This window comes from Mobula birostris, chromosome 27, assembly GCF_030028105.1.
Source record: "Mobula birostris isolate sMobBir1 chromosome 27, sMobBir1.hap1, whole genome shotgun sequence".
Lineage (NCBI taxonomy): Eukaryota > Metazoa > Chordata > Chondrichthyes > Myliobatiformes > Myliobatidae > Mobula > Mobula birostris.
This window is the reverse complement of record NC_092396.1, coordinates 23,672,083-23,816,261: the sequence shown is the minus strand read 5'-3', so window position 1 is coordinate 23,816,261 and position 144,179 is coordinate 23,672,083. Positions and strand designations below refer to the sequence as shown.

Genomic DNA, 144,179 nt, shown 5'->3' with positions numbered 1-144,179 from the left:
GCCTATTGCCCTCACATGATCTTTTCATTTCTAACTGTGGCAACTCCTGCTCTTGCATCTTGTATCACTGTACTCAACTCTCCAGTACAGTCTAACATTAAGATAATTACTCATGCTTCAAAGTCACTGCTCTTCCTCATTACTCACATCACATCGTTACCTTCTGCAAAGTAACGTGCCTCCAGGCACTGCAGGGTCACATTACCAAATTCAATCCAATATGTCACATTCGATGATTTTAATTAAAGCAGAAATGCTGCATATACGGCATCTGTAGAGACAAAAATAAAGTTATTATTACAGGTCAATAATCTATCTGATGAAAGATGATTGACCTGAAATATTAACTCTATTTCTCCACGAAAGCTGCCTGAGCAAGAAAAGAGAGAAAATGAAACTGATGCGAATGCTCTACTGCTAGCCAACATGGACTCGATGGGCTGAATGGTCATCGTGATAAACATACAGAAGAAAGTAAAGAAAGTCTGAATTAGATCCTGCAGAACTTCTGGAGGGCAATGGAGCTAGAAGGAACAAAGAGGTGAAGCAGAATGGAATCATAGAGTGAAGTGAGTTTTAATATTCTGTTTAACAGAAAATCAAAGGAGACAGACACAAGAGGTGAATGATTTGATCCTGCTTCTGACACGGGCAGTCGGGGTTTGGCCAGAAGCTGGTCAGGAGAGCTTGGACTGCTTGATGACTAACGATTTCAGCACCAATTTAGTTAAGATAGAAACGGAGGCAGGCAAATTTATAATGGCAGAAATAAATGTTATTTGCAATGGGGAGAATGTAGAGTCTGGAAGTGAACTTGGTAAGCTTTAGCATTAGACAGCAGTGAAGGAGGGAGATGAACCAATAATTGGGCAGCAGGAAATGCAATGGGTATGGAAATCTGTGCAAATAATTAATTTGAAAAGATTCTGTGCATCCAAGTACAGGGCTTTGTTCTAATTGTGTTCTTTCTTATCAGATTTATGGATAATTTATGCTTTTCTTGTGAACCACTGCATCTGTGCATACAGGTACCATTGCATATGTCAGAGAAACAGAGTAATGAAAGTAAGGCTCTCAAGGAGTAGAGTTATTGATAACACAGAGCTGGGAGCCTAGCATGGAACCTGTCAGTATGGTGCTACGGAGTGCTTGAATGTAATTGAAGATAAAGGGATGAAGTATGGATCTTTGAAAGGCTCCAGAGGTAACCAATCAGCAAAGCAGTAACCTGCTTATGGTGGTCTGTTAAAGTGAGTCTGTTGGGGCCATCTACTGTATCCGGTGCTCCCGGTGTGGCCTCCTGTAATTCAGTGAGACCCGATGTAGATTGGGAGAAAGATTTGCCGAGCACTTACACTCCGTATGCCAGAAAAAGTGGGGTCTTCCAGTGGCCACCCATTTTAATTCCGCTTCCTATTCCCATTTCAACATGTCAGTCCATGGCCTCCTCTACTGTTGTGATGAGTCCACACTCAGGTTGCAGGAGCAACACCTCCTGGGTAACCTCCAGCCTGACGGCATGACATCAATTTCTCGAACTTCCGGTAAGGCCTCCCCCCTCACCATTTCCCATCCCCTTTTTCCACTCTCATCTATCTTCTTACCTGCCCTCCCCTTGTTGCTCCTCCCCCTTTTCTTTCTTGCATGGCCTTCTGTCCTCTCCTATCAGATTCCCCTTTCCCAACCCTGGATCTCATTCACCAATCAATTTCCAGGCTCTTTGCTTCACCCCTCCCCCTCCCAGTTTCTCCTATCACCTTGTGTTTCTTCCTCCCCTCCCCCCACCTTCTTACTCCAACTCCTCGTCTTTTTTCTCTCCAGTCTTGGTGAAGTGCCTCGGCCTGAAATATCAACTGTAGTCTTTTCCATAGATGCTGCCTGGCCTGCTGAGTTCCTCCAGCATGTTGTGTGTGTTGCCTATGGTGGTCTCCTGGCCCTGGCTGGACAGAAGGAGTCAAGCAGACTATGGAGTCCCAGCGGCTGGAGAACACGGGACAGGAATTCCGATGAGGCTGATCAAATGTCAGCCACCATGCACAGATCAAGAAGAATGGTTCAATATGTCACAGCCTTACCGGATATAATTTATGAGTTTGATAAAGATCTTTTAGCAATATGGCTCAAAGCTGAAAGTAGGTGTTCAGACATTGAGTTGCAGGAATGATAGGTGGACTTTAGGACTTGATAAACCGTTAAAAAGTTAGGAAAGAAAAGTTACTTTGGAGAAGGAGCAAGGACAAGGGAAGCAAAAGTTGGAACCTTTTAGAGGAACTGTATAAGATTAGTACAGCAACTACAGAGAAGATGGAGTATATATATATTTTCAATCCACAATGATCTTGCACTATTATGACAGAGAACAACAAAACATAATTGGGCTTCACATGGTCCAAGCAGATACAAATGAATAGCCTTTTTTGTTTGACTCCTCTCTCCAGGTGTCTTCCTGAAATGTTGTAGAGTTGTTGGTGAATGTGGAGGATAGTGAGGTACAAAGTTTGTAGGGATTTAAAAGCAAGGGTCCAAATCTGTAAATTCCAGTACTGGTGGAGTAAGAGCCAATGTAGGCTGGCATGCACCAGGCTGATGGTGAATGATCAAACCAGGATGCTGGGGATCAGAGTTCTAGATGAACTCAGTTCTATGGGGGATGGAAAGAGGCAAGCCCATCAAGAGGGCAAAGACGTGATTGAGTCTAGAGGTAACAAAATGTACTGGCTCTTGGTCAACACTGTCCTGCACAATCAAGCAGCTTACGCTCCCTCTAATGACTTCATGCACACTTGCGATTCTCAGGCTGCTTACATCCTCTTGTGTAACACCACCCAGCTCCAGCACAACTCAGCTCAACACAACTTGGTCCCTTTGCTGTCTGGAGTTGACATTCCTCTTGTCATTTTCCCCATAGATAAACCTGAACTCTTCTAAACCTTTCGTCCCTGTGTCCTGGCTCCCGAGTGTTAATCCAAAGTCTATGTTCTGACATCCTCACCCCTGCTTTTGAGTCTTTACATCACACTGTAAATCAGTACCTTGTATTTTCCTCCAGCTTTCTAACCCTTCAAAATCTCTGCATTCAGAGTCAATTCTGGCAATGTGTGCATCTCCTGTTTTAATCAACCCACCATCAGCAGCCGAGCTTACAGCCATCTGGCCTCTTACTCTTGAAATTCCTCTAAGACCACCTGTTCAGTGAATTCAAAATGGCAATGAGCCTGCCCTTTGAGTAAGCGTTTGCCTCGAATGCCTCTGAATCACACTTTGGTATTTTTTGATATCACGGCTGGTTGGTAAGACTCTGTAGAAATTGGTTGAGTTGCATAGAAACATAGAAAACCTACAGCACAATACAGGTAACAACAGGAATTCTGCAGATGCAACACACATCAAAGTTGCTGGTAAACGCAGCAGGCCAGGCAGCATCTATTGGAAGAGGTACAGTTGACATTTCAGGCTGAGACCCTTCGTCAGGACTAACTGAAGGAAGAGTTAGTAAGAGATTTGAAAGTGAGAGGCACAATACAGGCCCTTCAGCCCACAAAGCTGTGCCAAACATGTCCTTACCTTAGAAATTACCTAGGGTTACCCATAGCCCACTGTTTTTCTGAGCTCCATGTACCTGTCCTGGAGTCTCTTAAAAGACCCTATCGTATCCGCCTCCACCACTATCGTCAGCAGCCCATTCCACTCACTCACCACTCTCTGCATAAAAAACTTACCTCTGACATCTCCTCTGTACCTACTTCCAAGCACCTTAAAACTATGCTTTCTCGTGCCAGCCATTTCAGCCCTGGGAAAAAGCCTCTGAATATCCACATGATCAATGCCTCTCATCATCTTATACATCTCTATCAGGTCACCTCTCATCCTTTGTCGCTCCAAGGAAAAAAGGCCGAGTTCACCAGACCTATTCTCATAAGGTTTGCTCTCCAATCCAAGAAACATCATTGTAAATCTCCATTCTATGGTTTCCACATCCTTCCTGAGGCAACCAGAAATGAGCACAGCACTCCAAATGGGGTCTGACCAGGGTCCTATATAGCTTCAACATTACCTCTCAGCTCTTAAACTCAATCCCACGATTGATGAAGGTCAATGCACCGTATGCTTTCTCAACCACAGAGTCAACCTGCGCAGCAGCTTTGAGTGTCCTTTGGACTTGGACCCCAAGATCCCGCTGATCCTCCACACTGCCAAGAGTCTTAACATTAATACTATATTCTGTCATCATATTTGACCTACCAAAATGAACCACCTCAGACTTATCTGGATTGAACTCCATCTGCCACTTCTCAGCCCAGTTTTGCATCCTATCAATGTCCCGCTGTAACCTCTGACAGCCCTCCACACTATCCACAGCACCTCCAACCTTTGTGTCATCAGCAAATTTACTAACCTATCCCTCCACTTCCTCATCCAGGTCATTTATAAAAATCAAGAAGTGTAGGTGTCCCAGAACAGATCCCTGAGGCACATCACTGGTGACCGACCTCCATTTAGAATATGGCCCATCTCCAACCACTCTTTGCCTTCCGTGGCAAGCCAGTTCTGGATCCACAAAGCAATGTTCCCTTGGATCCATGCCTCCTTACTTTCTCAATAAGCCTTGCATGGGGTACCTTGTCAAATGCCTTGCTGAAATCTATATTCAGTATATCTACTGCTCTACCTTCATCAATGTGTTTAGTCACATCCTCAAAAAATTCAGTCAGGCTCGTAAGGCATGACCTGCCTTTCACAAAGCCATGCTGACTATTCCCAATCATATTATTCCTCTCCAAATGTTCATAAATCCTGTCTCTCAGGATCTTCTCCATCAACTTACCAACCACTGAAGTAAGTCTGTAATTTCCTGGGCTATCTCTACTCCCTTTCTTGAATAAGGGAACAACATCTGCAACCCTCCAATCCTCCGGAACCTCTCCCATCCTCATTGATGATGCAAAGATCATTGCCAGAGGCTCAGCAATCTCCTCCCTCGCCTCCCACAGTAGCCTGGGGTGTATCTCATCCAGTCCCAGTGACTTATCCAACATGATGCTTTCCAAAAGCTCCAGCACATCCTCTTTCTTAATATCTACATGCTCAAGCTTTTCCGTCTGCTATAAGTCATCCCTACAATCACCAAGGTCCTTTTCCATAGTGAATACTTTATACTTTATTGTCACCAAACAATTGATACTAGAACATACAATCATCACAGCAATATTTGATTCTGCGCTTCCCGCTCCCTGGATTACAAATGTTAAATATTAAAAATATTAAAAATAGTTAAAAATAGTAAATATTAAAAAATTAAATTATAAATCATAAATAGAAAATAGAAAAATGGGAACTAAGGGAGTGCAAAAAAAACTGAGAGACAGGTCCGGATATTTGGAGGGTACGGCCCAGATCTGGGTCAGGATCCGTTCAGCAGTCTTATCACAGTTGGAAAGAAGCTGTTCCCAAATCTATACTGAAGCAAAATACTCATTGAGTACCTCTGCTATCTCCTCCAGTTCCATACACATTTTTCCACTGTCACACTTGATTGGTCCTATTCTCTCACGTCTTATCCTCTTGCTCTTCACATACTTGTAGAATGCCTTGGGGTTTCCCTTAATCTTGTTCACCAAGGCCTTCTCATGGTCCCTTCTGGCTCTCCTAATTTCTTTCTTAAGCTCCTTCCTGCTAGCCTTATAAGCTTTTTTGAACCTTTCATAAGCTCTTTTCTTTTTGACTAGATTTACAACAGCCTTTGTACACCACGGTTCCTGTACCCTCTCCTCTTGTAAGCTTATCTACATATTGTGTCAAGAAACCTTCTTGAACACACCTAACAAACTCCACCCCATCTAAACCCCTCACTCCAGGGACATGCCAATCGATATTTGGGAAATTAAAATCTCCCACCACAACAACCCTGTTATTATTACATCTTTCCAGAAACTGTCTCCCTACCTGCTTCCCAATGTCCCTGTTACTATTGGGTGGTCGATAAAAAACACCCAGTAGAGTTATTGACCCCTTCATGTTCCTAACTTCCACCCACAGAGATTCCGTAGACAATCCCTCCGTGACTTCTTCCTTTTCTGCAACCGTGACATTATCTCTGATCGACAGTGCCATGCCCCCACCTCTTTTGCCTCCCTCCCTGTCCTTTCTGAAACACTGACACTCAAAGTAACCATTCCTGCCCCTGAGCCCTCCAAGTCTCTGTAATGACCACAACATCATGGCTCCAAGTACTGATCTACGCTCTAAGCTCATCTGCTTTGTTCTTTGACCTTGAATGGAAAGTTGCAGTAGGGATGACGATAATTTGAGTCTTTATTACTTATTTAGAGATAGAACACAGTAACATGCCTTCCGGCCCACGAGCCTACGCTGCACGGGACTAATTAACCCTCTGACCCGTATGAATTTGGAATATGGGAGGAACCCAATGGAAACCCAGACAGTGATGGGCAGAACATACAAACACCTCACAGTCAGTGGCGGGAATTGAACTTAGACTGCTGGTACTGTCAGTGTGGTACGCTAATTGCTAGACTACTGTTCTGCCCCAGGTGTTGTGAATCTAGCATTTCTGATTGCGCCCAATAGATACACGAGAAAGCAAAGCAAATGCGTTTTAATGCCTCCGGCCTGTATCACCATTCAGTGAGATCATAGCTAATCTTTTTTTTAAACTGAGTTCTACTTTCCTGATTCCATTAATACAAAAAAAAATCTATTGACCTATCTTGAATATAATCATTGAAGGAGCTACCATAACCGCAGAGGCATTAAGAATTCTGAAGATTCACTACTATCTTTGAGAAGACAATTCTCATCTCAGTCCAGAGTTGTCAGCATGAGCTTCTGACTCCTGGTTATACACACTCCACCCATGGAAAACATCACCTTAAATCTACCTTGCCAAGCCGAAAAATAATCTTGAATGTCTCTCAGAAATCACGTCTCATTCCTCGAGGCTTGGGAACAGCCACTTTGGCCCAGCTAGTCCATGCTTACCCAATTGCCTAACTGAGCCAGTTCTATTTGCCTGAATTTGGCCTATAACCCTCTAAACCAGGGGCTCCCAACTTGTTTTACGCTGCAGACCCCTACCATTAACCAAGGAGTCCATTGACCCCAGGTTGGGAACTCCTGCTCTAAACCTTTTTGATCTGGGTACCTCTCTAAATGTCTTTTAAACAATGTAATTGTACCTGTCTCTACCCACCTTGTTCTACATATCCACAGCCCTCAAAAAACCTACCCGTTGGGTTACCCTTTAAATCTTTCCCCTCTCATCTTAAAACTAAGCCCTCTAGAACTGGATTCCCCAGCCCTGAGAAAAACAGCTCTGGCCACTCATCTTAGTTGGTGCCCTTCATGATTTTAGAGTGTATTTCTCCACAAGGTCACCCCCTGCCTCCTCCTCCCCATCTCTCCTTATAATTCAAACCCTCCGGCCCCTATAACATCCTTATGAAAGAGTTACCCCCCCCATCTCTAGCAAGCAACAGATCAATCAGCATAAACTCCCCACACAGAACAAGCATTATTTGGAGGTTTGATGAGGATTCTAGAAAAGTGGCGGCAAGATGGGAGTTGGAAGCCATCACTGTTAGAGTGGTGTGGTCGAGAGCTTCGTCTGAGTGGCAGTGAGCACACCTTAGGAGTAACATTTGGGTGTAATTCCATCAGGAGCGTAAAGCTTTGTGGGGGGGGGGAGGAACAAAAATTAAGCAGCAATAAAGGAAAACATGTTATTTTGGAACCAAATGAAGAGAGATTGAGTGGAGAAGCCAGACCCAAATAATAAGGTTAAAAGCTGTGAGCTTGACATTTTTCACCATTATTATGAGTTTCGAGAGATATCCTGAGCCACTGAACTCGTAAGTTAATCATGGGTTTAATAATAAGTTGGTTTATTGAACCAACCTGAAAAACCCTAACATTTGTGGAGTGTTGTAAAACAGAGGGACTCTGGTGAATGCACTCAAACTCTTCCTCAGGGCTGGACAATATAGGTTTGAAAAGTGAGAATGGAAAGATTTGATAAGAACTTGTGGGGTAACTTTCCGTTTTTAACCCTGACGGTGGTGGTATGTCTGAGGAATGAGCTGCCGGTGGTTGAGGCAGATAGAATAAGATTTTTTTTAATAGATAAAAGGACAGGAAAGTTCTAGAACGATTTAAGTCAAATGCTGGCAAATGGGGCTATCCTGGGAGGGCATCTTGCCGAAGAGCCCGTTTTCTTGCTCTGGAGCCACCGCGGATGATATTTCTATCTGTCTAGTTGTACTTATGTCGTATGTTTAGTTCGACATGTAAATTGCGTTATGTTGCTCTTCTTCGCGCCGTTTCGTTTCTCTCTTACAAGGCCGAGTTTACTCGATACTCAACAGAGTACGGAAGGAAGGCGTGAAAGGACTCGGCCGGATTCGAACCCCGGACCTCTCGCCTCGTCTCGAAGTCCGGTGCGGACGTCACCACACCACCGGCCGGCTAGTAAATTACGTATAATTCATGTTAATTTAAGTTTACGTGAGTTTCTCTTTGACGTGTCTGCATGTGCTTCCAAAACCCAATTAAACCCCTTTTCACTTGCCCCTATAGACTAAAACTACAAAATTAAATGGACGAATGAGTCAGGAAAACACCGCCCGTTTTAATTCACCTCCTCCAGAAAAAAAGCCTTTTCTAAGTTTAGACGGGGTTGCGGACTGGCCGCTTCCCGGTGCTAACGTTATGCCTGCCCGTGAGGAGGGCGAGCCCGGCCGCTCCGCTCCCCAGTCGGGCCTCGCCGCGGCTTCCTGATGCGCGGGCTTGTCGGTGCGGGTCACGCAGCTACCTGTTGCGACTTGACCGGGTGTGGTACTCCTCTCCAGGCTAATGGCAACCATCCACAAAGTACAATTTTTTTTTAACTTTTACCATACTTTTGGCTTAGATGTTTCAGCACAGTTTAAAAGAAACAAAGATTACTCAGACCGCTCCTGCACACAAAACGCCAAGCTGAGTAGTTCTCTGTCTCCACTGACAGGGAATAGCGCCAAATCTGAAAAAAGGGGAGATGTTTCATCTGATCATAGAAACATTCTGAAATACTTTAGGAGAAGGACTGGTTTGAAGGAGCATTCAGCACTTGCTGATTTATGCACAACACCTAGCTTCTACATCTCGCAACCGTGACAAGAAGTAAAATTACTTTGATATTAGCATCCGCCCGCCCACACACGCCCGAAGGCGTCGGTCAGTCGGGAGGGAGCAACATCTGGAGCCTCACTCCCCGCAGACAGTTCTTCCAAGAAAATCAGCACTTTCAGCTGCGGAACCTGCAAATCACGGCGCCCAGGCTGTGAGATCAGGTGACAGGTGTTGGGCTTTTACTTGCCAAATAATTTTAGAGCCAAAACAGCAGGGAATCGGGCCCTTTGGTTTGCCAAATCCCAACGTCCAGAAGATACAGGAGAAGAATTAGGCCATTCGGTCCATCGAGTCTGCTCTGACACTCGATCATGGCTGACTTTTCTTTTCCGACCCATTCTTCTGCCTTCTCCCTGTAAACTATAGGCGCCTGACCAATCAAGAATCTATCATCGTCTGCCTTAAATACTGAAGCACCTCCAATTACTCCAAAAGACTGAGGTTTGGTAAAATACTGAAAGGCTTTTATTCGCTGTACAATACGACCTCCACTGTGAGTGTCTGCCCCCGGACTGAGGGGGAGGGGCAAGACGAACACCTTTATACAGGACTCTGTGGGAGGAGCCACAGGGGCAGTCAGCAGAGGGGTCTGTCCAGACAGGCAACCGAGTTACAACATATATACATGGTTTACCACAAATACGCCCAATGACTTGGCCCCCACAGCCCTCTGTGATAGTGAATTCCACAGATTCTGGCTGAAGAAGGCCCCCTTCTTCTCAGTTTTAAAGGAATGTCTCTTCATTCTGAGGCTGTGCCCTCAGATCTAAACTCCCCTACTAATGGAAACATCCTTTAACTTGTCCTCTGTGGACAATTACATGAATAAGAACATTTTACAGGAGGGTTCTCAACCTTTTTTTATACCATGGACCAATACCATTAAGCAAGGGGTCCATGGACTCCAGGTTGGGAACCCCTGGTTTAGAGAGATGTGGATCAAATGCAGGCATATGGGACACCCTCTCTCCATCTCTCTCTCTCTCTCTCTCTCACACACACTCTCTCTCTCCCTCTCCCTCTCTCTCTCCCTCTCGCTCCTCCAAAGTTTAGGTAGGTATCGTGGTTGGCATAGATGACCTAGGCCAGTGGGCCTGTACACCTCTATAACTCTAAATCCATGTTGTCAAACACCCACTCACTCTAGAGACACACAGGACCGCAGATGCTGGAATCTAGAGACACAATCTGCTGGAGGAACTCAGTGAGTCCAGTAGCATCTGTGGGAGGGAAAGGAATTGTCAACTGGTTGAGACCGTTAGATCAATTTTGGGGATTAGCACCCGGATCTGGGCCATACCCTCCAAATATCCGCACCTGCCTCTCGGTTTTTTTTGCACTACCTTACTTCCCATTTTTCTATTTTCTATTTATGATTTATAATTCAAATTTTTAATATTTACTAATTTTTACTATTTTTAATATTTAATATTTGTAATCCAGGGAGTGGGAAGCGCAGAATCAAATATCGCTGTGATGACTGTACGTTCTAGTATCAATTGTTTGGCGACAATAAAGTATGAAGTATGTTGCAAGTAACTTTAACTGACTTCATCCTTCAGATTCCAACGTGACTGTGGATTAAATCTAAAAAGCAGCTCTGAGTAATGGGTTCCTAAGAACTGTGAACCAAGACATGCTGATTTAAATTCGTTCCTTTGGTGTATTTGGGTGTCTGTAATATAGGTGCAAACAGGAAGATCCAGGCACTTGGGACTGTTACATGTAACTCAGTGGAAGCATTGGAAATATGGATTTGTCTGAATTGTCCTCAATCCTTCTTTGATCTTTACCACATAAAATGTTGTGTAGTGTTGAGTCAAGCAGACCCCTTGATCTGAAAGGGTTTCTCTCTCCCTCTCTCTCTTTCTCTAACCCCTCCTCTCCCTCTCCCTTTCTCTTCCTCCTCGAGACTCCCAAGTCTATCAGTTTATTTGTGATATTTTGTTGAATAGAGAGACTGCTTCGTATCTACCAGTAGTTCTCTCTGGTGACCATTCACACAACAACGGAGACCTTCATCAGGACAACTGCAGGGTTTCAATGCAAAACATTGACATTCATTTCCTCCAGCACCCCCCCCCCAAACACACACAGATCCTGCTCGACCTGGTGAGTTACCCCAACAGATAGTTTGTTGTCCCAGATTCCAGCATCTGCAGTCTCTCGTGTCTCTAATGTACAAGTGGCTGTTTGATGGCCACTTTCACTAATCCAGCATTATTCTTCCCATATACCCATCAACTTCACTAGGATTCTTCACTTAACCCACACAACAGGGGAAAATTTTAGAATATTAGATTAACCCATCCACCAGCATATCTTTGGGATGTGGGCAGGAATCGGATCAGGCAGAATCCGATACCAGGCAGAATCAGACCAGGCAGAATCCCATCACCAGGCAGAATCCCATCACCAGGCAGAATCTGATCACCAGGCAGAATCCCATCACCAGGCAGAATCTGATCACCAGGCAGAATTCGATTACTAGGCAGAAACCCGCACACTCGCAGGGAGAACATGTAAACTCCACGCAGACAGCAGGCGATATCAGGTTTGAACTCAGGTCACTGGAGATGTGAGGCAACTGCTAGATGTGCCATTCTGCCACACTGAAGAGTCTTGGCCCAAAATGTCGACTGTTCATAGAGGCTGCCTGACCTGCTGTGTTCCTCCTGCATCTTGTGTCTGTTCCGCTGGATTTCCATCATGGTTGATTTATTATTCCTCCCAACCCCATTCTCCTGCCTTCTCCCCGTAATGTTTGACACCCCAACTAGCCAAGAACCTATCAACTTTGCCTTACATATATCCTGTCACAGCACCCATAACGCTCTGTGGCAAAGAATTCCACAGATTCACCACCCACTGGCTAAATACAGTTTTCCTCATCTCTGTTCTAAATGGACATCCCTCAATTCTGAGGCTGTAGGAAACAGTGCGTGGAATACACTGCCTGAGTCAGTGGTGGAGACAGATACACTAGTGAAGTTTAAGAGACTACTAGACAGGTATATGGAGGAATTTAAGGTGGGGGATTATATGGGAGGCAGAGTTTGAGGGTCAGCACAACAATGTGGGCTGAAGGGCCTGAAGGGCCAATTCTGAGGCTGTAGGAAACAGTGCGTGGAATACACTGCCTGAGTCAGTGGTGGAGACAGATACACTAGTGAAGTTTAAGAGACTACTAGACAGGTATATGGAGGAATTTAAGGTGGGGGATTATATGGGAGGCAGAGTTTGAGGGTCAGCACAACAATGTGGGCTGAAGGGCCTGTATTGTGCTGTACTATTCTATGTTCTATTCTCTCCACATTCACTCTTTCCAGACCTTTCAATATTTGATAGGTTTCAATGAGATCTCCCCGCCCCCCCCCACTCCCTTCATTCTTCTGAACTTCAACAGGTACAGTCCCAGAGGCATCAAGCTCTCTTCATATGTTAACCGTTTCATTTCTGGGATCATTCTTGTGAACCTTTTCTGGGCTCTCTCCAATGCCAGCACATCATTTCTTAGATAAGGGGCCCAAAACTGTTCACAATACTCCAAGTGTAGTCTGACCAATGTCTCATAAAGTCTTAGCATTACATCATTGCTTTCTTATTCTAGTCCTCTCAAAATGATTGCATTTACCTTCATTACCTCTGACTCAACCTGCAAGTTAACCCTTTGGGAATCCTGCATGAGGTCTCCCAATTCCCTCTGCACCTCTGATTTTTGAATTTTCTCCCCATTTACAAAATAGACCATGCCAAAGTGATCGACCATTATATTCCACCTGCATTTCTTTGCATATTCCCCCAATCTCAGTCCTTCTGCAGACACCCTGCTTCCTCAACACTTCCTACACTTCCACCTGTCTTCGTTTGGTCCACAAACCTGGCCACAAAGCCATCAATTTCTTCATCCAGATCATTGATATACGATGTGGTAAGGAACGGTCCCAATGCCAACCCCTGCAGTACACCAGTAGTCACTGGCAGCCAACCAGAAGAAACCCCCTTTATCCCCCACTCTTTACCTCCTGCCATTCTATCCATTCTAGTACCTTTCCTGTAATACCATGGGCTCTTACTTTGTTAAGCAGCCTCATGTGAGGCATTTTGTCTGAAAATCTGAGTAAACATCATCCATTCACCCTCCTTTTTCTATCCTGCCTGTTATTTCCTCAAAGGATTCCAACAGATTTGTCAGGCAAGATTGCCCCATTAGAAAACCTTGCTGACTTTGGCCTATTTTATCATGTACCTCCAAGTACCCCAAAGCCTCATCCTTAATAATAGACTCCAACCACTGAAATCAGGCTAACTGGCCTATAATTTATAAACACAAGAAAATCTGCAGGTGCTGGAAATCCAAAGCAATACTCAAAAAATTCTGGAGGAACATAGCAGGTCAGGCAGCATCTGTGGAAATTTATAGACAGTTGACACTTCCAGTCGTGAAGAAAGGTCTCGGCCCGAAACGTCAACTGGCTATTCATTTCCCTAGATGCTGAGCTCCCCCTGCATTTTGTGTGTGTTGCTTCAGCCTATAATTTCCTTTCTTCCGTCTCCCTCCCTTCCCGTTTTCATTCAAGGTGGCATTCCAGTGCTAGATGAAAACAAATTGCTGGAACTCTGAAATCTAAAACAAAAACCTTAATTGATGAATTTATCCTAGCCCTTGCAGTACCAACCGGCTGTGGAAGAATTCAAACTATGGATTGATAAAGTACTGCTTTGACAAAGCTTTTCCCTAGTCAGTGACTTCATGCTTGGGAATTTTATAAACATAGATTTGACACTGTTCTAACACAATTTGTTGGGCTGTAGCTAAGGGCAACAAACAAGTCTCCTCCATCTGAGCCATCCATCATCCCTTGTGATTTATGTTCTGTGGTTCCATTGATCCACCCACTTGGACACATGGTAGCCTTTACCCCATTATAATTTTCAAGATTAAATCACAGACATAAGAGTTTGCAACAGAAATACAGTTATGCAATACCAGAGTGATAAATGGAGGTTTTATATTCTAATAAATTCAAGTTTATACCCCACACTATCAAATAAATAGAGTCCTGAAAACAACTAGTTGCTTGGGTCATCTAAAAATATACAGTCATGTTCCTTTTAATAGATATCTCTGCACGATCGATTTGCATTGATAACGACTCGAGCCAAGAGGGTCTCCCACCTAAACTGGACCTAAATCTTGGAGCAGTTATAATAGATTCACATAAAAATAGAACACAGAACAGAGAAAACCTACAGCACATTACAGTCCCTTCGGCCCACAATGTTGTGCTGACCATGTAACCTATTCTAGAAGCTACCTAGAATTTCCCTACCGCATAGCCCTCTATTTTTCTAAGCTCCATGTACCTATCTAAGAGTGTCTTCAAAGACCCTATTGTATCCATCTCTACCACTTCTGCTGGCAGTCCATTCCACACACCCACCACTCTGCGTGAAAAACTTACCTCTGACATCCCCCTTGAACCTACTTCCAAACACCTTAAAACTATGCCCCCTCGTGTTAGCCATTTCAGCCCTGGGGAAAAAGCCTCTGGCTATCCACACGATGAATGCCTCTCATCATCTGATACACCATTTTGCTGGACACGGGTCAGAAAATATCTCCAAGCTGAACCAAACAATAAAACATTCAAGCTCATGCTACGTGCCTTGTTGCAAACATCAGTGAGTGTTATTCCAGCTCTAAATTGTTGCTGACTTTAACAAATTTGAGACTTCACAAGCATAATGCAAGACAGTAAACTCTAATCATCCAGCAAGCTCAAGACTTTAATGGTGCTGGGCTAGGATAATTTCCACGCTGTTGGATGTTATATTAATATGCCAGCACACACAATTCACCTCATTTCAGAATCAGAATTAATATCACTGCCATATGAATAGACCAAGGAAAGATAAAATAATGGTGAGCAAGACACACAAAATGTTGGGGGAGCTCAGCAGGTCAGGCAGCATCCATGGAGGGGAATAAAGAGTCGATGTTTCGGTCCGAGGCCCTTCTTCAGAGCTGGATAGGAAGGGGGAAGCCGGCAGAATAAAAAGGTGAGGGGGAGTGGAAGGAGGATAGCTTGAAGGTGATAGGTGAAGCCAGGTGGGTAGAAAAGATAAAGAGCTGAGACGCTTCGTCAAGTCTGTGTGAGTCATAACGTATACAGACATGGATACCACCAGCACACAAATTGCCCTTTCATACGGATATTTCTGGATTTACTTGATATGACTACCTTTGTCAGGAGTCTGCAAATGAATAAGGCAACTGGGTAAATTGAAGCTACAAAATTAAAAACTGAGATTTTCTCAGAAGTCATGACATCAAAAATTTAATTGAGATTCTGTACTGATCTGGTAGCGTAACACTAATTACTGAAGAGAAAATGACCCACTGGTCCTGACTCCTTGTTATCCACTCCACAATCTATACAAACATATTGCCTCCAAACTCAAGTGAAATAAGAAGAGATCATACTGGAAACGTTCCGTGGGTTAGGCAATATCTGTAGAAAGTGAAACAGTAAGCAGCAGGGAATCTGCAGGTGCTGGAAATTTTGAGCAACACACAGAATGCTGGAGGAACTCAGCAATCAGACAGCATCTAGGGAGGGAAATGAGCAGCCATCAGGACTGAGACCGAAGCCAGAATGAGAAGGGGAGGGATGGGGAAAGAGTACAAGCTGGCGGGTGATAGGTTGAGCCAGGTGAGGGGGAAGGTGGACAGGTGGGGGAGTGGTGATGAAGAAAGAAGCTGGGACGTGATAAATGCAAGAAGTAGAGCTGAAGGAGAAGGAGAGGAGAGGCGAGTGGACCATGGAAGAAAAGGAAGGAAGCAGGGCACCAGAGAGCAGTAATAGGCAGATGAGGAAAGGAGAAGGGGTAAGAGGGGAGCCAGAATGGGGAATGGGGAAAAAAAGGGAAGAAATAACCTGAACGTAGAGAAATTGATATTCACACTATCAAGTTGTAGACTACCCAGATGGAATATGAAGTGTTGCTCTTCTAACCTGAGTTTTGCTTCATCATGGTAGTGCAGGAGACCGTAGACAGACATGTCAGAAGCAGGATGGGGAGTTGAATTGAAATGTGTAGCACCAGGAGGTTGAGCCTTTTCACTGATAATCAGCACTGGCACACCACAAAGACATGTGCTTAGCCCACTGCTCTAATCTCTCTACATCCATGATCAGGCCCAGCTCAAATGCCATCTATAAATTTGCTGATGGCACAACTATTGTTGGCAGAATTTCAGATGGTGACGAGAAGGCACACAGGCATGATATAGATCAGCTGGTTGAGTGGAATCACAGCAACAACCTTGCACTCAGCATCAGTAAGACCAAGGAATTGATCGTGGACTTCAGAAAGGGGATGATAAGGGAACACACACCAGTCCTCATTGAGGGATCAGAAGTGGAAAGAGTGAGTAATTTCAAGTTCCCTGGTGTCAACATCTGATGATCTATCCCAGGCTCAACATATCAACGCAGTTACAAAGGCGGCACAACAGTGTCTAGATTTCATTAGGAGTTTGAGGAGATTTGGTATGCCACCAAAGACACTCGCAAGTTTCTACAGATATACAGTGGAGAGCATTCTAACTGGCTGCATCACCATCTGGTATGGGGAGGCACGGGGGGGGGGGGACTGCACAGGATCGAAATAAGCTGCAGACAGTTGTAAACTCAGTCTGCTCCATCATGGGCACTAGAGGCTTTCCAGTATCCAGGACGTCTTCAAGGAGCAATGTCTCAAAAAGGCAGCATGCGTCAATAAGGAGCCCCATCACCCGGAATATGCCCTCTTCAATTGTTACCATCAGGGAGGAGGTACAGGAACCTGAAGGCACGCACTCAATGATATTAGAACAGCTTCTTCCCCTCTGTCATCAGATTTCTGAATGGACAAATGCGCATTGAATCCATGAACTCATCCTTTTTTTTTGCACTACTTGTTTAATTATACACACATACAGTGCCTATAAAAAGTATTCACCCCCTTTTGGAAGTTTTCATGTTTTATTGTTTTACAACTTAGATTCACAGTGGATTTAATTTGGCTTTTGTTGACACTGATCAACAGAAAAAGAGTCTTTCATGTCAAAGTGAAATCAGATCTCTACAAAGTGATCTAAATTAATTACAAATATAAAACACAAAATAATTGATTGCATGTATTCACCCCCTTTAATATGACACACCAAGTCGTCAGTGGTGTAGACAATTGGTTTCAGAAGTCATATAATTAGTTAAATGGAGATCACTGTGTGCAGTCAAAGCATTTCAATTGACTGTAGTAAAAATACACCTGTATCTGGAAGCTCCAACTGCTGGTGAGTCAGTATCTTAGCAAAAACTACACCATGGAGACAAAGGAACACTCCAAGCCACTCTATGAGAAAGTTATTGAAAAGCACAAGTCAGGAGATGGATATAAGAAAATTTCCAAGTCACTGACTATCCCTTGGACTACAGTTAAGTCAATCATCAAGAAATGGAAAGAATACAACACATCTATAAATTTGCCTAGAGCAGGCTGTCCTCAAAAAGTGAGTGATCATGCAAGAAAGGGATGAGTGAGGGACGCCAGCAAGTGACCCATGACATCTCTGGAGGAGTTACAAGCTTCAGGGCTGAGATGGGAGAGACTGCGCATACAACAACTGTTGCCCGGGTGCTTCACCTGTCACAGCTTTATGGGAGAGTGGCAAAGAGAAAATCACTGTTGAAAAAACTCACATGAAATCTTGGCAAGAGCTTACCAGAAGGCATGTGGGAGACTCTGAGGTCAGCTGGAAGAAGGTTCCACAGACTGATAAAACCAAAATTGAGCTTTTTGGTCATCAGACTAAACACTATGTTTGGCGTAAGCCAAATACACCATCCCTAACGTGAAGCATGGTGGTGGCTGCATCATGCTGTGGGGATGCTTCACTGCACCAGGCCCTGGAAGGCTTGTGAAGGTAGAGGGTAAAATGAATGCAACAAAATACAGGGAAATCCTGGAGGAAAACCTGATACAGTCTGCAAGAGAAATGCGACTTAGGAGAAGATTTGTTTTCCAGCAAGACAATGATCCCAAGCATAAAGCCAAAGCTACATGGGAATGGCTTAAAAACAACAAAGTTAATGTCCTGGAGTGGCCAAGTCAGAGTCCAGACCTCAATCCAATTGAGAATTTGTGGCTGGACTTGAAAAGGACTGTTCACTCATGATCCCCATGCAATCTGACAGAGCTTGAGCAGTTTTGTAAAGAAGAATGTGGAAAATTTATAGTGTCAAGATATGCAAAGCTGATAGAGACCTATCCACACAGATTCAAGGTGTAATTGTTTTCAAAAGTACATCTACTAAATACTGACTTAAAGGGGGCGAGTAATTATGCAATCAGTTATTTTGTGTTTAATTATTGTAATAAATTTAGACCAATTTGTAGAAATTTGTTTTCATTTTGACACAAGAGTCTTTTTGTTGATTAACGTCAAAAAAAAGCCAAATTAAATCTACTGTGATTCAAAGTTGTAAAACTGTAAAACATGAAAACGTCTAGGGGAAGGGGTTGAATTTTTTTAATAGGCACTGTATATATTTACAGGAATTCCTATATTTATGATTATGTACTGCAATATACTGCTTCTGTATAACAATAAATTTCACCACATATGCTGGTGATATTAAAACCTAATTCTGATTTCGGCAGACAGAACGGTGAAGGTGCTCAACAAAGTGGTCCCGTAATCTACGTCGGGTCTCAATGATGTAGCGGATGCTGGACCAGGAGCACCAGATACAAGAGGTGACCCCTAGCAGACATGCAGGTGAAATGTTGCCTCACCTGCAAGGGCTGTCTTGGGCCCTAACTGGTGGGGTGGGGAGGTGTAAGGGCTGGGGGAATAACTCGTCACACTTGCAGGGAGTGGCAGCAGGAGGGAAGTGGAAGTGGCAGGAGGAAGATCAGTGAGGAGGTGAGGAGGGACAAGTGGACATGGGAGTTACATTGGTAGGAATCATTATGGAGAGCAGGCTGAGGGTGGGGGGAGATGTCCTCAGTTGCAGGATTAGGACCCCTGTGGAGATGGCAGAAGCTACAGAAAATGATGAGCTAGATACAGAGGTAGATAAGGACATGGAGAACACCATCCCTGTTGTGAGGCTTGGAGGATGGGGTGAGGGCAGGTGTGTGAGAATTGGAGGAGATGTGGGTAAGGGCAGCATCGATGATGGTGGAAGGGAAACCCCATGATTTGAAATAAAAAGAGGACATCTCGGGTGTTTTAGAATACCTCATCCCGATAACAGATGCAGTGGAGGTGGAGGAACTGTGTGAAGGGAATGGCATTTTTACAAGTGACAGGGTGGGAAGAGATATAGCTGTGAGAGTCCATATATTTGTAAGATGTCAGTAGATAATCTGTCTCCAGGGATATCGAGAAAAGGGAGAAAAGGAGGGAAGACATATATCATGTGTCCTCTTATCTCCCCTTCTTCTGCGTGAGTAATTAAGAGTTATTGGGGCAAGTTCCTTGGTTATAAAACAAAAGCAGCACTCCTAAACCCAATTACTCCCATTCATGTCTAGGATCAGAACGAGGTTATTAAATATGGTTTGAATCTAGTCCTGGTGGTTCTGCCTTGTGAAGTTCTGCCTCCCATTGGCCAAGCAGTATAACGTTTCTATTGTCTCCAGTTGTATTTTCACCCCTCTTGGAACTCCATGAGAAATCACTTGTTGTTCAAGGGCTGTGGTCCCAGGGACTCCGTGATGCACACTGTAAGAATTCTGATCTATGCTCACATTGTTAAGATGAGCTTTGTTTCTGTTTGGTTACATTGGCATCCTGAAAATTGCCTCCTTCTGTATATAATTTAGACAGCTAGAATTTTTTTTTGCCTGGAGACAATTTAATGGTATATTAATTTTTTGACAACCAAGACCACTCCCACCTCAATTAATTTAGGGTGATTTAAAGTTACTTTATTAGATTTAGTTAATGATAATATAGACATAGTAAAGGTCTTCAAAAAAAAAAGACTTGTGAATTTGTGGAATCTTCCCATCAGAACAATAATCGAAAAGTCATCGAGCTGAAATGTGCATTCATTTCTGCACAGATGCCACATGGGCCTGCTGAGTATTTCCACGGTTCTGCACTATTTTAAATTTCAAATGGAGTGTGTGCAATAACCATATGTCCTCAGAGTCTTACAGCTGTAATGCAGTGCTGGAGACCAGTGAGGCTAAACTCTCGGTGGCACTAGTGAGGAAGCAAATTTGTGTGAGATACGCAATGCTGACCTGTGACCTCTATTACCATTAGTTATGAATTTAGAGTGAGACTGACAAATGGATCACCTCACAGCAGAACCCAACAGGCAAAGGCTTTGTTTTATTGAAACATAGAAAATAGGTGCAGGAGTAGGCCATTCGGCCCTTCAAGCCTGCACCGCCATTCAGTATGATCATGGCTGATCATCCAACTCAGAACCCTGTACCTGCCTTCTCTCCATACCCCCTGATCCCTTTAGCCACAAGGGTCATATCTAACTCCCTCTTAAATATAGCCAATGAACTGGCTTCAACTGTTTCCTGTGGCAGAGAATTCTACAAATTCACCACTCTCTGTGTGAAGAAGTTTTTCCTCATCTCGGTCCTAAGAGGCTTCCCCTTTATCCTCAAACTGTGACCCCTCATTCTGGACTTCCCCAACATCGGGAACAATCTCCCTGCATCTAGCCTGTCCAATCCCATTAGGATTTTATACGTTTCAATAAAATTCCCCCTCAATCTTCTAAATTCCAGCGAGTATAAGCCTAGTCGATCCAGTCTTTCATCATATGAAAGTCCTGCCATCCCAGGAATCAATCTGGTGAACCTTCTTTGTACTCCCTCTATGGCAAGAATGTCTCTCCTCAGATTAGGGGACCAAAACTGCACATAATACTCCAGGTGTGGTCTCACCAAGGCCTTGTACAACTGCAGTAGTACCTCCCTGCTCCTGTACTCGAATCTTCTTGCTATGAATGCCAGCATACCATTCACTTTTTTCACCACCTGCTGTACCTGCATGCCCACTTTCAATGACTGGTGTAGAATGACACACAAGTCTTGTTGCACCTCTCCTTTTCCTAATCGGCCACCATTCAGATAATAATCTGTTTTCCTATATTTGCCACCAAAGCGGATAACCTCACATTTATCCACATTAAATTGCATCTGCCATGAATTTGCCCACTCACCTAACCTATCCAAGTCACCCTGCATCCTCTTAGCATCCTCCTCACAGCTAACACTGCCACCCAGCTTCGTGTCATCTGCAATCTTGGAGATGCTGCATTTATTTCCCTCATCTAAGTCATTAATATATATTGTAAACAACTGGGGTCCCAGCACTGAGCCTTGCGGTACCCCACTAGTCACTGCCTGCCATTCTGAAAAGGTCCCATTTATTCCCACTCTTTGCTTCCTGTCTGCCAACCAATTCTCTATCCACATCAATACCTTACCCCCAATACCATGTGCTTTAAGCTTGCACACTAATGTCCTTTAGAACACAGGGAGCTTATGTGGGACCTTGTCAAAAGCCTTTTGAAGATCCAAATATACCACATCCACTATTATCCGGATTCACTATACACTCATCATAAGCAAAACAATAAGATAGGCAGAGTGGTGACTACCTATTTCAAAGTACATTTATAATCAAAATATGTGTACAATGTACAACCCTGAGATTCAACTCCTTACCGGCAGCCACAAAATAAAGAACCCGTAAAAAAAAGACTGTTGAACACCCAATGTGCAGAGCGAAAAGAAAACCAAATTGTGCTAACAATAAAAGTAAGCAAATAATGTTCAGAACGAAAGTGAGTCCTCAGACACGAAGCCCGGAGCAGCGGGAGCAGGCCACAGCTTCAGACTCAGTTCAGCGCAGAGCGGAGTAAACGTCACAGAGCAGCGAGCGAAACCAACCCTGCCTGTTCAATGAATCTAGCCCGGTGTTTAAATCATCCAAACGTCGGTTCATTCCTCGGCTTAAGACTCGGGCCCTGTTGCGTTGATGAGCTCTGGGCCTGGACCCTGCCGCCAAGTTTCAGCCCCTATCCGGCCTTTCCGAATCGGCCTGGCATCTAGACCGATCAAAGCTTGCTCTCGGTTTAGGTGGGTGGGCCCCAGAGCTGCCTCTCCTCTGTTCCATTGGACTCGACTTCGCTTCACACCCGCACACGCCGACCCTGGACGTTGCTCGCATCTTCAGTGTTTGCAGTAGTCGTTTACCATAATTTATCAATAATAACTTAATTGTCAAATACTAAGTCAGAGATTTAAGTCTTAAAGAAGAGAAGAAAGACAACAAAAGGGGCAGGGTGGTAAGGGAGGTGTATCAATACCTTGCCTTCATTGCTCTGGACTTGAGTGCAAGAGTCAGGAAGTCATGTTATATAAAACCTTGGCTAGACTGTATCTGGAGAACGGTGTGTGCATTTCTGGTCACCCCATTACAGGAAGGAAGCGGAGGCTTTGGATAGGGTGCAGAAGAGGGTCACTTGGATGCAGTCTGGATTAGGGCATTTTAGCAATAACAATCTCTGGATTGTTTCTTTAGAGGAGAGGTTCCCAACCTTGAGTCCACAGACCCCTCAGTTAATAGTCGGGGTTCACGGCATGAAAAAGGCTGGGAGCCCCTGCTCTAGGGTGTCAGACACTGAGCAGAGGCTTCATAGAGATTTATAAAGGGGCGACATTGGTAGGATGGATAGAGTCTCTTACTCAGGGTATACATGACAGGCACTGGAGGACACAGCTCTGGGAGAAGAGGAAAGTTTAAAGGAGACGTGCGGGCTACGTTTATTTTACGCAGGTGTCTGGAATGTGGTGACAGGGGCTGTGATGGAAGCAGACACAACTGTGGCATTCAGACAGGCACGTCAACATGCAGCGACTGGAGGAAAATGGATTATGTGCAAACAGATAGATCCTGTATACTTTGGCAGTGTGATCAGCATAGGCATCATGGACTATAAGGCCTATTCCTGTACTCTTCTGTGTTCTAAAGGAGGTGTTTAGGTACGTGGGTATGAAGTGTAGAGTGTAGAGCATTGCCTGACATGTAACCTTGACTTGACTTTCCAATTCCACAGTGACCCTCATATACAAAAGCACGTATTCTCTGCATTAATAATACCCATCTCTTCTGGGGCTGCTCATGACTCCTCTTCCATATGTTACTCAAGACCAAACATAATGATCACAATATATTTAACTCTGGAAAGGTTACAGTCACCAATCATCTGCTTTCTGCACATTTCATCCTCATTGAAAGCTCACCTCCCTTATCATGACTCTCGTCAGCCATCAACCAGGACTCATTTGTAGTCCACCAATAACAAAAACTAAAATAATCACAATCTTGTTTTCAATGCGTTCGCCGTGATCACACCTTGTCCTGAGCTTTTACAGCAGTTCAGGTACTCTGCCCTCCTCCGTTTCCGGCCATCTGTACATCTCCAGCTCTCTTCAGCCAACACTGACAGACCTGTTTAGTCTGAAAGCTCAGGAATTCCTCCCTGAACCTATTCCACGCTCCACTCTTTTCCCTTTATTGCATCTTGAAACTTATCTCCCAATCCAAGTTCCTGGCATCCTGCCTTGTGCCTCAGTAACAATATTTTCCTAATTACATTCCTGTGAAATGTCTGGGATGCTTCAAAATGCGAGAAGTTGCCACGCAAATGCAGTTCAGTACTATTGTGGCACTTCTTTTTGTTGTTGCTATGAGACTTTGGCAAGGACTGAAGCACGCAGGAACAGTGGGGCAGGTTTCCACAGGCAGAGAAATAGCAAGTGAAAGCATGGCTCCGACAAAGCAAAATGCACCACATCATTCAGTCCAAAGCCGCCTGCAGGAATCCCAGTCTGTCCACCACTCCAAGGCTTCCCTCCCACCACCATAAGTGCGCTGGGCTCCCATCCCTTCAAGTTCTGCCACCTGGAAAGACAGGAGATGGCTGGGAAAATGACCAACTGCATTTTTAAAATCTTTACACACTACCTCAACTTGTAAATATGTTGTGATTCCTTCTGCAAAGCCTTAGAGTCCCTGTCCACTGCATTTGTGGCAGTACATACACCAGCTGAGTTCATTGAAGTAAGAAGACAGGTCACCAACACTGTCAAGAGCACTTACAAATCTGTAGTAAATTCTGGTTGAGCATGGACAGACCTCAGCCCACAACTGAGTGAAAAATAAAAATCTAGGTATTGCAGGAAGGCCTAAAGTGATGATCCTATCTGACATCGTGTTTCCAGCAGGCATTAGCAATCAGGAAGGGGAACCCTACATCCATTATCCCTCTTTATCCATTACTCTGAATGAGTGCTGAACATACCTGTCTATCTGGGATTCAGTAATACAATAGACAGAAGTTAGGCTCCAAGGTATTTGAGTCTATGAGTTTCAGTGTCACAATGCATGGATTTTTTCCAGTGACCGTGGAACTTGAACTGGAAGCTGAGATATTCCTGCTTATGCTCTCATAGATCCTGGGCTGTGGAAGTCTCAATATTGTCTGCCTGCTCTTGGCCCAGAGCCACACTCTTCACACCTTCCATTTCTTTGCCAGTATGGTTCCCTGCAGTTTGCAATTGATGTTATCTCTCCAGAGGTTTGGAGGAAAATGATGCATGATATGCACCAGCGGTCTGCTTTAACCCTAGATACTAGCACACGTGGATGTAATCCTGCGCACTACTTACTATAAGCAAGGGTTTTCACAAGAACAGGAATTGGAAAATACACTCAATGGTCTCCTTATTAGGTCCAGGACATACCGAGTAAAGTGGCCACTGAGTTCATGCTCATGATCTCCGCTGATGTAGCCCATCCACTTCAAGGTTCAACATGTTGTGCATCCACAGATGCTCTTCTGTACACCACTGTTGTAACACGTGGTTATTTGAGTTACTGTCACCTTCCTGTCAGCTTGAACCAACCTGGCCATTCTCCTCTGACCTCTCTCATTAAGAAAGCGTTTTCACTCACAGAATGTTTTCTGTTTCTCGTAACCATTCTCTGTAAACTCTAAAGACTGCTGTGTGTGAAAGTCCCAGGAGATAAGCAGTTTCTGACATACTCAAATCACCCAGACTGGCGCCAACTCCACGGTCAAAGCCACTTGGATCCCACTTCTTCCCCATTCTGATGTTTGGTCTGAACGACCGAACCCCTTGACTATGCCTGCATGCTTTTATGCATTGAGTTGGCTGATTAGATATTTGCATTAACGAGCAGGTGTACCTAATAAAGTGGCCACCGAGTGTACATTCTGTTGTGCAATAACCAAAATCATTTTCCTCAGCAGCTACAGGAGAAGGGGAACGAAATGAAAGGGGGGCAGATAGGAGAAATGGATGTCAATTAAAGGAGAGATTGAAAGGAAAGGAACGGGGAGTTAAAGTTACACTTGATTAGGAAGATGAAGGGAAAAGCCAGGAGTGACTGAATATAGGAGGGAAAGGAGGACTTTAGTCTTAAGCAAAGACCTTTGTGGGGGGATGGTGATTCTATATTCTGGGCAGCAGAGGGAATGGGTTTGCAGGGAGTTATAATCCAGTGAGTGAGGAGTATTTGTGTGAAATGGGGTGGATGGTCTTACCACAGGAAACTTTGAAAAACCGATTTGACAAGTGGACAGTCATTCCAATTTGAAGTGGAAGCGGGGCAGACAGACAGGTGTAATAGGATGCTGGAATACAGGATCATCAAGATGATCTAAAGCGGCACAATCAAGAAGAACGGGGTTAAAGGAACAACTAGAAAAAGTTGGTGAAAGAGATTCTTTCTGGAGGATATAGACAGGATCTAGAAACTATGAAAGACCACATGACATGAAGAAATAAGAAGTATAGTCCAGTCAGTATAGGACATATGAAGAACATTTGATGGCTCTGGGCCTGTACTCACTGGAATTTAGAATAATAAGGGGTGACCTAATTGAAACTTTTCGAGTGGTGAAAGATCTTGACACAGTGGATGTGGAGGGGACGTTTCCTGTGGTGGGAGAGTCTAGGACCAGAGGACACAGCCTCAAAATAGAGAGGCGCCCTTTTAGGATGGAGATGAGAAGGAATTTCTTTAGTCAGAGAGTGGTGAATCTGTGGAGTCTTTGCCACAGGCAGCTGTGGAGGCCAAGACTTTACATATATTTAAGGCAGAGTTTGCTAGATTCTTGATTGGTCAGAGCATGAAGAAGTTGGTGGTGGGTGCGGGGGGAGATACAGGAGATCGGGGCTGAGGGGAGAAATGGATCAGCTGTGACAAAATGGCAGAGCAAACTCAGTGGGCCAAATGGCCTAATTCTGCTTCTATATCTTATGGTCTTATTCCATCATTTGCTCCACCTTTCAACAATATCATGGCTGATCTAACATTTCCCACGTCCATTTTCCTGCCCTTCTCACAATTAGAATTCTATTTATCTCAGCCCTAAGTATAAAGATTCTGCTCCCACAGCTTTCTAAGTCAAATAATTCTGAAGACTCACAACCCACAATAAATTTTTCTTCATCTCAGTCTTAAATGGTTGAATCCACCTCTTATTCTTGGACCCTTATTTAGAACTCTCCCATGAAAGATAATGACTTCTGAGCATTTACCATGTCTAACCCCCTAGGAATCTTATCTGTTTCAATAAGATTGCCTCTCATTCTTCTAAACTCCAATAGTCAACCTCAACCTCAGGAGGAGAAGATGGCGGCACGACGGCAGCGCGCGCGGCCTCTCCAGTGATGAATATCTGTTATTTGTCAAGTAGGGACCGTGCACAATTCTGACTTGATGGAGACTGACGTGAGAGCATGGAGGAACATCTGGAAAACTTCTGAAATGCCCGCTTCGCTGCCGCTGCTACTGTGTGGTAACCGGAATCTCCGGAGCAGAAGGCCCCGAAGTCCTCGGCTTTGCTTGTTTCAGCGGCTGGGGCTAGGTCAAAGGCACTCGGCAGAGGATGGCGCTCAGGAGGCTGGTCAGAGGCTCAAAGTTTTCGGACGGGTGGACTCAGTGTCGGCTGTGGTCGGCAGCTTCCAAGGCACCAACAAGTTGACGGTGCCTGGAGGTTTATGGCAGGGAGTTTCTCCCTTTTGCCGCCTGCTATCGGGGACTCGGGAGTCAATTGACTCAGGGACCTTTGAGACTTTTTTTTACCGTGCCCATGGTTTGTTCTTCATCAAATTATGGTATTGCTTTGCACTGCTGTAACTATATGTTATAATTACGTGGTTCTGTCAGTGTTAGTCTTTGGTTTGTCGTGTTTTCTGTGATATCACTCCGGAGAAACATTGTATCATTTCTTAATGCATGTATGCATTTCTGAATGACAATAAAAGAGGACTGAGTGTTCTTATAATTTAAACTAAATTGTTTAACCTTATCTTGTGGGGCATTCCCTCCCTCCCTGGGATCATCTTATTGAATCTTCTCTGAAATATATATTCACTTCATTTCATTAATACAAAAGTCACAAGAGTGAATTAATGAATAAGTATTGCAAACAGTTGGCTGTCCCAGTAGTGATCTCCACTTGTTACTGGGTTTTCAGCCTGAAAGTAACCCCTCAATTGCTACCTATTGCTTTGCTGCCTGTTACAAATCCCCTATCCATAATTCAACATTGCCGACTGCATTCTGGGAGTCTTGTATTAACCATTTATGAGGTCCCTTATCAAACATCTTCAGAAAATTCAAATGCAGCTCCACATAGTCTCTCTTCTATCCACTCTGGCCAAGAATTCCTCAAAATACTCTTAACAAATTTGTCAGAAAGAATTTCCCTTTTATGAAGCCTTGCTGACTCTGATTATTCCATGATTTTCCAAATGTACTGCTATTATGTTTCAATAATTGATTTCAACATTCGTCCAACAGTCATTAGGCTGTTCTTTACAGTTAGCTGCCTCTTGTCCCCTTCCCCTTTGATGTCACATCAGCAGTTTTCCAACCATCTAGTCCTTCACTAGAACTTCATTCACTATCTTTCAGTATCTGAGGAAGCAGGTGACCCAGACTAGGGGCTTATTAACCTTTAGCCCCATTAGTTTGCCTCAAATAATTTCTCTGGTGATGGTGATGGTGATGGTAATTCATTCTTCCTTGGCATTATTAAATATTGGGATGTTCCTCGTATCATCTCCCATTAAGACTGATGCAAAGAATCTGTTTAGCCCCTCTGCCTTGTTCCTTATTTCTACTTCCCCAACCCCATTCTCTGATGCAGCCTCTCCCTTTTTATATGCTCAAAGAAACTCTTATTGCCTGCTTTTTTATTACTTACTAATTTACCCTGTTTCTTCTCTTTCTGCTTATTATCCTTTTTACTTTCCTCCTTTGCTAGTTTCTGAATTTGACTAAGCCTTTGATTCCTTATAAATTTCCTCTTTCATCTTAATATACTCTAACTTTTTCTGAGAAGTGGTTCCCAAAGGAGGTGATATTACCCCCCCCCCCAGAGACTGGGAGTTTCTTAGGGGGCAGTTGGGGGGGAGGGCACTAGGTGGCAAGAGAGAGCAGCTGAGGGATTACAAGTTTAATTTAAGAAATGAATTACTTGTTATTAACTTTGGATCTTCAGTGCCTCGTAATTGATTACAATGATCACATAATCACCTCATCTCTTGCTAACCCACCATTCCCTTAAATTTCACTTGAAACACGTTACAGTTCTTGAAAAGCAATGTGACACTTCTGTGTTTAATATATTAGGAGAAATTTGAAGAAATGTGTTATTTTCGGGCATAACCTGCACTTTATTGTCATCCGCTACTGTAGTACTGTGTTAGCTAGTATGATTCCCATATTCTAATCACACAGTGGACCAGTTGCTGTGAATTAGGGTATGGCGTTCGATGGGGTAAAGTTCAGAACCTTCCCTTTCAAATGGTCTTGACTGTATTTCTTTACCTTATGGCCCAAATGAGATATCACTGCCTAACTTTATGTACCTTCAGGCTGAGAGTCTGAGCTATGATCCATTTTATTGATCTTGGCTTGAGGTTGGACTTAAACAATAGGTGATTGACTGCGGCCATTAATCCATAACAAAAATGGCAGAAGCATGCCAAATGAAAAAGAAATGTAAATTGTATAGTGTGAAGTATTTGAAATATAAATTTATACCAGTATCAAGCAACCAATAGCAGCCAATGTGCCTGTTGTGTGAAAATGTTTTTTTTTCCAGATGAGGCAATGAAACCATCTAGGCTCCTTGAACATCTTAAGAGAGTACAGTCTACAAAATGACTGCGCTGAAGCCGACAATCAAAAAAATCATATCAAGACTTTTGGTTGGAGAAAGAAATCTGTAAACGCTATCCTGCTCTGTGTGGAAAAAGGTGAAGATGTTCTTTATTGCCTTTCGAACATCATATTAGGTAGAGCAACACACATAAAAGTTGCTGGTGAACGCAGCAGGCCAGGCAGCATCTCTAGGAAGAGGTACAGTCGACGTTTCGGGCCGAGACCCTTCATCAGGACTAACTGAAAGAAGAGCTAGTAAGAGATTTGAAAGTGGGAGGGGAAGGGGAGATCCGAAATGATAGGAGAAGACAGGAGGGGGAGGGATGGAGCCAAGAGCTGGACAGGTGATTGGCAAAAGGGATATGAGAGGATCATGGGACAGGAGGCCTAGGGAGAAAGAAAAGGGGGAGGGGGGAAGCCCAGAGGATGGGCAAGGGGTATAGTCAGAGGGACAGAGGGAGAAAAAGGAGAGAGAGAAAAAGAAAGTATGTATATAAGTAAATAAATAACGGATGGGGTACAAGGGGGAGGTGGGGCATTAGCGGAAGTTTGAGAAGTCAATGTTCATGCCATCAGGTTGGAGGCTTCCCAGACGGAATATAAGGTGTTGTTCCTCCAACCTGAGTGTGGCTTCATCTTTACAGTAGAGGAGGCCGTGGACAGACATATCAGAATGGGAATGGGACGTGGAATTAAAGTGTGTGGCCACTGGGAGATCCTGCTTTCTCTGGCGGACAGAGCGTAGTTGTTCAGCGAAGCGGTCTCCCAGTCTGCGTCGGGTCTCACCAATATATAGAAGGCCACATCGGGAGCACTGGACGCAGTATATCACCCCAGCAAACTCACAGGTGAAGTGTCGCCTCACCTGGAAGGACTGTCTGGCCCTGAATGGTAGCGAGGGTGGAAGTGTAAGGGCATGTGTAGCACTTGTTCTGCTTACAAGGATAAGTGCCAGGAGGGAGATCGGTGGGGAGGGATGGGGGGGACGAATGGACAAGGGAGTCGCGTAGGAAGTGATCCCAGCGGAAAGCGGGGGGGGGGGGGAGGCAAAGATGTGCTTAGTGGTGGGATCCCGTTGGAGGTAGCGGAAGTAACGGAGAATTATATGTTGAACCCGGAGGCTGGTGGGGTGGTAGGTGAGGACCAGGGGAACCCTATTCCTGGTGGGGTGGCGGGAGGATGGAGTGAGAGCAGATGTGCGTGAAATAGGCGAGATGCATTTAAGAGCAGAGTTGATGGTGGAGAGAGGGAAGCCCCTTTCTTTAAAAAAAGGACATCTCCTTCGTCCTGGAATGAAAAGCCTCATCCTGAGAGCAGATGCGGCGGAGATGGAGGAATTGCGAGAGGGGGATGGCATTTTTGCAAGAGACAGGGTGAGAAGAGGAATAGTCCAGATAGCAGTGAGAGTCAGTAGGCTTATAATAGACATCAGTAGATAAGCTGTCTCCAGAGATAGAGACAGAAAAATCTAGAAAGGGGAGGGAGGTGTTGGAAATGGACCAGGTAAACTTGAGGGCAGGGTGAAAGTTGGAGGCAAAGTAAGTGAAGTCAACTAGTTCTGCATGCGTGCAGGAAGCAGCACCAATGCAGTCGTCGATATAGCGAAGAAAAAGTGGGGGACAGATACCAGAATAGGCACGAAACATAGATTGTTCCACAAACCCAACAAAAAGGCAGGCGTAGTTGGGACCCATACGGGTGCCCATGGCTACACGTTTAGTTGGGAGGAGCCAAAGGAGAAATTTTTAAGGGTAAGGACTTATTCTGCTAGACGGAGCAGAGTGGTAGTAGAGGGGAACTGGTTAGGTCTAGAATCCAAAAAGAAGCGGAGAGCTTTGGGACCTTCCTGATGGGGGATAGAAGTATATAGGGACTGGACATCCATGGTGAAAATAAAGCGGTGGGGGCCAGGGAACTTAAAATCATCGAAAAGTTTAAGAGCGTGAGAAGCGTCATGAACATAGGTAGGAAGGGATTGAACAAGGGGGGATAAAACCATGTCAAGGTATGCAGAAATGAGTTCGGTGGGGCAGGAGCAAGCTGAGACAATAGGTCTGCCAGGACAGGCAGGTTTGTGGATCTTGGGTAGGAGGTAGAAACGGGAAGCGCGAGGTGTGGGAACTATAAGGTTGGTAGCAGTGGATGGGAAATCCCCTGAGCAGATAAAGTCGGTGATGGTGTGGGAGACAATGGCCTGGTGCTCCTTAGTGGGGTCATGACCGAGGGTAAATAAGAGGAGGTATCCGCGAGTTGTCGCTGTGCCTCGGCAAGGTAGAAGTCAGTGCGCCAGACTACAACAGCACCTCCCTTATAGGCAGGTTTTATAGTAAGGTTAGGATTAGTGCAGAGGGAGTGGAGAGCAGAGCGTTCGGAAGGAGTGAGGTTGGAATGGGGACAAGGTGCGGTGAAGTTGGGGCGGTTGATGTCCCGTCGGCAGTTAGCAATAAAGAGATCCAGAGCAGGCAGAAGACCAGAGCAGGATGTCTATGAAGAGGAGGAGGGTTGAAGACAGGAGAACGGGTCATTGGTGGGGGTGGGAGAGTCCTTGCCAAAGAAGTAGGCTCAGAGACGGAGACGCCGGAAGAAGAGTTCAGCATCATGGCGAACGCGTAACTCGCTGAGGGGGACAAAGGTGAGACCCTTACTGAGGACAGAGCGCTCTGCCTCAGAGAGCTAAAGGTCAGAGGGGATGGTAAATACCCAGCACGGATGAGAGCTGGGATCAGAGGGGGGAGGGGGAGGGAGGCTGGGGGTGTCAGTGAAGAGGGGAGGGTTGGGGTGAAAGGAAGATGGAGACTCTGAGGGCCCAGGTGCTGACGGTGGGATCTGAGGGAGACAGGGTTGCAGAGTGGTGGTGGGGGAAGGGGAGACGGGAGTCACAATAGCGGTACGTGAAGACCCGGCCTGGAGTTCAAGGCTGGAGTCGCAGTTGGTGGTTGTGCAATCACTTTGAATGTCTCCATGGTCGTTGCTGGAGTCCGGGTTCTGAATATGCCCTGAGGTGTTGGAGCCGGCGAGATCAGTGGCAGGGGCTGCAATCTGAATTTCTTGCCTGCCAGCGGCCAGCAGGCTCTGGGGTCTGCAGATGTAAGATCTTGCAATCCTTGACTAACATGACAAAGTCAAAAAAACAGCGATTGCAGGCATGGATCCAACAGAGGATGAAATAACGAGCAGGTCCATTACAGACAGCGAAGAAAGTGTCCCGAAGGTGTGGAAGGGTCTGGGATAGGGACGCCAAGTACCTCCTCATGGCGGAGAGGGTCACCTTCAGAGCTTGACGGGAGAAGCGGCGAGAGGCAGAGTCAATAAAATGTGAGTACCTGGGATCCTCCGAAGGTCCAAATTGAGAGGCTCGGAAACGAATCCTAAAGCCAACCGGAGTAAGTTGGTGGCAGAGACACGTTCCAAGAAAGGATATATGGCTGTGATAGCGAGTCTGAGTCAAAATGTAGTCGAAAAGTTGAAGAGCCAAAGAAATTACAGATGGGGAGCAGTGAGAGATGGTTTCACTGAACTCCCGTAGAAGAGAAGGTTTAAACTTGTTCAGTGTAGGCATCACCGGAAGAGGCTTCGCAGTAGTGAATTTAAAAACGCAAACACGAGGAAATCTGTAACTGCTGGAAATTCAACCAACACACATCAAAGTTGCTGGTGAACGCAGCATTAGGTGGAGCGCAGTTTCAGTGCAGTCACTCAACTTCTTTCAAAGCAATGAAATAGAGTGCAAGTTACTGAACGTGGGGACCTGAGACTCCTTCTGTGTGACAGTCAGCCTGATGTTGAGAAACTGATATCACTGCACCAAGCCCACCCATCCCATTGAGGGGTGAAAAAGCAATGAAGCAGTGAATAGTTGGACCACTGATGTATGCTCAAAGATTGGTGTTACTGTATTTAAGTCATTTTATTTGTAGCTTTAAATAGATTTGAATTTTTTTGCAATTATTTGTCACAGTTTTGAATTTGCAGTTCCTACTTACTTTCACTGTGGATCATAAATCAAAGTTCTTTATAGATCTTATGTTTTCCTGGAAGTGGAGATGACGACACTGGGGATGTGTTCTGGGAGCCAACCCAAAAAAAGGTTCCAACTACTGAGTTAGAGTATATTAGTCATGGCTTGTTCACCCTCCCTTAGAATCGTTTTTCCTTACTGTGATACATTTTGCTCAGAGTCATGAAACATCTGCCTCTGCTTGCCTAACTTGCCAGCCTATCTGCCCTGGCATGTCAGCCAATTTTATCCTCCTATTGTAAATCCCCTTTTTCAAGTTAAACACAGTTGTTTTTAAGTCAAGCTTTTCTGTCTCAAACTGAACACCAAATTCTATCAAGCTGTATTTCCTTGGGGAGACTTTACTCTGGGGTACTTTAAACTTGCCTATTACCCATTTCAAGATCCAAGACAGACACTTCCTTAGCACTTTAAAACGCCAAACAGTACAGCACGAGTACAAGCCCACAGTGATGTATTGAACCAATTAAATTAGCAATCAAATGGCCAACAAAACTAATCTTTTCTGCCTGCACAATGATCATATCCTTCCATTTTCCTCACATTCATGTGACTATCTAAACATCTCTTAAAAGTCCCTCATGTATCTGCCTCTACCACCTCCCCAGGCACCTACCACTTTGTGTAAAAAAAATAAAAAGAAACAAATAAATTAATTAATTAATCACCTCTCACATCTCCTTTGAAATTCCCCCCTCTCACCTTAAATGCACACCTTCTGGTATTAGACATTTCAACTCTGGGAAAAAGATACTGTCTATCTATGCCTCTCATAATCCTCTATCAGATCTCCCCTCAGGCTCCACCACTCCAGAGAAAACAAACCAAGTTTGTCTTACCTCTCATTATAGCACATATCCTCTAATCCAGGAAAAACCTCCTCTGCACTGTCTCCAACGCTTTGACATTTTTCCTAGAATGGGATGGCCAGAACTGTATGCAATACTCCAAATGCAGCCCAACTAGAGTTTTATAAAGCTACAACATAACTTTCTGACTTTTGAAGTCAATGCCTTAACTAATAAAGTTAAACATACTACATGCCTTCTTAAGCACCCTATTGACCAGGTGTATCCACTTTCAGAGAGCTATGAACTTGAACCCCAAGATCACCTTGCTGATCAATACCGTTAAGAGTCTTGCCCTTAACAGTATACTGTCTCTTTACTTTTGACCTACCTAGGTACAACACTTCACATTTGTCTGGGTTAATCTCCATTTGCCATTTCTCTGCCCATATCTGCAATGATCTGTATTCTTTGCCAGTCACCTATGCTATCCACAACACCACCAATATTTGTATCATCTGCAAAACACTAATCCTCTACTACTAATCCAAACGGCCAATTTACCATTGCTTCTATTTATCTTAATCTTCTGGATGAACCTCCCATGAGGGACCTTGTCAAACACCTTGCCAAATCCTTGTAGACAACACTCACAGCTCTACCTTCATCAATCACCCTCGTAACCTCATCAAAAGACTCAAATCAAGTTAATAAGACATGATTTGCCTCATACAAAGCCATGCTGGCTCTCCTAATTAGGCCACAATTTTCCAACAGCTCATAAATCCTATACCTAAGGATTCTCACCAGTAACTTCCCTCCCCTAGCAATACTTTGTTCTGGAATGTTCTTGCTGAACTGCACAGAGGGGATTTAGAGATTACAAAAATAAATTTGGGAAATTAATAATCAGAGAGTGATATACAATTTAATCAGCAACTCTCACTATAATTTTCATTCCTTTGATTAAAAATACGGGATTGCTTAAAATAGCCGAAGTATGAAACGTTTCATTAAAAAGTGCAAACCTTTTCAGGGCAGCATGTTCAAATTCAGAACCAATTTTATTCCTTTGGTGCTGGAAATTTCCTCTTCAGATACTTGATTGCTGTGTAAATTAGCCACTACAATTAAGATAGATTATTTGCAAAAAGAGTTAAAGGGAGCTGATAGGCTGGTGTGCAGGAATGAAGAGGGGTAAAGAAACAGAATGGGATAGTCCCCTGGGAATTGGCATGGACCCAATGGGCCAAATGGCCTCCTGGATGGAAATAAATACAAAATTATTTTCTCTCCTCTATATGAGTAAAAGAATGCTGGAGGAATAGTTAGATTCAAATCAAATAAACTTCCTTTGTACTAGATTCAAAATTAAGTTTACTTTTGTATCACCTGCCTTTTGGCAGCAGTGTCAGTAAACTTTGTAAAGTTATTGGCTAATGATCTTTATCTTTTGGTGTATTACAAAATACTTTATACTTTATTGTCGCCAAACAATTGATACTAGAGCGTACAATCATCACAGCGATATTTAATTCTGCGCTTCGCGCTCCCTGGAGTACAAATCGATAGTAAATATTAAAAGATTTAAATTATAAATCATAAATAGAAAATAGAAAAGGGAAAGTGAGGTAGTGCGAAAAAAACCGAGAGGCAGGTCCGGATATTTGGAGGGTATGGCCCAGATCCGGGTCAGGATCCAGTTCAGCAGTCTTATCACAGTTGGAAAGAAGCTGTTCCCAAATCTGGCTGTACGAGTCTTCAAGCTCCTGAGCCTTCTCCCAGAGGGAAGAGGGACGAAAAGTGTGTTGGCTGGGTGGGTCATGTCCTTGATTATCCTGGCAGCACTGCTCCGACAGCATGCGGTGTAAAGTGAGTCCAAGGATGGAAGATTGGTTTGTGTGATGTGCTGGGCTGTGTTCACGATCTTCCTCAACTTCTTCTGGTCTTGGACAGGACAACTTCCATACCAGGTTGTGATGCACCCTAGAAGAATGCTCTCTACGGTGCATCCATAAAAATTAGTGAGGGTTTTAGGGGACAGGCCAAATTTCTCTGGCTTTCTCAGGAAGTAAAGGCACTGGTGGGCCTTCTTGGCAGTGAACTCTGCTTGGTTGGACCAAGTCAGATCATTTGTGATATTGACCCCAAGGAACCTAAAGCTTTTGACCTGTTCCACTTGCGCACCACCGAGGTAAATTGGGTCGTGCGGTCCGCTACTCCTTCTGAAGTCAACAACCAATTCCTTCGTCTTGCTGCCATTGAGGGATAGGTTATTGTCTTCGCACCATGCCACCAGGTTCTTAATTTCCTCTCTGTACTCAAACTCATCGTTACCCGAGATATGGCCTACAATTGTGGTGTCATCAGCAAACTTATATATTGAATTCAATGGAAACTTGGCTCCACAATCATGCGTGCACAGTGAGTACAGCAGGGGGCTGAGTACACAGCCTTGTGGGGCACCGGTGCTCAGAGTGATTGTAGAGGAGAGCTTGTCCCCTATTTTTACAGCCTGGGTCCTGTCTGTGAGGAAGTTGAAGATCCAGCTGCAGATCTGAGTGCTAAGGCCCAGGTTCTGGAGCTTAGGAATCAGTTTATTTGGAATGATGGTATTAAAGGCAGAGCTGTAGTCAATGAAAAGGAGCCTTACGTATGCGTCTTTATTCTCCAGATGTTCTAAAGAGGAATGTAGGGCCAGAGAGATGGCATCTGCCGTTGACCTGTTGCTCCGGTAGGCGAATTGCAAAGCGCCGAGGTTGACCGGTAGGCTGTGGTTGATGTGTGCCATAACCAATCGCTCAAAGCACTTCATAGCAATTGATGTCAGAGCCACAGGTCAATAGTCATTCAGGCATACCACCTTGCTCTTCTTCGGCACCGGGATTATTGTTGCCTTCTTAAAACACGAGGGGATCTTAGACTGAAGCAAGGAGCAGTTGAAGATGTCAGCAAACACTCCAGCTAGCTCGCTTGCACAGGCCGGAAGAACCCATCCTGGGACGCCATCTGGGCCCATCGACTTCCTTGGATTTATCTTCAGGAAGGTCCTTCTAACGTCCTCCTCGGTGACGATGAATCTCGATGCCACCAGGTCTGGTTCATCCAGAGCGAGCTGGACGCTCCTCTTCTGTTCGAATCTTGTGTAGAATACATTAAGTTCGTCAGGAAGAGAAGCACTACAGTTACTGATATTCCCAGCCTTTTCTTTGCGCCCAGTGATCTCATTTAGACCCTGCCATAGCCTACCGGCATCCCTCTGGTTAGCCTGGGCTTCCAACTTGGCTCAATATTGCCTCTTGGCGCCCTTAATGGCTTTCCGGAGTTCACACCTGGATTCCATGGTATCCTCGGACCTAAAATCCGCAGCTCTAGCCTTCAGAAGGGACTTGACCTCATAATTCATCCAAGGTTTCCGGTTAGGGAATACCCGGATCGTCTTGCGAGATCAAACCTGCCACTTTCTCTGGCCAAGCTGTCTCGCTACCGCTAGCGACTTGTGCCTTAGCGAATGAACTGTTAGTACCTCCCCTCATTATAGGAAGGATGTGGAAGCTTTAGAGAGGGTGCGGAGAAGATTTACCAGGATGCTGCCTGGATGAGAGAGTAGGTCTTATGTGGAAAGGCTGAGCAAGTTAGAGACTTTCTCTCTAGAGCAAAGGAGGATGAGAGGCCACTTGACAGAGATGATATGAGGTATAGATAGAGAGGACAACCAGCTTCCTTTTCTCCCAAGGTGGAAATGGCTAAAACGAAAGGACATGCTTTTGAGGAGATTGGAGGAAAATGTAGGGAGGATACCAGAAATATGTTTCTTTTAACATAGTGTGGTGACTGCATGGAACACAGTACTTTGGATGGGTGGTAGTGGCAGATACATTAGGGACATATAAAAATGGAGGGCCATGTGGGAGGAAACCATTAGATTGATCTTGGAGAAAGTTGTAAGATCAGAACAACATTGGGCTGAAAGGCCTGTACTGTGTGGTACTGTTTTATGTTTTAATAAACAGAGAATATTTCAAGCAATTACTCATTAAGATATGACTTTTGGGCTCAAAACGTCCACAAAGAAATTGAACATTCACCTGTATCTTCCCAAGGATTTCCCAGTCAATACAGCATGGGTTAGATACAGAGTAGAAAATTGAATGAGACATTGTCAATCGGTTCTACAATTCCCATTGGTCACAGAGCAGGAATGGAATGGAGTCGTGGTTCACATTGAGGTCTTGAAAAATATAATGGATAGTACAAATAAATTGAATAACTGTGCTTCTAGATATCAAGCATTTACCAGTGAAATCAATAGGTGATGGCGTAGAGGAGAATGACTCAGATTCCTGAAAGTGTGTGGTGAGTTATAGGAAAGTTGAACATTCCTCAAGACGAGCTTGTGACAAAGAGCCTTCCTTGCAATAAGGACTGGTTCCAGAAGGGAAGGTTTCACTGACCAAAGTCAGAGACGATCGGCAAACAAACAGGAGTTAGCTTAACCCCTAACTGTGGAAATATGTAAAGTGTTTTGAATAACATTGATGAGCTCCAGATATAAAAGCAAACGAGGGACAGCTGGAGTAGATTAAAAAGCATTCTTGGTCAGAGAATATTCAGGAGTTTGGGCAAGGCAAGATATGCAATATTGATCCAAGATTCTTATAAATCATTGCTAACAAGGAACATGCAAAATATCCACTTACTTGTTTAGGACAGAAGAGGAGTACAATTTCACAGCACCAAGCAGTGAGAATCAGACAGAGCGAGAGAGATGTGTAAGAAATTAACAAAGCATGCCATAATGGCACGAACTTGATTAACCAAAGAAAGATTGCAATAAAGTAATTAAAGAGGCAAAGAAGAGGAGCAACTGCCACCATGCAGCCAGATCAATAGGTTTTAAATCTAATAACAACAGAGGCACAAAGCAAAGTGAGACAATGTAAAGGATTGGGAAGCATCAGACAACGATGTTAAGAAAATAACTAGGTTTCATTAAAAGACAGAAGTAGTTAAAAAAGGATTAAGTTACCAAACAAGAACAAGAATACCAATAAGTTAATAAAGGGATGAGTTTAGATAAATTGCAATTTAAAATTTGCACAGAGTAATGATAGGAGATAACTGGAGAACAAATTTGGCATATTTGCATACAGGGATACAGCTGAAACAATGTTCCTTCACTTCAGTGATAAGTTAATATTAAAATAAAACCACACAGCAGACGTGCAGAAATAACAGTAGAAAATCAAGCAACAGACACAAAATGCTGGAGGAACTCAGCAGGCCAGGCAGCATCCATGGAAAAGAGTGAACACTTGACGTTTCGGGCCGAGACCCTTCATCAGGACTGGAAAACAAGATGAGAAGTTTGAAGGTGGGGGGAGGGGAGGAAGAAGTACGAGGTGGTAGGTGATGGGCGAAACCGGGAGAGGAGGACGGGTGAAGTAAAGAGCTGGGAAGTGGATAGGTGAAAAGAGATAAAGGGCTAGGGAAGGGGGACTCTAATAGGAGAGAGCAGAAAGCCATGGAAGAGAGGGAAGGGGGAGGAGCAGAGCGAGGTGATGGGTAGGTAAGGAGGTAAGGTGAGAGAGGGAGACAGGAATGGGGAATGGTGAAGGAGAGGGTGGGGGTAGGGCCATTACTGGAAGTTCATAAAATCAATGTTCTTGCCATCAGGTAGGAGGCTACCCATACAGGTATTGCTGTTCCAACCTGAGACTGGCCTCATCACGGTAGTAGAGGAGGTCATGGACTGACATGCTGGAATGGGAATGGGGAGTAGATTTGAAGTGGGCGACCACCGGGAGATCATGCTTTTTCTGGCAGACGGTGCGTGGGTGCTCGGCGAAGCAGTCTCCCAATCTACGTCGGGTCTCACCGATATTCAGGAGGCCACACCGGGAGCACCGGATGCAATAGATGACCCCAACGGACTTGCGGGTGAAGTGTCGCCTCACCTGGAAGGACTGTTTTGGGGCCCTGAATAGGAGTGAGGGAGGAGGTGTCGAGGCAGGGGTAGCACTTGTTCCACTTGCAAGGATAAGTGCTGGGAGGGAGATCAGCGGGGAGGGATCAATGGACAAGGGAGTCGCGTAGGGAGCAATCCCTGCGGAAAGTGGAAAGTGAGGGAAAGCGAAGGATGTGCTTAGTGGTAGGATCCCATCGGAGGTGGCAGAAGTTTCGGAGAATTATGTGCCGGACGAAGAGGCTACTGGGTTGTAGGTGAGGACAAGAGGAACCCTATCCCTGGTAGGGTGGTGGGAGGATAGGGTTGGGGCAGACGTGCGTGAAATGGAAAAGGTGCAGGTAAGGGTACCGTTGATTGTGGAGGAAGGAAGCCCGTTTCTTTAAAGAAGGAGGACATCTCATTAGTTCTGGAATGAAAAGCCTCATCCTGAGAACAGATGCGGCAGAGTTGGAGGAACTGAGAGAAGGGAATGGGATTTTTATAAGTAGCAGGGTGGGAAGAGGTATAGTCCAGGTAGCTCTGAGAATCGCAGGGTTTATAATAGACAGCAAGAGATAAGCTGTCTCCAGAGACAGAGAGATCGAGAAAAGGGAGAGAGGTGTCAGAAATGGACCAGGTAAATCTGAGGGCAGGGTGGAAGTTGGAGGCAAGGGTGATGAAGTTGACGAGCCCCACATGTGTGCAGGAAGCAGCCCCAATGCAGACGTCGATGTAGCCGAGGAAAAATTGATAAGTGATACCAGTGTAGGGTTGGAACATAGACTGTTCCACGTAACCAACAAAAAGACAGACATAGCTGGTATCCATGCGAGTACCCATGGCTACATCTCCGGTTTGGAGGAAGTGGGAGGAGCCAAAGGAGAAATTGAGAGTGAGGACCAGTTCCGCCAGACGGAGGAGAGCGTTGGTGGATTGGGTGTGTTATCCAGAAAGAAGCAGAGAGCTTTAAGGCCCTCCTGATGGGGGATGGAGGCGTATAGGGACTGGATGTCCCTGGTGAAAATGAGATGTTCGGGGCCAGCAAACTTGCTCATTGAAAAGATCCAGAATGTGTGAAATGTCATGGATGTAGGACGGAAGGGATTGAACCCGTGGGCAGGGGGTGGGGGTGATAAAACCAAGTTGTGGTATGCAGATATAAGTTTGGTGGGGCAGGAACAAGCAGAAACAATGGGTTTACCTGAACAGGCAGGTTTGTGGATCTTGGGTAGGAGGTAGAAATGGGAAATGCGGGGTAAGGGAACTATGAGGTTGGTGGCAGCGGATGGGAGATCACCAGAGTTAATGAAGTCAGCGATGGTGCGGATGACAATGGCCTGGCACTCCTTAGTGGGGTTCTTTTCAAGGGGTAAGTAAGAGGAGGTGTCTGAGAGTTGTTGTCTGGCCTCAGTAAGGTAGACGTCAGTCTGCCAGACTGCTGCAGTGTCCCCCCCCCACCCCATCTGCAGGTTTGATGGTGAGGTTAGGACTAGTGCAGAGAGAGACTGGAGAGCAGTACATTGAGAAGGAATGAGGTTAGAATTGGAGAAAGGAGTGGTAAAGTCCAGATGGTTGATGTCTCATCGGCAGTTAGCAATAAAAAGGTCCAGATCAGGCAAAAGACCAGAGCAGAGTGTCCAGGAAGAGGAGGAAGGGTGAAGACAGGATAAGGGGTCATCAGTGCAGGCTAGAAACTCCTTGCCAAAGAAATAGGCATGGAGAAGGAGGCAGCGGAAGAAGAGCTCAGCGTCATTGCGGGCGCGGAACTCACTGATGTGTGGACACAGGGGGACAAAGGTGAGGCACTTACTGAGGATAGAAAATCAAGAAACATATACCGTACAGTATTAAAAAAATAAGAAAAAAGTATGGTACCTTTCGTCCCAAATCAATACCTTTACACAACTTGGCCCTTTATATATCTGATAAGCAACACAAATTACTAAGTTTTGCAACTTGATAATTAAGTTGCATTCCAGCAAATTAAAAAGGCTTCCATAACACAAGCCCTCCATGCAAATAAATGCCACCAACTTCCTAATTATTGCAGCCAGTTCCTGTACCTCAGGGCTTCTCAAATCACATCGCAGCCAATTAAGTGCTTTAGATGTGTAGTCACTGTAATCTTGTAGGATACAAAAGTTAATTTGCTCAGTGAAATCCAACAAATGACAATTCGATAATAGTCGGTTTTTATTCCAATGACGTTGCTCAAAGGATAATCTGCAAGACACTGCACTGAACTTCCATGCCTGCTTCATAAAAGCATCTGCTACATCCAGTTGAGAGAGCAGAGGTCTCAACATATCAGTGACTGGAAAGTGGGATCTCAGTAATAACCAGATAACCAACCTGGAATTTTAAGGTCAACAACAACATGGATTTATATTGCACCTTTAATATACCAAAATATTCCAAAGGTACTTTATATTCCAAGGTACCTCTCAGGAACATTAAAAGACAAAATTTTCTACCAAGTCACATCAAAAAATTAGTAGACAGATGACCAAAGGCATTGACAAAGAAGTGAAGGGGAAATTTAAAGATGGTAAAAGAGTTCGAGAGACAGAGAGGTAAAGGAGCAGAATGATAGCTTAGGTTTTTTTTTTTGCTGCTGTTAAGGTTACCAATGGTTTACCATGTCCCAGAGGTCAGATCTGGAGTCCAGGTATCTTGGAGTAATGTAGGGCTGGAGGAAGGCACAAAAGCAGCAAAGGGTGAGGCCACAGAGAACCTCAAAACACAGGTGAGCATTTTAATATAGAAGTGTTGCAGAGGTGGAGAAGGGAATGAGAGACTTTAGTGGTCGTGACGATGTGTGATCCACATAATTCACAGTTCTGAAGGAACTTAAAGCCACAGCCTTCCGCTTCAGGATCGGATGTGATACTAAGAATGCCAAGGGTCAGAAAAGGCAAGTACAAATGGAGAATGTATGGAGGAGGTAAGTACCAATGAATTGATCCACTTGACCTGAAACAGGAGTGTGTGGGCCATGGCAGTCGAAGCTCAAACTGGGCACGGCACCTGATGATGATGATGGAGGAGGTGAAGGGCAATGATCAATGTAAATTGACCCCACTGCAGGTGAGTGATGGGAAAACTGCAAGAATGTAGCAGTAAATACATGAAGATTAGAGGAAGAATGCTCGGAGGACGAGCACAGTGTCAATGGGCAAAGTATCCCATTTTGTGTCTAAAAAATAAAATAATGCATATTATATAATAATACATACACTGTTTTTTTCCCTTTGTGGGCAATATGTTAGTTCTTTGTGAGAGAGGAGTTGGGGGTTTGGGGTTTGATGCTCTAGCTGCCATTTTCCAGGTGGGTGATCTGTTGGTTTTGTGTGTGAGGGAGGAGTTTGGGGGTTTGTGAGTTGTTGTTTCTTTTTCTTTTCATGCAGAGTGCAGTGGGGGTGTCTTTTCTTCCCTCAGCTTCCGCGGTTTTTCTGTACTTCATGACTATCTGGAGAAGATGAATCTCAGAGTTGCATTCTGCATACGTACTTTGATAATAAAATGAACCTTTGAACCTTTCAAAGAAAATATCTAGTTTACGCTAGAGTTGCAGGGGGATGGGAGCCAGAGTACCAGAACAGACAGTGGAATGGTTGTGGAGAAGGATGTTGCTAAGCCTACACACAAACTCAGGAATTGAAAGGTTGAGCGTGGTGGGAGTAATGTTCTGAGCTGTGTATATTTCAATGCAAGGAGTATTGTAAGAAAGGCGGATGAGCTTAGGGCATGGATCAACACGTGGAATTATATCATCGTAGACATTAGTGAGACTTGGTTGCAGGAAGGGCAGGACTGGCAGCTCAATGTTCCGGGGTTCCATTGTTTCAGATGTGATAGATCAGGAGGGATTTAAGGGGAGGGGTGGCATTACTAGTCAGGGAAAATGTCACGACCGTGCTCAATCAGGACAGACTGGAGAGCTTGTCTAGTGAGGCTTTATGGGTAGAAATGAGGAATAAGAAAGGTATGACTACATTAATGGGATTATATTATAGACCACCCAACAGTCCGTGGAATTTAGAGGAGCAAATTTGTAGAGAGTTCACAGACTGTTGCAAGAATCATAAGGTTGTGATAGTAGGTGATTTTAACTTTCTACACAGTGACCTGGGATTCCCATACTGTAACAGGTCTGGATGGGAAAGAGTTTGTCAAATGTGTTCAGGAGAGATTCCTGAATCAGCACATAGAAGTCCCAACTAGGGAGAGTATGATACAAGATCCTCTATTAGGGAATGAGACAGGGCAGGTGAATGAGATTTGTGTAGGGGAACACTTTGCATCTGGTGATCATAATGCCATTAGTTTCCAAGTGCAGTAATTATGGAAACTGATATGGTTCTTGGGTTGAGATTCTAAATTGGAGAGAGGCCAGTTTTGACAGAATCAGAAAGGATCTGGCAAGTGTGGGTTGCAACAGGTTGTTTTCTGGCAAAGGTGTACTTGGTAAGCTGGAGGCCTTCAAAGGTGAAACGTTGAGAGTAGAGTGTGTATGTTCCTGTCAGTATAAGAGGCAGGAATAACAGGTTTAGTGAACCTTGGCTTAAGCGATATTGATGCCCTGGTTAAGAAAAAGGAGGTGCAGAGCAGGCAGGAACAAATGAGGTACTTGAGGAATAAAAGAAGTGCAAGAGAACACTTAAGGAGGAAATCAGGAGGGCTAAAAGGAGACATGAGGTTGCTCTAACAGACAAGGTGAAGGAGAATCCTAGGGCTTCTGCAGATATATTCATGGCAAAAGGATAGTAAGGAACAAAATTGGTCCTCTGGGATATCAGAGTGGTAATCTATCCGTGGAACAAAAAATGAAGGTGGAGGTTTTAAATGGATTTTTTGCATCTGTATTTACTCGGGAGATGGATACAGACTACACAGATGTGAAGCAAAGCAGCAAAGGGGACATGGACTCTACACAAATGACAGAGGAGGAGGTGTTTTCCATCCATCTAGATAACATCCACTGCCTTGTCTTCATCATCTTTCCAGATAACTTACTTGAAGATCTCTATAAGATTGGTTAGACAAGACTGACCATGTACAAAGCCATGTTGATTATCCCCAATCAATCCCGTGCTATCCAAATACTTATATATCCAATCCCTTAGAATACCTTCCAATAACTTTCCCACTGCTGATGTCAGGCTCACCAGCCTATAATTTTGTGGCTTATCTTTAGAGCCTTTCTTAAACTAAGAACACCATTGGCTATCCTCCAGTCCTCAGGCACCTCATCAGTTGCTAAGGGCATTTAAATGTCTCTGCTAGAGCCTCTGCAATTTCTGCACTTCCCTCAAATCACATGGGAGGCAAGTGCAGAAATTGCAGAGGCTCTAGCAGAGACGTTTAAAACGTCCTTAGCAACTGGTGAGGTGTCTGAGGATTGGACGATAGCCAATGGTGTTCTTAGTTTAAGAAAGGCTCTAAAGAGGTAAATGAGGTAGTAAATTGGATTAGACATTGGCTTCATGGAATACATCAGAGAGTAATAGTAGAGGGTTACCTCCCTGACTGGAGGACTGTGACTCAAGGATCAGTCCTGGGTCCATCGTTGTTTGTCATCTATATCAGTGATCTGGATGAAAATGTGGTAAACTAGATCAGCAAATTTGCAGATGACACCAATATTGGGTGTATAGTGGACAGCAAGTAAGACTGTCAAAACCAGCTGGTGAAATGGGCTGAAAAACGGCAGATGGAATTTAAAGCAGGCAAGTGCGAGGTGTTGCACTTTGGTAGGACAAACCAGGGTAGGTCTTACACAGTGAACAGTAGGGCACTGAGGAGTGTGGTAGAACAAAGGGATCTGGGAATACAGGTCCATAATTCCTTGAAAGTGGCGTCAAAGGTACATAGACTTGTAAAGAAAGCTTTTGGCACATTGGCCCTCATGAATCAATGTATTGATTACAGGAGCTGGGATGTATTGTTGGAATTGTATAAGGCGTTGGTGACGCCTAATTTGGAGTATTGTGTCCGGTTTTGGTCACCTACCTACAGGAAAGCTGTAAATAAGATTGAAAAAGTGCAGAGAAAGTTTACAAGGACGTGGCCAGGACTTGAGGATCTGAGTTATAGGGAAAGATTGAATAGATTAGGACTTTGTTCCCTAGAATTTAGAAGATTGAAGGGAGATTTGATAGAGGTATGCAAAATTATGACGGACGTAGGTAGGGTAAATGCAAGCAGGCTTTTTCCATTGAGGTTGAGTGAGACTAGAGGTCATGGGTTAAGGGTGAAAGGTGAAATTTTTAATATGGGAGAGGGATCTTCTTCTCTCAGAGGGTGGTGAGAGTCTGGAACAAGTTGGCAGTGGAAGTGGTAGATTCCGATTCGATTTCAACACTTAAGAAAAATTTGGATAGGTATACGGATGGGGGAGGCTGTGAAGGGCTATGGTCTAGGCGCAGGACAATGGGACTAAGCAGATTAAAGGTTTGGCATGGACTAGATGGGCCAAAGGGCCTGTTTCTGTGCTGGAGTGTTCTATTACTCTATAAAAAATAATATTAAAAAGTTGGCCAAATAATTGAATCCATTTATGTAGATTCTAAAGGAAAATCTCTGTAGTAGCAGAGAGCCATTCTTACACCAGGGATATCCAAGTCCTGTATTAATTAGCTTGATTGGCTCATGCCTTTGGGTGTTGGTCTTTCATAAGGAGCGGGATATATGTGAATCTGTAATAGTCTAAAAAGCCTTGAGTGGTTTGAGAGATGGAATAGTCTCTTTTAGTGTTCTAATTTAGTATTCATCCATCACCGAGGCAACAGATAAAAAATAAACCTTTACACAGTCCAGGATACATGAAGACTGGGAAAGACACCATTTCAACTGGGACACCACAGAGGTTCTGGCGCAGGCAAACACAAAGCAGGCACGAGAATTTTTAAAGGCGTAGTTCTCTTCTGATTATACTATAAACGAACATATCGAAATAGAAGCCACCTACGAACCCCCTTACAGCCAAAGAAACTCGAGCCAATAGAATTCAAAGGTCAACTGAAGGGGTAGCCAATCAAGGCCAAGGCAAGCGAATGGGGGCTATATACATGCGAGCACTCCCAGAGAGAAACACAAACAACTACACACTGAGGATGTCACCTCGACTGGCGGTGAAACGTCTGCAAGCTAATTGTCAAGCTCGGCCAACACTGCAACATCAAATGCCTCAACGTGACCTACCAAGAAACACCAGCATCCAGGATGTGTTTCATCAGAACAAATCAGCTAATTACAAACTGGCATAAACTTTATTGGCCAGATTACCAAGGTTGACTGGGTCTCCTGATCTTAATGTCAAACTATACCCTGTTCAAACGCTCCATTAGACCTGTAAATGGAGATGAAGAGTATTTCCTCAACTCGGACCTCCTAGTCAGCCTCATCATAGGTTATATGCAGAATACACCCAATAATTTGCTCTAACAAGTATTGTGTTGTTGTTCCTCCCCACACCTTGTTGGGCATCAGGTGAGACAGGAATGGGGAATGGTGAGGGAGAGGAGGGGTAGCCGGGCCATCATTGGAAGTTCAAGAAATAGATGTTCATGCCGTCAGGTTGGAGGCTCCCCGGACGGAATATAAGGTGTTACTCCTCCACCCTGAGTGTGGCCTCATCACAGCAGTAATAAAGGCCATGGACTGATATGTCAGAAACATCTCCTGCAGCATGAGATCATTTCCAGCACTGGTCCTAGTCTCTGCAAGCCTTAAATAATCTTGATATTGGAAAGCAACCATGTTAACTGCACTTCCAGATATAATGCAGTGAAACTTAATCTTAATAGGTATGCAATCAATGAATCTTGATTCCAGAACTCCACACTTTCAACACATAGCCAAGAACAATAGGGATACAGGAACTGGAATGGGTTATTCAGTTCCTCTAAAGCAGAGTTTCCCAACTTGGGGTCATGGTTAACAGTGGAGGTCCATGACGTACAAAAGGTTAGGAACCCCTGCTCTAAACCTTATTGCAACTTTTAATAGACACAAAAGATTCTGCAGAAGCTGGAAATCCTGATTAACACACACAAAATGGGGGAGGAACTCAACAGGTCAGGCGGCATCTATAGAAATGAATAAGCAATCAACATTTTGGGCAGAGACTCTTCATAAGGACTGGAGAGGAAAAGGGATGAAGCCAGAATAAGATGGGGTGGGGGGAGGGTGGGGAAAGAATTACAAGGTACTTGTGATGGTGATGGTGACGGTGGTGACTGAAAAGAGGATGCTGTCCAAGTTGCATGCCATCTTGGACAATGTCTCCCATCCACTACATAATGTACTGGGTGGGCCAGGACTACATTCAGCCAGAGACTCATTCCACCGAGATGCAACACTGAACGTCATAGGAAGTCATTCCTGCCTGTGGCCATCAAACTTTACAACTCCTCCCTTGGAGGGTCAGACACCCTGAGCCAATAGGCTGGTCCTGGACTTACTTCCTAGCATAATTTACATATTACTATTTAATTGTTTATGGTTTTTATATTGCTATATTTATACTCTATTCTTGGTTGGTGCAACTGTAACGAAAACCAATTTCCCTCGGGATCAATAAAGTATGACTATGACTTTGACTATAAGGTAGAAGGTTGGCCATGGTTCAGCTGGTAGTGCACACAGCCCTGCCTGTGGGTTCAGTTTTGGAAGTGTTGCCTTGTAAATAAAGGGTTAAGCTTCCTCTCTCAGGTAAGCAGCACAGATCCATTGCCATTTACTGAAAGATGATGGAATTACCCCCAGGGCCGTGTCAGTATTTCACAATCAAACTGCTGCTTGCAGTAGTTTGCTGTGAACAAACTGGCTGTCGCATTACCACACTTCCAAAACTCTGAAATATTATGAAAGGTGCCTCCATAGACTTGCCTTTTCCTTTCATAACTTTCCTTAGCTGGTTTCATACCCTGTTAAGCTCAAGGTTCATTTATTGTCAAAGCACGTATACTATATGCAACCTCGAGATTCATCTCCTTACGGGCAGCCACAGAACTAAGAAGCCCAACAGAACCCACCAAGAAAGGAAGACTGTCAAATACCCAATGTACAGAAAAAAAATAGCACAAGCTATAAAAATAAACAAATAGCATTTAGAACTGAAGTTCACGAAAGTGAGTCCATAGCCACAAAGCCAGTCACAGCTGGTCCAGGAGCCTGCTAGTTGTAGGCCGCAACCTCAGTTCAGCACAGAGGCAAGCTAATCTCATAGAGCAGCAAACTGAACACCTGTCTGTCCGTCTCCTCCGGCCCCAACTCCCTGACTTTTTCAATCTCCCCTTCCGCTTAAATCAGCCAAACAGTGGGTCGTTCCTCACCTGGGCCCTGCTGCCCCACCTCTGTTCTGCCGCCTCGAATCACCTCCAAACCTCTTCCATCCAAGCATTGGCTCATTCCCCGCTCTCAAGCCCCGGGCCTCCACCGCCTCCATTTGACCTGTACACGCCACATCGCAACCATCCTGCACCTTCGAGACTTCAGTTCACACCGCAAAAAATGCCAGGTCGTACGGGCGGTTCAAAAGCTCAACTCCGACAGGAAAGTTACAGGCTATTATAGTGATCATATCCGAGTAAAAGTGTGATTAATAAAGTAGTTAGTAGTTTTGTTTGCTGCCGGCAAGTTGTCACTGTGCTTCACCAGCGCCATCTTAAATCCCTTCTCCTTCTCCTTACAAAATTCTTCAGCTTTAAAATGCTCAATAAAACTAGAGTCTCAAAAGCTTTTTAGATGAGAAGATTCCTGATTTCTGCCAACATCTATTTTATATCTCCTGAAGTCTGATTTGTATCTTAACGTCCGACCAATTCCTGACACAACAATAACCCACGCTTACAATTTTGATCACCATCAGCTGGCTCCTTATCAAACGCCTTCAGGGAGCTCTTATGAATAACAATATTCACGGCCTCATTTGTCACCCTGTGAAAACCTCCAAGTATCAGCTGGAGTGGGTAGCAATGACCTGATCTCTACATATCCATCCTGCTTCCTTCTGATCAGTTTAGTCCAAGTGCTGAGTCAGACCATTTCAAACAACAAACTCCGGTGACTTTCCCATAACATTTAGGCAAACATTTCTCATTTTACCTTTCCTATCTTTCTCAAAAGTGTAAGTGTCATTGGCAATATTCCATTTCAATTGGGCAATATTCCACTTAAATTGAACAATTTCCAGTATCAAGAGAATTTGGGAAAATCGTAACTAAATTGTGTACTTTCTTTATATAAAATTATTACACACAACTTATTAGGTCCCAGATATTAGTCTGCCGAAATCCATTATTTTCTCTGTTAGCTTTTTTTTAAAAAAAATCTTTATTAAATCATTAACACGAGGAAATCTGCAGGTGCTGGAATTTCAAGCAACACACATAAAAGTTGCTGGTGAACGCAGCAGGCCAGGCAGTGTCTCGAGGAAGAGGTACAGTCGACATTTCGGGCTGAGACCCTTCAGCTTATTTTTGCTTTCTAAGTATCTCTGGTACTTTAGCTATTTAGACATGAAGTAATTATTTTGATAGTCTACCATTTTCTTATTACCAGTATTACCTATTCTATGCTTAAGAGCACTTATTAATCTTAGATGTCTACATTCTCTGAATAAATTGCAAAAGACCTTTATCATTGTTCTCGATAAACCACGTGTTTTTCCGTACTGCTCCCATTTTCAGCTCTTACCATTTTATTCATCCCCTGCCTATTCCACGCACCTCTCCCCAGCTTCTCTTAAGTGTACCTTCAGTTTTATACTCCCAGTTATTTTTTATGTATACCGCTTCCCCTCCTCTGTTGTTCCTCTCCACGCCCTGTGGCGCATCAGGTGGCAACCTAGCTGTACCTTTAGCATTTGTCTGCTTTTTACGAGGCCGAAGTTGCTAGCTCGATGCTCAGCCCAGCATGGATGGATTCGAACCTGAGACCACTCGTGTTGAAGTCCCTACACCACCAGTTGGGACCATTTCCCCTTTGTATAGACATTATTGTAACAAATACATTTAAGTGCCTCTTCTTCTCAAGTAGTCTATTGGGATCAAGGATGACTTCCTTTCCTGTATGGGTCCTTCGGTGGCTTCGGGGGCCAATGTGGGACTCACAGCTCTTTAACAGGTTGGACAGGAGGTGGCTGTCTACGTAGATGTGTGCTGTTTATAGAGAGCTGCATTATGTTCCTGATTTGTGGACTCAAGGCTCTTCATACTTTACTAACTACCCATTTGAGTTGACTTGGCCAGTGAATTTCCAACAGTGAGATGTTATATTTATCATGCAGGCTCTGAGGATATCCTTGAATCCTTTCCTCTATCCGACTGACACACCTAGAAGGCAGTGTCTATTTCAGAAGTTTGGTGTTGGGCCTGTGAGCAGAATGATCTGCCCAATGGAATGGACGAAATGTAATTTGGTTCTCTATGTAGAGGAAGTTAGCTTGGGTGGAGATGCTGGCATTGATTCGCTCATCCTTCCAGTGAGTTTGGAGGATTTCACGAAGATAGCATTGGTGTTAAATAGTTCAGGTCTCAGAAGTATGTAGGAGGGCAGAGACCACCACTATTATAGAACATAAGTTTTGGGCTTGATCTCTTGTACATAGGAGGGCAGAGACCACCACTACTTACAGATCATGAGTTTTGGGCTTGATCTCTCGATTTTCAAGCACCCTTTCCCCAGGTAGCCAAAGGCAGTGCTGGCACAATGGTGAAGTTCACTACTAATATTGACACCTTCTTCTCTTCATTGTATTTACAACACACAGAAACAAGCATGTAGTCCAGGAGGTCTATGCTAATGGTTTTTTTTTTGCTCCAGACAGGCAATCTCATTTCAACTGATCAAGAAAACTTTCCAGTCCTTTCTCTCCTCTCTCACATATTTGACTAGGTTTGTCTTAAATATGCCCACGTTAATTGCCTTCCCTTTTGATAGCACATTGCACATTCTAACCAATGCTAGGCACAAATGTTTCTTCTGAATTCTTTATTGCACTTATTAGTTATTATTTCATAATTAAGGCTTCTGCTTCTTGCATTCCACTGCAAATGGAAATATCTGTCCTATCTTGCCCTTACAGCATACTTAAGCACTCTTACAGCTCTGTCCCCAGTATCCTCTTCTCAACTTGTTCAATTTTTCCTGATGAGTATAACCTTTCCCTTTTGATCTAAAGTTGGTACATCTTTTCTACTTCTTTTACCAGTACTTCATTTCAATGATTGTAGAAAGTCTGGTTAAACAATTATAAATAAGTTTAAGTTTAGTCATAGGGAGATACGTCATGGAAACAGGCCCTTCAGCCCTCAGCCCATGCTGACCACCAACAACCCATTACAGCAATCCCACACTATTCCCATTTCTTTTATTCCGCGTCATCAGGCATCCGTTAGCCTTGCATGGATCTGCGCCTGGAAAGTCTTCACTCTCCAGGGTGCAGGCCTGGGCAAGGTTGTATGGAAGACCAGCAGTTGCCCATGCTGCAAGTCTCCCCTCTCCACGCCACCGATGTTGTCCAAGGGAAGGGCATTAGGACCCATACAGCTTGGCACCGGTGTCGTCACAGAGCAATGTGTGGTTAAGTGCCTTGCTCAAGGACACAACACGCTGCCTCGGCTGGGGATCGAGCTCACGACCTTCAGATCGCTAGTCGAACGCCTTAACCACTTGGCCACGTGCCCACACATATTCTGCCTACATTCTCATTAACTTCCACCTTCCCAGATTCTACCACTTACCTAGGGGGAATTCCTTATGCTGGCCAACTAACCTCACCAAGCCACACGTCACTGGGATGTGGGAGGAAACTGAAGCATCCGGCAGAGACTCCCGCGGCCACACGGAGAAAGTGCAAACTCCCAACGGACAGGGCCCAAGCTCAGGACTGAACCTGGGTCTCCAGCGCTGTTCGGCAGCAGCTGTATTAACTGTGCCATCGTCCCACCTAGTGCCACCTATGCTTCCATTCACAAATCTGGCCAGTTAACAATGGACACTTTCTGTGGCATCCCTTAAAATTCAGCCTCTTCTGAAATCTTGATCATAACTCATATTTCTCCCCAGTGTATCTTGTCATGGTTCCTACTGGGTTGTTAACTGATTTTTGCTCACTTCTGATCATTACAGCTAGCATGGTTTGTCCACATGTTGGTTTAAGAATATATTACTCCAGTAAAGTCTCAAATCCACTTAGGAATTCAGTGCCTGTAGGATCATTCGTAAGGCCAGTGATGTTGTGGGGATGGAACTGGTCTCTCTGACGGTGGTGTCTGAAAAGAGGATGCTGTCCAAGTTGCATGCCATCTTGGACAATGTCTCCCATCCACTACATAATGTACTGGGTGGGCACAGGAGTACATTCAGCCAGAGACTCATTCCACCGAGGTGCAGCACAGAGCGTCATAGGAAGTCATTCCTGCCTGTGGCCATCAAACTTTACAACTCCTCCCTTGGAGGGTCAGACACCCTGAGCCAACAGGCTGGTCCTGGACTTATTTCATAATTTACTGGCATAATTTACATATTACTATTTAACTATTTATGGTTTTATTACTATTTATTAATTACGGTGCAACTGTAACGAAAACCAATTTCCCCCGGGATCAATAAAGTATGACTATGACTATGACTATGACTACTATGACTATAAAGCTATCCAGCTTCACTCAGCCTGTATATACTGTATACATTTCTTTTAATCGCAGTTTCCAGTTTTTACTGAACTGTTTCTGCGACAACTAATGTTGGTAGTTATCCCTCACATTAAATTCTAATTCATGTCAGCAAGTCTGTAGATGTCCTACGTATGTTTTTTTTTAAATTTCTCCTTTCTATCCAGTGTGTAGTATGCCATTCTACATTTCACATTTGCTTATGACATCACGTCTATGCTGGACCTCAAAGCAAATGTCCCCAAACCCATTCCTGTCCCCAGCCCAATTTCTCTACATGGCCACCAACGCCACCTGCTTCTCCTCCCACAGGGATGACTGAGAGGTACCACTTAATCTACCAGCCAGCACGTCCCTGGGACGTCGGAAAGCCACCAGTCGCGGATAACACAGAGACAACAATGGGGGCCAGTGTCGAACTGGGTTGCTGGAGTTTGGGACAGTTACACTCACTGCTGCACTGCCTGTGCCACGATGTCTCCTCCTGCTGCGTCTCTTCTTCCGAATGCTCTGTCCTTTGGAAATACCTTTTACCAGAGATATCCACCTGTCTATTTGTTGTCATTGCCAGGGGTGGTAGTGGGGATAAGCTCCCACTGCCTATAAAGTGCTCCAAATGGCTCCTAACAGCCTCTGACAACCAAGTCCAACTCTTGGCCTTCACGTGTGACTTAGCTACTAGGCCCGGCGGAACTGTTTCTGCTGACAAGAGCAGGGGCAGAGGCGGACCACTGGTGCCTCAAGACCAGTCACTTCAGGCAGGTGGGACGGCAGCCCACCTAGGAGATGGAAAGCTCTGATTTTAAATCTCCACTGCCTTGCTGCCATACCCACCCACGGGAAAGGCTTCGGGAGTAAATCCCGAGGAAGGAATCTGGTGCCAGGGTCCCTAAGGCTGTTTGATGTTGTTTATAACTTCACTCTGGCAACCTCTGTGACGACACTGGTGCCAAGGTGTACCGGCGCTTGCCCTTCCCTTGGACTACGTCAGTGACGTGGAGAGGGGGAACCCGCTGCATGGGCAGTAGCTGGTTCTCCAAATCTTCCCGCTCAGGCTTGCACCCTGGAGAGGACACGGTCCACCAGAGGCGCAAACCCATGATCCCCTGGGATTGACGGCTGCCCGCCACTACTACTATATGTGGACACAGGTCAATAATAACCCGCGCTCACACCACATGATCCACATTTCAAACTTGCTTCTTTTCATACTGATGCAATGTCCTTTGCATGCACTGTTCTGATTTGATAACAGACGTGCCCCTTTCCCCTTCACCTTAATGCAATTTTATTTACATACTCCCTGCCCTTCACTTGAATGAAACCCAAGGAGGGAGAGGAATACACCAAGGAAACAGTTCACCATGGAGTGAAACAGGTTAACCAATTAGTAAGGATTTCAAGGGGAATCAATGGAAGATGCAACATATATACTATAAAAAGCCAAGATAACATTGTAAGGCATAAACAATGAGGCACGTGGGGCTTTCGGATATCTCCTGATTTAGCAAATAGCTGTTAAGTGACTGTTCTGATCATCCAGAAGGCAGGTAGTGTCGGGTCACCACTTTATTAAAGTAACACACACAAAAAATGCTGGTGAACACAGCAGGCCAGGCAGCATCTATAGGAAGAGGTACAGTCGACGTTTCGGGCCAAGACCCTTCGTCAGGACTAACTGAAAGAAGAGCTAGTGAGAGATTTGAAAGTGGGAGGGGGAGGAGGAGATCCAAAATGATAGGAGAAGACAGGAGGGGGAGGGATGGAGCCAAGAGCTGGACAGGTGATTGGCAAAAGGGATATGAGAGGATCATGGGACAGGAGGCCTAGGGAGAAAGACGAGGGGGGAAAACCCAGAGGATGGGCAAGGAGTTACACTGAGAGGGACAGAGGGAGAAAAAAACAGAGAGAAAAAAGAGGGGGAAAGAAAAATGAGAAATAAATAAATAAATAAATAACGGATGGGGTACGAGGGGGAAGTGGGGCATTAGCGGAAGTTAGAGAAGTCAATGTTCATGCCATCAGGTTGGAGGCTACCCAGACGGAATATAAGGTGTTGTTCCTCCAACCTGAGTGTGGCTTCATCTTCACAGTAGAGGAGGCCATGGATAGACATGTCAGAATGGGAATGGGATGTGGAATTAAAATGTGTGGCCACTGGGAGATCCTGCTTTCTCTGGCGGACAGAGCGTAGGTGTTCAGCGAAATGGTCTCCCAGCCTGCGTCGGGTCTCACCGATATATAGAAGGCCGCATCGGGAGTACCGGACGCAGTATATCACCCCAGCCGACTCACAGGTGAAGTGTCGCCTCATCTGGAAGGACTGTCTGGGGCCCTGAATGGTAGTGAGGGAGGAAGTGTAAGGGCATGTGTAGCACTTGTTCCTCTTACAAGGATAAGTGCCAGGAGGGAGATCAGTGGGAAGGGATGGGGGGACGAATGGACAAGGGAGTCGCGTAGGGAGCGATCCCTGTGGAAAGCAAAAAGTGGAGGGGGAGGGAAAGATGTGCTTGGTGGTGGGATCCCGTTGGAGGTGGCGGAAGTTACGGAGAATTATACGTTGGACCCAGAGGCTGGTGGGGTGGTAGGTGAGGACAAGGGGAACCCTATTTCTAGTGGGGTGGCAGGAGGATGGGGTGAGAGCAGATGTGCGTGAAATTGGAGAGATGCGTTTGAGAGCAGAGTTGATGGTGGAGGAAGGGAAGCCCCTTTCTTTAAAAAAGGAGGACATCTCCTTCGTCCTGGAATGAAAAGCCTCATCCTGAGAGCAGATGCGGCGGAGACTGAGGAATTGCGAGAAGGGGTTGGCATTTTTGCAAGAGACAGGGTGAGAAGAGGAATAGTCCAGATAGCTGTGAGAGTCAGTAGGCTTATAGTAGACATCAGTAGATAAGCTGTCTCCAGAGATAGAGACAGAAAGATCTGGAAAGGGGAGGGAGGTGTCGGAAATGGACCAGGTAAACTTGAGGGTAGGGTGAAAGTTGGAGGCAAAGTTAATGAAGTCAACGAGCTCAGCATGCGTGCAGGAAGCAGCGCCAATGCAGTCATTGATGTAGCGAAGGAAAAGTGGGGGACAGATACCAGTATAGGCTTGGAATATGGATTGTTCCATCAACTCTGCTCTCAAATGCATCTCTCCCATTTCACGCACATCTGCTCTCACCTGTTGAGGTAGCCACCTGCTTCAAACAGGCTTCAATTATACCAGTGCCTAGGAAGAATGTGATAGCCTGCCTCAGTCACTATAGTCCAGCAGCATTTACAGTACATTCACTGTGATAAAGTGGTTTGAGAGAAGGGTAATTAAACATATCAACTCCTGCCTGAGGAGCAACTTGGATCCATTCCAATTTGCCTTCCAGAGCAACAGGTCAACAGCAGATGCCATTTTCATTGGCTCTTCACTCAACCCTGGAACATCTGGATAGTGAAGATGCACACATCAGGATGATCTTTATTGATTACAGCTCAGCATTCAATACCATCATCCTCTCCAAACTAATCAGTAAACTCCAAGACATAGGCTTCAGTACCTTCTTGTCCAAACAATCCTCAATTTCCTCACTTGCAGAACCCAGTCAGTGCTCTTCCCTCTAAGCTACGACTGCACAGTAACTGAAATGCCCCCACGCACATAGCCTGTGTTGCCGCACGGCTGGGATTTTCTTTTATATAATGATAAAGTAATTTTGAAAGTATATTAATACAGTTTTGAAATCTGTGCTAATACAATAGTGAAATACCCTGTAATTAATTGTGTTAATGAATATAATCCATTACTTTTCTAAATAATAAATGTACCACATGCTTTACTTTGAAACAGTTTAGAGCTCCAATGTATTTACATTGTCAGTGTTTCAAGGTACAACACTGCTACAAACTGTAACAATAAACACAGAATGGAAGTCTGTAGCTCACCATGAATAAACCGCTGGACGTCTGAACGCTGACGCCGTCTAGTCAAAACATTTTACTTTTGCTGTTGTGCCTGTCAGTGTTTTTGACTATCTGACATTGTTTACTTGTGTTGTGAGTTGTGGTTTGTGTTTGTTTGATGTGCATATTACAAATAAAAATCATTTAAAGTGCCGCTGTTTTCAGACCGTGTAAAAATTTCCAGCTCAGAGCAATCATTGTTTGGTCTGTACAGGTGTAAAAAAATTAGAGGGAATGTTGCCAGTCAGTTCAGATTGGCAACAATTTGCATATAGGAGGGAGATTGAAAATATGGCTGAATGGTACCATAACACCAACCTCTCACTCAATGTCAGCAAGACCAAGGAGATGATTATTGACTTCAAGAGGAGAAAACCAGAGGTCCACGAGCCAGTCCTCTTTGGGGGATCAGAGGCAGAGAGAGTCAGCAACTTTAAATTCCTCAACATTACCATTTTCAGAGGATTTGTACTAGGTCCAACACATATCTGCCATTACAAAGAAGGCATGAATGTGCCTCTACTTTATTACAAGATCATGAAGATTCAGCATGTCATGTAAAATTCTGAAAAACTCCTATAGATGTGCATTGGAAAGTGTATTGACTAGTTGCATCATGGCCTGGTATGGAAACACTAATGCTCTTGAACAGAAAAGCCTGCAAAGAGTAGTGGATACAGTCCAGTCTAACATGGATAAAGCCCTCTCCACCATTGAGCACAACCACATGCAGTGCTGTCACAGGAAAGCAGCAACCATCATCAAGGACCCCCACCATCCAGGCCATGCTCTCTTATGGTTGCTGCTGGAAGGATGTACAGGAGCCTCAGGATCCACACCACCAAGTTCAGGAATAATTATTATCCCTCAACCACCAGGCTCTTGAACCAGTGGGGATAACTTAATTCACCCCAACATTCAAGTCCATAACCTATGGACTCTTTCAAGGACTCTTCATCTCATGTTCTTGATAATTATTGCTTATTTGTTTATTATGATTATTTTGCTTAACTTCTTTTGTTTTTGTGAATGCCCACAAGAAAATGAATCTCAGGGATGTATATGGCGACATATATGTACTTTTACAATATATGATGATATTGTTGCTCAGTCGTTAAGTCAAGTCTGACTCTTTGTGACCTCATGAATTCCTGCACACCAGCCTTCTTGTTGGAAGCTGCCTCTCTAAGATCCCTCAAGGTCATACGCATTGTCTGAGTAATATTATCTACCCATCGTAGCCTCTGTCTTTTACCTTCTGTTTTACCAAACATAAGATTTTTCTCCAAGGAATTCTTTTTTTTCATGATGTGGCCAAAATATTTGAGCTTTTGACTCATAATCAAGCCTTGAAGTGAGCAGTCTGGCTGTATTTCTTCAAGTATTGACTTGTTGTATCGTTATTTTGTTCATTTATTGAGATACAATGCAGAATAGGCCCTTTCAGCCCTTTGAGCTGTGCTGCCCAGCAACCCCCAGATTTAACCCTAGCCTAATCACGGGACAGTTTACAATGACCAATTAACCTACCAACCGGTTCGTCTTTGGACTGTGGGAGGAAACTGGAGCACCCGGAGGAAACCCACACGGTCATGAGAGAATGTACAAACTCCTACAAGCAGCGCCAGGAACTGAACCCAAATCACTGGTATTTGAATATGACCTCACGACCTATAATTAAACTAACTTAACATATACTAAATCTATTCATTAATGAATAACACGAGACAGTTTTTTATTATTATTATTCCCAGCTTGAAAACTGTTCTGAATATGTTTGGGAGAATTTGTCAGATTTCCACAACTTTTAGCTTGGGGTCGCCCTGCATGACTCCGATCATATCAGCCGCTGAACATTTGCGGATACATGGTGGGGAGCAAGCAGCGGAATGAATAAAGGCGAAAACCAGTTGCACGTACTGACAGAAGTGCCACAGCAACACTCAAGGTCAGACAGTAAATAAAATTGAATGATATTCCCGAAAAGGCAGAGGTTGATAGATTCGTGATTAGTCAGGGCATGAGGGGATACGGGGACTGGGGCTGGGAGGAAATATGGATCAGTCATGATGAATTGGTGGAACAGACTTTATTCCTGTTCCATAGCCTAATTCAGCTGTTATATCTTAAGGTCTTATGGAAGACAGTCCGAATAACATGAAGATCCATCACAAGCAAAATTCTCACTCTTGGATTTGATTTGCATCTAAAACTATTTAGTAATATTTTCATTATATATGAACATCAGAGGTAGAAATGGCCATTCAGCCCTTTGGGCTGGTTCCACCATTCAAAAAGATAATAAATCATATTTTATTGCAGCATCACCTCCCTGCACTAGCCCTATATTCCTTCATTCCCTTATGATCTAAAATCTACCTACTGGCTGAGTTGTAGGAAAAAATAAGCTAGCTAAATTTCTCCAAGGAGAAAATGAAAGAAAGACGGACTTGGAAATGCTGGGAGCACTCAGAATCTATGGGAAGCGAGAGTTAACTGAAATATTACCCCTTTTTCTTTTTCCACAGATACTGCCTGATCTGCAGAGTTTTTGCAACATTTTCTGTTTTTTTAATTTCAGATTTCCAGAATCTGCAGTTTTCTGATTTTCAATAATCGAGAAAGATGTTGTCTTTTACAGCACCCGTCACAACCCATTGTCACTGCTGCAGTATTATAAAGGACAGATGTGAGACAGATATTGTAAAGGACAGATGTGAAAGACAGATGTGAGACAGATATTGTAAAGGACAGATGTGAGGAGAAACAAGAGAAAGTTCAAATTGTTTCACCTGATCTTACAAACGACTGTCCACTCATTACCGGATGTTAGGAACATCCACCGGCCTATTCTAAATATCCTGTTTTCAGAGCCCAGCAGATCCAATGGGGCAATACACTCAGTGACCACCTTATTAGGTATCTCCTGTACCTAATAAAGTGGCCACTGAAAGGCTTGTTTATAGGCTTCCGTTGCTGTGGCCCATCCACTTTACGGTTCAATGTGCTGTGCATTCAGAGACGCTCTTCTGCACACCACTGTTGACATGAATGCTCATTTGAGTTACTGTCGCCTTCCTCTCAGCTTGAACCAGGCTGCCCATTCTCCTCTGACCTCTCTCATTAACAAGGTGTTTTCACCCACAGAACTGCCGCTCACTGGATGTCTTTCTTTGTTTCTTGCACCATTCTCTGTAAACATTAGAGATTGTTGTGCATGAAAATCCCAGGGGATCAGCAGCTTCTGAGATACTCAGCCATCCCATCTGGCACCAGCAATCATTCCACGGTCCTGAGAAAGCTAAAGAAATTTGCCCTTTCCCCTAAAACCCTCACTTATTTTTATAGATGCACCGTAGAAAGCATTCTTCTAGGGTGCATCACAGCCTGGTATGGAAGTTGTCCTGTCCAAGACCGGAAGAAGCTGCAGAAGATCGTGAACACGGCGCAGCACATCACACAAACCAACCTTCTGTCCTTGGACTCACTTTACACCGCATGCTGTCGGAGCAGTGCTGCCAGGATAATCAAGGACACGACCCACCCAGCCAACAGACTTTTCATCCTTCTTCCCTCCGGGAGAAGGCTCAGGAGCTTGAAGACTCGTACGGCCAGATTTGGGAACAGCTTCCTTCCAAATGTGATAAGACTGCTGAACGGATCCTTGACCCGGATCTGGGCCGTACCCTCCAAATATCCAGACCTGCCTCTCGGTTTTTTTGCACTACCTTACTTTCCCTTCTCTATTTATGATTTATAATTTAAATTTTTACTATTTACTATTGATTTGTACTCCAGGGAGTGTGAAGTGCAGAATCAAATATCGCTGTGATGATTGTACGTTCTAGTATCAATTGTTTGGCATCAATAAAGTATAAAGTCAAAGTCACTTAGATCACATTTCTTCCCCATTCTGATACTTGGTCTGAACAACAACCGAACCTCTTGACCATGTCTGCATGCTTTTATACATTGAGTTGCTGCCACATGATTGGCTGATTAGATATTTGCATTAACCAGCAGGGGTACAGGTGTACCTGGCCACTCACTGAGTGTAGTTTGAATAGAATTAGATCTATATTTGCAAAAAAGGAATTTTAAAACATTTGTTTTGTGACTTTGGTTTTGTTACTGAATTTCTGTGCCCTTTGACTCCAGCAGCTACGTTTATGTTTCTTTTCACTAGGCAGGCAAAGTTGAAAGGTCACCCTGTGTCTGGTAATCTGATTCGATTTGAAGCCGTCCAACCCCGACACTGACAGGACCACAATAGAGTCGATGCAATTCCTATTGTTTCGCCGAAACAAGGCAAGCAATTTAATCAATATTCTTGATTAAATGCAGTGAGGAATGAGTCAGTCTGAGTAAGTTTCTTCTTTGGGAGGAGCTGGACCAGCAAAGATTAGTGAAAACTCAATCACGGTGAAGCAAAGCTTCATAAAGCGATTGTTTTGGGGGGCAAATTCAGCTGTTTATACTCGGGGGAGCAAGGTCCCGGTACCCTTGGTCAGGATGGTAAAATTTCAGCTCAAGCCCAGGCCAGGACTGGGCTAGTTAACTACACACAGCCCACAAGAACTTTTCCTGGCAACTGAAAGCCAGGCAGGCAGAGGCCCTGTTGCTTTGCCAGTGGTGGACCCCACATTAGAAGAGAGAGTTATTACTGAAGGGTGGGTGTCCGCAGCCAGGGAATGCTCAGGAGGGGCGGTAGCTGACTTTAACGGCCATGATGCGTTTACAACCCGGTTCACCTTTCGGGGCAGGAGGTGCGTGTTAATGAGCTTTGGGCCGACCGACGCTGCGCAGCAGAAGTCGTTACCGATAATGAAGTAAGTTCTGATGGTAGAAAGAAGGAGTCTGTTGGGCTGAGTTCCAAAGTCTACTCCCCCGGACGCAATATGTCCTGGTACATTTCACCCAACAGGGTTGCCCCCTCCCGCACACCACTGAAGTACCATCGGCCCCTCCAGATTCCAGCTGGCAAACAGAAAGCCCCACCTGAAGCGAGGAGCTGGTTCGGGTCGGTGGGTTTGAGCGGGAATGGTGCAGATCATTTTTCAGCACTTCCAACCCCCCCCCTCCCCCCAGTACAAGCCAGGGGGGTATTAAATTCCTCCGGCTCCATCCGTGTTTACTTTGAGGTGAAGGGATGCCAGTAAGATCACAACATGGCGGCAGCGCCGACCTTAAACTGGGGAGTCCCACGGTGGTATAACCCAAAGGAAGCACCGGTTCTTCCCCGCCAGCCATGTAACCCTTGCCCCTTGTACAGGAGTGGAAGTACCTCACAGATCCCGACCGTCCTACAAGAGCACTGACTATACTGAGGAGAGGCGTCCTGTCAAACCCCCCATCATAGAAGCATAATCTCTCTTCAGACAGGGTAGAAGTTACCTTCTAATTGTAGAGTGGAGAGGCTAGCCACCTGTCTAGTACAGGGTTCTATTTTTTACAGTGGTGGCCAGGTTAACTGTCAGGCCCTGGCTGTGTAACACTAGATCTGCTGGAGCAGTTTATCGGAAAGACCCTGGCCATTCAACACAGGCTCTGTTTATTCAGCGAAGAACTTGTCACGCTCTCAGTACAATAGAGAGGTTACCTGCGAGGCCCGGGATATGTAAGGCAAACTATGTTTACACAGCGGAGAAATGCCTGTCGGACCCCTGCCCTGTAACACAAGCTCGGCGGCGAGGCTACCTGTCAAACCCCCGGCGCGGAACAAAAGCGACGGTGTTTCTGAACGAGAGAAGCTACCTTTCGGGACTGTCATATACCCAATAATCTCCCCCGATCTTAACCTTTGCCTCCAAACTTGGCTGCCTTATTTAATGTGAATAGAGAAATACTTTAAAGCTCAAAGAGAATTTCACTCGGCTGGGTTGAACCCGAATGCAGAAAGAAGGCAGAAACGAGCCGGCCGGAGTTCACGTCGACTCCCTGGGCCAGGTGTTCAGGGATTTTACTCTCTCAATTCTCTTTTTATATATAGACTGCGGTTGAAGCAAGGGAACACTTTGCATAAATCGCAGCACCAACTCACGCCGACTGCTCCAGCTTTCCCAGGGAGTGGGCTGGCTTAATCACACGCTCGTCCACTTGAATCGTAGTCAAGCGGCGATCAGCTCGAGCCCGTCCGGCTCACGGGGTCGACGGCTCCCGGACTGGCAACGTTTTACCGGACAGAGAAAATGCCGCCTACTTCCCCGCAACGGGCTGAGCTGAGACGAGTGGAGTTCGCCGACTGCTTACCTCTAATTCGCTGCCGTTTCCTGCCTTGTCTAATCCTCCTGTGCTCCAAGTCCATTTCGCAGGCTGTGCCCGGGGTTGTCTACGTTAATAACTCCAGAGCTATCGCTGAAGGTCCCCATATACGCCGTCGCCGGAGCAGAAAACCAGAAGGACTGAAGCCCAAAACAAACGGCTTGCCCACCTCTCCGCAGACACCCTGACATTCCTTATCGACAGACTTGCATGATCTGTGCTCTCACCACCTGCTGCCCGACTGTGAAGGAAGCTTCCTCCAGCCTCGGGCGCTGTTGAAGGAGCCCGTTCTCACTCTCCGGGCTGCGCGCAAGGCGAGAGCGCTGTGCTGACATGCCTCGAACCCTCCTCCCACTGAAGAGTTTCAAACAAGTTCTACTGGTGTGGAGCAGTGCAGCAACAAGAGAGGTTACGTTGATGTATAGTCTGCAGGTAACATTCAGAGCTAATTAGGAGCCAATCCCCACGGGGAATATGCAAATAACGCAAATCAACTTGTCCAAATAAATAATAAACTATGGATAAGTGTGGAACAACAACAAAAAAAAATATATTGCTGCAATTGGCGAATCAAATCATTGAAGACGCTCGGACTAAACAAGAGTTCACTCCCATCGTTCGTGACAACGCGAAAGGCGGCCGGGAGACATTTGTTCTTGTGCGGTAGTAGGTCTTTCACTCGAATTCATTCTAATTTAATAAACTAGTTTTTTTCCCTTGCTCTACGTTTCGATCTATGACATAAGCATCTGAATCTGAACATGCACCGCACGGAATGAAAATAACCGCCATGAACTGCGAACGACGCCCTGATGGTATCTCACATTTTTACGCTCGCAATTACTTTACGAAAAGCGCTCTTTACTTAGCCGAGTTCGGAGGAAGTTGCAGCCCTGGCGGGTGTTAAATATGAGCCGAGAGAAAGTCGCAGATCTGATCAGAATCTGTTTCACTTTTCGCGTGAAGGAACTTATTTGCACTTGCCCTCCGTTTAAAATCATCTCGTAAATGCTCAGCAGATCCCGCAGACAGAGAGACAGCTAATGTCTCAGGACAGAGTATTACAAGGCCCACTGGATTGGGGAAAACCTTCAGGTACTTATGGACATGAAATCACCGGTTTCTTTTTTTTAATTACTCTTTTTATTGCAACGCCAACAAATTACACTCAATACAACCAATTGCCAATTACATTTTGACTGTTTAACCCAGCCACCCCCCAACCTTCCATCACCATCCCCCCTCCACCCCTCTCTCCCCCATCCCTCTCCCCTCCACCAACCAACTGAATAGTAGTACATACACAGACAAAGCATTCCTATTTTAACAAAAGATCTTTTAAGTTAGATATCAAATTTGTCCACATTAAGATTGTGTTTGGTCGTGCATCATTTACTCTTGCTGATGCAAGTTCCAGGTAAGAGATGTCCAAAAAGCTCCAAAGCCAGTGAGTATTTGAAATATCATGGGGAGGGTTCCAATGCTGGACTACAATCTTCTTAGCTGCAGTCAGGCCTGCCAGCCAGATTTTGTGTGTTTTTTCCGTAAGGGAAAGGTGGGAGTCATCATTTAGAAGTTGTTCCTAATTTATCTGTGTGGCTCATCTTCCGCTGGATCAGTTGGTGGTGGAGAAATCACCAGTTTCTAATGAAGGGTCTCCAACCCGAGACGTTCCTCTTTCCAGCGAAACTGTCTGGCCTACTGAGCTTTGCAATGGTCCCATTTAATATGTATATAGTATTCAAACCTGAAATTCTTACTCATCACAGACATCCACGAAACAACAGGAAAACCCGCAAGAATGAATGACAGCAAAATTTTAGAACCCCAAAGCCCCCTCCCCCCTCCCACGCACAAGCAGCAGCAAAGCGTCACCCCTCCCTCTCCCTTAGCACCCCTCTCCCCCCCAGCGGCCACAGCCCACCAAGCAAGCAATGTTTCAGATTTCCTGCACATCTTCCCGTTCTAGACCCTGGCAGTCAATGCCTCCCCTCTGCAACTGGATCCCTGGCCCCCTGAACAACAGACCGCAACCAGTGAGGACAGGCAGCAACATCTCTGCCATAGTTCTTCTGAATACTGATTGCCACAAGGTTACATCTTCAGCTCCCTACTCTGCTCCCTATACATACATGACTGTGTGGTCTGATTCGCTTCTAACTAAGTCTGCAAGTGGTACCTCCGTGGTAGACCTTATCTCAAATAATCATGAGTCCGTGTGCAGGAAGGGGATAGAGAGCTTAGTAGCATGACAAAGACACTTCTCTCAGTGTTAGCAAAACAAGGGAGCTGATCATTGACTTCAGGAAGGGAGAGTGCCGTCAGATCACCCTGTCTGCATCAGTGGCGTTGGGAGCATCAAGTTCCTCAGAGTAAACATCACCAATAGTCTGTCCTGGCCCAACGACATAGCGTCATGTCCAAGAAAGCTCACCAATGTCTCTACTTCTTCAGGAGGCTAAAGAAATTTGGTGTTTCCATTGACTCTCACCAATTTTTTTTCAATGCTCCAAGGAAAATATCCTACCTAGGTGCATACGACTTGGTACAACAACTGCTCTGCACGTGACTGCAAAAAGCTGCAGAGAATTGTGGACATAGCTCCCCACGTCACAAAAACCAGCCTCCCCTCTATGGACTTGGTCTATAATTCTGACTGCCTCAGTACAGTAGCCAGCATAATCAAGGACCCAACCCACCCTGGACATTCTGTCTTCCCCCACTGGGTAGAAGATGCAGATGCCTGAAAGAAGGTTGAAGATCAGTGCCTACCCCCCTATTAAGTTTTTTCCTGGTACGACAAGGATGGGCCCTTGACCTCACAATCTACCTCATTATGATCTTATACCTTACAGTTTACCTGTTTTTACCGTGCTTTTTCTGTAGTGGTTACATTTTATTCTGCATTGTATTTATTTTTACCTTGTTCTACCTCAATGCATCATGTAATCATTTGATCTGTATGAACGGTATGCAAGACACGTTTTTGACTGTATCTTGGTCCACGTGACAATAATAAACCAATTCTAATTCCAATTCCATCTGCTGCTTTTTTTCTCCCATTTTCACAGATCTACTTTATGTTACCCACATTGCCGTCAATCCCCAGACTTTTTTCTCTTTAGAGTTTAGACGCAAGCAAAACTCTCACAGGGTTTATCAGCGTTCATGCAGGAATGCTGTGTCCCCTGGCAGAGAGGTCTATAAGTAGGACCTGAACCATTCAGGGCTAAGATATGAAACAATTTCTTCACCTAGACGGTAGCTAAGTCACTGATTGCATTCTAGGATCTCTGGGTGTTAAGGGGATGGAGGGATTATGGAAGAGGAAAAGGTTAGCCATGTGTCACGTACCCCGTGATGGGAATAAAGAACCAGCAGAGATGGAAAACACTTTGGAGTCTAGAATTGCTATTAACTAATAATATTTATTAGTAACTACGCAATACAGTAATAGAAATGTAGATAAATTAAACAGGTTAGCAATGATTTTATATATATATGTAAGTATATCAGTAAGTGTGGAAATATATGTATGAAAAACCACGCTTCTTTGAGTAAAGTTCAGTTCAGTTCAGTTTGTGGTATTGAGTTGAGTAGTGATGGAGAGAGAGAGAGAGAGAGAGATTTGAGTCTTCAGGTGAGCTGACGCGTCAATCTTCTCATTGTCCTTCAAAATCCTGTAAAGGTCACCGACTGTGACTTTAACAAAGGGGACCGGTTTTCTGTAGTGGAGCTATCACCCAGGCAAGGATGGACACATGGACAACTCCCCACCAGTCAACCCCTTTCCTCTTTTCACGGCAAGAGCAACTGATCGATCCGCCTGATCGATCCTCCAAAGCCCACTTTTCTTGCGGGCACAACAATGCTCATTCAGTGTCCAAAGGATGTGTCTGAGGTCTATCATCTGACCTCCTATTTTATCTTCCCGTGCTGAGCATCAGCTGTCATTCAAATAACTCCTCCTTCCTCTCTCTGTGTAAGAAATACACAAGCATGCCATGTCCTTGAAGAAAATATCAACACGCTGCCGAAAAATCATAACATCAGTTGTCCATTAAATAACCGCCCTCAATTACCATAGCAACTTACGAGCTGCTCAGTGCCATCTCCAACTCCAGGTCAGCAGAAATCCAAAAGTTACTTCCAGTGCCTTAAAGTGACAGTCCAACAGTTAGTCTTTGTCTCTCTCTCTCCCTCTTCAAAAACACAGTTAATAGGGGTAAACGAGCAGAGTTCATCAGGGTAATTCAGGACCCCGTCACACATGACATTAATGAAGTCAAGCAGGCACGAGAAGCCCAGTAGCCTCCTATTGCTTCTCTTTCTTCCTCCTGCGATGGTACAAAACAAAAGGACGTTCCAGTTCAGAGAATCAATGTATCACAGTCGAGCCACCGTGAATGACAAAGACAGTCACATCCCAGAATTCACAAAAAACGCTGGATGAATTCAGGTCAGGCAGCATCAATGGAAAGGAATAAACCATCAAAGTTTTGAGCCGAGACCTTTCATCAGGACCAGCTTCTCCAGCAGCAGCAGAATCTCTTGTGTTTATCACATCCAGGAGCTACTGTCCTAGAGAAATGAGGACAATGTTATTGTCATTTCATATAATGAATTGCACTAACATACACTGATTATTGTTACACAGACCAACACAATTGTCACTGCATGCAGAGCAATATTAAACAGCTGCCAGTAAAATAGCTGATCAATCTGCTTTTGATAAAAATTGAAAATAGTCTCCTTCCCCTTCTTCTCAAGGAGTCAGAGATCCACTTGACAAAGGCAGCCATGGGCGTATTTCATCATCTCAGGTAGATACCATAACAAAATGTCAATCTGTCCAGTGGGCCAAAGTACAGGAGTAGGGTCTGGAGTTACAACTTATCGACTGAGCCAAGTTAGCTCACAGTAGCCCTGAGTGCTTCTGTGTTAAGGGGTGTGAATTTCAGTTGATTTTATCCCATAAGAACCAGCTGGAGCAGGCGGTAGCTGGGGCCAACTCTTTCAAAAGTAGCTTGGCAGTTACTAGCGTAAAAGCTCTTGAAGTAATTATGCTTAGGAATCCAGATCCAAAATTTTCCACAGCCTGATTAACAGAGGCTTCAGCAGCCCTGCTTTGGCACTTAAGGCCGGCTAGATGTCATCTGACAAGGAATATGTATTTAGGAATGGGGAGCAGGTTAATTAAAATTGAACTGCCTATGGATTCCGGCAGAGTTTCGTTGTTTAATGCATAGCGAAGCTATGAAAGAGCACACATACAATCTTCCCAATCCACCTCAGTTGCTGAGCTGTGGAAACAGTTCAAAATTCAAAGTTTAAGTTTATCAAAGTGCATATATGTCACCATATACTAATCTGAGATTCATTTCTCAAGGCCATCACAGGAACAAAGAAGTATTTTAGAATCAATGGAAAACTACACACAAAGACTGACAAGCAACCAATGTGGAAAAGAAGACAAACTACAAATACATTTTTCAAAACTAAGTAAACAATACTGAGAACATGAGTTGTAGAATCCTTGAAAGTGAGTCTGTAGGTTGTAGATTTAGTTCAGAGTTGAGGTGAGTGAAGTTATCCACGCTGGTTCGGGAGCCTGATGGTTGCAGGGTAATAACTCCTCCTGAACCTGGTGGTGTGGGACTTGAGGCTGCTGTACCTCCTTCCCGATGGCAGCAGCGAGAAAAAAAGCATGGCCTGGGTGGTGGGAGTCCTTGATGATGGATCCTGCCTTTTTTTGTGGCAGCACGCCTTGTAGATGTGAGTGTCGGGGAGGGGCCTTTCCTGGGTTGTATCCGAGGACACGAAGGGTCTGGATCCAGCCCTGTGACTCACACAATGGATTGGAAGTTTGAGGGGGCATCCATCAAAACTCCACGAATCATTTCTTTGTGTTACCCTACATTTTGTGGCAACGCTATTCATCCATGTTAAATCCTTTGCTCATTAAGTGATGCTATGCAACATTAAGTGTGTAATGGTGGGTAATCCTGAGCAACTCGCAGCAGCACCCAGCAATACTGTAGACTGTTGTGTGACCTCGGGCTTGCCTGTTTACTGGCAGGGTAACCCACCCCTACCCACTCCTTCTCTCTGGACACAGATACTTAAGTGGGGATTTGATCTTATTGATTTCTAAATAAACCTAGTCTATTATCAGCCCAATTTCCAGAAATGGAAGGAAGAGTTGTGTGCAAAAGATGGACGTGCCTATGTTATGCAGAGGTCAGTCATAGTAAAGCTTGGCTCATAGTTTAAAAAGCACATGCTGAGAGTTAAAGGCTGGATTAAAAGACACACTTATGTTAAATGCGTAGACTTACTAGTTCCTGGGAGTTGATGCTAAATAGCAGGGAGGTGCCTGAACTCCTCGCACAGGCCTCAACAGGCAGCCAACAGATTCATTTTTGCTGACTGGGTACCAGCCAAGTCCTTCAAATCAGCACATAACAAACAGGAAGGGCCAGGCAGGGCTGCTCAAGCAGACGGTAGCAATGCAGACCTGGCTGCCCTGGCGGATCTCAACAGAAGCCTTAAATTCGGTGATTGAGCCAAAGTGTAAATCAAAGCTGTGATCTCACCGATAACTCCTAGAAACCATGAATATCGAGAATTGTTCCTGAATCCAACAGCCAAGCGAGCTGACCTTTTGCTCCTCACAATATTGTTACACTGCAATTGCAATGCTAAGTCGGTCAACAGTCTCTCCCTTGAAGTTGTCTGGGGGCATTTATCTACGTTAAAGGCACAATCTTAAAGGGAATTATTATTGTTGCTTATAACACAGGGCTCACCTTGTTGAGTAACTATTGTCCTCCCCACGTTAGCATTTAAAAGTGAAAGTATCACAGTGATGTAAACGTAGGGAGACAAAGGGATCATAAAGACAAGAGATTCTGCAGATGCTGAAAATCCAAAGCAACACACACAAACCTGGAGGAACTCAGCAGGTCAGGCAGCATCTATGGGGGAGAGTAAACAGTTGACATTTTGGGCCGAGACCCTTCATCGGGACTGGAAAGGAAGGAGGAAGATGCCAGAATAAAAAGATGAGGGCAGGGGAAAGAGGCTGGCTAGAAGGTGATAGGTGAAGCCAGACAGAGAGGACAGATGAAGGGCTGGAGAGGAAGGAATCTGAAAGGAGAGGAGAGTGGACTGTAGGAGAAAGAGAAGGTGGAGGGAACCAGGGGGAAAGTGATAGGCAGATGGGAAGAGGTGAGAGGCCAGAGTGGGAATAGTGGAAGAGGGAGGGAGAGGGATTTTTTTTAACCAGAAAGGTTGGAGGCTATGCAGATGGAATATGAGGGGTTTGCAACCTAGGGTCCACGGCATAAAAAGGATAGGAACCCCTGAATAAAAAAATGATCATTCAGCTGCTTGAGTGTGTTCTGCCATTCCGCATTCAGTATTCTCTCTCTTTGGCTGTCCATCGATTTTCGATGACGACTGAGGCCTGGGCAAGGTTGTAATATTCAGTAATACTGTACTGACCTGTAATTTTACCCCCTTTCTCTGTATTTCCCCAACAAAATCTTTTAACGCTCCTAACAAAAGCAGTTTCCAAATTTCTACCGCCTTCTTCATTTAGAAATGATTCCTATCTGCAAAAGGCTTGGATGTAATCTTTTAACTACGCCATCAACCAGTGGAAAATGTTCTTTGCACTCTGCCCAAACAGCTTTCCTTAATATCGCCATCAACACACTTCTTAACCTTCTACACTCCAGGAGTTGCAAACCCAGTTTGCATAATCTCTTCTTCCCCGTTAACCCTTGGAGACGTGCAGACTCCCTCCAAGGCCAGTGTGTCCTTACTTTATCCAGCACCTGCCTGGGTAGGATCAAATCTAGACTTAGTTTAGTTGGGGCACCACATCTTCCACCCCTGTCTGTACTACAATTCACTTGGTATAGAGGTCAGCATCCTACTGGCCCTTTAAATTCTGTTTTTTTGCAGCTGTCCTCCGCACTTTAACGTATCAGACCGGGTGTAGGCTGCTTATTTTATTTTGTTTTACAATGTGGAGTAGGCCCTCACCAACCCCTGACAACCTCCATTTAACCCTAACCTCAGGTTAAACCCTAAACCTAACCTTACCGCGGGACAACTTACAATGACCAATTAACCTACACAGGTTTGTGCTGTGGACTGATCTAGTTTGTCTTTGGAGGAAACTACACGTATTCCACAGGGAGGACGTAGAGTGACTCCTTACGGAGGACGCCGGGGTTGAACTCTGAATTCCAACTCCCGTGGTGCCCCTTAGGGCATTGCTGTTGTTCCCTCTCGCATCGGGCGCCACTTCAGCCGTTTCTGTAGCATTTGCCCGCTTTTTACGAGGCTGGAAAGCCAGCAAGGAGCCGGCCGGGTTCGAACCCGGGATCTCTCGCCCCGAAGTCCCGGCGCTGGTGCCGCTACACCACCGGCCGGCTTTCATAGGGCATTGGTGAGACAAAAGTTGGAATACTCTGCACAGTTTTGCTCGCCTTATTTACGGAAGGATATACTTGCACCAGAGGCAATTGAGAAAGTCTGCTGTGTTGTCCTGTGAGGAAGAAATGAGCAGTCTGTGCACCGACTGGGAGTGCAAGATTCTGAGAAGCCTTGTCAGAGCCGATGCTGAAAGAACATTTCCCCTCTTGGGAGAATGTAAAATTTGGGTTGGTTTTGTGTGTGTGTGTGTGTGTGTGTGTGATGTTTTAGGACAAGGGACACACATAAAAGTTGCTGGTGAACGCAGCAGGCCAGGCAGCATCTATAGGAAGGGGTGCAGTCGACGTTTCGGGCTGAGACCCTTCGTCAGGACTAACTGAAAGAAGAGCTAGTAAGAGATTTGAAAGTGGGAAGGGGAGGGATGGAGCCAAGAGCTGGACAGGTGATTGGCAAAAGGGATATGAGAGGATCATGGGACAGGAGGCCTAGGGAGAAAGAAAAGGGGGAGGGGGGGGAAAAAGCCCAGAGGTTGGGCAAGGGGTATAGTGAGAGGGACAGAGGGAGAGAAAGGAGAGAGAGAAAAAGAATGTGTGTATATAAATAAATAACGGATGGGGTACGAGGGGGAGGTGGGGCCTACGCAGAAGTTTGCGAAGTCAATGTTCATGCCATCAGGTTGGAGGCTTAGGACAAGGGTTCATTTTTTAACACAGAGATAAGGATGTACACCTTCTCACTTAGGTTTGTGGGTCTTTGGAATTCTCTGCTCTGGAGGGCCATGGAGACTGAGGTAGATCGAAGTTCAAAGTAACATTTATTATCCGAGCCCATACATGTCAGCACATGTGAGATTCTTTTTCTCCAGGGAAACTTAGCAAATCTATAGAACAGGAACTGTAAACTCTAAACAAACTGTGCTAGTGCAGATAATAAATAAATAAATAAATAGCAATAAGTAACAAGGATGATATAACACTATAACAGAATCCTTAAATGAACATAGCTATCCTCTCTTGTTCAGAGTCTGATGGCTGAGGGGTAGTAACTGTTCTTGGACCTGGTGGTGCGAGTCCTGAGGCCCCTGTACCTTCAGCAGTGAGAAAAGAGCATGGCCTGGGTAGTGAGGATCTTTAATAATGGAGGTTGCTTTTCTACAGCAAAGTTTCATGTAGATGTGCTCACTGGTTGGGAGGGTTTTACCCATGATATACTGAGCCAAATCCACTACCTTTCATAGGATTTTTCGCTCAAGATTTTGGTGTTCCCACATCAGGCTATAATGCAGCCAGTCAGCACACTTTCCACCACACGTCTATAGAAGTTTGCCAAGGTTTCTGATGACATGCCAAACCTCTACAGACTCCTGAGGAAGTAGAGGTGCTGTTGTGCTTTCTTCACAGTAATATTTATATGATGGGTCCAGGACACATCCAATGAGATAGTGATGCCCAGGAATTTAAAGTTACTGACCCTCTCCACATCTGATCCTCCGATGATTACTGGCTCATGGACCTCTGGTTTCACTCTCCTAAAGTCTACAATCAGTTCCTTGGTCCAGTGACACTGAGTGAGAGATTGTTGTTACCACACTGCTCAGCCAAGTTTTCGGTCTCCCTCCTGTATATTGATTCATCACCCCCTTTGATACAGCCCACAACAGTGGTGTCACCAGCAAATTTGTGTATGGTGACGGAGGTGTGCTTAGCCACACAGTCATAGGTGTAAAACGAGTAGAGCAGGGGCTAAGTACACATCCCTGCGGTGATCCTGTGATGATGGAGATTGTGGAGGAGATGTTTTTGCCAATCCGAACGGATTGATTATAGATTATACGGGAGCAGATTATGGGGAAGAAAGTAGAAAAGAAGATCACGTCAGTTGTAATCTTACTGAAAGACAGGGCAGCTTACAGTCGTTGTATCGTTTGCTCCTGATTCTATTTCTTATGTTTTTATGATTGGACGTTTACAAATTGTGCCATGAGGAAGGTACGAAGTGAATGAACTCTCATTTCCCATGCTGAAATCTATTTGATACGGCTTTGTTCAGACACACATTATTAATATCTGTAAACGAATGCTGCCACTCACAATGCCAGCTCCCCCTTTTGCCATTGGAAAACACGTACATACTCTGTTTTATCCCATCATCCGAGTCACGTAAAAAACTGGTGATTAACTGTGGCCCAACAGACTGTTGTGGGATCACAGCAGTCACACTCTCCTACCAAGTTAAGTGTTGGCCCATTACCTTCACGTTTTCTCCTGCCACTCAGCCAATTTCCTGGCAAGGTTAATAAACGGCATTCAATAGCATGCATTTTAACTAGCTAACCTTTCCATTCCTTAAGGTTCTCGTAGCCGGGGGAGGTGGTGGGGATAAGCTCCCACTACCTATTAAATGCTCCCAAAGGCATGTGTCTCCAACTGCCTCCACCAATCAAGTCCAGCTCCTGGCCTCCATGTGTGGCTTAGCTACCAAGCCCAACGGAACCGTTTCTACTGACAGAAGGGGCAAAGGCAGGTTACTGGCAGCTTAGAACCAGTCGCTTGGGCAGATGGGCTTGTCAGCCGTGGTTGGCAGCTCATCTAGGAGAAGGAAAACTCCGATCTCAAACCTCCGCTGCCTTGCGGCTGTACACACTCACGGGGAAGGCTTCAGGAGTGAACCCCGAGGGGAAAATCCGGAGCTGGAGCTGAGTCCCTAAGGCAGCCCTACCTTGAGTTCAACACTGACCGGCAACTCCTGCAATGCTGCTGGTGCCAAACTGTGTCGGTCTCAGCTGCTCCTTTGGGTTCATCGGCTGCGTGGAGAGGGGGAGCTTGCTGCATGGGCAACAGCTTGCTCTCCACATCGTACCACCCCGGCTCGCTAGACAGCTGGGATGCTACGTGCATGGTTGACACCAACCAAGGGAAGATCTCAGTGGTTCCACGTGAAGGACTTCGTCAGATGCCTTCTGGAAATCTATTCAAACAATATTTAGAAATAATCCACTGCCTTTGGCATTCCGTCACCCCTTCAGATAGAATTAGTCGAATTCATCAGACATGATTTCGTTTGCAAACCCAATACAATCAATGAACTGATCAGATCCTAGGCCAGCTCATTGTCCCTCCTATCACAGAGTGGTTTGCATCTATTTTTGTATGATTGCCATTCACTTCCCAAGTGACCGAGGGTTTCATGAACTGCCTTGAATCAGAATTGGGTCCATTACCATTGCCTTTTATGATGTGAGATTTGTTGTTTTGCGGCAGCTGGTCAGTGCAAAGACATAAAATTACTACAAATTACAAAATAGTGCAAAAAGAAAGGAACAACAAGGTAGTGTTCATGGACTCTTTGGAAATCTGGTGGTAGAGGGGAAGCAGCTGCTTCGGAATTGTATATTGTGGGTCTTCGGACTCCTGATGGTGGTAACGATAAGGGGAGCAAGTCCCGGGTCGTGCAGGCGTTTAATGATGAACGCTGCCCACTTGAGTCGCCGCCTCTTGAAGATATTCTTGATGGTAGGCAGTTTGTGCCCGTGATGGAGCAGGCTGCATCTACAACCTCTGTGTCCTCTCACGATCCTGTGCATTGGCGGCTCCACACCAGGCTGTGAGGCAACCCAGTGAAAATGCTCTCTAACGTAGATCCATAGAGATTTTGCAAGATTCCTCGGTGACATACCACATCTCCCAAAGCTGCTGTTGAAGTAGAGTGGCTGGTGTGCCTTTTTCATGACTCCATCAATGTGCTGAGCCCAGGATAGATTCCATTAGACAGCCCCAGTTGTATTTATCAAACACATCTCTCTTTGTATCAAACTCATACTTTATTCATAATATATACAAGTATAAAACAAATACAACCAGTACACTCCCTACTCCACATTCAAAATTTCACCAGTTCAACACCTTCCCTTGCTAAGCATCAACGTCACTCTTATTTCCTCCTTAAACAATGAACCTGCGAACCTTGATGGTTGACAAGAGGGCTAGAGCATGTAATCAAAAGGAAGGAAGGAACATGCAAAGGGCTCTTGAGATTTATAAGGTAGCCAGGAAGGAGCTTAAGAAGAGACTCAGAAGAGCTGGAAGGGGGCATGACAAGGCATTGCGAGTAGAATTAAAGAAGACCCCAAGGCGTTTTGGATTTATGAGATTGACTAGAGTGAGGGTAGGACTAACCAGGGATAAAAGAGGAAACGTGCCTGGAGCCAGAGGAGGTAGGAGAGATCTTTAATGAATACCTTGCTTCGGTATCCACCAGTGAGAGGGATCTTGATGAATGAGGTCAGCATGTGCTGGAGCAGGTCGAAGGGCTGGACGGAATATACAAGAAGTTACTGCGGAGATCATGGGCAGACATTGCTACGCCCTTGGCAATGATCTTTGCGTTGCCGCCGGCTACAGGAGTGATTCTAGAAGATTGGAGGATGGCAAACATTATTCCTTTTCTCGAGAAAGGAAATAGGGGTAATCCAGAGAATTATACACCAGCAAATCTTACGTCAGTGGTGGACAAGCTATTGGAGAAGATGCTTAGAGACAGGGTTTCTGACCATTTGGAGAAGCATTGTCTGTTTTGGAACAGTCAGTGTAGCTTTGTGAGCGGCAGGGTGTGTCTCATGAGCTTGACTGACATTTTCAAGGAAGTAACAAATCAGACTGATGAAGGTAGAGCCATGGATGTGGTGTAAATGGATTTTAGTAAGGCATTCAACAAGGTCCCCTTGGTAAGCTCATTCAGAAAGTCAGGAGGCATGGGATCCAGGGAAACTTGGCTGCCTGGATTACTAACTGGCTTGGTGTTATTTTGTATGGTACTATATTGAATTATATTTAATTTTAACTGATTTATAGCAATATTTAGTTTTATGGACTCTCCAGAGGAACAGTGTTTCACTCAGTTGTATATATGTACAGTCAGATGACAATAAGCTTGAATTTGAAGTTGTAGTAGATGAAATGTATTCCTCCCGGAGGCCCATGATGTGGTGTTCTGCAGGGATCTCTTTTGGGCTTCCTACTCTTTGTGTTTTTTTATAAATGAGGAAGTGCAAGGATGGGGTTAGTAAATCTGCAGAGGGCACAAAGGTTGGTGGTGTTATGGATGGTGTAGGAGGTTACAACAGGACATTGATAGGGTGCAGAGTTGGGCTGAGAAGTGGCAGATGGAGTTCAATATGGAAAAGTGTGACGTGATCCACCTTGTAAGATAGTACTTGATGGCCAAGTACAAAGATAAATGGCAAGATTCTTAGTAATGTGGAGGAACAGAAGGACCCTGGGGTCCAAGGCCATAGAACCCTCTGTTGCCATGCAAATTGACAGGGTGGTTAGGAAGGCGTATGGTGTGCTGGCCTTCATTAGTTGAAGGATTGAGTTCAAGAGCTGTGAGGTAATGTTGCAGCTCTATGAGACTCTGGTTAGACCACACTTGGAGTATCGTGTTCAGTTTTGGTTATCTCATTATAGGAAGGGTATGAAAACTTTTTTTATTAAAAAGAGTGCAGATGAGATTTACCAGGATGCTGCCTAGATTAGAGAATATGTCTTCAGAGGTCAAGAGCTAAGGCTTACCTCTTTGCAGCGAAGGAGAGTGAGAAGAGACTTGATAGAGGTGTATAAGATTATAAGAGGCGTGGATAGAATCAACACCCAGCACCTCTTTCTTGGAGCAAAATAGCTAATACAAGAGAACATACTTTTACGGTGATTGGAGGAAAGTTTAGGGGAGATGTGGTAAGTGAATAGAATACACAGCTGGGGGAGGTGGTGAAGGCAAGTACTTTAGCAACTTTTAAGAGACTCTTAGGTAGGACATGGATGAAAATAAAATGGAGGATTACTCTATGTGGGAGGGAAGGGTTAAGGATAAGGGTAAGGCTTGGCACAACATCATGGGTTGACAGCCCTGTACCATGCTGTAGTGTTCTATGTGTAAGGGGTTTCTTCTTTTATGTTACTGCGTAGGCTAATCAAAATGGCTTCTTTGTCATGTGAACTGCTGAGAAAGTTCTCTCTCTAGCAGCTTGTTTGGGTTATAACAAGAATTGTATTCATTTGCTAACCAATTGGGATAGACGTTATTCTTTCTTGTGTGTCTGTAAGCTATTGTGAGGCGCGGGCTTTGGCGCGGAAGGCGCGATGGGGACAGAGAGAGGAGATGCGATGCTGTGACCCTGGGCGGCGGGACTGACCCTGAGCGGGAGTCCGAGGCCCAGGGTCTTCGGCGAGGAGAGGAGACGAAGACAGACTCGTGTGGAGCGTCTGGTCGACCACCGTGGATGGTTCCAGGCAGCGGGTTGAGGTGGTCGGAGGGGATCGAATGGTGGAAAGAAGACTCCATTAATTGAACTCCAACTGGTTGTGCACAAAGTGATTGAACTTTGATAAGTTTGGCGCCTTTTATTTTCCTTTTATATTTTATCTCTGTTAATTACAAAGTTCCAGTAACATGCATAAAGTGTAATCATTTAATCGCATATGGTGTATTGTCTGTGATTTGGCGTGGTGGGGTACATCACACAGCACCCACACAAACTTGATTACCCAGTTTGGCGGGGCCGAAGGCTGCTCCCCCCAGACGAAAGTGAGTTGAGTGAGCCTGAGGCTTACCGGGGGCTACATAGATTCTATGAAATGCTTGAGAGGGTGTTGCAAAGGGCCCAGCCTCTCAGTTCTAGTGGTGGTATGACCCAAGGCAGTGGTCCCTCCCCACAAGGCCTTCAGCGCAGCCTCAGCTTGGTATGTGTCAGTCATCGGGATTCTGTCACGGACGTCTCCTTACACTGGAAGCCTAAAAGCCTGGTTAATCACAGGCGGACGGACAATGGGATTATTACCAGTGACAGCAGAAATAAAACCCAGCAGGGCTCATTACGGGATAATTGTGAGTGCTGAGGGTGAAAAGCTTAATGCTTACCGTTCTTGTTTTTATCATTCTGTGGTTGTGCATTAGCATACACAAACGCAGGCTGACTCAGTCCTCGCACTCCACGTTGCCATTGGAAACCAGTGTTGTTGCCACAACAGCTGCCGGGTTCAGTGACAACAACATGGACGCCGGAGCCAGGCGGTCATTGGCACCCACCGCCACCCGTCAGGTGAGACCGTTTGGCATGAGCCCCCGGTCTGGGGCACCGCGCCCCCGGGGATTCAGCCAACACTGAAGGACCGTGGAATGAACAGATTGCTTAACTCGCTGTGCCAGAAATACCGCTGACCCTGAAAAGTTTCTTGATCAAGCTTGGACGTTGTCGCAGCTCTGACAGACTCTACCCTCACCATTTGCAGGAGTTGCCCCCGATAACGAACAGCCAAGCGGCTTTAAGCCGATGTGTTTTTTTTCCCCCCATCCTTAGCTAGTCCCCACCCCTCCCCACCTCCCCCCCTCCCACACTGTCCCCAGCTCAGGATCTTCCGCCTTGCACGGTCCGCTTTGACGTCAGACGCCGATAAGCCCACCGAGTCACCAGGGGAGCTTTGGCCTGACCTGCGACACTTCCTTCCTGTGGAGGAGACACAGAACCTGTGCGGACTTGCCTGTAGCAAAGGCAGTTAAACCGACAGCTGCGCCAGACCTGACACAACACATTCCTGGTAGTTCATGCCGCTCCTGCTCCATCTTATACTGAGCTGGATCCCAAAGCCAACGCTTCTGGGGCTGGCTGTCAGCAGGGACCGTGTTAAATCAAATCCTTGCATTCCATTCTATGATGTGCGTTGAAGTTGCTTTGGAGTGCCCTGGAATTACTTCTGGTGTGACATGAATTTAATTAGGGCTTCCACATATGTGAAATTCTCCAGAATTACACTCGAAAGAATGGTATGCGAGCCACTCACTGACATTACTCGTCTAGGCAGCAAAGCATAACTAGCTAGCTGCTGTTTGATAATTTTACAAATTTAAATGCAACAGGCAGTAGTTTTCCCAACAACCCCCAGCACTGCACAATATTCAAAATGGGCCTCACAACGTTTCAATCCCCGGGTGCACCCTTACACTCTGCCAAACACTCAGGGGCATTGCCACAGTGCACAAACGCAGATGGGCCTCCATGTTGCACAACAGTCACGGGGCAACCTCGAACACTCCACAACACTCGGGCAAATCCTCGCACTGTATAGGCCACTCAAAATACTCGCTGGAGCACCGTGCGCCTGGGGATCTTCAAGTTGCCCCGCTAGGTGACGAACTGAGAGCGAGGCTATGGGCCTACTCCGGGTTTCGGGTCTACAGGCTCAGCTCGGCTCAGAATGCCGTCACTTGCGTTTATTGTTTGCGGGATTTGTGTTTTCTTTCCCTCTTGCTCTGCGCATTGGGTGTTGGTCTTTTGTTTTAATTGGGTTCTTTTGGGCTTCTTGCTTTGTGGCTGCCTGTAAGCAGGCAAATCTCAAGGTTGTATAATTTATGCATTCTTTAATAATAAATGCACTTTGAATCCTGTTGAATTGGATAATAGTCATCTGCACCCTCACACACGGAACTACTCATATATGCATGCATGCCTGTACATACCTGAGTGTCTGTGTGTGTGTGTGTGTGTGTGTGTGTGTGTGTGTGTGTGTGTGTTCTGTCTTGATCAGTCACAGAATTGGGGATAACAAACTTGACTTCTCTACAGGACAGAGAGAAAGTGCAACAACAATACTTTGTATTGAGACAGCATCTATGGATAATGTCCTGAGTGTTTCTGACGAAACTTGATACAACACTTAAGGGGACCCTCTTTCCATCCACATCCAAAAGACGTGTTGGTAGTTGATTGGTTAACTGCTTCAGTGGAGGCAAGTGGTAAAGATAATTAAATGGGAATAGAGTGAGAATGAGTTGTAGGGGTATAGAGAAAGAAGAAAAGGCACATTGGCAATGGGGGTGGATCTGCTGGGAGCTGCCATTGACAGGCAACCTGTTTTGGGAAGAGATCTGCTTCTGAGAAGTTTAGATAGATAGATAGACATACCTTATTGATCCTGAGGGAAACTGGGTTTCGTTACAGTTGTACCAACCAAGAATAGAGTATAAGTATAGCAATATAAAACCATAAATAATTAAATAATAATATGTAAATTATACCAGATGGAAATAAGTCCATTAAGAAGTAATTCCAGGGTTTGGAAGACTTCCGGCAAGATGACAGTGCGACTGGTTGCAGAGGCTTCTACAGGGTCAACGAAAGATACTACTGTTCTGCTTAAACGTATGTTTAATGATGACAAGATCCTGCTATACGTTAAGAACTCACAGTACCGTAGGTCTACACCATCAGCGAGTTGCTGGTTGGCGAAGGAGCTGCGCAATGTGTCGCTGCCTGAGCCAAAGGAGGCGCACAGTCAAATAGTGAGTGGCCGTCGTGGTCGCCTGTCTTGTGACTGCAACACCCTTTTGGACACTGTTAATCGGGCACGCCGTGGATGAAGGGGGCCTGGACCTCGGTCATAGGACTAGGCCTGAAGCCACAGTGTCGCCTGCTTGCAGCCGCCCAGAGTGAGGGGACAGAGCAGTTGCACTTCACCGGGGAGGGGGTGGGGGTGGCACGGCTCGGTGTCTGGAACAGAGTCGGGGCTGCCCTCCCAGGGCTTCGCCCGGCAGAAGACCAGCTCTGCTGCGGCCGACCGCAGATTTGCTGTGGCCGACTCAGTGGGCTCAGGCCTCAAGCTGCAGGGTTGCTTGCTTTTCAGCTGCCGGAGAGGCGCCCGAGCCTTCGCACCCTACCGGGGGAGGGGGGGGCGGCGTAGTGCAGCTGTGGTGGCCGAAGACTTAAAATGGGCTGAGGGGTGTGGACTATATACATAGATATTTGTCTGGTTGTGTTTTCACTAATCTATATGTACTTGTATATGCGAGGGCTGGGCCTGTAAGCCACAGGTTCGCCTAGTGGGCATTGGGGGCCAGTTGACAGATGATATCAGTGGATGGGGTGGTCTGGACTATATATATATAGACATATTCTGTGTCGTATTTTTACTGATATTCTATACGAGTTTGTTGATTTGTACGCATCAAGCTGCAGCGTCACGGTTGGGATGGAGGGGTGGGCGTCAGGACTCTCATTACGTGATTGTTTACTGTGTGCGACTGTTGGTACTGTGTTTTGCACTTTGACCCCGTTGTAACACTGTCTTGTTTGGCTGTATTCGTGTATGGTTAAATGACAACTCAACTTGAATCGGATTGAAGAAGAAGATGGCGCCAGTGAACAGCTCGACCGAGGGCGACACCCTTCAGGCGGTTCACGAAACTACTTCTTTCGCTTCGTTTACGTCTTCATGGTTCTGCTGCTGTTGGAGCCTGTGATCGACGTTTTGGTGGTGTGTTTTCGGGCCAATCAAGTGATCTGGTTCTTTGCTGTCGAGCAAAGTGTGCGGCTTCGAGACCGGGAAGCCGGAAGACAGGGCACGAGTCCATGATCAACTCCATTTCTAGCCGATCTTGCTGATTAAAGCACTGAAAAAGACTGAAATCAGTGAGGCGAGTGCAGAAAGCAAACGGGTGCTCAGCACCACCTATCAGCCTCTCGCTCACTACTGCTGGAGAAAGATGTCTGCGCGTGACAGTCTCTCTCTCCCTCTCGATCACTGCTCTCAAAGGACAGTCCCCGCATTCGAATAATCTCTCTCCCTCATTGCTGTCAGAGGATGGTGCCGGAGTTCTGAATTTTGAGCAAAGTTTAACCGATGTGGTTTGTGGATTGAACTCTTAGTTCCCGTTATGATGCGTTTCTGGTTTCTGGGCGCTCCTTTTTATTTGTGGCTATTTTGGACAATTTTGAATCAGGGTGGCCTGCAGATAACAGACAGTGAGCTGAACAGAATATGCCTGGACTCTTTTGATTTTGTCTTTTATATTCTGTGTTTTTTGCTCGTTCTTTGTTGCCATTTGCACAATTTGTGTTTTTTTTGGCATGGGGTGGAGTTGATGCTTCTCTTTGAATGTGTTCCATGGTGTTTCTTTGTTTCGTGGCTGTCTGTGTGGAAGATGAATTTCAGGGTTGTATACTGTATACATACTTCGATAATAAATGTACTTTGAATCCTTTGAAGTTATTAAAAATTGGTGGTAATGGCAGAGATATCAGGGATGTGCAAGGGGCCAAATATGGACGAGCAAAAATATCCTGGAAGCTAGAAAGGCTGGAAATGATTGGGAAAGTAGGGAGGGTCAAATTGGATTTGAGAATTGAAAACTGAATGGTGATGTGCTTGTGGGATTTGTTATGTGGGAGCACACTGAATTTTGGATGAGCTCAAAATTAATTTTGAGTGGATGATAGGAGACATCTTTGAGCGTGGTAGAAAATCTATCTATGCCCAGCAATAAATTAGATTTAGAAGAGAACTTCAGTAGAAATAAGCCGAGGCTGGTCAATGCCCTGTGAGGTCTGGTCCTGCTGCTGTTTAAGCATTAAACAAGGTCATGAAATTCAATATGTCTGTGAGCAACTTTTACCTTAGAAGCAGTCCAAAGCAAATTCTGCTGCAATGCTTTTTCCCAAAAGAGCTAAATCTTCCTATGCTTCAAATATTCATCCACTTCCTTTAAATTATGCAATGGCTTCTAACTCAATCAATTTGTGAGGCAAAACATTTCATGCTCCTAGTCTCTGTGCGAAGCAATTTCTCCCTAAGTTCTGCTCTCAATCTCTCGGTGACAACTTTAATTTGCTAACTTTTCATTACTAACTCATCTTGTGGAGAAGCTGGACCTTGCTTAATCAAAACGCAACGAAAATGTATTCTAAAACTTCTCTGTGTTCCAGTGCAAACAGTCTCAGGTAAACTAAATCTTTATCTGTTTCTCCGCTTTGATTCAATCCACAAAGCGAAGCTACCGGCAAACCATGGCTCTATTTTGTTTAAAATGAAAGGCTCCAGACAACAGAAATTTTCATCTTTGCTGTGTGCTTAATGCTCCAGATTAAACACTTTAAAGTAGCCTTCATTCCACACTCCCCCTTTCAAGGAATTGTCCACCTTTAATTTTCCTCTGTCTAAAATCAGACCCAACATTTTAAATCTCCAATCCTTGGTTTCCCTTACAAAATGCAGTAGCTCACAATCTTGTGAAGTAAATTACATCTTCTAATTCGCCAGTCTAAGCTTCCGGCCAGTCCTGATAATTTTGGAGACTTTTACCATCCTCATCGCTTTTCAAAACTTTTTTTTTGTGTAGACATACCACTCGGAAACAGGCCCTGGGCCCACTGAGTTAGTTAGTTGGTTAGTGCCTGTGACACTCCCGTTGTTCAGAGCAGCAATGAAGGTCCTCCATCTCTGTCTGTCTTTGGCCATCTTCTCCATTGTTTGGTTCAGGCTCCTCATTTCTGCCTCTACAGTATGGTGCCAAGTTGCCTTTGTGTCTTTGGTCTCCTGCGTTTTCATCCCCTCCGCCCCTGTCAGGGGTCCAATGAAGTGTTGGCTTGATGATGGAGTCGGTCTCTCTTCTCATCACGTGCCCAATTCACCTCCATCCTTTCCTCACGATGATTGTGGCCATGTCCTCTTGGTGACACTAAAGGAGTAGGGCGCGGCTGGAGATCTTTGCTGGCCAGGAAGTTCGGAGGATCTTCTGGAGGAGGTTCATGGTGTGGAATGATGACAGCTTGGCAAGCTCGTTCTCTGTCTTGTGCCAGCATTCTGACCTGTGCAAGTGTGTGGACAGAACCCAGCTCTGGTACAGTGTCACCTTGGTGTGGACGCTGTATTTGGTTGATCCCCATATCTTGCTCATTGATCTGAAGATGTTTCCAGCTTTGCCAAGTCTCCCACCGAGTTCACTGGGTCACCAACCACACGGTTACACCAGGCCTACGTGAGCCCTGCTCCCTTTATTCTCCTCACATTCCCCTCAGCCCACACAAGCCTATAACTCACCTACACACGAGGGGCAATTCACAGTGGTCAGAGAACCTGCTACGTAACTCGCCCAGTTGTACGGATGTGTGAGGAAAACTGAGCACCTGGGGAAACCGCATTGACACAGGGAGAACAGGAACACTCCACATAGTGAGCACAAGGCAAGATTGAGACCGGGTTTCTTTCCCTGCGAGGCAGTAGCTCTACTAGTAGAGGTAGAGTGACATGTAATAAACACAGTTCATTATTTCACCCTGGTTTACTCAAGTTTCACCAATGATTATTATACCAATAGTAAAATCCATCTTTCACCTGATGTTTCTATTCTCACAGTAACAGTCCTCTGAAAAAGCCTTAGTCACAGTCATACTTTATTGATCCCGGGGGAAATTGGTTTTTGTTACAGTTGCACCATAAATAATTAAATAGTAATAGAACCATAAATAGTTAAATAGTAATATGTAAATTATGCCAGGAAATAAGTCCAGGACCAGCCTATTGGCTCAGGGTGTCTGACCCTCCAAGGAAGGAGTTGTAAAGTTTGATGGCCACAGGCAGGAATGACTTCCTATGATGCTCTGTGTTGCGTCTCGGTGGAATGAGTCTCTGGCTGAATGTACTCCTGTGCCCACCCAGTACATTATTTAGTGGATGGGAGACACTGACCAAGATGGCATGCAACTTGGACAGCATCCTCTTTTCAGACACCACCGTCAGAGAGTCCAGTTCCATCTCCACAACATCACTGGCCTTACGAATGAGTTTGTTGATTCTGTTGGTGTCTGCTACCCTCAGCCTGCTGCCCCAGCACACAACAGCAAACATGATCGCACTGGCCACCACAGACTCGTAGAACAACTTCCATAGCGCATTTACATAGCTAAGGTGCCTAAGAGGTTTGCACAGTATTGTAGCAATTTTATGTCTTGCTGTCACAAGAAAAAACAAACAAATTTTATGACATATGTGAGTGATGATAAACCTGATTCTGATATGGGTCTCTGTTGTGGACTGAGAGTGGGAAGGGGACAGGGAGAGGGGAATCATGGTTGGGAAAAGGGGTGGGAACGGGAAGCACCATAGAGACACTCTGTAATGATCAGTAAACCAATTGCTTGGAATCAAATGACTTTGCCTGGTGTCTCGTGGCTGGGTGTGTCTGCACCCCCCCGCCCCTGGTTCTGGCTCTCTGTCACCTATCCCACACCCCTCCCGCGGTGCTCCATCCTCGCCATTCCCAACATACTTTACTCCCGCCAGATTTACAAATTCATTCTCCACTCCATGTTGACAAATACTGTACTGTGCAAAAAGACTTGGGCACCCTACCTATATACAATACATATGCCTAAGACTTTAGAGACCCAGATCAGAATCAGGTTTATCATCACTCAATTATGTCATGAAATTTGTTTTAACTTTGCAGCAGTAGTACATTGCAATACATAAGATTACTGTAATTTGAATAAAGCTCATCTGGCCCAGTTCTCCGGATTCTATCTGGCAACAAATATGATTTTACTGCTACACCCACTTTTGCATTATACCCCTGAACTTTTGGTAGAAGCCGTCCAATGAGACACTTTATTGAACATTCTCTGAAAATCCACATACATAAACTCTATTAGATTTACCTGTACAGGAAAAAAGAACTCGTTAATCTGCAGTCTTCCATCTGTTTGCATACACTTGGCTTTTAAATACGTTGCTGAATTAACACGTAGGTTTCGGTGAGACACCATCATTGCTTCAACATTTGAAACAACTACCAGGCCAGTGATACCATTTGCAAGGAGAGTGTTTGAGGTGCAAAGGAAAAAATATCTCGTAAGTGAAGTGTTCAGCCTCTTTTGTTATATTAACAGAAGGTGGGCGGAACCTTTGAGCAACATTTACATTCATACTATCGAAGGCAGTTACCCAGAGTGAGAAAAAGACTCTGATGAACCATTTAAAAGTAGAGCGATCTTTTTCATTCCACTAGAGTAGATTTTTTCCCAAGGCCAGCAAACAACGCGACCAAGGACGACATCCCTCAGACAGTCCACAAAACTACTTCATTCACTTTTTTTGCTTTCAGTTGAGGTTCTGCTACTGTTGAAGCCTGTGATCTGCATTTTGGTGGTGGGTTTTCAGGCCGGTTGAGTGATCTGGTGCTTTGCTGTCTCCGAGGGGTTCGATGTTTATCTTTGAACGGTTTTCATGGCTTCCTTTGTTTCAAGTCAAGTCAAATCGCTTTTTATTGTCATTTCAACCATAACTGCTGGTAGAGAACATTGTAAAAATGAGACAACGTTCTCCAGGACCATGGTGCTACATGAAACAATACAAAAACTACACTGAACTACGTAAAAAAAACACACAAAAACTACACTAGACTACAGACCTGTCCAGGACTGCATAAAGTGCACAAAACAGTGCAGGCACTACAATAAATAATAAACAAGACAATAGGCACAGTAGAGGGCAGTAGGTTGGTGTCAGTCCAGGTTCTGGGTATTGAGGAGTCTGATGTCTTGGGGGAAGAAACTGTTACATAGTCTGGTCGTGAGAGCCTGAATGCTTCGGTGCCTTTTGCCAGATGGCAGGAGGGAGAAGAGTTTGTATGAGGGGTGCGTGGGGTCCTTCATTATGCTGTTTGCTTTACGGATGCAGCGTGTGGTGTAAATGTCTGTAATGGCGGGAAGAGAGACCCGAATGATCTTCTCAGCTGACCTCACTATCCGCTGCAGGGTCTTGCGATCCGAGATGGTGCAATTTCCGAATCAGGCCGTGATGCAGCTGCTCAGGATGCTCTCAATACACAACCTCTGTAGAAAGTGGTGAGGATGGGGGGTGTGGGAGATGGACTTTTCTCAGCCTTCGCAAAAAGTAGAGACGCTGCTGGGCTTTCTTTGCTATGGAGCTGGTGTTGAGGGACCAGGTGAGATTCTCCGCCAGGTGGACACCAAGAAATTTGGTGCTTTTAATGATCTCTACGGAGGAGTCGTCGATGTTCAGCGGTGGTCACTCCATGTCCTCCTGAAGTCAACAACCATCTCTTTTGTTTTGTTCACATTCAGAGACAGGTTGTTGGCTCTACACCAATCCATTAGCCGCTGCACCTCCTCTCTGTACGCTGACTCATTGTTCTTGACGATGAGACCCACCACGGTCGTGTCATCGGTGAACTTGATGATGTGGTTGGAGCTGTGTGTTGCAGCACAGTCGTGGGTCAGCAGAGTGAACAGCAGTGGACTGAGCACACAGCCCTGGGGGGCCCCCGTGCTCAGCGTGATGGTGTTGGAGATGCTGCTTCCAGTCCGGGCTGACTGAGGTCTCCCAGTCAGGAAGTCTAGGATCCAGTTGTTCAGGCCCAGTAGGCTCAGCTTTCCAATCAGATTGTGTTGGATGCTGAACTGAAGCCTATGAACAGCATTCGAACGTACATGTCTTTTTTGTCCAGGTGGGTTAGGGCCATGGCTGTCTGTGAGAAGAGGAATCTCAGGGTTGCATACATACTTTGGCAATAAATGTACTGGGAACATACTGTGAATGTTTGAATCTCAGATACGCCTTTAGCCTTCATGCCTTTGGGACTGCATGGTAGCATAGTGGTTAGCATAGCAGGCTCAGGAAGAGCTTCTTCCCTGAGGCTGTGACACTGCTGAACCTCTCATCACAGCGTTAAGCAGTATTGCACCCATATTGTACTGTCTCAGTACTTTTATATTTGTGTGCTGTAGCACTTTTTTATTCGCAGTTATTTTGTAAATAACACTAGTCTTCGCATTTCTGGTCAGATGCTAACCGCATTTCATTGGCTTTGTATCTGTACTCAGCACAATGACAATAAAGTTGAATCTAATCTAATCTAATCTGATAATGGTTTACAGTACAGGAGATCCGGGTTCAATTGTCTGTAAGGACTTAGTATATTGGCCCTGTAACCCATGTGGCTTTCCTCACAGTTCAAAGGCATACTGGTTGGTTTAATTAGGTTTAGTCTAGGGTTAAATCAGGAGTTGCTGGACAGAGGAGCTTGAAGAGCTGGAAGGGCCTGTTCTGCACTATATCTCAATAAATAAAATGAAAAGCTCAGTTACATTACCTACATAACATTTCTCTTGAACTGAGTGCAGTTGATGTAGTTGACTGAGTGTAGTCAAGAGAGTGCACCTCCTCCTCTCCAGTCTAATCTGCACTTGAAGACTCTGTAGGTGTTTGTCTAGCAAAGCTCCCAGGTGAGGGATATCATCCAAATATATGACAGCCATGTGCCCTGTTGTAATCCTCTGTGCTTATCTGAAAGACAGTAGGTGCAGACAAAAGTCTGAAGGATCGTTGGTTACATGTGAACAAGCCCTCGTCTGAGTTGACTAAGAACAAAGTTTCAGACTGGTTCTCCAACACCACCTGTTGATATTTAGAGATGGAGCAGGGCGACAGGACCTCCCAGCCCAAGGAGGCCATGCTGCCCTTTTTCACCCAGGATACCTGGTCACGGGAATACAAACTCTTTACAGGCAGCAGTGGGAGGTGAACCCAGGTCACCAGTGCTGCAAAGTGTTACACTAAACGCTGATGTCCATTACTCAATTGGTGGACTGCTTCCCTACAGACAAAACTGGAAATCGGATGGAAGTGAAGCAACTGGAGAAAACACAGGAGATGACACAGTGAGCGGGCAGCCCCCAGATAGACATCACCCAAGGACAGGATCAAACCCAGCTGGGCCACATTTGGGACAACGATGACATCATGCACTTCAGCAGCCGGAATACCTGTTGTAGCACTATGAACAAAGAACACTGTACATGGTATGTACCCCATGGAATTTCTTCCCAGAGGTTGTGGCTTGAGATTGCTGCCCAGTTTTCCATGTTTTGTCTTTTGTGCCCATCCCCAATGACCTGAAAACCGATCAAAGTAAGATATTGCCACTTCCTCTGTCAAAGTATAGACATTAATACTTATTGGCATTAAAGAAATTTCATCTGCAATGACTTCTGAACAGATAGCTCGTTCCATTACTGATACCTGCCCTCTCAGATAAATCAAGTGAAAACAACCTCTCTTCAAATACAGAAGATTAATAACAAAAGTCATAAAGGGGCAGAAAATCCTTGTGTGTATCATAACTCTCATTGTACAACTTGGTTCACTATTTATACAGCATCTCATTTTTCTCTGTGAATAAAGCCAGATTATGTTACCTTGCTCTTTGTTGGACTTCATTCTAGTATAGAGGTTAACAGTACATAACGCATAATTCTGTAATTCTAAATCATCAGTGCATTATCCATTGGATGGACCAGAAACCGCCTCTCTACTATTGAAGGACCCACTAATGATTGCAAGATTGCTTCAGTATTACATTTAACAAAAATGAACCAAAAAGAGAAAGGTAATTAAACTTTTTTGTCTATTCATTTCTTTATTGATTGATTGATTGAGAAATAGTGTGAATAGGCCCTTTCATCCTTTGAGTTGTGCCGGTGGCAACCCTCAGTCTACTGCTATCCTAATCACTGGTTCAGTTTATAATGACCAATTAACCCACCAACTGGGAGGTCTTTGGACTGTGGGAGGAAACTGGAGCACTGGGAGGAAACCCACGTAGTCACGGGGAGAACGTACTAACTCCTTACAGACAGTGGTGGGAATTGAACACGGGTCACTGGTGCTGTAAAGCTTTGTGCTAACCACTACATTACCTGGGCTTAAGTCCCGCCACTGTCTGCAAGGAGTTTGCACATTCTCCCCGTGACCGCATGGGTTTCTTCCCACAGTCCACTACACTACCCTGGCACCCTCGGATCAGCCTGATATTCTACAAAGTATTTGTGGTAAGAAAGCAAAAGTCAAACTTCATTCTCAGAAAGTATTTACATTTTACCCTAATATGTTAAACCTAAATATTATTTAGTTGATTTCCAAGTATCGTGTTTCATGGAGGAGGGGAATTACTAAATAAAACTAAAGTATGCTCTTCACTCCAAGGTGCCTGAATGTTAGAAGTTTTAATATCCTTGTTAGTTCCGATTATTGATTCAGCAATCCTTTCTCCAAATACTGGGTTTGACAAGGAGATTTTGAAGATTAGACTTACTGCTGAAAATAGGATAAACCAAATAACATCTATAACTAATGAGAAGAATATTTATTTTAACTTGCATCAAAACATAAACAGAAGCATAGCTCTAAGTGATAGTTCTAAAACTAAATGAACCAATTGATAATTTCAACAGTGTAAGGTATATGAAAAAGGTGCAGATGTTTTTTTGCTATGATCCAGTTATTCATTGACAACTTAATAAACCAATCTGGCTTTAAACAAAAAAACAAGGTTCTACTATAAAGTTTTTCTGTAGGGTTTGAAGGTGATGAGAATCGTGAAGCAGTACGGGACAAAGACAAGAAAGCACAATGTCTTTTTCCCTGGGGCGGGGGGGAGGCTAAAAACAAGATGGCGTACATAGGTTTAAGCTCAGAAGTGAGAGATTTAATAGAGACATCAGGGGCAGCTTCTTCATGCAAAGCATACTGAGTGTTTGGAATGAGCTGCCAGTAATAGGATGGAGGCAGTTACATCAGTAACATTCAAACGCTGCCTGGATAAATACACAGATAGGAGAGGTTTAGAGGCCTTAGGCCAAACATGGACAGGCAGATAGCATGGATGGGATGGGCTGAGTGGCCTGTTTCCTTTGCTGAAGAGGTAACTCAAAGGAATCACGCAAATCGTTTTCCTGATGCACCTGGGCACGTGGCAGCCTTAAAGCTGTGGGGAGTGCTCAGGGATTCGTGTCGTCCATCCAGAGTGGTTCAATTCAAGACCACAGACAAGGAAAGAGAAAACCTTTTCATTCAAAGAAGTTATTATTCACAAGAGCAAATAAATGAAGAAGCCCAAAATATTTGGAATAAAGAGGACAAAAAATGTTTTTAAAAAAGTTATTGTGCAATATTCACACTGCTGCATAACAATCAAAAGAGGGAGAATTATGGAATAAACTGGACTGCCTGGTGATAGGGAATATTGAAGAAACAGCAATCCTTAACAGGCTTGAAGAGCCTAGAAATGCAAAGCAAATAGACACAGAACAAAATTATAGTGCAAACCGGTTTATTCAACCAAAATAAAATATTCAGACCATTCTGCATCGGCAGCGTTAAGACATTTAGGAATCAAATATACGGTAAATACAAAACAATAGCAGGAAGTGCTTTACGCTTAGCTGTGATTCATAGAATGGAAGTCTAAGAACAGAAGGCACCAGCAATAGTCGTTATGTTAAGGAGACAAAAGATCTTCGTGACTCTTTCTCAGGACAAGTACGGAAAATTTTATTTCTGCATGATCTGAGAGGCTGCAAATGAAACTAATTGTCTTATTAAAGGATGCACAGATTTGCAACAGTACAGTAGCCTGCTCAAGATTGATGCTGAAGATAGTATGCATTAATAATTCTTTGTTTCATCCAAAGATCTAAAGGTCAGATTGGGAAGGGGAAGGAGAGGAACGTGAGTAATGGAGCCACAAAACCAGGAATATTTATGAGGAAAGCAATCTGTTTTTGGTTTTATCAGCGTAGAACAGACTGTGAAGTCTCATCTGTCCACACCTCCCACCTTGCACAAAACGGGAGGTACTTGTGAATTCTTGACTTACACCGAGGTTTATCGGAATCACAGTATTTGATATAATTTTCACATCCAGTAGAATCTGCTGAAGTGCAAAGATACTGTTTTCTCTGTTTTGCTGACAGCACCTTTCATTGTCCCATTTAATGAGGTGCCATCATAAGGGTGGCTTGGTGGTGCAGTGGTAAGTGAGGCTGTCTCACTGCTCCAGTGATTCGTTTTGATCCTGGACCCTGGGTGCTGTCTGCTTGGAGTTTGTGTTCTCTCCCCAATGCTTCAGTTTCCTCCCAAATCCCAAAGACATGCTGGCATGTAAACTGGTCAGAGTGGATTACCGCTTAGTGTAGTGGCCAAATAATCAAAGGCAGCTATTAGAAAAAGTAAGTCGCAGGGCTAAATGGAAATAAGTGGGAGAATAGAACTGAGAGCTGATGTGGAGAGAAGTCTCCTCCGTTGTTTTAGGAAACATTTCTCTGTCTAGCTGAATTACCAATTCCTATCTCTTAATAAGATTGTAAATTTAAACTGCTCCCCAGGACTAAGCACCCTGGGTCATCAGATCCTTTATGCGCAATACCAAGGGACCACTACATCTCCAAAGCTTCTTCCTTTGAGATAAGATCATCAACCAAAATCCCACTGCTTCAACTGGGTGTAATAGATTCCACTGCACTGTTTGAAGTGCAAACTATTCTCCCCATATCCCAGGTCAAAACGTTTTATTCAACCACATCACCAAAACAATACAAGCAGTCCTTCTGGTGGTCTGCTTTATGCAAATTAGCCACTGTATTTGCTGACATGAAAATAGTGATTGCACTTCAATAGTGTTTAATTCATTGTAAAGTGCATTGAACTATCTGAAGAGGCAAGGTGTTACTTAAAATTCGTAACAGCACCACAGCAACAATTTACAGTTACATAGCACTTTTAAAGCTGCAGAAGTGTTTACAGGCGCAAACACGAGGAATTCTGCAGATGCTGGAAATTCGAGCAACACACATCAAAGTTGCTGGTGAATGCAGCAGGCCAGGCAGCATCTCTGGGAAGAGGCACAGTCGACGTTTCAGGCCGAGACCCTTCGTCAGGACTAACTGAAGGAAGAGTTAGTAAGAGATTTGAAAGTGGGAGGGGGAGGGGGAGATCCAAAATGATAGGAGAAGACAGGAGGGGGAGGGATGGAGCCAAGAGCTGGACAGTTGATTGGCAATTAACATTGACTTGTCAAACTTCCGCTAATGCCCCACCTTCCCCTCGTACCCCATCCGTTATTTATTTACACACATTCTTTCCCTCTCTCTCCTTTTTCTCCCCCTGTCCCTCTCACTATACCCCTTGCCCATCCTCTGGGGTTTTCCCCCCTCCTCCTTTTCCTTCTCCCTGGGCCTCTCGTCCCATGATCCTCTCATATCCCTTTTGCCTATCACCTGTCCAGCTCTTGGCTCCATCCCTCCCCCTCCTGTCTTCTCCTATCATTTTGGATCTCCCCCTCCCCCTCGCACTTTCAAATCTCTTACTAGCTCTTCATTCAGTTAGTCCTGACGAAGGGTCTCGGCCTGAAACGGCGACTGTACCTCTTCCTAGAGATGCTACACTTGAGAAACCATAACCTAAATGCAATGGACTGAGAGCTGAGAATGTAAACTTCATTTGATTGCAGTATGCAAACTAAAGGCCATGTCCTTCTGCATCATAAGTTTCTTTTATTGACTGTCTGATGAGAGGGAGTTTATATCGCTGGGCCTAGGTAGCTGAAGGAAAGCTGCCGATGGTAAAGAAAATTGGAAAGGAACAAATTATTAGAAAACTCAAGCTAAACATCAGACTCAGGAACATGTTAGAGAAACATGCTCTTCGTCAGCAGGTGATGGGAAAATGTGATGTCATCGTTGGTTTTGGGGCAGTCTCTTCAGTGTACAGAAATTTAGAAGACTTTTGTACAGAGGTTTAAATGTAAATATTTCCCTATAAGGTGATCACGTGCACAGAGCTATGTGTGGTGCATAAGTCAAAATAACTTTTAATTTTGCGTTAGAGTAGGAGATAGCTTAGTGTTACCTGATTTCAACACAATGAATGTACAGAAAGAGAAATCCATATCAGGAGGAAGATTTATAACTCAGTTAGAAAAAAGAGGAAGGTTTATAGAAGTACTGTCTGCACACAAACTAGCGGGATAGAAGAAAGATTGCAGTGGCTCGAGGGAAGAGGTGAGGGAGAAAGATATCAAGCTCTACAAGTGTGTTTAGGATTACACATCGTTACTAGCTGTAAGAATTTCCACAAAATATGCAGAATGAGCTAGGATCAGATTACCCAGATCATGCAGGATTACTGGGACCACATTCTTTGTGGGAGAAGTCTGCGATACTGTATTCACCAAATGGGCAAAGTAGCGGTGAAACATGCTTGAATAGTTTGATGCTCTTTCTGTTGCCATGTGAAGGACACGGTGGTGTTGCATTGTTTGAGTTACAGACACCAGGCCAGCAAGTGTAATCACAGTTTTCTGCTGGAAGTTCCAAATGCAGCTCAAGAAACTGGCAGTGCTTGCCCTTACAACTGCACAGAGTAAGGAACATTAATGAACCTTTTATAACAGGCTGGAGGAGAAGATGGCGGTGCGCCTGCGTGTGCGCAGCCCTCCGGTGAAAAATGATATCGTATCTGTTAAATAGGGGCCGTGGACAATTCTGATTTGATGGAGAATGGATGTGAAAGCACAGAGGAACACCTGGAGAAATTTCCGAAATGCCCGTTCGCTGCTGTCGTTGCTGTGTGGTCGGGAATCTTTCGGAGGTTAGGCCTCAAAATCCCCGGCCTTGCCTGCTTTTGGCGACCGAGAAGGAGGTCGAATCGTTCGGACAGAGATGGTGCTCGGTACTCGGTGTCGGAGAGATGATCAGAGCTCGAAGTTTTCGGATGACTCAGAGTCGGATTGTGGTCGGCATGGCAGGGAGAGTTTTTCTTCCTTCTCCCGTCTGCATGAGATGTGGGACATTTGAGAAACTTTAAACTTTACTGTGCTCATGGACTTCTTCATCAAGTTATGGTATTGTTGCACTGTTTGTAACTATATGTTATAATTATGTGGTTTTGTCAGTTTTTTTAGTCTTGGTCTGTCCTGTGTTTTGTGATATCACACTGGAGGAAATAATGTATCATTTCTTAATGCATGCATTACTAAATGACAATAAAAGAGGACTACATGTCTTCATAATCCTAATCCTAACTACATCAGTGCATTCAAAGGCAAATCATTTAGAAGAGGGAATTAAGGAGTGGGAATGAAAGGATTTTTTTAAATGAAGGGTTTTAATTGTTGTTATGGAACTTCGTGTTTCTAATTGGTTGTAAAACATAACCCAGTCATTCACCTTACTGGTAGTGTTGACATGGATCTCAAACATAACAGACGAATTGCTTGAGTCCATCCCAAACCAAACCAGCCTGACCCTACTTCAACTCTAGCCAAACCTTGCAAAAAAACTTGATTCCTTGTGCGATATTTGTTTATATTCCTTTCGGATTATTTGTCATCCACTTTGATTAATGCGGATGTGTTAATCCCTTGGTAAGGATTGTGTAGCTTCAGGTGGGGTTTTGAGGATCCCAATCAATGGCCAGATCATTTCCAGTGCTAAATCGTTGTCGTGGCCCAAGACATTGAGGATTATGAAAATGCTAAAAACCTGGGATGACACCGTTCCTTTGGGAGGCAGTCAGGCCAGTCTGAATTACCCCCGATTCCCCACTAACATAAAGAGAAGACAAGACCTGCAAAAGATCAGCACAGTAGAGTGGAAAGACAGGGTTAGCGAAAGGGAAATCACAAAACACAATCCTTAATGGTGAAAGTGGCGGGGGCAAAGGCAGGGGACAGCAGATGGCCAAGGCTGACCCTTCTATCCATTGATATGGAAGTGCTTCACAGCCATGCAAAGCCGGCTGGCTGGGATAGAACATGCCACATCTGCAGCAAACACCAAACCAAAAGCACTGACATCTCAGCAAATCAACATCATCATCCTGTAACTTCATCTTCACATCTCCCACCATGTGGAGACTCCGGCTGGCTGTGTAATTGGGCATTTAGCCAGTAAGCTCCTTCTTCCTGAATCAAGGCCAAGCTGCCATTTACAGGCTTAGGGTACTGCAGGATATACCATTTCCTGTGGAGATATAATCAGGGAAATTAGAGACATAAATGCATGAGCACATATTAATTTATCCATTTAATGTGACTATTGCCAATACAAACTTTTTTCATTGCCCTTTAAGCAGAAATACATCCACTTTCTCCTCACTGGATTTTCATTGTTGTAAAAGTATACCATTCCTCTAACTCGTGCAACTTAACACTGCACCTCCCTTCGTTCATTTTTTCCTTCAATAGACAAACCAAAGATCAACGTCAACCAGTCACAGGCTGCTCTGCTGATTTATCTTGTCTTACTATCTAATGCTTAGAAACTTGTTACTAGACCACAGGTTAGTCGCTGTTGTCCTGACATTAAAGCCATCAATGGAGTTGGGAAATGCTTCACTAATTGGTGACCACAGCAGTCAAGAAACCTGCAATCCCTTGACGTAAGGGAATCCTTTGCTTTTCCACACTTCCCTGAAGTTACTACAGTTCACTCCAGGGGCAGGCCAGAATTTAATATAGAAAAGTAATGTTTCATTATAACTTTAACTGCAGGAAACAAACATTTACAGCTCTTTTTGCAACATGCTGCAATCAGTATAATTGAGGACACGAACAACAGTTTGCCATTTATATAGTGTCTTTAATGTTAGAGAGTATCTTAAAGAAGCTTAGAGGAAACAAAAGAGATGTTCAAAGGAATGACTGAACTTTAGGGAAAGAGTTGTTTGAAAGAGGAGATGGAAGGGTTTAGAAATGTATGGTAGCCAAACACAGATATCAATGCATAGCGTCTGTCTAACACACACTCTCAAGATTACATACAGATAAAAACTCCACGCCCACACACAGACTCAATATAGATGCAAAACGCAAAACAAACTGTGCTGGTTCATTAAGAAATCCGGATAAATTCTGAGTGGCTCACTTCTAGGAGAGGCAGAAAATTCTAAAAAGAAAGGCAGCAATTTGTTCAGCATTTCAGTCCTCTGGTTTTACAGCTAATTTGCTTCAGCTAGCTCGTGCTTTCCTCCTCCTGGCTTACCCTGGAGCTCTGGGATGGCACCAATCTCTCTCAGACTGAATCTGATCCTCTCTAAGCAACCACACCAGAGTCTCAGCCTCCTACTCCTTGGAATGAGTGAGGCAATAGCAAGGTCAAAATAATAAGTAAAAGCTTCCTGCCAGATCCCTGCTTGAGGCCAGTCAAACTATTCTGTAAGACCCTAATTGTGAACAGGTCGGAACTCTACTTTCGCAAACAAATTGACAATTTTGACATCATTATGCCCCAAAACTACTCTGAGATCACTAGTAACATCAGTCATCAGTGTACAAGGAAGAAAACGTGAAAGGATCTTTAGATGCACTTGTAGAAATATTAACTATTGATTTGGGGTTTTCAAGTCTTCAGGATTACCTGAAATCTTGCTTATTTTCTTTAATCACCTGCCAGTTATCAAATCAAATCCCAGGTTAGTTCCAGGACCCCTTAACCAATTCCTTTAGCCAATAGAAAGAGTGTGAAGCAAACTGTGGACTCATACCAAAACTTTTAAAATGCTGAATCAACTGTACTGACAGATGGCCATATAGTTACTCATTCAATTATCAGCAGGTTGACTTTGGAGATGAGGGGATTAGCCTGTGAGGAGAGATTGAGTTGCTGGGAATATACTTGGTAGAATTCAGATTGAGAGGGGGTCTTTTAGAAACTTATAAACTTATGAAAGGGATTGATAAAATAGAGGCAGGAAAGTTGTTTCCACCGGCAAGTGTGACTAGAACTAGGGTACAATATAATAAATTTAGTTTGAACTTTGAATTAGCATCAAGATTCAGGGGAATAGATTTAGGACAGAGATGAGGAGAAATTGCTTTTCCCAGAGAGCAGTGCATCTGTGGAATTCTCTGTCTAAGGAAATAGTAGAGGTTACCTCATTAAATATATTTAAGAAACAGTGAGATTGATTTTTGCATAGCAGGGGAATTAAGGGTTATTGGGAAAAATCAGGTCAGTAGAGCTGAGTCCATGGCCAGAACATGATCTTATTAATAGCAGAGCAGGCTTCATAGGCCAGGTGGCCTATTCCAGCTCTATTTATTTGCTTCTGGCATTCTCTCCCCACCCAACCCCCACCCACTTCCTTTTCGGTCCTGAAGAAAGGTTTCAGGCCAAAACATCGATTATTTATTCATTTCCATAGATGCTGCCTGACCTGCTGAGTTCCTCCAGCATTTTGAGTGTGTTTCTCCTATTTCTTATGTTCTTATGTGACTAAGTTCTGTTTCAATAAACTTTAAAATAAAAGATCCATTCAAAGCGCTTCTTATTAACCTTTAGATAAAACTAATATAGGGAGATTCTTAACAACTTCAAATAGTCTTGACCTCAAAATCTGTTATAATTTTGCACCTTGTTTACCTGCAATGAACTTTCTCTGTAGCTGTTACACTGTATTCTGCGTTGTTATTTGTTTAACCTTGTTCTCTCTCAATGCACTGTGTAAAGAATTGGTCTGTATGAACAGTGTACAAGACACATTTTTCACTGTATCTCAGTGCATTTGACAATAATAAACAAATTTCAATACGATTGTTATTCATAAACAGGCTACAGCGGCATATATTGTTCTCAAATGCTCTGAGGAGATGCCAGTGAGTGATCTTCTTTAACCTTGCATGCTGTTCCAGGATTTGAATCCATCTGCCATGGGGAAATGGAGATATATTTCCATTCAGGGTTGTGTGTGACTTAAAGTGTGGTGACCTCCCAAGCGGCAGAGGTCCTTGCCCTTCTTGGTGGTAGAGGCAACGGAGTTGAGGATGCTGTCACAGTTGTCTGGGTGAGTAACTGCAGTCCATTGTCTGAGGCTCTGCACTGCGGCAGTGCTGGACGGAACAAACATTTAGGTTTATTGGATGAGTCACCAATGAAGAGGTTTGTGCTGGATGCCATCAAGTTCCTGAGTGTTGTTGGAGCTGGATCCAATTCGGGCAATTGGAGAGAAACCCGTCATAACTCAGACCTGTGCCTTGTCGATGGTGGAATGCTCTGTGCATCGGAACTGAGTCAAATGCTACAGGAACGATCTGCTGGAGGAACTCAGTGGGTCGAGGAGGATCTGTGGGGAAGGGAATTGTCAACGTTTTGGGTCAAAAAGCTGTATCAGGACTACATCAAGACCATTCCTTTGCGCCCACAAATGCTACTTGACCTGCTGAACGCCTCCAGCAGGCTGTTGCTCCAGATTCCAGCAGCTACAGTCTCTCATGTCTCCAGTGGTGTGGAAAAAACAGCTTCTGCACTGCTCTTGTCAGAATTAGATCTGATTAGATTATAAGGACACTCAGTCCCCATTTATTGTCATTTAGAAATGCATAAATGCATTAAGAAATGATACGATGTTCCTCCAGAGTGATAGCACACAAAAATAGGACAAACCAAAGACTAACACTGACAGAACCACATAATTATAACATATAGTTACAGCAGTGCAAAACAATACCATAATTTGATAAAGAACAGACCATGGGCATGGTAAAAAAAAGTCTCAAGTCCCGATCAACTCCTATAGTCCCCGATAGCAGGCGGCAAAAAGGGAGAAACTCCCCTGCCATAAACCTCCAGACACGGACAACTGACAATTGCTGATGCATTGGAAGCACCCGACCACAGGTGACTGAGTCCATCTGAAAACTTCGAGCCTCCAACCAGCCCCTCCGATACAGCCTCCCGAGTGCCATCCTCTGCCAAGCGCCTTCAATCTCGTCCCGGCCGCTGAAACACGCAAAGCTGAGGCCTACTCCTCCAGAGATTTCAGACCATACCGTACCAGCGGCAGCGAAGCGGGCATTTCAGAAATTTCTCCAGATGTTCCTCTGCGCTCTCACGTCTGTCTCCATCAAATCAGAATTGTGCACGGTACCCTACTTAACAAATACAGATATCATTCCGGAGCGGCCGCGTGTGCTGCATCGACTTGATGCCAATAGGAGGAAAACACACCGACTGAGGCACTGAATTCTTGCTTACTTACTGTGGGAACCAGTATCACACCATCTTGTACACCATGGGCACTTACTCCAATGAACAAGCCACAGAATTCATTCCTTCATCTTACAGATTACATTACTGTGAATCACATTGAGTGATTTATTGAGCTTAATTATAATCACTTAATTGAAGTAAACATGCTAATCATGTTGTTTGCTACCTTGGACTGACACATCACTGCACTGTCATTAACCTGGAGAAATTGCACGTTAACTCACCGACAGAAAAACATCCTGGTTATCTGCCAACGCCTGCTTGGCGAGGTACCGCTCCCGTTTTATTTTCACCTCCAGCGACTCTGGGATGTCCCGCACCATCCAGTCAATTAGACGGAGAATGAAAAAGACGACATGCTGCAGAACCAAAACACAGCAATTCAGTGACAAAACCACACCGGTCCTGCAATAGGAACAATAGCTTTCAGCAGAGCTAGCAGATCATGACATCAGAGAAATATACAGTGTGTAGGATTATCTGCACAATATCCACAAGCAGTGTGCAATCCCAAGAGTGTAAAACAAGGAGTGGATTACAAGGATGTGATAAATGCCCAGAGGATGTTCAAATATATTTTTATAAATGAGCTTTAAGAGAGGTTTGCCATTGACGTCTGAGCTGTAAGTTGAATACTTTCAGACCACTGTGTAACTACACCGAGGCTAAGATTTAAGAGCAACCCAATTATCCAAGAAAAACGAGAAAAGAGTACAGCACTGAACACGGGGAAATGCTTCGTTTCATGGACTTACCTCAAAAGCAATGATGAATCCAAGTTGAACAGCCAGCAGCTTCCAATAGAACAAAGTTAGATTCCCATCTGGATCACGGAATGCTTTATACCTGTCGTTACATGTAAGAATCACATAGAAGTTGCAACACAGGAACAAACTGTTTGGTCCAAACAACCTATGATGGTGTTTAAGCACTGTATATGGAGAGGACTGTTAACTCCACACGCCCAGTTCTTTTCTTGATCCTGACATATTCTCCATTAGTCATTTGTCTGACCTCTTTTTGACTGTCAACGTATTTGTTTGTTGCAATCACTAAATCTACTGATGCATTCCAAGACCTCACAATCCTATGTAAAAAAATCTCCAGCTCTCCGTTGTCCTAAGACTCTTAGTTTCAGATGAATATCTAAGTCCCAATTGCTCCAGAACCCTCAATCATTGGAACATATTTGTTTCTATTTGCCTTAAGACTTGAAATGCCTCCACAAAATCATCAATAATCACAGCTCTTTTAATTAAATCTGGCTCTGTTTGTACTTCCTCCACCCTAGTGAAACTTTGCTGTTGTCTCTCCATTTTCTTGGTAATCCTTCCTTTTATTGATCCCAAATTGCACACACAGCTAAAGTAATGATAGTCCTAAGATTCATGATTGTATTTGATTTACATTTAATACTTCTTGGCACTATGTCGGTGATCCATATATTTTTTTTTACTGTCTTCTCCACTTGAGTTCCTGTCAAGCAATCATTTATTATGGAACTTAAGAGTTTTATTGAAGCATGTCCATACTGAGAATGCTTATTCTCAGTATGGACATGCTTCAATAAAACTCTTAAAGAAAGAAATGTACAGGCCTAGTTCAGTGCAAGAGGCCATTTTATGTTCTAATGTTGCAAGGTGCGAGAAATGCTAGTTATATCTCCTGCAATGTGAACTCCAAATCGTCACCCAATAACCCGCTTGAAGGAGAGGGTGCAAACTAACCATCCACAGACAGAGTTACAGAGTAACATACAGTTGGGTTTCCATTCACCTGCAGCCCTCACTTAGCTAGAAACTATAGCTCACCTTTACTCGCTGTACTACATTTCTAATGGCAGCTCCTCCACTAAACGTGCGTGTCGTATCTAGATGACTGAAATCTAAGGTAGGTTATTGCAAATAATTAAATGTCAACCTCATAATTTAATTCATGTCTCTTGCTGCAAGGCTTGCTTCTTGTTTTACTGTGAGTTGCAAATGACAGACATAGGTTGCAGATTACTACTCCAGCTATTGAAGAAATCTGAAGTTCATAATGCAATAAATAAGATGAAGGAAGGCAGCAGGTCCTGATGATTTAGTAATAGCACAAATTATCGCCCTTGAAGATTATGGAATTGAAAAACTTACTGATTTAATCAATGACATTTATGAGACTGGAATAATAAGAAGAGATGAAAAAAATCAGCATTTATCACTCTTCCTGAGAAACCTGGAGCAATAAAATGTTCATTACATAGGACCATAAGTTTAATGAGTCATATCACTAAGATACTTCTAGAAATTTTGATGACAAGAGCTAAAAGTAAGATAAAAGGTGAAATAGGTAAAGAACAATGTGGTTTTGTGAAAGACAAAGGTACAAGACACACGATATTGATGATAAGGATACTGTCAGAACGAGTTATTCAAGTGCAAAAAGATTTGTTTGTTTTATCGGCTACACAAAAGCATTTGATAAAGTGAAGCACAATAAGTTATTTGAAATATTACAGGAAACTTTAGATCTAGATTCAAAAAACTTCCAGCTAATCAGAAATCTGTATTGGGAACAAACTGCCTCTGTAAGAATAGATGGAGAAGTGAGTCAGTTTACGAAAATCAAGAGAGGCCTGAGACAAGGGTGTGTTTTCGCCCTGATTTGTTTAACGTGTACTGTCTGTCTGTCTGCCTAGGTACCATATCCGATGCGGACTTTGGTGACCATGGTTTTCCATATAGATCTATCCTTTGTTTTTTGGATGATTTCCATTTCCTCGATGTGTAGCCACCTGGCTATGCTTTTGATGTACATAAGCCGAGGTCTTCCTCTAGGTTTGCTCCCCTCAATCTTTCCAGAGAGTATGGGTTTTTCTAGTTCATCTTTCCACATCTTTCCTAGGAATCTGAGTTGTCTTTCTCTTATTGTTGGTATGAGTGATCGAACTGCTTGGGTTCTTCTGAGAACTTCCTCATTTGATGTGTGTGTGGTCCATGATATTTTAACATTCTCCTGTAGAACCATAATTCAGCTGCTTCTAGTCTCTTTTCCATTGCTGGGGAAATGGTCCAGCATTCACTTCCATAAGTCAGGATAGAATAAATGTAGCACTGCAGTATTCTGTTTTTAGTGTGCGTGCTCATCTTTCTGTCTATTAATATGGTCTTCATTTTTTGGAAAGCTTCTTTCACCATAGCTATTCTGTATTTAATATCTGTGTCGCACCAGCCATTACTTGCTATTAGGCTGCCAAGGTATCTGAATGTGTTGACTTGTTTGATGTTTGTATTTCCGATCTTGATCACACATTGTGGGATGTTTGTCTTTCTGGAGATGACCATGCTTTCTGTCTTCTTGGTGTTGATTGAGAGGCCTTTGCGATTACTCTCTGCTGCCACGATAGTGATAGTTCTTGAAGTTTTGTTTCTGAGTCAGCTATTAGTATGATGTCATCAGCATATCTGATGTTATTTATATTATGGCCTCCAATTGTGAACTCTTTGATGTCTTTGATACTTCTCAAGATATTTTCACTATACAGGTTGAATAAGTCTGGTGAAAAGACACAACCTTGCCTGACTCCTCTTATGATATTCACATACTCACTCACTTCTCCTTCTATTCTGATGGATGCTGTCTGGTCCCAGTATAAGTTTCTTAAGAAATGTATATCTTTCCCATCTATGTCAAGATCTTGAAGCATTTCCAGAAGATCTTGCTGTCTGACAGTGTCAAAAGCTTTTGTATAGTCAATGACATTATTTAATGTTAATGCGTACAGTGAAACAATATTACAAAAAATGAGAGACATCTTGGGAATCAAAGTTGGCAGTGAAAACATCAATAATTTCAGATATGCAGATGACACTGTTAATTGCAAGTATGGAGGAAGAACTACAAAACTTAATTGATATAATTGTTGAAGAAAGTGCAAAAATGTGTCTACCTATCAATTGCAAAAAGACAGAATGTATGCTGATATTCAAAAAGAAGGAGAATCTTATCTGCAGGCTGAAAATAAATGGGGACAACATAAAACAAGTACAGAACTTTTGCTACTTAGGAAGCTGGGTGACATCAGGTGGCAGGTGCGACATGGACATTCAAAGAAGAATAGGGATGGCAAAAGACACCTTTACGAGAATAAAGAGTATACTGACCAACACTAAACTAGGCATGACAACCCACCTCAGAGTACTGAAATGTTACATTTATCCAGTTATGTTATATGGATCAGAATGTTGGACAATATCTAGTAACACGAGGAAACGAATTGTAGCAGCAGAGATGTAGTTTTTGAGGAGGATGCAAAGAATATCATGGACGAAATGAATATCTAATGAGGATGTCATGAACAGAGCAAGCACAAAAAGAGAAATAATGTATGAGATCATGAAAAGGCAACGTAACTTCATTGGACATGTGATTAGGAAAGCGGAGTTAGAATGCACGGTAATTATGGGAAAGACTGAAGGGAAGAAAGCAAAAGGAAGGCAAAGACAAATGATAATGGAGACAGCAGCCAGAGAACTGAAAATGAATATCAATGAATTGATCCACTTGACCCAAAACAGGAGTGTGTGGGCCATGGCAGTCAAAGCTCAAACTGGGCATGGCACCTGATGATGATGATTGAAGAAATGAGTGCCATGTGCTGATGTTGTCATTACATGTATCAACAGGCACCCTAGGGCGAACTGCACCCAGAAGAACCTGGTCCAATTTCACAATGGCTAGAATTTCAACAGGGAAATTAATGCTACTGTGTTAAAACATATGAATATTAAAAAAAAACAGGTTCAAGTCCTGGCTCCTATGTATCTGGGTCTCCACTTGCAGCATGCCCAGTTGTTGACCAAGTCGGTTTAGTGTCCTTTGCTATTTAAATATCAACTTCATGTTTACCTCTTCTATCACTATTTTTAGTCCCAAAGCAACCAAAGCAACCAGGTCAAAGACACCAGGGATATTCCAATGACCACAGCTATGCCATGAGAAAACTTAGTATCCTTTCCATCTGCCTCTTTGGTTTCACTCCCATTATCTAAAACCACCAGCTCACCTTCTGTCACGGCTTCCTCTCTTACCCATCACAATCACTTCCTGAATGCTTTAAAGTTCCAAAGATTTACACTCCACAGCCCTCCAAATTGAAGAATTCCAGAGATTCACCACCATCCGCCAAAAGTTCCTACTTACCACAGTTTCAAATGGCTGCCCCTTATCTTGTCAATATACCTGCTCTATTGAGATTCTCACACTGTTGAAAACACCTTAACATCTCCCCTGTCAAGATAGTATATCTTTCATTAGGATACCCAAACTCTTCAAAATTCCAAAGAATACAGATCTAATTTCTTCAGCCGTTCATGATAAGACAACCCTCTCATCCTGAGAATGATGAACAGATGTCCCCCTATTGAAGACTGGATGGAACCCGCTTGTATTATTTGTATGAAGTATACCTAGATGGTCTCACCTACATATAGTGTAGTTGCTGCTGACGTAGCTGTAGGGAGCATATGCCAGTGTGAAGTTCACATAACCATCCAGGCTGCCATCATGTTCAAACTGATAGAGTAGACGGGGCAGGAAATCAGATGTAAATGCAATCAGGAAAGCCTGGAGTGGGAAAGGGAACAAGCTCAGACACAACTAGATGGCTAATGGACTGTATGCAAAAATGGCCACAGTCTGCACAAGTCAAGACATTCTGTGTACATATTAAAATACACCATTAAAACAAAAAACACTTCATGCCATCTTAAAACTTTCTTCCACCAAGCAATTCATCTGATCAGCCATCCTAGTTAGCCTCCCTCACCCCCTCTACCTGAGTCGCTGCCCTATAAACACTTTAAACCACTTTTTATAATGCTGTTTACATTGTAAATACATGCTGGTAGCTATGTATTTCTGCACATTATATTCTGCATCCATACTTTAACCTCTAACTTATTTTATAATAAGTTTTAATATAATTCTTTATTCTTAATATTTTTTGAATGTTGCTGTTTTTATTTCATGTTGCACCATTACATCACAGCAAATGTCTAATACATGTAAGTATATATGGTGAATAAAGTTGATCCTTAATCCTTGACACACACAAGGCATTGTATACACAATACAAATGTTTTCCCAAGTATCCAAAATGTTTAACCTTAATTGGCTAATATCAACACTCTTTATCCATAATATAAATAGAAACATAAAAACACAGAAAACCTACAGCACAATACAGGCCTTTCGGCCCAGAAAGCTATACCGAACACGTCCCTACCTTAGAAATTACTAGGGTTACCATAGCCCTCTATTTTTCCAAGCTCCATGTACCTATCTAAAAGTCTCTTAAAAGACCCTATCATATCCACCTCCACCACTGTTGCTGGCAGCCTATTCCACGCACTCACCACTCTCTGCATAAAAAACTTACCCCTGACGTCTCCCCTGTACCTACTCCCAAGCACCTTAAACCTGTGTCCTCTTGTGGCAGCCATTTCAGCCCTGGGAAAAAGCCTCTGACTATCCACATGATCAATGCCTCTCATCATTTTATACACCTCTATCAAGTCACCTCTCATCCTTCGTCGCTCCAAGGAGAAAAGGCCGGGTTCACTCAACCTGATCTCATAAGGCATGCTCCCCAATCAAGGCAACATCCTTGTAAATCTCCTCTGCACCCTTTCTATGGTTTCCACATCCTTCCTGTAGTGAGGCGACCAGAACTGAGCACAGTACTCCAAGTGGGGTCTGACCAGGGTCCTATATAGCTGCAACATTACCTCTCGGCTCCTAAATTCACTTCTACGATTGACGAAGGCCAATACACCATATGCCTTCTTAACCACGCAGTCAACCTGCGCAGCTGCTTTGAGCGTCCTGTGGACTTGGAACCCCAAAATCCCTCTGATTCTCCACACTGTCAAGAGTCTTACCATTAATACTATATTCTGCCATCATATTTGACCTACCAAAATGAACCACTTCACACTTATCTGGGTTGAACTCCATCTGCCACTTCTCAGTCCAGTTTTGCATCTTATCAATGTCCTGCTGTAACCTCTGACAGCCGTCCACACTATCCACAACACCCCCAACCTTTGTGTCATCAGCAAACTTACTAACCCAGCCCTCCACTTCAGGTCATTTATAAAAATCACAAAGAGTAAGGGTCCCAGAACAGATCCCTGAGGCACTCCACTGGTGACCAACCTCCAAGCAGAATATGACCCGTCTACAACCACTCTTTGCCTTCTGTGGGCAAGTCATTTCTGGATCCACAAAGAAATGTCCCCTTGGATCCCATTCCTCCTTACTTTCTCAATAAGCCTTGCATGGGGTAGCTTATTAAATGCCTTGCTGAAATCCATATACACTACATCTACTGCTCTACTTTCATCAATGTGTTTAGTCATATCCTCAAAAAAATTGAATCAGGCTCGTAAGGCATGACCTGCCCTTGACAAAGCCATGCTGACTATTCCTAATCATATTATACCTCTCCAAATGTTCCTAAATTCTGCCTCTCAGGATCTTCTCCATCAACTTACCAACCACTTTACTATTATTACCTGCCTGAACAGTCTCCAGTACAAAAATATTCATGCCTTCAATAATTCCACTAATTGGTTTCTAGTTTTAACTCTCACACTTATATTCATTGTAATAGACAGTGTTTTGAAATTAAGACTTGGGTTTTCAGGTGGAATTATCCTAATTCCACAATTCAATCTTTGGTACTAATATTCATGCCTTCACTAATCCTACAAATCAGACTCCTGTAATCTCACAGTACCAATCACTTCCACATTTATATTCAGAGTTCCATTAATTTTAATCCATCACTAGCATTAATTTTGCAGCTAACCAATCAGAGATGTATTTGCCACTTTAGTCATACCTATACTTTCACAGAAGGGGTTTTCTAAAATGCTGGTAAAATTGCATCTAATAATTTTAAATATAGTTTAATTTAGTTATAATTAAATCTAAAATCACACCAAGTATGTGGTGAAAATAACTGGATCATTCCAATACTTCAGACTTTGTTTACAGTAATCTGACAGGGAAAATCCCAGCTCTGATCCCTGCACCTTGCTGAATTAATTGATTTCACACAGCGCAGCATCTCTATTGTTATAATTGGCCTCTGTCAACTGAGGTTTGGGAGCACAAATACAGCCACTGTTCCTTTCTTCATTACCATCCTGCTGCGGTTCAATTAGTGGTGTGCCCGCTGAGTCTGAAGAGGCTTGAGATCAAAATCAAGGCTGACACCAGTGCAGCAGAGAGAGACGTGCTGCCTTTGGAAACGTACCTTCAGACGAAGGCTCCATCAACCCTCTTGGATAGATAGAAGAAATTCACTGGCAATATCTCCCAAAGGAGAATTCTCACTGGTGTTCCTCTTTAACCAACACCGTTACAATTGCCTGCAGGGTTAGCTGTATGTAACTTGGCTATGTTTTCTGCATTATTGCAGCGATCACTTTTAAAGAAATATTTCATCCGTGAAGCTTATCGAGATGTTTGAAGATAAGTGATTTGTAACCACAAGTGTTACTTCTGTTTTGCCCTTTATTGGAATCACTGTATCTGCATTCTTTGGGAGAACAGGACTGAGCTTAAGCACTGTAAAAAAAAAGTCCTACAACATCTATCATCTAAACATATAAAGAGGCCACTGAGTGGTGTCAATATGGTAATATCCCTGACAATTAAGTCTCCTGATTGTGGCTAGGATCTTGCACAGAATTTGAATGGAATACCTCCTCACTTTTGCTACTTTTTTGAATAAATCATTTTGCCTTTATTGGGTAAATTGCTGTAGTCCCTGCCAATGGCCTTGTTTCCTCTGAGTGAACTGACCTAACCTGCAGTACATTGGACTGCCTGCTGTGAGCCACCATCACCAACACTAACCCTTCACCCAGCACCCCAGCCCCACCCACCCCATCTATCATACTGCCAACAGAGACTTTATTTCAAAGCATAATGACTTTGGATGAGCTATCAGAAGGTTATTTACAGTAAAATTATATTAGAGCAGCGGTCACAGCTTGTGGAAAGAAACAGCAGAAAAAGTAGGAGAAATACAGGAATTAGTCGGATCGGCAATGCGGGGGCGGGGGGAACGGAAGGAGAAATCTCACAGTGAAGTTCTGTTCGATGTTACTCACATTGACGATTACCGAGAGCTGAGCCAGTGCCTCGAGAATGTTGAACCAGACCCCGATGTTCTGAGCGCGCTCAGCCACTGGCCGCCGGAACTCACACACAAACTTCTGAGCATCCAGCCGGATCTCCACCCAGTTGTTGAGCATGGCGAAGAGAGGAGCCAGGGGAAAGGCTGCCACAAAGATAGTGATGAAGCCAAACTGCAGCACTGGCAAGAGAAAGACAGGCCAACCATCAGGAACCTTAGCTCTCTGCTACTTCATATCTGCCTTCCACTTGCTTACCAGAAGTTGCTACACTACAGAGGACCTGTGCTAGATTTCGGTATGAGTTACTAATGCAAGTTTTACTTATTTACTTATTACATATAAATTTTACACACACACTCAATGTTTTAGGAGCAGCTTCTTTCCCTGTGCCATCAGATTGCTGAATGAATAATGAACACTGTCTCACTATTTCTGCTCTTTTTTGGCACTACCTATTTTAGTTTCTATACCATGTGTTACAATAAGATTATATATTATGTATTGCATTGAACTGCTGCCACAAAACAACAACTTTCATGACCCACGTCAGTGATAATAAACCTGATTTTGAAAGCCATTTGTATTTAAGGAGATTGTACTTTCATACCCAATAAGCTTTTATAATACCGTCACCTAAACAATGTGTTACACACATTACATTGGAATTTGAATAGTTATTCATTCGCTTCAAAAATTGCTTAAGGCTTCTGCATTATACTTCTGCACGATACAGTATGTTATTGCATACCCAATGGATCTCATTGCTTATCATTGCTCATTTTGGAAATGACTTCCTGTTGTTCTGGTCCATTGAAAAGTTGCTGTAATCACTCACTCAGATCTTTTCATGCAATATTGTAATACATGAGAACCACATAATTTAAATCAAAATGTGCAGGATATATTACACAGTGTGCCACTGCACTGAATCATTGGTTATCACAAGATACACTATAATCAACATCTACTGTATAAACTTTATTCTATCATTATAACATTACTACTGATTTTCAATGGACACAACTATCAGATATCACTGAACCTCACTGTAACTGAATATCACCAACTCTAGACAAATTCCCATCTGCAATTCTATTCCAATGAGATTCAAGGCTCCTGAAATTACACATTAAACCATAATACCAAATACATTTCTATTTGCATTTGCAGTTGCATTTCTGAACTGTATTAAGTTGTGGACACTACAGGAGATTAAACAAATTGCTCCATTCACTTACCCATTTCTTTCTTTATCAATCTTTTTATTAATTTTTTAATTAGTACATATATACAAACAAGAGGAGGATTATCTCAGATATCTATATCGATAACAATACATATAAAAGGTAAAATAAACATTATCAAGATCATACATAGTATTAATTTAATAGAATATAATAAAAATAAGATAATCGATTCTCCTCTTATCATTTCATAAAAAGAAAAAAAGATAAAGAAACTTTTATAATTTTTATATATATAAAAAAACCACTATTCTCTATAAACAAAAACAAAAAATAATTTTAAAAAAAGAAAAAATGAAAAAAAAAGGGACTGGGCAGCCCATATTGAGAGTAAAAGCAAGAAAAAAGAAAAACTGTCTGATCAAATCCAAAGTTTCGAGAAAGTAACTAGAGGAGTAATAAATCAAACCATATGAAAATATTGAATAAAAGGTCACCAGGTTCCTTCAAATTTAAAGGATGTATCAAATGTCCGACTTCTTATTTTCTCTAAACTTAGACAGGACATAATGGAGGAAAGCCAATAAAAAACAGTAGGTGGATTAGAGTCCTTTCATTTAAGCAAAATTGCTCTCCTAGCCAATAAAGTTGCAAAAGCTATCATCCGTTGAGCGGAATCAGGAACATATCCTGCTTCTGGTGGAATGATCCCAAAAATTGCTGTAAATAAATTCGGTTGTAGGTCCAAATTCAAAACTTTTGATAAAGTTTTAAAGACATCTTTCCAAAAATTATCTATCTTGATACAAGACCAAAACATATGAGTTAAAGTATTACATCTGTCGCAAATAGGATCAATATTGGGAAAAATGCGGGCTTAATTTATCCTTTGACATATGTGCCCGATGTACTACCTCGAAATGTATTAAGGAATGACGGGCACAAATAGATGAGGTATTTACCAAATGAAAAATTTTATCCCATTGATTATCTGAAAGTGACTTTCAAAATTCCAATTCCCAGGCACCTTTAATTTTATCGTTAGGTACCCTTCGCAAATTCAATAACCATTTATAAATTATAGCTATCTGTCCTTTTTGAAATGGTTTAACCTGAAAAAGAGTATCTATCATATTGGGTGGATAAGCAGAGGGAAAATTTGGAAGTAGACTACATAAAAAATTCCAACTTACCCATTTCTAGATACTCTTCAAACAATCCCTCAGAATTAATGAGTTCATAGTCGTCCTCCCATCGCTTAGGCTCCTGACAGATCTGGGAACCCCTGACGATAGCTAATTTCCTCTTCTGCCACCAGGTCTTCAGCTTCCTGAGAAATGCACACAACAACAGAATTCAGTCACCTACACTGCCGGAAGGTGAGCCTAGGCAGAATAGTGCATCACTACTGGGCTCTGATTGGTGGCTAGAGGGCCATGGGTTCCATTAACAGATTATCAAAGCACACTGCCACCTGCACTTAAGTATGCCATCTTAGATTTTCACTGAACTCCACATCTAGGCTACATAATGGTCCTGAAGGCTAAGAATACCAAAGTGCACTTTTAGACCGTAGCTTCAATGCATCTACTGAACGGTGCATCAAAGCAGATCCATTAATTCCATCATTCTGTGCTTCAAGTAATGCCAGAATTTATAAATTGGTCTGTGTTTACGTCAAGAGTCAGTCAGTTTGGAACCCAGGTTACCAAGGCACATTTCTGAATTGCAGGCATCTACTCAGCCAGCAACAACTACCCCATTCCACTGTGCACACCGTGAAGGTCTCACTGCAGAGATGAATCTTGCCAGGATACAGAAATCCCTAAAGTTCACTCAAGATGTTCCTTCCCCAAGTGTCTTGTGTGCTGCGAAGGAAATGTAAATATCTACTCACGGGATAACAAACTCTTGAATGTTGTTGATGATCTGCTTCCCCACCGTTATAATAAAAAGTTGCTGAGCAAGTTCGATGAAACACCCACCCGGACCGCACTGTTAGAACCAAAAAGAGCAAGTGAACTCACACATATTACAGTGTCCCTCAGAACGAAACATCACAATGGATAGGAAGAAGAGCAACTGAAATGGTCCAGCCATATAAACACCATGGCCACCAAAGCAGGTCAAAGGCTAGAAATCCTGTGGCCTGTAACTCACCTCCTGACTCCCCAAATCCTGTCCACCGTCTACAAGGCTCAGGTCAGGAGTGTAATGGAATACTCGCCACTCGCCTGGATGAGTGCAGCTCCAACAACACTCAAGAAGCTTGACACCATCTGGTACAAGGCAGCCCATTTGATTGGTACCCCTTCCACAAAAATCCAATTTCTCCACCATTGCAAACAGTTGCAGCAGTATGTACTGTCTACAAAATGCTCTGCAACAACACACCAAAGTTCCTAAGGCAGCATCTTCTAGACCCACGACCATTACCATCTAGAAGGACGAGCACAGCAGATACCCGGGAACACCACCACTTGGAAATCCGCCTCCAAGTCACTCACCATCCTAACTTGAAAACGTATCGCCGTTCCTTCATTGTCGCTGGGTCAAAATCATGGGATTCCCTCCCTAACAGCACTGTGGGTGTACCTACACCTCAGGGACTGCAGCAGTTCATCACCACCTTCTCAAGGGCAACCAGGGATGGCCAATAAATGCCGGCTTAGCTGACGACAACCACATCTCGTGAATATATAAATAAATAAGAAAGAGTGATAAGAAGCAAACAGGGCGTGTTTATTCACAATGAGCTAACCCTAAAATTATTTTCTCTTTAAATAGATGATAAGAACCAAAATAGAACTTCACTATGCATGTCCTAATGACAGAGGGCAGTGCTTGATCCAGGGGATCCAGAGATCTGATGATAACCCCCCATTCTCATACTCCACCACTATTCTTAAGCCGTACCCTGTTGCATATTTCACAATTTCCTCCTGGTTGTTAAAGATACTTTAATAATTAACCTGCTCTTCTCACAGTCACTATACAAGTGTTTCAGGCCATGTAACTGGGCAACCCATGGATGTCCCACTCTCTGTTACACTTTCAAACTAGACTTATCCACAGAAACAAAAACAAATGAAAATGCAAACACTTAAAGAAAAGCAGGTATTCAGAAAAGGTCAGTCAGCCTCTGAGAAAGGCATCTTAAAGTTTTAGGTGTGACTTCAGATCAATGAGAAACATAACAAACTTTCTTCACCCAACACACACAAAAAATGCTGGTGAACGCAGCAGGCCAGGCAGCATCTATAGGAAGAGGTACAGTCGACATTTTGGGCCGAGACCCTTCGTCAGGACTAACTGAAAGAAGAGATAGTAAGAGATTTGAAAGTGGGAGGGGAAGGGTGAGATTCGAAATGATAGGAGAAGCCAGTAGGGGGAGGGGTGGATCTAAGAGCTGGAAAGTTGATTGGCAAAAAGGATACCAGGCTGGAGAAGGGAGAGGATCATGGGACGGGAAGCCTGGGGAGAAAGAGAAGGGGGGAGGGGAGCCTGGAGGGTGGCGAGCAGGCAAGGAGTTATAGTGAGAGGGACAGAGGGAGAAAAAAGAGAGGGAGAAAAGAGAGAGAGAGAGAAAAACGGGGGAGGGGAATTAAATATATATAAATATATATTAAATAAATAAATAAGGGATGGGGTGTGAAGGGGAGGAGGGCCATTAACGGAAGTTAGAGAAGTCAATGTTCATGCCATCAGGTTGGAGGCTACCCAGACGGAATATAAGGTGTTGTACCTCCAACCTGAGTGTGGCTTCATCTTGACAGTAGAGGAGGCTGTGAATAGACATATCAGAATGGGAATGGGACGTGGAATTAAAATGTGTTGCCACTGGGAGATCCTGCTTTCTCTGGCGGACAGAGCGTAGGTGTTCAGCGAAACGGTCTCCCAGCCTGAGTCGGGCCTCGCCAATATATAGAAGGCCGCACCGGGAGCACCGGACGCAGTATATCACCCCAGTTACCAATATATAGAAGGCCGCACCAGGAGCAATGGTCACCCATAAGCAAGAGAAGGGAAGGATTCCGAAGGAAGTGAAGAAAAGTTGCTGAGCGTGTTCAGTCAAACATGTTTAGTGAGTAGGTACCTCACTCTCTCTTGGTCTGGAAAAATTTATCCACATGGACATAACCTCAAGAAAAAGGGGGAGAAATCTGGGAAAAAGAAGTCCTGACCAAATGGTCTCATACTCACATCTTCATTCCTCATCCCAAACAGCTTGCCATAATGTCCTGGATATCCCACAAACCTTAGGAAAAAAAAGATATCCTTAAAAAAAGAACTCCACTCTCAGCAACAACAACCTGCATTTATATAATCAAGTTAAACTAATAAATTGGTTTACTACTGTCACATGTACCAAGGTATAGTGAAAAACTTGTCTTGCATACTGTTCATATAGATCAATTCATTACAACCGTGCATTGAGGTAAACAATATCAGAGTGCAGAATAAAATGTTACAGAGGAAGTGCAGTACAGGTATACAATAAGGTGCAAGGTCATCACAAGGTAGAGTCCATTTTATCATAGTAGAAAACCATTCTTCACAACAGTGAGAGAGAAGGCTCACTTGTGCCTAGAGGTATGTGCTTGCAGGCTTTTGTATCTTCTGCCCAATTGGAAGGGAGAGAAGAAAGATTATGCATGGTGGGTGGGGGGGTCTTTGTTAATGTTGACTGCTTTACCATGGCAGCAAGAAGTGCCCTCCTCACACCCTGGTCATTCCCTCTTTACACCTGCCCATCAGGCAGGAGATTCAAAAGCTTCACCAGGCTCAAGGACATCTTCTATCCTTCTGCTATAAGCCTCTCGAACAGACATCTTATATGATAAAGATGAACTGCTGCTCTCTCAGTCTACCTTGCGATGGCATTTGCACTTTCTCTGTAACTATAACACCAGATGCCCATCATTCGGACCATGCCAGCTTTTTGCAGCTACCATCTGGCAAGATGGTACAGAAGCTTGAAGCCCCACACCACTGGCTACAAGGACAGCCACTTCCCTTTGTTCTTGAACCAACCAGCATAACCCTAGTCTTTACTTTATTGTCGCCAAACAATTGATACTAGAGCATACAATCATCACAGCGATATTTGATTCGGCACTTCGCGCTCCCTGGAGTACAAATCGATAGTAAATATTAAGAATTTAAATTATAAATCATAAATAGAAAATAGAAAAGGGAAAGTAAGGTAGCGCAAAAAAAAAGTGAGAGGCGGGTCCGGGTATTTGGAGGATACGGCCCAGATCCGGGTCAGGATCCGTTCAGCAATCTTATCACAGTCGGAAAGAAGCTGTTCCCAAATCTGGCCGTACGAGTCTTCAAGCTCCTGAGCCTTCTCCCGGAGGGAAGAGGGACGAAAAGTGTGTTGGCTGGGTGGGTTGTGTCCTTGACCTCTCGAGTTTCGCAAAACTGTGACCATTTTGATCACTTTGCGCTAAAATGGATGTTGTTTTTGTTCCAGTTTTGCTTTTTTTGTAAACATAGTTTCCATGGTTTTCTTGTTGATGTTGGTTATATGATGTTATGTGCCTCTAATGATGCTGCAAGTAAGTTTTTCATTGCACCTCCTCTGCATATGACAATAAACCCTACTTTGACTCTGATTTTGCATATTTTATCCTTTCGTAGTGCCTCAATGTACTTACGTTTGGAATGATCTGTCTCAATGGCACACAGACAAAAGCCTTTCACTGGATCTCAGCACATATGACAATTAATAGACCAGTTATTAATTATAGTAGCCATAATGTAGTAACAGATTCCAAGGCACTTCTCAATGACTGACCAAATTAACACTGTTAATCGGTTAATACAAATAATTCAGCAAATTTAGGATTGAAAATTAATGTTAGCAATGGAAATAATGAAAGTACTAGACAGTCTAAAAGAAATTCTTCTGATTCACAAACATCATACAGGGACGGAAATGTGGTGTCCGTACTCAGTCTCACACCAGGCTCATAGTAATGTGGTTGATTCTTAACTGCTCTTAAGTCGTCTAGCAAGCAACTCAGTTCTGTGGATATGAATAATACATAAGTAAAAAATGATAAAGTTGGACTGGAAAGAGAGAGATCATGAAGAAATGAAGACATGAGTTTGAGAATTTTAAATTGGACAGATAGAGTAGATGCTTCGTGGGTGTACGGTCAAGTTCAGTGTGAAGTAGTAAGAGTGGTGTGAAGGTCTGGCTACATGTTCAGGAAGCACAGGAAATCTGTTAGGTTTACATCCTGATGAGCAATAAACTAACATAGGAATCACAATGAACAGTTCTGATTTCAGTAGAGCGAGGATGGAGGAAAGACATATAGGTCAGGGTATTGGAGCTTAGGAGAAGCAAATGTTCTGATCACTACTACATTCTAATAATCGTTTCACCAGAAGCCGGATTCTCAGACACTGATACATCTGAATCTTTGTTTACTGCTTGCATTTATCTTAGTGGGAATGCCACATAATTGCTTATCATCTTGTGATCTACTCTGGAAAAATTCCAACAGATGATCATCTTTCCATTTGAATATTAAACTATTTCTCTCCGACGCACCGTCCTTTCACAAAAGCCACGTAGAATGGGGACGAGTAGAAATTCACAAACTGGAACACAAAGACTTTAAAGGTGAAAGCATCCTCAAATTGAGTCTGTGTGCGATGCATCTCTGGACAAGACAAAGAAATAAGTGTCAATACATAGTGAGGGACCAGGAATCCGCATGTGTGTACATGTACAGTACATATAAGTAATGCTCTCAGATGAATCAGGCACACACATACACAAACATGCATCACAGGCATATTCCAAATTATACATGCAGTGGATGCACAGACAGCCAACACAGAATCTGACTCATACTATCACACAGCCAGTTAATGCACACATTAGGTACATTCTGTGCATAGTCCAACTACATTTTTGCTTTGCAGCTACAATATAAATGTGGTTTACTGCTTTAATTTGGGATTGTAGCATTAATAGGTCAGTGAAATCCACTAAACTTGTTCCAGATTGTCAATATCTATTGTTGGTCCTGCGGAACCATTACAAATGTGCAAATTTGAACCTTACGATCATTTTGGAAAATTAATCTTTACAATCACTTCTAAATTGTACCAATACATTTATGCAAGTTCATTAGCTCTAATCTTTGACACTTCCCAAATTTCAGAGATATCCTTCCAATATTATCAGGGCACGTAAAATTATTTAGTGCATTCTATCAGGAAATGGTTATAATCTGGATTAAAAGTAAAGGTGCTATCAGAAGTCTAGCTGATGTCAAAGGTACTAAAAGCACCCAGGATTGAATCTAACGTCAATCAATGCTGGGACATCATACACAAAGTGAAATTGACTCCAGAATCACTGTGCTGGTGGCCTATGGTGTTTCCCTTACCCCATCTGGTGAGTTTTTCAGCAAGCGAAGTGTAGATCTGGCCCATCAGCAGGATGAGTACAAGGTTTACCATGGAGCCACTGATGTTTGCAATGTTTCCAGCCTGTCAGGGAATGAGGCATTACACTGAGTACAGCTCCAGTAATTACACTGCTCATAACAATAGTGTATAAAAAATGGGGCCTTGTACGGGCAATTATGGCCTGTTGCCATAAATTGCACCTAATAAGAGTTAATGGCTTCAGAGGAGGAGAAGGAAAGATTGGGCTTCAAGGCTTTGCTGCAGGAGATATCCAAATGTTAAAACCAGAATGTCCACACTGCTGAAGGATTGCCTGCTGCACTCACACCCTTCCTATTCCCACCACCGCAACATTAGCAAAGATTCAAGGACTTTCTGCATGGATATGGAATCTGGATATTATGAATCTAAGTCTACCATCACCATGAAGATGTCAGAATTGACATTAATTGCAGAAAAGAGATAGACAACCAGTTTAGATATCTACCCCTGTTGCCTAGACCTAATGCTTTACTCTTCTGTACATCCCCTTCCATCTGCCAAATCTCCTGCTGTGGCATTCTTCAGATATTCAGTGCTTTCCCAATTTCTCTTTCTCTGTATATAAGTCTCCTCAGAACTCCTCTTCCCATCATAACCTTCAGTTAGCCTAAATATCTTCCCTGCCAGTTTGTCACATTTCTTTGCAAGACAATATTTGCATGAAAGATAGGATTAGGTGCATTGCATGTTGTTGCAGCTATGAGTGGGGGAACACAGCTTCCCATTCCCAACATTCCTTGGCACCTTTGGTCATTTACAGGTCACCTGCAGCTGAATATCTGAAACAGCTTCTCCTCCTGTGTCCCATCTAGAAAATCAAGTGCAAACAAAGTATGTTAAATAGAGGGAAAAGCTCCTTATTCACTATTCCATCAAATACTCTCAGTCACAGGCAGTGTAAAACTCTGAACACTACCTCAACAATGTCTTTATTCCTCAGTTCAGAGGAGGATGTACTATTGCACCAAGGTATAGTTTTTCAACTCTCATGCCCTTGAAATTACTGATTACAGCAGATACAAGCAGTAGCTATTCAAAATTGATCTTGGGTTAAAGACTCAAGGTAAGGTAAATAATTGTGCTTAATCCTACTGCGGCATTTCAAGCAATACCCTGAGGATTCATTCCTTCTACCACAAGCGCATGATGGCTACATTGTAAACCATCTACAAAACGCATTGAGTTACTCAGTTAGGCTACTCTAACATCACTTTCCAAACCCATAGCCTTTACCACCAAGAAAGACAAGATCTTCAGGCTTCAGACAAGGGCTACCGTCCCTTGAAGGGGGCACGATTCTAACTTGGAAACATATCGTTGTTCTTTCTTTAATTGATTGATTGATTGAAATATGGCACGAAATCAGCCCTTCCAGCCATGCCACCCAGCAACCCCCGATTTAATCCGAGCCTAATCATGAGGCAATTTACAGTAACCAATTAACCTACCAACTGGAATGGTTTGGACTGTGGGAGGAAACTGGAGCACTCGGAGGAAACCCACGCGGTCACGGGGAGAACGTACAAACTCCTTACAGGCAGCGGTGGGAATTGAACCTGGGTCTCCTGTAGCTTAAAGCATTTTGCTAACCACTATGCCACCATGCTGCCCTGAACTGCTGGGTCTGATCCTGGAATCCCTCCCTCCTCAATAGTGCTGTGGGAGTAGCTTTAATGGAAGGACTTGCAGAGATAGAAGAGGATGGCTCACCACTTGAGCAGGACAATTACTGAGAGACGATAAATACAACGATTCCCAAATCCCAAATGAATGTGAACATGCAAATCACCCCAAATTAATTAAAACAATGTGAATCCTGTTTCTCACCTGGGTCATTAGAATGGGATTGCCTGTGTGGTACATCATTACACTGATAATTCCACGGTACATGATGACTGTCACCAGGAAGATCATCACTACAGACAGCTGGGCAAAGCAGGGGAATAGATGAAACAGAATGAGTGACAATTGTGGGCAGGGTCAGGGTGTGAGAAAGGGACCAATGGGTTGGAGGAGGGAATAGGACAGAGGAGAAAAAAAAGTAAAAAATGAGTAATGGAAATATGAGAGAGAGAGAAAAGGAGGTACAAGAGTGATAGGATGAATGAGAAAAGAGGCCGGATAAAATGAAAAGAAAGCCAAAATAATAATTGTTATTGTCGCATCATAATTAGTAAAGTAATAAACCTCATATGACAAATTCTCAGAAAGCATCACACACTCTGGATTAGATTCATATGGTCAAATATTCCCACCATTCCCAATAATCAGTCAGCCCATTAGCTCCATCAAACCAGCGTGGTCTTTCCCAATAATGATTGTGCAATGTGGTAATGGTCCTACACTCAGCACCTCCTGAATGCAGAAGAGAACATTTCCAAGTTAACTCACACCAATGGCAAAATTGTATTCACTTCCATATGAGGTGCACATCAGCGCAGCTAACCTTTCTCCAACGTGCCAATGATGGCATTGTTCATGGATCATTACCTGGATCTCTCCCATAAACAATGTATTCCGCAGCTTAGCTTCTCCATGTGTGTCAACGTGCACAAAGACCTTCAGCCACTGGCTCTTCCCTGGGCTGCGTTCACCGTGAAACACATGCAATGTTGACGCTCAACTTCTTTTACACAAGATCTCTGCAAGCAGCCACTGCATATCCCTGCCACATCTTGCAATTCAGTGCTGACTGCAGGATCAGAGCAGTTGGTCAGGCACTGCCCTTGTGAAGAAATCATTTTGTCCAGTTTGATTTCGGTGAGGAATAGGTGGCCCCCCGCAAGCACAAGGGTGGTCAGCCATTGACTGCACTCGTATAACCTCAAGGGCTCAGGTGCCTGCATAACGTACGTTTCAGTGAGGATTTTCTCTGCACTGGTGTATACAGCGGCAAGCTGACACACAAAATGTGAAGCTTAAGCTCAGCCTTTTGTGGGAATTGTCACCCCATCAGGCTCTGCTTACAGCTGTTTCCCTGGGTCTGTGACACTTCTCCTGAGGCACAGAGAACCCCTCCTGGCACGCATCTCATTGACTGGAACTTGTGAATGTAGGAACAGTTCCATCTAACCAACCCCCTCTGTCTCCTTGTCATAATGTAGATTGGGGCTGGTGTACAGAGTGTGCCTTTAAGAGCTGACATTCTCCTTTGGTTGCCTGCCGCCCAGAGATATGCAATACTGAGCAAGGTCTGGTTGGGAATCTTGCAAGCCCAGGTGTACTGTATTGCTTATTTCTGAAGCTAATGTGGTTGCAAACACCTTTTTGACTAAAGTTTTTTTTTGCAGAACATCTGATTTGATGTCAGCACGATATGCAGTTGCATTTTAGTGCACCAAAACGGAGCAAAAATCCAAATTTTTAAATAAATATGCTGCAAAGCAATAATGACAAATACTTGAAACCTTTCCACATGGAAAGTCGAGCTTAAACGTTTGATGGTTCTGAGGCAGGTAACATCCCTGCTGCTATCTGAGGCAGCTTCTGCACATACTGATGCTAGACCAGGCTTTGTTTAGGGGTTGGTTTTGCTGCTGATAATCTAGACCAGGGGTTCCCAACCTGGGGTTCACAGACCCCTTGGTTAGTGGTAGGGGTCCACGGCATGAAAAGGTTGGGAACCCCTGCTCTAGGGAGAGCCCATTTCCACTACAACTTGGGAACCGCATGGGCTGCTATGATTTTATTTCTGTTCCCAAGAGTTACTTAGTCACAATCTCACCAGTTTCTTATCTCTGTACAAAATATCCAAAACATCCAGGAGAATTTCAGCAGCCAGATATGAAGGCTGTAATTCTGCATAGATCCTCATGAACCTAGATCAGCTCCATGTCCGTAGTGGCAAGAACACGCCAATGCAAACAAAATCTATCCTCTCACCATAACTATTATAACCATGGACCCCGTGATGATGCGGGATATACGATCTTTCTCAGGGAAGTATGGCTCCTTGATCCCAGTGACTGGATTCTGTTCCATTCGTGGTGCCATTGCGGCAAATTCGGGCCGAGGGCGCTCCTGCAGGAAAACAACTCGATTAGGTCTCATGGCCAGCAATATCTGAAAACATCCTCCTTTCTTTCACCCTGTTATTAGAACGCAATGCCATTAGATTTTAAAAGCACTGAAAGAAATACTTCAGCAATTGCTTCATAAGATTATAGCATCAAATGTGGCCCAAACCATGTTTTATTATACAGAAGGATCTATAACAGGGGCCCCAACCTTATTTGCACCGCAGACCGGTTTAATATTGACGATATTCTTGCGGACCGGCCGACCGGGGGGGGGGGGGGGGGGGATGTTCAAGTAGGGTTAAACTCACCTCAACAGGTCTTTTACAGTTAGGGTTGCCAACTTTCTCACTCCCAAATAAGGGACAAAAGTAGCAGTCAAATCCTGACGAAGGGTCCCGGCCCAAAACGTCCACTGTAGACGCTACAGATGCTGCCTGGCCTGCTGCGCTCTACCAGCATTTTTTGTGTGTGTTGACGGGACACTTGTGTTTACCCTGAGAAAGACTACCATGACCATGAAGCCTTGAGCAGGCTCCTGTGTGCGCACGCATGTACGTGCACATAGGTGACGTGCGCTTGCGCGTACGTGCCAATTTTTTTTCCACATATTGGTTTTGGCTTAATCTTCCCGACTACACTGTACATACAATACATTATTTCTACATTATATAGGCTGTGTATTTATCATATATCATTCCTGCTTTTACTATATGTTAGAGTTATTTTAGGGCTTTATGTATTATTTAGTATGATTTGGTAGGTTATTTTTTGGGTCTGGGAACGCTTAAAAAATTTTCCCATATAAATTAATGGTAATTGCTTCTTCACTTTACGCCATTTCGGCACGAAAGGTTTCATAGGCACACTCAACCTTAGCGGGGGAAATACGGGACAAGGGCGGCCCCATATGGGACAAACCAATTTAGCCCAATATACGGGATGTCCCAGCAAATATGGGACAGTTGGCAACACTATGTTCAAGTTCAACAGTGCGTGACAGGGAATGAGGAAAGGTGCAGCTGACTCATATCGTTTCCTCGTGGCCCAGTAGCACATGTTTTGCGGCCCGGTACCGGTCCGCGGCCCAGTGGTTGGGGACCGCTGATCTATAAGACCCAACAGAACAATATCAACCAATAACCAATCATTTTCAAGCAACTACATTCCAATTATATCGGACACAAGGGAGAGATATCCAGTTTGTCCTTCTTGTATTAGAAGCCCTAGTGAAGACAAATCCTCACACAACAGAATCCTCTCCTACCTCCTCAACACATCAGTTCCCTGGTCCAAGGATGACTTGAAGGTAAAATGTCAAAAATCAGAGAGATGCACATTTATTCCTATCACCTGCTTGATATCATACAGATTTTCTGTTGGGATGAGCTATAAAAAGGCCTGGAGTAACTGTGGATCATCTTCATGTTTGGGAACTTACTTGAGACTGTATGTCCAGAATACAATGGTCAGATTGCATCATCTTACGGAAAATTTATTTCAAGAAAAGAAATATCTTATTCACACAATGTGGTTGTCCTCCCCTTTTGCTATGATGTTGCAAGATTAAGACATACACAGTATAACAGGACTCAGAAGCACAGTAATTTCCAACAGACCCTGTGCACAGGCCTCTTGCATCTTCCTTCTCTTTGCATTAATTTTGCACTGTCACCTCATTGTTCAAATTCAACATATTGAAAGTTGGCTGTGAGTTTACACTCACAGGGAATGTTGAAATCTCATGTTACCTTCCCAGAATTGGATAATGAAGTTTTCAAGTAATTTTGATCTGTAGCAGACAAAAATAGATTAGATTTGAGATTAAATTCATTGACACCTCACCTCATCCTCCTCGAAGTTCATGCAGTCCCAGTGATGTGCCAGAGTCGCATTCTTCCGCTTCCAGTACTCCAGGAAGGTCACGGCCCAGAAAGACATGAAGATGCTAAAGAAGACAGTGCCTGGATGGTCAAAAAGATAACCCAGCTGCAGGAAGGGACGATATAACAGCAAAAGACAAGTCAACATTGTGGTAACTCCACTGGGAACATTAGCGTTTAGAAAATACATCTTGTGGTCATTATTGAAAAATGCTCTATTAATTAATATAAACATCTTAACCAACAGATAAAGTTAAACAGGATGAGGCTCTTATTTCCAGAAAAGAAAAGGCTGAGAGGTGATTTAAAATGAAATTCAACAGAGGTTTATGTATCTAGCTAGTGGTTAGAATGTGGAGCTTGCTTCTACAGGCAAATGTCATTGTTGCATTAGTTAGTTAAGTAGAAGAGGAAGAGAATAGGAAGATATTGTGATAGGGTTAGACGAGGCAGAAAGACAGCAGTCTGCAAGATGCACTAACTGCCACTGGCCACATGATCTGTTCCTGAATATGGCCTTATCTATATACTGGTGCGTATAGGGCCCTGTCATTTTTAGCAAGTTGAAAGCCTAAATTGACATCAATGTCTTTCATGTTCCCTTTCTCTCCTTGTGTGAAAAAGCAACTTCCAGGTCTTACATGTTATAATGTTGAGTCCACTTCTGCTATGAGGAGGTTCTGAGGACTATGGATGAGATGATTCTCAGGCTTAGCCACGATGAACAATGTAACAAGTTGGAGAGGTTAAAAGAGCTGCTCCTGCTCCCATACACCACAATAATTGCTGTTTTCATTATCAGACTGCCCTCTCGACTGATATCTCTACACCTGGAGATTTTGTTACCACAGGTGTGTAAAGCTCTGAGACCTACACTATTCAGAAGATAGTAACTTATATTAGAGCTAAAGTGCCTTTGATTCAATTAACCCATATGCAATTTCAGAAACAAGTTGTTGCATGACCACAGGTATCATTGTATAAACACACACACACACACACACACACACACACACACACACAAACAATGTCATCACCATGTGTTTGGAGACGTACTTTAGCCATAGAACAGATCTCAGAGATATTCCAGGTGTCACAGGTATTACAGAGAGGACACATGAGGTACTGGGTGCTGACGTTGCAAATCTGCTCTCTGCAACAAGTGAAACATGTGAACAACACACTGATCAGTACATTCTCTCTGTAAATTCTGCGCCTGCTTGCTTATTGGTAACAGCTTCTGCATTCTTCACTTTCCCCCACATTTTTCTTCTTCTTCCTCCACCCCCCCAACTATACCTTGTCCCCTTCCATCCTCTCCCCATGTTTCCTTTCATACTTTCTGAACCCTATGCATTGAACTGAAATGGCACTTGTCTTAACAGCCTGGCAACCTCAAACTACTTGCTAATCAGGATCTGCAAGATTAGATAGGTGTTTACTTGACTATGGTGCTCATTCAGCCACTTCCTTACCCTATGTGCATACAAACAACAAAACTGAGCTTTCTAGATAATGCTCAGAGTGGCAAAAGAATCTAGGGATCACCTCTCCAGCTTAGGAGGATTGAGTCTAGTTGCCCATAACGAGGTCAACCAACCTAGAGTCACCTAGGGATTCTGGAGTGCTCCAGGTCTATTTGATGTTGTACTGTCCTAGAGAATGTAATTCTCCTCTATGTTAGCAGGCAGAACTCCCTTGTACTCCTACTCGATTTGTACAATACTGTCCCTTGGTTTGTAGAATATGGTAGTCCACTACATCCAAATCAATCTTCATTTCATCATGTTACCTTTATGATATCAGTAATACTGAGTTTACAACTAGTAGCAACGTTTTGTATTTGACAGTAAATGGTGTTCACATTTAGTGATAACTTCATTTGCTATATCATACACACTCACCACAATTATATTTCAACCTCAAGGTCTTCATTAAGGTTCATGAAAACGCCCAGCATGCTTTATAAACTGAGTCCTATCAAAGCTGATCTAGAAGCCTGTTAGAGTTATCCTTTCCCATAATCTGATAACTACAGGATCTTTGGTGGCTCGGAATTTCCTTTGGCCAACTGACTTACGCTGACTTGTTCGTATTCATTGACATCAACCCAGAGATGAAAACAAATGTTCCAATCAGAGCAGCAGGGAGAAGCCAAGCAGTATAAAAACCTGCAGAAAAAAGGGCAAGAGATTCCATGGACAATTTAAAATGAGATAAACGTCATAAAAGTACCATTATCAGATTATCAATATGATTATTTTGGGTTGTAGTACTGTCTGGTGTTGGTGGTCAATGCATCTATGCTTCCCTGTTGGATACTGATAATGTAAGCTCCCTTGTTTAGTGATGCAACAGGCGGCATGGGAGTTCTGTTGCCTTGAATGCAACAAGGACTAGGCCTCAAGCTGCAGACTTGTCTGTTGATGCAGTCCAGGAGCGAGATGGCAGAGGCAATGTAGCATGGTGTGCATGCTTGGCTGGGGGCTGACCCCCTCCCATCGGTGCTGCCCTCCAGTGTTTGATCGGTGAAATGACAGGCTATATTGCAGTGGCTGTGCACTGCCTGGAATCTGTACAATCAGGATCTTGGACTATGTGTTTCTTTTTTTGCGTGACTATATTTTTTTTTGCTCGCTATTTTGAATTGCTGTGTATGTTTTGCACCTTAGCCCCAGAGGAAGTCAGTTTCGTTCGTACGTATTCATGTATGGTTGAATGATAATTAAACTTGAATTTGATTAGATTTGATCTAAAGCAAGTTGCTCATTACCACCAGTGCAACCATTTTCCCACAGCTGCAACAAACGTACTTCTCCAAAGCTTTCAGAGAAAGGAAAAGTCATCAAGCTTGCTATTCAGATATGCTATATTACAGTACAAATCAAGAAATAAGGGCTTGTCAGAAACATTACCATCAGGTAGGAGGTACAGAAGCCTGAAGGCACACACTCAATGATTCAGGAACAGCTTCTTCCCCTTTGCCATACGATTTCTGAATGGGACCCATGAACACTACCTCACTACTTATGTATTATTTCTGTTTTTATACTACTTAATAAATTCAACAATTAAATATATATATATATATATAAAATGTAATTTGCAGTTTTTATATATTATTAAGCATTGCATTATACTGCTGCCACAAAGTTAACAAATTTTATGACATATGCCAATGATATTAATCCTAATTCTGATTCTTATGTAATGCAGTAATCACTCTGTATATTGGACAAATTAAAAAGATAGATGTAGCCTTGAGGACAAATCCATAGAGCGTTTTCAGAAAGGTTTCTTACAGCAGTATGTTGATGGACAACAGGGAACAGGCTATTTTACACCTGGCATTGTGTAATGAGACAGGATTAATAAATGATCTCAGCATAAAGGACTTCCCAGGAAAGAACAATCAGAGTTTAGTTTGAGGGTGAAAAACAAGAGACTGCAGAGGCTGGAATCTGGAGCAACAATCAATCTCCTGGAGGAACACAACAGGTCAATTATCTGACGCTGCCTGATCTGCTTTGTTGCTTAAGGGTGAGAAACATGGGTCGGAAACCGGTGCACTAAATTTAAATAAAAGCATGGTATGAGGGCAGACTTGGCTAAGGTGGGTGGGAAATATTTAAAGGGTGAAATGGCAGATCACCATGAGCAAAGAAGAAGGGAAATTATCCACAATACAGCAGCAAAATATTAAAACACTCACAAGAAAGAGGAGAACTGATTCTGACAGAAAACTTGTATGTAACATCAAAACAAACAGTAAAAGGAAGAGAGTGTTTAAGTTAAGTCTGGAATGTCAAGAGCAGGGGTTCTCACCCTTTTTTATGCCATGGACCAATACCATTATACAAGGGGTCCATGGACCCCTGGTTTAAAGGATGAGGCTGGGAAATTAAAATTGGAAAATAAGGAAATGGCAGGTTTGCTAAACCATTTTTTTTTGCATCAGCCTTCACCTTAGAAGACATTGTGAATGTCCCGATAATAACAAAAGGGCTAGTTTCAAATTCCATCGAAGACTTGCAAAAGTCTCAGTTACGAGGGACAATGGCGGAACTAATGGCAGACAAGTCAGCAAGACACCAGGGTCAGCACTCAAGATGTGACAGCAGGGATAATGCAGCCATTGGTTGAAACTTTTCAAAGCTGACTGAATTCCAGGAGGGTATGCGTGAATTGGACAACAACCAATGTGACAGTACCCCAGAGAGTTGTAAGCACTGGATCAGTGCCAGTATTTAAGATGCAGTAGATAATTTTTTGAACAAGTGGAGAAATAAGGGTTAGAGGTGGCAGAGGAGGAGCTGAGATCTGGTACAAATCAGCCATGATGATATTGAAGGGTGAGGCAGTTAGGGAGACATACTCCTGCTCTGAGTTTCTCTGGTTTTGGTATCAAATTGAAAGAAAAGGCAAACGTTGTTCCAAAGATCATTGGTAGGCTGCAGAATTGGGCTCTTCAGAAAACAGCAGAGGCTGACGAAAGAAAAAAATTAACAGGAGTAAAATAGAGCAAACAATATAAAATTAGATTGTTAAGAGTTTCTGTGAGTATGTGAAAAGCAGTAAATGTAAGGACCGGTCCCCTAGAGGACAAAGATGGGAAATAAATAATGGGAAATGGAGAAATAGGGTGATTATATTTAATTATTTTGAAAGTACTTTCAAAGTAGAAAAGACTGAAAACATCTCAATTATTATCATGGTGCAATGTGGAGGGAGGAACACAAAACAACCTCTAATACCAGCAACTGACCTGAGTTTTAAAGGCTGAAAGGAAGTAGATGTGGAAATTCTGTGTTTATTTCCTGCAATTTACCAAAATTTACTGGGTTCTGGAGGACTGGAAAACCACATTCTGTACACTTCTGTTCAAGAGAGGAGAAAGGTGGAAGCTAGGAAACTATAGGTGAGTTAGTCAAATGTCATGCATTTGGAATCTATTATTAAGGAATTAATAACAAAACATCAAGATATTCATAAGAATATCGAGCATAATCAGCACAGTTTTATCAGAGGGGAGCAGCATTTGACAACTTCGTTCATGTTCTTTGAGGATATAGCAAACCGGTTGGACAAAGGGCAACCAGTAGATGTGGTGTGCTTAGATTTCCAGAATGCATTAGGTAGTGTGCCACATAAAAGAGAGTAATAGTCATGGTATATGCATTCAGTGGCCACTTTATTAGGTTATGTCCAATGAGCCACTGAGTTTATGTTCGTGCTCTCCTGCTGCTGTAACCCATGCATTTCAAGGTTTGATGTGCTGTGCGCTCAGAGATGCTCCTTTTGTACCTCGTGATCACCTTCCTGTCAGCTTGAACCAGTCTGGCATTCTCCTCCGACTTCTCTCATTAACAGCACATTTTTGCCCTCAGAACTACCACTCACTGGATGTTTTTGTTTTGTTTTTCGCACCATTCTCTGTAAACTCTGGAGATTGCCGTGCATGAAAATCTCAGGGGATCAGCAATTTTTCAGATACTCAACCCACCCCGGTCTGGCACCAGCAACCAATCCACGGTCAAAGATCACATTTCTTCCCCATTCTGATGCTTGGTCTGAACAACAACTGAACCTCTTGACCATGTCTGCATGCTTTAGTGCATTGAGTTGCTGCCACATGATTGGCTGATTAGATATTTGCATTAACAAGAAGGTACACCTAATAAAATGGCCACTGAGTGTATACAGTCCTAAATGGGGTAATTAACTAACCTACAGAAAACAGAGAAACGTGGTGAACAGGTCATTTTCAAATTGGCGATCAGTAACAAACAGGGTGCCACAGTACCAGTGCTAGGGTCTCAAAAACTTATTTATATATATATAATTATTACTACTTCTCCTTCTTCTTTCTCTATCTCTATCCATCCCATAGGATGATGATGGTTCCCTTCAGTCAGTTAGTGGGGATTAGGATACCCCACTCTTCAGAAAGGAACAGTGTGTGCATAAATGAATTTAGGTGAGTAGGGGGTTGCACAGGTCCAGACCCACTCTCTCGATGTTCCCTCCCAGATCCAGTGACATGGTGGGGTCCAAGACGGCTGGGGGAAGTTCTGTTGCGGTGAATGGCCAGACCAAGCTTCGATGCAAGGGATGCCCTTTCCGCGCTTCACGGCGTGTGTTTGCTAGATGGCCGTTGACCCTTCGAGAGGGTTCATCCACCCTTTGACAGGTCTTGTTTTTCATCCTGCAGGGTGTCTAGCCACCCTCCTGACCAGGCAAGCCTGGTAGGGGAGCCGGTTTGGTGACCGACCACACGACCATGCGACAGGTAGTACTGGGTTACATGGTACTAGTAGCACTCAGAGGAGCCCTAATATAGTAATCTATATTAGTGACTTGGTTGGAGGGTCCAAGTGTTCAGAAAAAATAAATTTGCTGACAAGGCAAAAGTGAGTGAGTTAGAAAGTTGTGAAGGGCTTGCAGTAAGGTAGAGACACATAGCAAGTAAGTGAGCAAGAAGTTGGCTGATGGAAAATACGGTGAGAAAATGCGAGGTTATTCACTTTGGAAGAAAAAAATTAACAAGCAAATTATTAGTTACAAGGAGTGAGACGACCAAGTGTTCCAGGACAGAGAAATCTGGAGGATACGTTACATGAAATGCAAAAGGTTTGGCATGGAGATAAAGCGAGTAGTTTAAAAGGTTAATGGAATGTTGGTCTATATTACCAGAGGAATTGAACATAAAAGTTAGGAAGTTTGGTTGCAAATTTACTGGCAGAATTGCACATGGATCAAACATGATCTTTTTGCATGGCGGAGCAGGGTCAAGGGCTGATTAGCCCAATACTCCTCCTGTTTCTTTGTGGAGGAACTCCAGGGAAGAAAATTGTGGCCATCTGTGATTCAGAGGAAACACAAGGTAAACTTACATGGCAGGCCTTATCCCTCACTATCACCCCAATCCCTTTCCATTTCCTTCTCACTTTCTCACTCTATCTATCCCTCTTCTCCAGCAATGCATCTCTCTCTCTCTCCTCCGACATATGATTATCTGAATGATATGCCAGAGGCAAGAAGATTTGAAAGAATGTGTATTGTTGCAGGTTCAGTCATGAATATCTTCCACAACACTGTCAATGTCACACAGAAGTTCACTGTTTGTGGCAGTGGAAATATTAATTTGAATTAAATTGTGTTGGTTTATTCTTTATAAAGTGAAACCAAAGAATTAGGCCTGGCTGTATTTATTACTGAAATTGCACCTTTCTCTGTTGAGAATTCAGAGAGGCAGCTTCAAACCCATTGTTAGGCATAAGCCACATATTAAGTATTTCACTAAGTTCTGGTCATTACAATACAGGAAAAATGTGAAGGCTTTGGAGAGGGTGCATACAAGGTTTATCAGGAATTATGCCTGAATTAGACAGCATGTACTAAGATGACAGGTTGGTCAAACTTAGATTGTTTCTCTGGAGCGGCGGAGTCCGAGGGGAGACCTGATAGAAGGTTATAAGATTATGAAAAGCATAGATAGAATAGACACCTAGTGTATTTTTCCCAGGGGTCAAATGTCTAATGTTAGAGGGTATGTGTTTAAGGTGAGAAGTTGCAAATTCTAGTTAGATGTGCAGGGGAAGTTTTTTTTTACATAGAGACTGATGGGTACCTAGTTTGTGCTCCTAGTGGTGGTAGTGGAGACAAACACCACAGAAGCATTTATGAGGCTCTTAGAGGCTCATGAATGTACAGAGAATGAAGGAACATGGACCTCGTGTAGGCAGAAGGGATTTGGTTAATTAGGCGTTTAACTACTGGTTCATTTAGTACAACACTGTTGGCCAAAGGGCTTGTTTGCGTGTTGTTCTGTTTTGTGTTCGGTGTTCTATAAACCATAGAATAAGGAACTCACCCAGCCAAGCAAAGTAAATGGCGATCTTTTCTCCAAAGTACTCTCTGATGTGATCAAGTGGTTGATACTTGTACCATTTCGACCAGCGAGCCCAATACTTATACAGAATTTGTCGTGGGTTCAGATCTTCTGGAGGCACTTCATATTCCGGCAACTCAAATGGCCCCTACACAAAGAATCAACACACCAGGAGTCACTGCACAAAGAGGCCATGGCTATGGAGAGGGGTCATCAGTGAATAACCTCACAGATGTTTTCAGTACAAAAGCTGAGAGCAGGGGAATGGGTGGAAGATAAATGAGATGGCTTCATTCCAGCCTGCAGTTGGCAGACAGCTACTTGCTGGACACTACCAGATCCCTTGGCTTCCACTTAATAAGACAATTTAACACGTATATTTGCATTATCCCCCTGACTGTTACCTCATGGAGTGGAAAGGCTGAAGCAAAGACTCTTTCATTTAGCAAGCGATCAATTCCAATTTCTGCTCTTTTTCTTTTTCCGTACACTGTTGTAGCTAGAATTTCGTACACCTGAAACACAGAGTGATCATGCAAGTCACATTCAGATCACAGCACAGAATGGACCTTTTCAATGTTCTGTAATATTCTAATGCAATCCTTTGAAATATCCCATCAAATATATGTGGTTACATCAGCTCAGATTTCTAGTGTCCACTGTCAGTGCATTGTGAAACCGTACACGTGCAGTTAAATGCTGAAATCCAGACATTGCTGTCAGCCGCTCTTGGCTTCTTCCAACCATTTCCAGAATAACCTACAGAAATCAGTGATGCCACAGGAGCTGAACATAACAGATTATTCGTACTGGAGATATAGAAAATAATATGCATTTCTGCATGAGCTGTAAATGTTTTAAATGGCATACTAATCTATAATTTGGGTGGCAGGGTGGGGATATGTCTCGGCCAAAGGAGGTGTGAGGCGCTCCTTCCCACTGCTAGTCTGCAGGTCACCCTTGGGCAGGTGTGGCACCTGCTTAGCACCACCAGTCGCTCCCCCCCCCCCCCCCGGATCGGGGTCAGGTGAAGCCATGGGAGCGGGTAGCAGGTGGTGGATGGTCATATAAGCAGCTGGTGCACATCACAAATCCTGATTATGCCACCACCAACGCCAAGCAGCCAATTTTTGAAGAGTATTGATAATGGCTAGGGTCACACAGACACTGCCCAGAAGAAGGCAAACCACTTCAAGAACAATCATGGCTAAAGACCATGATTGCCCACATCATACAACACGGTGCACAATGATGATGATGAATCTATAGTTACCGCTATGCAACATCCCTAACCCTAAAGGCATTTTTATACACATGTAATAGTTCCATACTAACTTTTAAATATAAAGAATTTTAAATAGACAGAAAACATTAGTTTTTTAAAACTTTTAAAAAAATTTTTATTTCCACTTCTACCTTAATCGTGTGTATACTCTTTTATTTCAAATTCTGTAAAATGGTTAAAATGTTTATCAAAAGAATAATGCTTTTTACTTCTGGTTGCTATTCTTGGGTCTAGACCTCGCCATATCTGACATCACTAGATCTTTGTAGATCTACATTACCACTTTCCGTTGAGGTCACAGCAGAGTACTAGATCGAAACCATGCCCTTCTGTCTGAACTTTCCACCCAATGACCCGAAATAATTCCATTCCATCACAGAGCATGGTGATACCTCCAACCAATTCCAACAAAGGTGATTTGCAATACTTGTGTTCATATCACGTCATCTAACACCACTGCCAACACCCTCTGCATTGAGTGGGGACGTTACACAACTGCTCAGCAACTGACTGTTTCCTTTCACGTTCCCTCACCATTCTATTCAGGCATCTCCTGCTCATTTCTATGATACTTCTGAATGCTCATCCATCCCAGTCTCTGGCAGCCCAATGACCATCAGGTAGTCTCTCTCTAACAGGAAGAAGTTACAGAAATACATTTTTAACATGTAATTTAACAGAAAACGTAAGAGTCCTTTGCAAGAGACCACTGAGATCTCTAAGCCATTCACTCATTTCCTCACCTTTCATCTGTTCTTTTGCTCATCACTGATGTGTCCAGCCCAGTATAAGCTCTCTGCTTCACTGGCCCTTACTCCAATTCAACACAACCACAAAACACTATTTCCCTTATGCACACTGTAAAGCATCAAACTCCACATGCCACAGACTCTCAGACTCTTAAGGAAGAATAAAAGAAAGTGACAAAGAGGGTTATAGAAAACTTTGCTGAAATTGGAAATAAATCCTGGAAAAAAAAACCTTAGGGAATCGCCATCAGAAATGCTTAATTCATTTTCAGATGGCATGCTTTGAGGTTTATTATGTTGGTGCTGCCTATGGGACTGACATCCCAATCAAAGGGCCTAATTTAGTTTTATTTAAATTACTTGAATGAGAGATCAGCACCTGGACCTGAGGCTGTGGGTGGACGTCGTCACATTGCAACAACGGAGGTCGAGGGTAGGGGCACTGCAGGTGCAAGACTTTGCTCCCCCTGCTCCAGGCTCCACAACCCATAGGATTTAATACTGAATTAAGCACGTCAGATAAACTTCCCTCGCTTCTGTTTTCAATCACAGGTGTGGCAGTAGCTTTTTTGCTGTTTCACATTGTGACTGTATCCTTGCATACAACTACCAGCTTCAGTCTGCACCCTATTAGTCATTGCCTCTGTACTTTTCATCCACCTCCTCACTGCAACTTAACACACCAGACTTCTCACCTTCCTCTCTCTTCTGAATGGTCATTGACCTGAATTGATGACTGTTTCTCAATCTGACCTGCCAAGACCTTCCAACGTTCTTGCTTTTATTTTTGTTTTGCATTTCCAGCATCTCGTTTGTGCCAACAACATCTTTATGACCTTTAAAAAGCTACCTTATCAGATGCCGATGCATTGTTTCGGTGTGGACAGCGGAAACCTTTAAGCCAAAGAGGATAAATCAATGCAGAAGACAGTTGATGAAACAACTAGTGTACCTTGACCAGTAAAAATTGAAATATATGGTGAGAAGAGGGGTGGGGGTGGGTGGTGGAATTCCTTTACTGGATTACTGAGACACTGTCTTCTTCATATTCCTATAAAGCTTTTAAACCTGATTTTATCTCACTCACATACAATTCATATTCATAGTTTTATAAACAAAACTTACAATCCGGTGCCGCTGCGTGTTGGTAAAGTAAGTCTCGTGACTGTCACTTCCCAAAAACCTGGAACAGCAGAAGTAAAATGTGATCTGGACCCTGAACAGGAGTGATATCTCCAATTCAAGTCTCAGGAAGAAAGTTGTGTGCCATGCATTGGAAGTACAAATCAAACTGGTGTTCATATGATACTCACCATTTCATAGCATCAACTTTTTGACACAGTGATGAGAGCAGAATGGGAGTGCAGCCTATTTTACATATACACACCCATACATACATGTGGTAAGATTGCCTGGACCCTTCACTAATTCAATACAGAACTGGTTTCCATCCATGAAGACATAGCTGAAACTGAAAGTTCATCACCAGGACAAATCCATTTGTTATCTTGCTGGATCTCTTAGCATCACTTCATGATCTGCTCACAGTAACAGGGAACACATCAACATTCCTGTTTCAAAATCTATTCTCAACAGCCCACTTCCCTCTAAAATTATATATGAATGGACTAGAAGTGGAACCACATAGCCTATTCCTCGACGGATATGAAACCTTTTTAGTGATCCTCCACCCTACTGTATTAAAAACATCCCACTTCCTGATGGTCATGGTCCATATCTCCCGGGCCTCTCCTTCCTATGGATCTCTCATACAGAACCCTCCCCCGTCCTCCCAAGTGCTTACTTATCAAGTTTAGATTTGCGGAAGGCACAGGTGTAGTAGTCCACAGGCCGATTGGCAACGTGCTCGGACAGGATGTTTGGGATACCAAGCTTCCTCAGGATCTCCTCAGACGAATTCAGACAGGGATTAGGCTGTGCCTATGGACAGAATGGAGAAGGCAGAGGAGATGGTCGAAATGGTCAGGAAACAAAGCTTGCGTACAGCTGGGTAACTGGAAAGGCCTAGCAGGAGAGCGAGTTCCCAAAGGGAGCCAAGGGAGCAAGCGCAGGAGCTCCCGAAGTGGAGTTGGGCAGGTTAAAGAGGCTGAGGGGGGCTGTACACACAGAGAGTAACCATCAGATTCAGGAACGCAAACAACAGGAATTCTGCAGATGCTGGAAATTCAAGCAACACACATCAAAGTTGCTGGTGAACGCAGCAGGCCAGGCAGCATCTCTAGGAAGAGGTGCAGTCGACGTTTCAGGCCGAGACCCTTCGTCAGGACCATTTTATTGATTGGAGCTTGTTTTTGGGAGGGAGAGCGAGGTGGTCAGTGGAAGAAATAAACAAACTCATGGATTTAAGTAGTGCACCCAGTGTTTTAGCATTCATTCAGCAAGCATTAGTGAGGTTGGACTAAGTGTTTTTAATGTAAGGTCAGCAAACTCAGCACAAGTAAAAGCTGGCACTGCTCTGGTCTATATTATTCATCATGTTCTCATAAAAAAAGTATCGGTGACTTAAATGTTTTTGGGATGTGAGTGTTGTTCTGACCGCAACTATCAGTTTAAAGGTGCTTTTCATGTGATCAGATGATATCACAGACTGCATAAATTGTACCATGGTGTTCAGCATGCCAGGACAAGATTCTCAGATGAGTGTTTGTCTGACTCAACATAGTTCTAAGTAGACTGCTGTACGTAATAAGGTGCAAATGTTCAGTCGATAGTGTGTCAGAACAGGTAAGAAGCACACGGTACACGCGTCAGAAGCGTACAGTCCACAACTGACCTGCAGAGGTGCTCGCATATACAACTCTTCGGCATAGTACACCAGCACATCCCAGGGAGCACTCAGCTTCATGTAATGGATGCTCTTCTTCTCACTGACAGTCTCGTCCTGAAACACCGGATGAGTAAGTACACGGCACCAGCTGAGACATTTCACCACCAAGTAGAAAGCAGCTGCACATGCAGAGAGCCTGTCACATACACAGCACTTACACTGCTCCCTAAGAAGCACACTGCACTCGGGTAACACATGATGCAGTACAGTTACTGCACTCACATCTGCAGAAGCTTTCAACTGGAACGAGTGCATTCAGTCCCTATGCGCTGGTACCACCTTTTCAGAAGAGCTGGCTAACTTAATCCTAACCTCCTCTTCTCCTCCATAATCTAGTCTACACAAAAATGTTTGGCTTCCTTTGAAATTCCCAATGGAACCGGATCCTGCCAAATCTTTAGCTGGCACAGTCCAGTTATTTACCAACCCTCATTTTACCACTCCTCTTCCTGACATCGATTTTCAAATATAATCTGCGGCACCAACCCACTCACAGGAAAGGCAGATCGGAGAAAAAACACTTCATTCCCAAGGCTGTATTTCAAGCACGTTCCTTAGAATATGTTTGCCCATTGGGACTGCACAGAAGGTGAGTTTATCCAATGGTTTGTTACCATATGACTAAAGCTAGGGAATTTCCTAAAGAGACACACCCACACTTCCACCAAAGGTCATCTTTTTCGTATCAGTGTATATTCTAACCATAAAAGTATGTAATTAAGGTATTTAAATCATAAGCCTATGTAGTTTCATTTAGCTTGTTGACTACATTTTGAACCAGATTCACAATCTTATTTCCAAGCAGATCTCTCACTGTGGGGATTCATGGACCTTACATGCCCTGCATCTTGTACGCACGGTGCAGTGTATCTGCTTCATCTCCAACTGATAAATGTTTCTGTCAGTGTGTTTTTATTTAGAACTATTTTTCTTAAATTAGTGAAAAATGAACATCCCATAGAGAAGAGAAATTCTGGCTAAAGTATTCACTAATCTGGAACTGGACTTTCTAAGACATTATTACCTTTTCCATCAATAGTCCTACATTCTGTAAATTCTTCATGAATTTGTTCCTCCATTTTTCATGCTTGGTCAGCAGGTTCAGCTTCATCATATCCTTCTCTTCTTTTCCCATTTCCTGATACTTGCTTCGCCCCCTCTGCTTCTTTGGTGTTGCTTTCTTCACTTCCCAGATAAGTACAAAATCTGAAAGGAGAACCGCGGGGTGTTAACAGCATGCTGTTTTGCTTCTGATGAACGGGGTGGCATTCCCAGGACCTCTGACCCACTTCATCTACTGCTGGTAACTTGATCAAGCCAAGAAATCTCTGGCATCAACTAGATTCAAAACCATCCGCATTTCCCTAGAAGCCTAGATCTACTGACGCTGTTTGCAGTGATTTACTAATCATATCCTTGGGCATATCCGTACTCCTTCAGTGAAATGGCTGTCGTCATTACAAAGGGTATTCCTGTCTGCTCTTGTAGATTTACTAACAGCATCCCGGGGAACCATTGATGAAGGTCTTTGAATTTATTGGCAAGATTCCTGGGATTTATTGACAGATTCACTGACAACATTCATGGTGGGGCAGGTTCATTCAAAGGACAAGTGACTTATTGACTATCACCAGGGATTCATAGACATTATCCCAATAAATGTGTTGGCAGAAGCCCTAAGAATTTGCTATATTAATGCAGGTTGCTGTATTCCTTGCAACAGCGACCCCCAAGAGGTTTAGTTCAGCTTTATTTATTGAACCAAAACCAGTTTCAAAGAATGCCCACACCAAATCATGGACAAAAACTGAGGGTAGTCTCAGTCGGTCCTGTTCTAGTCCAATGCACAGGATCGAAGAAAGATGCAGAGGGTAGGGTTGTTGGTTCAGCCAGTTCTGTCACTGGCACAAGCCTCCCCACTTTGAGGACATCTTGGAAAACTAGTGCTTCAAGAGGGCGGTGTCCATCACTAAGGACCCTCACATGCCCTCTTCTCATCAGGGAGGAGGTACTGAGGTCTGAAGACCCACACTCAAAGTTTTAGGACCACCACCATCAGATCTCCTGTGAACCTATGAATACTACCCGCTTGCACTCGTATTTTATTGATTTTCATTTTTGCATAGTAACTTCTGGTTTTCAAATGCTTTTATTGTGAAGCAACATCAGCTTAACCACAACTGTCAATGTCCTAAAGTACGATGCTTCTTTTGTCTTTTCTTTCTTATAACAACATAATGAAAGTCAAATGAATGTATGTATAGTAAACAAGCAAAAAACAAAGGAAACCCTACCACCCCGTCTCCTTTCTCTTTCCCAGCCCTCCCCTCCCCTCACCCCTCCTGTATGTGCTGTTTAGGTCCTACCGCCCCCCCCACACTTAGTTCAGCTGTCGGTCTCTTCTAAGTACAACAGTAATGGTTGCCAGGTTTTTTCAAATTCCTTGAGTCTGTCCTTGATAACGTATCTTATCCTGTCTAGATGCAGAATATCCAATTTAATGTTGAAAGGCATGGACAGAGTGGATGTGGCAAAGTTGTTTCCCATGATGGGGGAGTCTAGTACGAGAGGGCATAACTTAAGGATTGAAGGGCACCCATTCAGAACAGAAATGCAAAGAAATTTTTTTAGTCAGAGGATGGTGAATCTATGGAATTTGTTGCCACGGGCAGCAGTGGAGGCCAAGTCATTGGGTGTATTTAAGGCAGAGATTGATAGGTATCTGAGTAGCCAGGGCATGAAAGGTTATGGTGAGAAGGCGGGGGAGTGGGACTAAATGGGAGAATGGATCAGCTCATGATAAAATGGCGGAGCAGACTCGATGGGCCGAATGGCCGACTTCTGCTCCTTTGTCTTATGGTCTATCCATTAATGTAGATAGCCGTTGTCTGAGTAATGGAGTTTCCTCCTTTTTCCAGTACATCAGTATGAGTTTCTTTCCATTCAGTATGCCATAGGTCAGGAGTTGTTGCTGGGTAGCCTGGAAAGTTCCAAAACTTATTAAGATGAGATCTGGTATTATCTGAACCTTTAGTACCTTCAATAGGACCTCAAATATTTGCTTCCAATACTCTTGTAAACATAGTAATTTTTATATCTTGCATTGTACTGCTACAGAAAAACAAACAAATTTCATGACATGGTTCAGTGATAATAAACTTGGTTAGCTTCTGATGTCCATCACAGAATATCATGGATGAAACGAATATCTAGTGAGGACATCATGAACAGAGCAAACACAGAAAGAGAAATAATATACATATAAATAATAAATTACATTAAAAGACTGAAGGGAAGAAAGCAAGAGGAAGACAAAGACAAATGATGATGGAGACAGCAGCCAGAGAACTGGAAATGAATACCAATGAATTGATCCACTTGACCCGAAACAGGAGTGTGTGGGTCATGGCAGTCAAAGCTCAAACTGGGCACGGCACCTGACGGTGATGATGATGATGAGCCTGGAATCTATTTGACCTCGCAGAAGTTCCAAAAATTATTAAAATGGGGTCTGGTATTATCTGAACCTTTAGTACCTTCGATAGGACCTCAAATATTTGCTTCCAATACTCTTGCAAACATAGTAATTTTTATATCTTACATTGTACTGCTACAGCAAATCAAACAAATTTCATGACATGGTTCAGTGATAACAAACCTGGTTAGCTTCTGATGTCCATCACAGTTTGAAGGGAAAACCTCAAGGTGGATTACATACAATAAAGCAATATTTAGTGTTGCGTAGACAGGAAGGACAGTTTTTCAGTGCACAGCGACATAAACTGAATTAAGTTGTGGTATGAGAGTATTATTTGGGGGAGGGATGTTAGCCTGGGCAACAGAAGGACATCCTGCTCATCCTTCACCTGTGCCATGCAATTCTTAACATTTGTCTCACCCATTATATTGGTCTCATTTGAAAATAATGCACATTTCCTCTGTGCATTTTAACAGTGCCAGCTTCGTCACAGTGTGGGACTTCGATGCAAGCTCTTCAGAATGAACTAGGCACCCAGATGAGCTCGGTGATATTGTTACGCGCGGTGCCATTCTGAATCTGTTTCTTGCACAAGTAAAGAGATATCAGAAGAAAGCAGAAAATGAAGGACAGGCAACTTCCGTGGAAAGAAAATGCAGCTTCTGTGGAAGGAAAATCTTCATGAGGCCTTCAACCTGAACATTAACTCTACCTTTCTGTTTTTTCCAGCATTTTCTTCTTTTGTTTCAAATTTTGAGCATCCATAGTTCTCATATTTTTCAGAAGACACACTCATCTACTTAGACTGCCTGTTACATCCTTAATAATCCACTGTGATTTCCATTCCTCACTGAAATTATGACAGACAGCCCCAGAAAATTCACAGGACTGCTTTCTCCAATTGCACGGTAGCACACCCTGCTGGTCACAGAGAACTCTGCTCCCTGATGAATGATTTCCCTGGGAATGCAGCAGTTTCAGAAAGATAAGGATTAGCTTTAGTCGAAATATACAGCAAAATGCGTCATTTGCTTTAACCACCAATACAATCGGTGATGTACTGGCAGAAGCTTGCAACTGTCGCCATACTTCCAGCGCTAACTTACTAATCCTCAACCCTACATCTTTCAAGTGTGGGAGGAAACCAGAGAACCTGGAGGAAATCCACACGGTCACAGAGAGAAAGTACAAACTCCTTATAGACAGTGGCAGGAGTTGAACCGCAACCTTATAGTTAGCAATGTAAAGCATTATGTTAATTGCTTCTGTACCGTGCCACCAAACAGTGTCTTGGGGTGAGGAACTCCTTAGCTAAATGTAGAATCATTCCAGATTTAACGTCATGACAAAAAAATGCTCAAAAAGGCACCACATTCACTGTTTGTATGTTGGTAATACAAAGAATTGGGAATTAAAAAGCGGGGAGATTTAAAAGAACAAGTCAAACCTGTTGCTGCAAAGACAACAAATTTCACGACATATGCGATGATATTAAACCTGATTTTTGATGATTCTGGACGTCAAGATGGGGTCAGGGATTGAAATGTATAAATATATTCACAGTGACAAACAGACAGAAATGAGGTTCTTACCAATTTTTGTTATCCCATCCTTGAAATAGTTCCCTCTGCAATCAGGGCTGTAACCACTACTGGAATTTATAGACAAGCCATCATCATCCTCATCACCCTGCAGCACAAGAGCACCAATGGAATGAATTACTTTGCTGACACAGATGTGAGCAAGAAATCACAGACATCAAACAACGAGACCAGGTATTAAGCAACCAGACTCTGGTGCTCTCTGGCCAGCACAGGAGTCAAGGGTCATGAACCAGTCAGCGAGAGATTTACATTGTGAACAGAAGCATTAACAATGAACACCGGCGTCAACCAACTATTTCCTGTTCTGTTTTTCTCTCTTGCAAAAATGATTTAACCACCGTGTATCTTTAGCAGGGCAATTGAATAGGGAACAGAACAGGCCTGTGCCCAGAAGCTGAATTAAAAGTCGTGGATTTGCATAGTACAAAAACAGACCCTTCCATCCATTGAATCCCTGCTGACCATCATTTACACTTATTCTTTTTTAATTCTCCTCAAATTCCCATTGACACACTCCCACCCCTACCCTCGTCACTGTGATAAGCCTTCCTCTCACCTATCCACTCGAGGAATAACCTACAGTGGCTAGTTATCCCACAAATCCTTGAGATGCAGGAAGAATTTTGAAAAGGGCCAGTAAATAATGGTCAGCCAGAAGGGCCAGTTCACATGCTACATGACTCAATGGCTTCTAATTCCAGGAGGAAACCACAGTCACAGGGAGAACATGCAAACTCCACACAGACAGCACACGGGGTCAAATGCCATCTATAAATTTGCTGATGGTGGCAGAACATTGTTGGCAGAATCTCAGATGATGATGAGAGGGCGTACAGGAGCAAGATACACCAGCTCGTGGAGTGGTGTCGCAGCAACAACCTTGCTCTCAACGTCAATAAGACCAAAGAACTGATTGTGGACTTCAGAAGGGGTGAGGAGAAGGTGCACACACCAGTCCTCATAGAGGGATAAGAAGCGGAAAGAGTGAGCAAGTTCAATTTCCTAGGTGTCAGTATCTCTGAGGATCTATCCTGGGCCCTCCATATCAATGCAGCTGCAAAGAAGGCACGACAGCGGCTATATTTCATGAGGAGTTTGAGGAGATTTGGTATGTCACCTAAAACACTCGCAAATTTCTACAGATGTACAGTGGAGAGCCTTCTGACTGGCTGCATCATTGTCTGGTATGGGGGAGTGAGGGGGGGGGAGGGCATGCTACTGCTCAGGATCGTAGTAAGCTGCAGAAACTTCTACATTTAGTCAGCTTTATCATGGGCACTGGCCTCCATAGTATCCAGGACATCTTCAAGGAGCAATGCCTCGGATAAGTGGTA

General features: G+C 43.7%; 2 protein-coding genes across 2 annotated transcripts in view; both read right to left on the bottom strand.

Moving 5' to 3' along the window:
* Window positions 1-64,249, bottom strand: part of arhgef19 (Rho guanine nucleotide exchange factor (GEF) 19) — a 135,800-nt gene extending 71,551 nt beyond the window's left edge. Inside the window, exon 1 of the mRNA XM_072244736.1 lies at window positions 64,103-64,249. Within this exon, the coding sequence (XP_072100837.1) occupies window positions 64,103-64,157 (55 nt within the window). The 5' untranslated portion in view covers window positions 64,158-64,249. The remainder of the gene's footprint in view (window positions 1-64,102) is intronic.
* A 32,043-nt stretch (window positions 64,250-96,292) lies between these two features.
* On the bottom strand, window positions 96,293-137,775 carry ano11 (anoctamin 11). The gene is made up of 20 exons (XM_072244882.1): window positions 137,710-137,775; window positions 136,720-136,856; window positions 136,041-136,098; window positions 133,286-133,396; window positions 132,864-133,029; window positions 127,071-127,161; window positions 126,047-126,143; window positions 124,953-125,096; window positions 122,974-123,111; window positions 120,919-121,017; window positions 119,028-119,130; window positions 118,181-118,292; window positions 115,816-115,870; window positions 113,510-113,607; window positions 112,806-112,942; window positions 110,402-110,607; window positions 106,699-106,841; window positions 101,990-102,080; window positions 101,459-101,593; window positions 96,293-97,208 (listed from the first exon to the last, which is right to left on the bottom strand). The coding sequence occupies exons 1-20, from the start codon at window positions 137,725-137,727 to the stop codon at window positions 97,182-97,184; spliced, it is 2,166 nt and encodes a 721-aa protein (XP_072100983.1). The 5' UTR covers window positions 137,728-137,775; the 3' UTR covers window positions 96,293-97,181.
* Between the last annotated feature and the right edge of the window lie 6,404 nt (window positions 137,776-144,179).

Bases quoted from the DNA above. Each gene is read 5' to 3' on its own strand.
- ano11 (XM_072244882.1), bottom strand. The intron at 113,608-115,815 runs GTGAGTATGAGA...TGGTTCTAACAG, and splicing joins TTGGGATGAGGAATGAAGAT to TGCGGTCCGGGTGGGTGTTT. The intron at 112,943-113,509 runs GTGAGTAGATAT...TGCATTTCTCAG, and splicing joins ATTCAAGAGTTTGTTATCCC to GAAGCTGAAGACCTGGTGGC.